General features: G+C 38.5%; 1 protein-coding gene and 1 long non-coding RNA gene across 6 annotated transcripts; one reads left to right on the forward strand and one right to left on the reverse strand.

The window, feature by feature from the left end:
* Nucleotides 1-30,191: 30,191 nt before the first annotated feature.
* SNAP25 (synaptosome associated protein 25) lies at nt 30,192-60,367 on the forward strand (the record flags this gene model as incomplete). 4 transcript variants are annotated; one of them, XM_081293321.1, is made up of 7 exons in its annotated part: nt 30,192-30,263; nt 32,198-32,239; nt 39,247-39,295; nt 46,566-46,683; nt 50,510-50,635; nt 53,158-53,302; nt 60,293-60,367. In XM_081293321.1, 7 exons carry the CDS (start codon nt 30,192-30,194, stop codon nt 60,359-60,361), a joined length of 621 nt encoding a protein of 206 aa, XP_081149447.1. In that variant the 3' UTR covers nt 60,362-60,367. The 4 variants fall into 4 exon arrangements, with proteins under 4 accessions (XP_081149447.1, XP_081149446.1, XP_081149448.1 ...); XM_081293320.1 differs by lacking the exon at nt 46,566-46,683 and adding an exon at nt 46,852-46,969; XM_081293322.1 differs by lacking the exon at nt 50,510-50,635.
* LOC308648565 lies at nt 34,955-95,028 on the reverse strand. Of its 2 annotated transcripts, XR_014021855.1 has the most exons (5): nt 94,873-95,028; nt 91,799-91,892; nt 88,772-88,900; nt 37,232-37,409; nt 34,955-35,031 (listed from the first exon to the last, which is right to left on the reverse strand). It is a non-coding gene; the product is annotated as an uncharacterized lncRNA (long non-coding RNA). The 2 variants fall into 2 exon arrangements; XR_014021856.1 differs by lacking the exons at nt 34,955-35,031; nt 37,232-37,409 and adding an exon at nt 59,924-60,239.
* Nucleotides 95,029-144,179: the final 49,151 nt, after the last annotated feature.

Raw genomic sequence — 144,179 nt, forward strand, 5'->3', positions numbered from 1 at the left:
ACAGAATCTCTTTACCTCCCTTATTTCAACCTAACCCACAGTGACATCTGGTCATCTGGTGCCACCCAAACTCAAGGGAAAGAAATTATACTGAAACTTTTCCCCAGGGGGAGGGAGCCATCCTAGGATTCCACCTTCCACACTGGGGAAAGTGAGATTCTGCCTCCTTCAGCCATCCTCAGGCATCCCCTCCTAGGTTGTGCAGGCTCCTACCCCTGGAGAGAGCCATGGTGCACATCTCACAGTCAGAGGCCTCCCAAATGAACATTTCTCAGTTATGCAGGGCTTTGTTCTGAACTGTGTAATTTTGATGTTTGCAGACCTGCCTGCCTGCCTGCCTCACTTGGGGCCTGTGTGCATTTTTCTGACCTTGATTGCCTCAGTCCACAATCATCGTTCTAGAGGAGGCAAGGCCTGCAGAGCCCTAGAAGAGCAGGCAGGGGCTCCGGAGTATTCATCTTTCAGTGTTTTCCATTAGTGACCTGGGGAGTATACAGATTGCTTCAATGGCTCCGTGGAGCCAGCAATCACAGCAGGCATTGGGGGTCCCTGAAAATGAGCTAGAGAATGTCCTCTGTGAAGCAGCTGCTAGGGGGATGGGAATGCCCTGGAGCTTTGCTGAGTCTCCACGGGGCCAAACTAGAGGTCTGTGGCTGGCTGCCCTGTTCCAGAGGTGCCCAGTGGGAACTGCAGGGCCAATGTGGGCTTTCTGGCAAAGGTCTCTGGTGCTCCTTTAAGGAGTGAGGCTGCCCAGCTTTGGACTCTGACTGGGACAGACCTCAAGGAGCAGGTTGGTAGAGCATGTACACTTGGGCAGTGTAGGGTGACATCTTTGTTCTGCCATCGATGAGCAGCCTAGCAGTGTCTCCTGAGCCTCAGAGGGCATTAGGTGGGTTCAATACTGTGGATCCTCATACTCACAGTGAAAATTGGAGCCCACAGCATTCACTGAGTCTTCCTCTCTCCTCTGTCACTCATCTTGTATTTTCCCAGCATCTGTTATATGCCAAATGCTGCTCTAAGTAATGGGAAAACACGAGGAATATGTCACACATTTTTTTTTATACCAGGGATTGAACCCAGGGGTGCTTAACCATTGAATCACATCACATCCCCAGCCTTTTTTTATTTTTTATTTTGAGATAGGGTCTCACTAAGTTGCTTAGGCCTCACTAAATTGCTGAGGCTGGCTTTGAACTTGTGATTCAGGTATGTGCCACCCTGCCCAGCTCAGTCTCTTGCAAAGGTAACGTTTTAATAGGAAGAGACAGACATCAAACAGATGCATGAAAAATATGTGGGGGAGGGAGGGCTAAGTAGGAAATATGGGTGAGGGGACAATAAGAGATGGTGCCAGGGTAGTATAATCTGTGGAGATGTTGAAGCTGAGGCCTAACAACAGGAAGGGACTAGTCACCAGATGATTTCAGACAATTGGTGCAAAGACACAGGCAGGGGCAAGGTTGGTGTGTTTAGGAACATCAACAGGCTATTGGAGGGAAGTGGGCAGGAAAAAAAAAGGAGAGTTAGGAAAGAACCAATCAGTCAGCACCTGTGAGACTGATGAGGAGCATTGTAAAGCTGCTGGATTTGTGGGAAGGGGACTGACATGATCTGATGTATCTTTTTACAAGATCACCCTGCATTGTAGTGGGGTAAGACTGGAAACAGAAAACCCACTGGAAGGCAACTGCAATTCCAGAGTGTCCAAGGATAAAGACATTTGGACCCAGGGAGGTGACGTGACTTACTAGAAGCTTTTCCAGCTAGACAGAAATGGCCAGAGGGTCATCATCAGGCAGGGTCACTAGAGAGCCCTAACTACTGTCCCTCTATCGCCAATCTGAAGCAGAATAGAAGCTAATTCTAAATCTATCCCATAGTGCAGCAGAATTTGCACTTAGGGGATAGATTTAGAATTCAGCAAGAGGATTTTCAGGTTAAACTTAAAAGGAAATAAGTAAAACAGGAGCAGAAACAGAGGAGACAGACAAGCAGGGATGGGATCTGAGATGGAGCCTTGTATCAGTCTGATCCCAGGGAGCTCTGGAATGTGAATTACATCATAGTTGGCCCTCTCTTGAGGTGAGGGGGTTCCAGCTTTGTTAGCCCTATATTACTTAGTCATTGACCAGCATAGTGTGGAGGGGCATGCAAACACCCAGGCATCTTCAGGGGAAAGGGCTCCAGGGAGCTAAGGACAAGACAGAGCAGAAAATACAGCTGTAAATTGTGAGCCACAACAAGCACAGCATCTTGGGAACAGGTGCACCTGCCAGTAAAGAATTAACAGAGACATGGACATGGCACCTGGAGCATCTCTTATAATAGCTGTGGCTTTACAGAGAGAAGAGAGAGAGGATGCTCAGACCAAGAAAGTGCAAGGACACAGGGAGCCCAAATTTATACACTGAATAGTTAACACAGGAGGCCTGTTTTAGGAGGAACCTCTCATTGCCCACAAATTCTCTTTAAAAACCTTTAGTTAAGTATGTAAAAATGTGGATGTGTAACCCATGTGATTCTGCAATCTGCATTTGGGGTAAAATTGGGAGTGCATAACCCACTTCAATCTAATGTATGAAATATGATATGTCAAGAGCTTTGTAATGTTGTGAACAACCAATAAAAAAAGAGAAAACTGAAAAATAAATATTAAAAAATAATAATAAAAAAAAATAAATAAAAACCTTTAGTTAGCTTCCACTAGGCACTTAAATTAGAAATTGCTAATTCCATTCATTCAACTTCTCAGCAATAAATCCATTGCATACTCAAAGGCTATCTCTGAATATCCATTTAAGCATCATAAAAAGAGATTAGAATTAGGTGCACTTACTCAGGACATTAAAGACTTCCACCAAAGCAATCTAACCCTCTGTTTCTGAGAATAAATATGGCCTATGAGTAAGGAGTGTTGTTCTTAAAGGAACCACAGCAACTGCAGAGAAGGAACCAGAGTCAAGGCATAGGACCACCAAACACAGTGGCCCTGGGACTGTCACAACTTTACTTGATGACATCAGCTTTACCACATAACTGTGTAGCTCTTTTAAATGTAGATCAGTTGTTTCCAAAACTTGTCTGCATATCAGAATACCCAGAGATCTTATTAAAAGTCCAAAGCTCAGGCCATGTCCTGAACTAATCAAATCATGATTTCTTTTTATTTCCAAATGATTTTAAACTTACAAAAAAGTTCCAAAGATTCTTCCCAATTTTGTTAACACCTTACACGACAACTGTATACTTTTTACCACCAAGAAATTGGCATTGGTACATTACAATTAATCAAGTAAGGCCCGAATTTCTAAAGATGGATGAGTTAACATAGGAAGCCTATTCCAGGAGGAACCTCTTTATTTATTTATTTGGGTTTCACCAGGTTGTCCATTAATGTCCCCTTCCTATGCCAGGACCAATCCAGGGTGCCACATTGCATGTAGTTGGCCTATCTCCCCTGTCTCGTTTCGCCAGTGAGCTTCTCATTCCTTGTTCTTTGTGACCTTGACAGTCTTGAGGAACACAGGCCAGGCGTCCTACAAAATGCTCTCCAATCTGCATTTGTCTACTGTTGTTCTCTCAACAGAACAAAACTATCATTGTTTGAGTGGGGTGATGGGTCTTTGGAATAAATACAGCAGAGGTGAACTGCCCACTTATCACATCACCCCAGGGGGCACAGCTAATTCACATGACATCACCCGTGTTGTTATATTTTATCACTTGGTGAAGGGAGTGTTTGCTATACACTATAGTTATTTTATTTCCCTTTCCCTACTCTAATACTTAGATGAGTATAGTCCACATTCAATGTGTGGTATGTATAGAGGGGAATGGTCAGCAGTAAGAAATCATAAAGGGATATTTTCATGGTGACTTCTTTGCCTATGTTGCCAATTATTATTGTACAAACATTTTCAAACAATCCAGGATTGGGTAGACTCTGGATCCCCTGGGATTGAACCAGTACTTCCTGTCTATTTTTTTAGTCCCTTCTGAGCCTCAGTTTACCCATCTAAGTCTCAGTAGAGTATCTATCTATTCCTAAGGGTTATTGCAAAGATCAAGTTAGATAAAGACTATGAAGTGTTGACCACAATGCAACTTTTAACATGTTTTGCTACCAATAGTAATAGAAGTAATAATAATGCCTACCTGAATTTGACCTTGTGTAGTAGCTATTTAGTGCTACAAAAATGCCTCTCAGTGACATAAAACAATAAGTTGAAACTTACATTTGAAGAAAGAACTATATTAAAAAAACTAATTCCAAAATTTTCATATATTAAAGAAACACTTACTTATCCTTTATTATGTCAGGCACTATTCTAATTGCTTTTATACATATTAACTCAGTGTTCATAAAAAGACTATGAGGTTGAAACTGTTATTATCCCTATTTTTCTGTTAAGGAAACTGAGGCACAATGAGATTAAGCTGCTTTCTTAAAGGCACACAGCTAGTGAATGGGAGAGCTGAGATTTGAACTGAGGCAGCCTGATTGCAGAGTCTGTGCTTGTAGTCACTATACTATACTAAATGGTATAAAAGAAATAGGAAGTACAAATTTTTCTAGGACTGTGTAAATCGGGGAGGGGAGGCTGACCTGGCCAGGTTAAGGGAAAACAATCAATGAAAACACCTTGTATATCCTAGGTAAGAATATACCCAGACAGGTGAGAGGGGCTGGAGTAGAAGGAGGGAGCAGGGTGTTTGGAAAGATTATTAAATGACCTCCTGGTCAAGTACAGCACCTTCCTAACACTAGCTGATAGCATCTTTCCAGGGAAGCCCCTTCTCTGTCACTTTCTCTTGCTCTCTCCATTTCTGAGTGTGCACTTGAGAATTCAGCAGATCTCTGATTTCAGGGAAATTGGAGGGGATGAAACATCTATTTCAATAACTGGAATGGATGGCCAACATAAAAGAATCTGGGCCATTCAAAACACATCCTCACGCTTTGTCTTCCAACACTTAAGAAAAATCAATCCACCCTCCTGAGTTTTTAGGTCAGGAATGTTGGTAATTCAAAGGAAGTTTCTGATTGTGAAAATTTAGATCAGCCATCAAATCATGTTTGGGGAGAATGAATGCCATTTGTATCTAGGGACCTAAAGGGGTACTGCTTCTAGAACAGAGTGGGTTTCAAAGTGTTGCATATAGGGCCTCACTATGGGTATGTCCCCAGATGTAGATTTTTGCACTTGAATGCAGACTTCTTGGTGACAAATAAAGCTATCATATTTATCTTTCACACATACACTGACAATTCATTTTCAGCGAGTAGCTGCTCGAAATGTGTTTTAAATGAAATTATAATTAGACTCATGATGAGAATCTGTGACTTGCTTATTTACCATAGTATGTATATTTGAAATCCTAAAAGTACATGTAAATCATCACCTTTGTCCTTTCCTTTGTCCCATCTTGTCTGCACGTAAAATCATCTTTCTGATTCTAATATTGGCAAGGAGTAAAAGTATGTTAATTCACCTCATGATTGAAATTTTAAATGTAGTTTTACCAAAATTGGAGGCTTCAAAGCTGTGTACCCTTCAGGTAAGGTAACTAAGGAGTGTCCTTGGGCGCTGGCATTATTTAGAGAGGCTCATTGGGATTCATTTTATACCTGAATAAGATGACTCCACTTCTGTCTGAAGCCCATTAGGAAAACTTGGAATTCCATCGGCTTCACTGAGGACATACTGATTTTGAGCTAATTCTGAGCTATTTCTGAGCTGTCACATTTCAAAAGCAGAGTCTCTCATTGAATTTCCCTTGTTTCTAGCAAGAGAGGATAGAGGGAGTCTATAACCTGTGCACATCTGTATGTGTATGTTGAGGGGAGAGAGTAGAAGATGAGAAGCAAGAGATAAAAGGGCTTGAGAGAATATTTCATTTTTGAGGTTCTCCTTGTCAGTAAAGACAGGATATTATCTGAGCCCTGGAAATTTTGCTGTTTGGCTAGAACATCTTATAGAAAAGAAAGAAGAGAGAGTTCTCACTAATTGATGACCATCTTCAGAGTGCTAAAGAACTGCCACCAACACTCCCTTGTGCCAATTGGTAATGACATCTGGGTCCAGCCCGACAGCAGTACTTTTAGGTTGCTCAAGTGAAATGAGATGACAAAATTCTATTGTACCAACTACATTCTTCCTGTCCTAGCCCACAACTTCAGAATTCTCTTTCAGACCAAGATAGGCATTAACTGGAAATAAATTTCAGCTTCAATAGAGGAAAAGCTAAGAATAGAATCAGTGGTTGTCCCTGAGATGCCATATGAAAAATTTAGATTAAGTGAGGCTTCCTTTTTTCCTCTTGGCCTATTTTCTTTTATTAAAGGATGTAAAGACAGCACCTTCCATTTCTGACGTGCCTTCCAAGCATGCTTTACTTCTGCTCTACTTGCTGCCTACTGCTTACTCATACTGATAGTCCAACTGTCTGTAAAACTCCTAACATAAAAGAATGAAAAGAAATTTGCTGGGTATGGAGGGCAGAACAAGGAGAGAGAACTGTATGATAGCAAATATTATAGGTATACTCAGTGTATCAGTTAGCTTTTGCTGTGTAACAAATGACTACCAAACTTAGTGGCTTCAAAAAAGATCCATTTATTTATTTTGTGATTCTACAAGTCACCAATTTGAGCTGATTTCAGCTGGACTCACTCTTTAGTTAGTTGTTGGATCAGTTGGAGGTTAGCAAAGGTTTATTTTTTCTTTGTTCCACAGAGTCTATCTCATGAAACACTAGGCTAAGTAAGGTTGTTCACCTAGTGGCTGCATGGATACAAAAACGGATGGAGAACACTTCTTTCCAACCAATCATCTTGAGCCCATACCCAGAGGGTAATGAGGCCTAAGAACTTGTTCCTCCTTGAGTTGCATGAGAATCAACCAAATTCAAGTATGCACAGGAACCAAGAAATGTACACTTGTCAATAAGAGTAAGAACAGTAGACACAGTAAGACCCATGAGAATCCTTAAAGTAGTCCATAGCCCGTCCAAATACTTCATCTAATTCAGCTGATATCTTCCCTCCTTCCACTCAAATAATTTGTACAGTGTCTCTCTTCTGGTTATAAAAGAAATTCGTATTAATTGCAGAAAAATTTGTAAAGACAAGTACAAAAAGAAGAAATCATCAACCATGATCTCATGTCCTGAGGCAATAATTATAAGTAATTATTTTATTATATATGGCAGAACATGACTTTGTTCCTATCTCCATTTGTTGAGCTTTATATGTCAGAACTTCTGCTAACTTCTTTTATTACAGACTCATTTAATCCCCACAACAACATTCATTTTAGAGATTAGGAATATGAAGCACAGAGAAACTAAACATCTTGTCTAAATCACACAGCACATTAGTGAAGCCAGCATTTGTCATAGTACAGCCTCACTTCTCAAACCATTCGTGCCCTTTCAACCTTGTTGTTTCTCACATCCGTACTCCAACCAAAGGACATCAGGGGACTGAAATCTCCTGGAGGGATTGTTAAAGCAGTTTGCTGAGGTTTACTTTCAGATATTATTTGGTTGGCCTGGGGTGAGGCCTAAGAATTAGCATTTCTAACGGGCTCCAGATGCTACTGATTTTAGATCCATGAACCAAACTGTGAGTAGCTCTCTTCACAGCAGCATTTAGGAAAGTACTGTTAATTCTGCTTCAAAGATGAGAAAAACCCAAGTTCAAGGAGGTTTAATAAATAGGCCACAGACACACAGCTGGTCAAGTCTCTTTTATATCTGTTTTCCAGTTTAATCTCATGGAAAGCAATAAAAGCCAGATGATTTTCACTTCATGTGATAGCTCCTGCCTTTCTTCTGGTGAGGTTTACAATGCTCAGGGAGGTAGTTGAGAATCTAGACACAGCCTCTCTGTGAACTAAGAAAGGTGTGCAGACTTCAGTCATTCATTCACTCATTCACTCATTCATTCACTCATTCAGTCAATCATTCACTCATTCACTCATTCATTCACTCATTCCCTTCGGGGGAAAGCTCTTGCCATGAAGCTCCATGATGCACAGTGATTTGAGTCCTGTTGTCAGCTGGGCTCCCCCACCCCCACTGATATTTAAGTGACTGTTTTTCTGATTGAAGGAGTGACAGTAGCCCCCTTCAAGTGAAGTTAGAACAGAAAAACAAAACAAAACAAAAAATGCACAAACATACTACCTTTTGAAGCTTCAGAAAAGAACAAAGGCCTCTGTGCTATTTTTAAACAGCAGAGAGCCAGGTATTATTTTGCCAGGTTTCTCATAAGAAAAAAAGAAAGAAGAAGAAGAAAAGAAAAATCTCCTATGGTCACAAAACCTTCCTGTTGTTCTGACCAAAAGGGGTGTGTAGCTTTTGTAGTCAGGCAGGATTAGCTTGAAATTTTCTGGGTGTCTGCTCCTGCTATGTAAAGTGTGGTCCCTGGGACTTGATAGAAATGCTAATTCATGGGCCTCACCCCAAAAGATCTGGACTAGAATCTTTAGGGTCAGAGTCCAGGAATCTGTTTTAATAAGCTCTCTAGATGATTTTTGCTTGCAGCTACATTTTTAGAAGCCCTGGTCTCCTGAGAACCCTACAAAACTTGTTTGCCATTCTTCTGTGGGTTCTGTATGCACAGATTCAACCAACTGCAGATAGAAAATTTTCTGGGGTAAAAAAATTGCATCTACTGAACATATGCAGGCTTCTTTATTCCCCAAACAATATGGTAAGTATAACAACGATTTATGTAACATTTACATTGTACTTAGTATAAATAATCTAGAGATGGGTTAAATATACAGGAGAATGTGTACAGGTAATATGCAGTACTATGCCATCTTATATAACAAACCTGAGCATCCTCAGATTTTTGGTGTCTTTGGGGTTCCTGGAACTAATGTTCTGTAGATCCCTAGGGACTACTACTGTATTTTGCTTCCAGAGGAGAATAGCTGTTCTTCTAAAAAGTTTTAGGTCTGTACATCTCAAACTTTAGTGACCTTCAGGATCACCTAGAGAACATGCATTCCTGGACACACCCTCATAGTTTCATCCAGAGTATATCTTGGGTTGGGTTCATGAATTGGCATTTCCACAAGTCCCCTCCAGACCCTGCTGCTGCCTATCCTAGGCCACACTCTGGCAGAGCTGACTTCAACTTTCAGAACTTTTCAAAATCTCTGATTCTTTAAGTCCATTTAGAAATTACATCTTCTTTATTAGGAAACCTTCTGTCTCTTGAAAACCATTTTCCTTTAAAATGTATCTTTCAAACAAATCCACAAACTGTTTAGAAATAGAGCTGGTTCTCCTTGTCCAGGCCACTTCTGAAGGAGGTCCTGGAGTCTAAATAAATGTAAGCATGTAGGACATTGGTTGTTTCATGGTTTCATGTTCAGGAAGTCAGATCACCTTCCATTTACCCAGAGCCCAAGCCCCCTCACATTGCATGGGGATAAATTTGCTGGATTGAGCCCTACAAAAGTGATGCCAAAATGACCAAGATTGGCCACCAGATCCTCTGAAGATGAAACTTTAAAATAATGTCCCAACACTAAATGCAATTCTTAAATCTTTAGTACCTTCATCTTCTGGGTTACTGAGGATTGATGGATAAATGTATATGTGTATATAATTTCTGAAGTTACTTATTGGGCTCTCCAGTAAATATTAATATGTTCAAATTAATTGTGAACATATTGCCTTTGATAGTCAAAGGAAGTACAATACCAAAAATTGCTTGAAAAAATTAAGAAACATATATATTCAAATATAAGAGTCCAGCATCATGTAAAAAAAAAAAAACTTAAGTCATAAGGAAATGTCAAAAGACAAAATTGCAACAAATTTAAAGATTTTAACTGTCTTTTACTCAAGATTTTAGAATTGGGCAACATCTTATTCTATAAAATGGAATGCTCCATTGAGCTGAGGAGTTTGACTTTATAGACATAAAAGGACTGAAGGAAGCAGAAGCAGAGAATCAAGAGTGGATTGATTGGTTGTTTCAAGCTTACTTTCCTTATAGGGTTAAAACCAAGAGACTTCCTTATCATGCCAGCTAAAATTAGCTTAGTTGGGGATTTTGCTATTCTCTCTCATGCTCCCAACCTTATGGAAGGTCATATAAATAACTATGTTTTGGCTTGGTGACCTGGAACTTTAGCAGGAGTGATTCCATCTTTGTTTGACCTATTGGGCCTAGTACTGGGAGCTCATCCCAAACCATGGCTTACTATATTTTATTGAAGAGAAGGATGAAGTATGATCCTTGTTCTCACAACTATTTACTCCATGCTTTCCATGTGCCAGGCACCTGGACTCACACAATTCCCCTTGAGGATCTATCATAGTGTATCAGGGATGCAGATAACATAGAGGCCGGTATAGCAAGAAGTACAAACATCGAATGCCTGAAAGCCATAGAGGAGTCCAGAGGAGACCTTGGTCCCTGTGAGCAGCCTCCCACAGAAGATGCCATTTGCATTGAATTTTGAAGGCTGGATGGAAGTTGTCCAGACAAAGCAGGATTGAGGGGTGGGATTGTGGCAAATGGAATCACATAAATTTGGAGGATTACAGTAAATGGAAGTAGATAAGCATTTTCACCAGGTTGGCTCCTGAGGGAGTAATGGTTAATAAGCACGAGATCTGATCCCTTGGAAAATATTAAACAAATCTGCTACTGCCTCCAAAAAGGAACATATAAATCTGTTTGAAGGAAAACACATCTGCGCTTGTGATTAAAGCAAGTTAACCTTTCCTGGGTGGCTTTTGTCTTTCCATTGTGTTATTCATGAAATCTTCCATTTCCGTAGTATCCCCTTGGGGTTCTAGCTAAATGAACTGCAGGCCTAGAAAAAAAAAAAAAAGCATGCTTGCCTAAAATATGTTCCTCCTAGAAAGTGAATTTGTGAAAATTTTAGATATTTGTGCAGCTACAGGAAAGGAATCTGAGGGGATGGAAAGAACAGGAACGTAGAGAGACTTGAGGCATAAATTCTACCAGTACATGCATGTTTTAGTCAGCTTTTTTGCTGCTGTGACTAAAAGATCTGACCAGATAAGAAAGATCTTACTTTTCCTCCTTTTAAAACAGGAAAAGTTTATTTTCGGACTCATGGTCCAAAGAAAGCTGGCTCCATTCATCGGGGGTCAGAAGGGAGGCTAAACATCATGGCGGGAGAGTGTGGCAGAGGGAAGCAGTTCACAGGAGGATCAGGAAACAGAGAGAGACTCTACTTGCCAGATACCAATATATACCCCATAGTGCACCATATATACCCCAATCACCACTTCCTCCAGCCACACCCTACCAGCCCTCACCACTCAGTTAATCCCTATCAAGGGATTAATTCACTGACTGGGTTAAGGCAACTCAATCATTTCTCCTCTAAACCTACTTGTATTGTCTCACACATGAGCTTTTGGGGGACACCTCACATACAAACTATAACAATGCCTAAGTATGAGTGAGATTCATGAGCTTACTCTTTATAGGCCCGCCATACCCTTCTAGAACCATCTAGAACTCCCCCATTCTCAGGTGTACAGGACAATATGAGTCCTGATTTGCTCTCTGGAAGGTCCTAAGAACATTGTATACATCTGTACATACTGAGACACATACACAAACTTGGTAATAGCAAAGTATAATTTCCAGAGTTAGAACATCACTCTCATGAATATACAGTGAGTTTGTACCAAAGATTTATTTACTTCATTAGTGAGAGAACCAGTAGGCTGGTACAGTTCATTCCCAGAATATTTGAGGAACAAAGATTTATATAGTTAGCCAGGAAAGGAAGATAAAAATAAATTTTAAGATGGGTTCAAAACTGATTAATGCCTCACCAGGCAATAAAAGTATTACCCTTGAGATTATCTTTTGTACCAGAAAGAAATCATTTGCATCTATATTGGATGAAAGTCATTTGTTCAATCTTCTATAAAGTAATATCTAACTTGACAATCTGGTCTCCAATGAAGAGTAAATAAGAAAAAAACTTTGGTGGTGATAAATATGTTCATTATTTTCATTCTGGAAATGGTTTTGTGGCAAAATATATGTCAAGTTTTATCAGATTGTGCATTAACTATGTTCATTTATTGTATGTCAATTATACTTCGATAAAACTGTTAAAATAAAAAAAAAACATAGTCCAACAAAGGCACATTCCCCTAAAAAAGTAGACCATTCTTTGGTAAACCTAAAGTTATCCTAAAGATATTAAATGCTCCTGTATGATGAAAAAGAATGCTATCATCCTTTTGCTTTACTTCCAGGTTTTGAATAATTTTTCTTAGCATTAATTAAAATAATTGTTCTAGAATTAAGGATTTGGGTTTGGCCCATTTTCTAATTGTGTAACTGAAGGCAAAACATTTAAGCCTCCCTAAGGCTAAGATACCATGTGGGGAAAAAAATGGAGATAATAATAGGCTCCTTGTTCATAGGTATATATAAATAGTGGACGAGGATGAAAATGAGTTCATTTAAAGTTAGATTCACTCACCAAGTCTTGAACGAAGTCCTGATGGAATATGACTTTTTTTTAATATATCTACAGTCTATTTATAAGCATTTAGGAATGTATGTGCTCAGTATTCTAGTTCTGTGGTCAGTGGTAAGAATGTTTGATTCAGGCTCTCTGGATTCAAATCCCAGCTCTGCTATTTACTAGCTATTGTGCCTTGCTTTCTTAGCTATAAATGGGGGATAATAAAGACACCCCACCTCACGTGGTGTTCTTAGGACTATTCCAATGAGTTGTCACATCCAAGAGTCTAAATAGCACTTGCCAGACCCTCAGTGCTCAGTTATCATGGCCTTGAACAAGTGGCTGAAATGGTCCTGGACATTTCTGCAAGACAGAGGAGTATGGATGGACTTCTCATAGTGGCAGGAACTAAAAATGTAATTTTCATATGAAGAACACTTTTCCTTTGGGGGTGTCAGTCATAACTCCAAAGTTATATCTGGGGTACTAATATAGTTCAATGACATAAGAATGTTGTGGGATATACATATCATGTATACTCTGGGACTGGAGAAAAGATCTTGGCACCCACAAAAGGGTTAGCTAGGCAATTTTTAGGGTGACCTGGCCAGGCCTTCCACCCTGCTGACTGGCAGGGTTCCCTGAGCAGGATGTACCCTCCTGTTCCCACAGAGCCCACAGATGGCTCACCACCTGCTTTCAAGAAGATGGCTCCTCCCTAGTTCTGGGGCACTGCTCAGTCTGAGCTGTAAGATTTGTCCCCAGAGGGTTCCTATTGCAGACACTGTGGGGACCCCATGAGTTCCCCCTTGGAGTCCTTACCTGCCTATTGCAGCTTCTACATATTTTGCTACTAGAGACAACCTGTGACGTTACCCCACAGAGGGTTGCTTCATCCATACACATGCCTGGAAGTTTTTATAACCCCCAAAATGGCTCCAGCCAGTGACTGCTTAATGTGGGAGTACAAAGCTCAGCTCCTAGGTCTGGTGGCAGGACATACTTTGAGGTACACTGAAGACTCCAGAGCTCCCTGGAGGGTGAGACTGATGCTAGGAATTCGCTTTGCTTGGCTTCTTCTCTTTTCTAGACCTACTTTCATCCCTGCCCCTCCTGGTCTGCCCTGGGAGCCCTCCCTCAGTAAATCCCTTGCATGTAGATTCTTGGCTCAGGCTAAGTTCCTAAACAGATAGGGTTTTGATTAAGAAATGTGCCTCTTCCTGAGTACCTTGGTTTATAGACTTTGAGGGACAGGAGGAAAAACATAATAGGAAAAATTGGGCCTTTTAGTAGAGAAAGCTGCAATTCAGAATTCTTTAAGGGGGTGGGGACTGATTTTCTCCAAGACAAAGTGCTGGAGAATCAGACCTGCCTCAGGTCTGGAGAGTATTTTTTTTTTTTTAATGCACTAGGCAGGCCCAGACCCTTGGGAACTTCTTCCAAAACAGAAATAGCTGCTCTGAGCCTCACTGACTTCAGGGCAAGTTTCCCCAGCTTCTATCTTCAGCTTAGCCACCATAGAAAAGGATGTCTGAGGTTTCAGCTGTTTCTTCATTTGAAATAAAAATATTGGGCTGGGGATGTGGCTCAAGCGGTAGCGCGCTCGCCTGGCATGCGTGCGGCCCGGGTTCGATCCTCAGCACCACATACAAACAAAGATGTTGTGCCCGCCGAGAACTAAAAAATAAATATTAAAAAAAATTCTCTCTCTCTCTCTCTCTCTCTCTCTCTCTCTCTCTCTCTCTCTCTCTCTCCCCTCTCTCACTCTCTCTTTAAAAAAAAAATATTGAGCCCAGGCCCTTGCTAGCTAAGGGCATTTGAAATAACACAGAAGATCCTTTCTCCCCAAGGCATCAGGACATCCCATAAGCTAAAACCCGAAACTTTGCCTTTTGGAGTTTGCCAGATTACAAGGTCTAAGCTGCCTATGGGTGAGTATAATCATTGTGGCCTCCCACCTGCCAGATTTCCAAAAATCTGGATGGTCTCATATAGACTCACTGGTGCAGGAAGGCAGTTCAGAGTTTGATTTCTTCAAGAACCATTGAGTGGTGCCTGCTGCTCTGGCCACACCCTTAATTCTGTCCATCATCTTGCATGTATCATCCAAAAGAGCAAAAAACTCAATCAAGACAAAGAGTTGGTGGGAGAGAGTGAATGGGACAGGTTAAGTTCTTCCCAGTTTCTGGAACCACCATGACATGTGAACATATTCACACATTGTCTTGTGTATCCCACCTGCTCACAGTCGTGGGGTAGGAATTCATGGGGCCAGTTGTTTCTCTTGGTAAGTGGTCTCTACAGTACCTGGCAATAGGAGAAGCAAAATGAAAGTTTCTTAGACTCAACAAAGCTAATAAAGAGCAATAATGGTGAGAAAGTACAATTCATTTTTAAAAATTGGTAGGCAAATCTACTTTTTCTGTTTTAATACAGGAATCATATTGGATAGAAGGGAGAGGACTTGTGTGTTGAATTCATTGAAAATATTTCTCTATATTCTTAAAAATGCTAGCCTTCTTTTCCTTTGGGTGACCTTCATTTACTGACTTTTGAAATATGGCTGTTAAGTCTAGAACAATGAGACTATAATGATTTCTAAAATAATATTAAATAAATAAGGGCTGGGGTTGTGCCTCAGTGGTAGAGTGCTGGCCTAGCATGTGTGAGGCACTGGGTTCTATCCTTAGCACCACATAAAAAATAAATAAAATAAAGTTATAAAAAAAAGTTTAAAAATAATATTAATATAGAATAAGTATCTAAAAACAAATCCAACTAAATTCAGAATTGTTAATAAATCAGTGACATTATGTAGAAAAATCTGTCATTGTAGATAATGCATGGTTATAAACAATATTACAGAGGAAGAAAATTTAAAGTAGAGCAGATGGATTTGGGCAGGACTGTTATTGGCAACACTACAAGCTGCTTACAGGCAGATTAAAGGCATCTTAGAGAAGATGAGCTCTGGGTTGTTTTTCAACACCTAACTGTTCTATAAATGAGTGAGAGTTAAAGCCAGAATGAGGTATCACTAAGAAACAAAAATGGTTAAAATTTAGACAAGAATACACTCAAACTAATTTGTTAGTAGTTTAAACCTTCTAGTATGCCTCTCTGTGTCTATTCACTAGCACAAAGTAGAGTAATTTAGCCTCCATGTTTTATTTTAAACTTCTTAAGAGTTATAAACTAATGAAGAAAGAAGATGTAATTCAACAAATGATGTAGAAAAGAAAGAAACTATTTGGGAAATACCAAATTAGACTACTCTCCATGTATAAGCCAAGATCAAGTTAGCAGGTATAAAAAGTGAGATTAAAAATGACTATTGAGAAAAAAACATAAAAAAATAATTTTAACTCTTCTTGTAATATGCAAAGATATCAAAACTTTTAAATTTAGGAAATCACAAATTAAAAACTAAGCATCGATAAGGCTTTGTAAGAGGCAGTTTGGGTAATATATCTCAGATGTCCTTAAAGCTTTCATTTTTCTTGGCCTATAAATCTACTTTCAGGAACCCATTATAAGGAAATAATCCAAGATGTAGATAAAGTTCTTGTATAAATATGCTTGTGGCAATCAAACTGAAAATGGCAAAAAAAGAAAGAAAAAAGAAACAGAGAAATTTGATAATCAACACTGCAAATATGGATAAAAAAAAGACAGATGGACAAAAGAATATTAAATATCCAATAATAGAGGATTAAATAAACAAAATATAAGTTCATGTGATGGAATACAGTGCAATCTTTAAAACAGAAATCCAGTAATGACTAGTGGAAATTTTCATATGATTAATAATTAAAGAAAACCAGAACAACTTATATTAGTCTGATCAATTTTTAAATAAATTTATGTATACACATTTGTATACATAGGATTCTCAGTAGCACGGTTGTCAATCCTGGCTGCATATTAAAATCACCTGAAGAGTTTGAAAATATATTGCTTCCTGATATCCATTCTCAGAGATTCTGATTGGATTGGTCTAGGGTGTCATCTGCGCATTGGGAAGCTTTAAAAGTTTTTAAAGTTTTAAAGCTTCTAGGAAGCTTTAAAAGTTCATTGGCTGTCTCATATTGGAGAACAATAGCATTTAAAAAAAAACTTTTCTTCAAGTGCATTAGGAGAAAGCATGAATATCCAGGCCCTTTGCCCACCAGATTTAATCCAAAGTGCTTTAAGCCCACTCCATGTTAATGATAGTGAATGACAGAGTGAGTTACTGGAGAAGTCAAGTTTCTACACCAGAGTTGTTCCAGTCACAGCGGTGACTTATTTTACTTGAATGGAGGCTTGGGTAAAGCTAATTGCATAAATCAGTCTTCTTTTCCCATTGACTTCCACGATCTCCTCAGAGACACTTCATCATCATTTGGAGCTCTTGTGCCATCAGCTGGGACTCCTGACACTTTTCCGGGACATTTTTTTGTGTTCCCACTCTCTGTGATAAGTACTTAATGATCTGAAAAATGCTGGAGTGTAAGCTGGGAGTTTTGCTTTTTAAAGCAACTCTGCAGTGAATTGATTACTAGAGCAAATAGTTTTCCAGTGAGTCTGTTAGCTCAACTGTTTGTGCAGGTTGGTGAAGAGTGGGTTTATGTGGAGTGACATTATGCGTGTAGGTCAAGGTTTCTTCAAGGAGAGACACACAGAAATGTTATCTAAAAACAAAACCATCTCCATTAAAGATGAAAATTATGAAGTCCAGGGTGAATGCCCACATTGTTTGATTTAAAATTTTCAGATTGATCTGAAAACAATTAGATGGGTGTTTTTTTATTTCCTCACCTCCATGAAAGCAGACTTTGCAAGTGAAACAGAATTTGCTACCTCCTTCCAGGAAGCTTGCTGACTTGGGAAATGTCTTCCTTGTTTTCAACCACAGGGAATCATTTAATGCTGAGGAGCAGGTGGTATTTCTTCTACAAAGCAAACCTTTCCCCAAGTGAAAGAAAGGGTAGAAAGAATTAGGTCCAACAAAGTTCTAATCTCTAAAGAAAAACAAGATAATAGTCACGTGGAAGAAGTGAATACTGACGACTTATATCACAGGATTCGCCCCAGTTAAATCCTAATTTCCACTGCTACAGAGAACCCACCTTTTTGAGGGGACCTGGGCTTGTGACATTGTGACATCAGATCATGCTTACATATTGGTTTCCTTCATGAAGTCAGAGATCCTGGTTTGGAAGGGAACTTACATATCCCTGGATCCGATGTTTTATTCCATAAATGAAATGTATCCACCAAACTCCACCAGCTTTTCAGCCTTTCCTTGATTACTGCCAAGAATGGGGGACTCACTTCTTCTAAATCCTCCAGTGCAGACTTTGGGAATATCCCTTAGAAAATTCTTTCTCTGGGTCCAACTTTGTCTTTCTATGACTTCCTCCCAATGTCCATGTTTTGTTTCCTTGAAGTCTATTGCTACTTATCTTCCCAATTTGGGAATTCTCTGGAATTATTTTAGTAGATATAATTAAAGTAGGTGAAGTTTGTAGGTCTCCTCTTTTGTGACCTTGAAACTAGGTATTGTATTATAAGGAACACAAGCATCTGGATGGACTTCCCCCTTTATTTCAATGTTTGGTAGAAAGAAAACATAATACTCATTGAAAATGTGTTCTACAAACTCAGTGAAATCCTAGTGTATTAGTCAGTTTTCTGTTGCTATAAAAAATGCCTGAGATAATTAACTTTCGAAAAGAGGTTTATTTTGGCTCACAGTTTAAAGTTTCTGGTCCATAATCTAGTCACCTCATTGCTTTTGTGCCTGTGATGAAACAGTGCATCATGATAAGATCACATGACCAAGAAGGAAGGAAAAGAGTGAGAAGGGGACCAGGTTCCCAAAATCCCCTTCAAAACAGGTGCCTTCCTTCCAAGTTTTCTAGAGTTTGCTCTTTCAAGGATATTTTTAAAGAGAAGCCCTACATTGAGCAATAAGAGGTTCAGGTTCCAGATATCTCTACAGTTTCAAACAAATTATTTCACCTCTTTGAACTTTCCTCCCTCCTATGAGGAATGATGCTCTGATAACCCTCAAGTTCTAGCCATCCTCGGGTATTTAGGATGTGGAGTCTTCAAGTGTAAGTAAGTCTGGCCAGGATTTACCATATTCTTTGTCATGGCTACAAAATACAAGAATTTTTTTTTCTTTTCTCCACCTTTCTTCTCAGCGCAATGATTTGTTGATTTATTTGAGCATCTGACACCTCATCATCCGTAGGTAATAAAATATAGCTTACAAATAAATGGAAGTTGTCTTAGGTTGGCATCCTCAGATTTGGGCACTTAAACAAAAGATGTATGTACAAGTGATTTATTAAAGAAGTGTTCTTAGTAGAATCCAGAATAAGAGTGAGAGAAGAAGGGGCAGAAGCCAAACAAAGGAGCCATTGCAGACAAGGGACCTAGCCTTGGTGACATACTGAGACAGTCTTTGGAATGAATGTGTATTATACCTTGCAGTGAGTCTCACCTTAAAGCAAAAGATCTGGGCTTTTGTACTCCCATATCAGCCTGTTCATAGCTGTGGGCCTGCCTTGGATGGAACATAAACTATCAGGCACTGTGGCTCTTGGTGGTCAGGTGAAGCAGGTTTAGGGTAATATTTACAAAAGGGGTCACAGAAATGGTAGGATGGTGACAAAGTACCAGTTAGGGGGCCGATCACAGCAGCAACAACATCTACTACAGAAGGTAAAACCATGAGTTTGAGTACATCGTGCTTCCTTTTACTGTTAATTTGATAATATGCCCACAGAAAAACTTTAAAGTTTTCATAAAAATGGGAGATTTTTCTGTTGGATTTGTATTCTGTCCTTTCATGCATCCATGAGTGGAATCATTTTATGTACATAAAAAGACTTGTTTTATCGAAGCCAATGATAGTCCTACAGTATATCACCTTGGTTCAAGGAACCAAGCCATGTACCTCAAAATACATACATTTCCTCTGGATCTTTTCTAGGTGGGGTGGAGAGACTTAATTAAAAAAAAGGTTTTTTGCTAGAGCTCCTATAACCATCCTTCCAAGACAGTCATCATTTCCCTCCAGTCACTGACGTATGTGGCTGCACTAAGAGTAGCATTCAATAAATACTGTTCAAATGGATGAACCAATTGTTGTGGTTTGCTTTGACTATGAAAATCAGGATAAATGAGACAGAGTTCAGTTCTGTCCCTCACTCCCTCCTGGTCAGTTAGTCCACTGTGCTTTGGCACCCAAATAAATAATCAGGAACTGTTGCATAATACAAACCACAACGCTAAATCCCCATTTAGCCACATTTGCAAAACAGACAAAAGAAACACTGGCATTTTTGAAAAGGAGAGATTTAGGCATAATCAGTGCTGGTGGTGGCTGGCTGCCCTGTTGTAATCCAAAAAATGCCAGTGTTGGATGCATTTAAATGCTAGGCCACCCAAGACCCAGCACCTTAAAGAACAAAACCCAAGTCAAAGCCACCTGTCAGCTCTGCTTTTCTTAATCCTAGAATATCCCAGGGAAAGGGCTCATCAGAGAAGCCAGACTTCCCTTCTCAGAAAAACCAGTTCAGGACACAATCTATTTATATCCATGTATTGAGTGAAGATTCCCATGTAGGAATGGTGAGGTGTGGGATGATCTGGAAAATAAATAAGCCAACCAAGAAAAGAATTGGGCTTCTAATGATGCTCAGTGACTGTTCTCAGAGACTGTAAGGGAGAAGGTGATATTTTCATAAGCTGGTTGAAGTACCTGTCATTTGAAATGGTTTTCAACCAAATTCTCCTATAAAAAAAATGTATTCATGGGCTGGGGTTCTAGCTCAGTAGTAGAATGCTTGCCTCGCACAGTGAGGCACAAGGTTCAATCCTCAGCACCATATAAAAGTAAATAAATTTAAGTTATTGTGTTCATCTACAACTAAAAATATTTAAAAAGAAAAAGAAAGAAGGAAATTTATTCATGGTGTTTAACCTAACTATGTCATCATCTTGAAAAGAACATACTGGGGAGAAAAAGAGCCACCAGCACACACCCAGGGGGTCTTCTAAATGCCAGGGAACCACAAACTTGTGTTTCTAGATGGTTTTATCAGAGTTACCAGAATATCTCATTGTATAGTTTTCAAAGATTGTAAGTCCTAAGTTATGCTACTCATGGATCTCCAATTCTTAGGAACATATGAAGAACCAGTTGTTGAAAATGTAAATTCTAGCTCTAGCTTCACAGATCTCTCTCCATAGGTGGTATAACTGTCCATAGGTGGTATAACTGTCCATAGGTGGTATAACTAGAAATCTGCATTTTTAACACACCACAGAAGAAAGGCTTTGAGGCAAGGAGACCTCAGAATGTACTACTAAAAGTCCTGCTGTGAACAGTTGTGATTTATCCATTACTAAATCAATAGCATAAAATGGATGCTAGACATTACATCATTTCATTCATGAGCCAATGTGTTTCTCATATGTGAAATATAATCTTTTGATTTAACTAAGAGATTGATTATGACCTGTATTGCTCATTATGAAAGAGAAGTAGTTTGAATTTCATGCACAAGAATGTTCAGAATATAATATCAGAGAGCCAAGTCCAGCCCACACTCTTAAAAATTTATAATCATGGCCATTTGGGGCACCAGGAGATAGGGATTAAGTTGTGTGATAAGAGTGGTTGCTTAGCATATGTGAATCCCCATATTCGATCCTCAGTACCAAAAAAAAAAAAAAAAGAAAGAAAAGAAAGAAGAGCCATTCTTTTTAAATTAGCCTTCTTTTTTAAAAAATATTTTTTAGTTGTAGTTGACACATACCTTTATTTATTTATTGATATGTGGTGCTGAGGATCAAACCCAGGGCCTCACACATGCCAGGCGAGTGCGCTACCACTGAGCCACAACCCCAGCCCCAGAAAGAGCCATTTTTAATGATAGATGTGTAAACAGAAACTTGCTATTTTTGTCAAAAGTACTCTTTTGATTCTTATTTTAGCATTAAGACATGAACTTCATCACATTCTGAGGAATAATGAATTATCAGAACCACATATAGTCTCCAACATTCAAAGTCCAGTGTTTTCTTCCTCTATTGTAAAGAAAATTTTTATCTTCGATAGACTGTTATTTGGAGAAAATAGGAAGTATCAGGTAGGGGTGTGTGTGTGTGTGTGTGTGTGTGTGTGTGTGTGTGTGTGTGTGTTTCTGATACATATCTTTGCTTAGCTTTCTGAGTGAAAGAATTTAGCTCATGGATATTAGCCTGTTTGTCTACCCTGAGAGGGAAGGTACTATTAGGAGACCCATGGCTCCATAAGTTTTCAGTCCACTTGAGAAGTAAATAATGCTGGAGATCTGCTGTGGGAAGCCATTCTGACACGTGATTGGGTGACTCCCGTTAAGGGCCTGAGGCGCTTTGGCTCCCTCGAAGCTTTCCCGACCCTTTCCTGATGAGAGAGCCCATCCGTGTGGGGGTGTGCCTGACCACTGACCCCGGGGACCCAATCACTGACCCTGACCTTGGAGTGCAGCCCCCCCTCAACCTTCATTGGATGGAATTCTCCCCTGAATCTCTTGTTCCCCAATAAAGGGCTACTCCCAGGCGTGTTCGCTCTCTCTCTCTCATCCTAGCCCTGAGTAATCCTCGCTGCCCTGCTGGGCGGCTAGAGGTGGGAACAAGAGAGGTGAGCCATCTCGGACCTAGCAATATAAATAAGGTAACTGGTCTGTGTGTTTTATTTCGATCTCTTCTAACTAACTTTATGCCTAGAACCTCATTAATGAAACCACTGCGCAGGCTGCGTGGTAGAATTGGCGCGTTGGGTTAGAGTTAGGGTTACCTTATTTATATTGCTAGGTCCGAGACGGCTCACCTCTCTGGTTCCCACCTCTAGCCGCCCAGCAGGGCAGCGAGGATTACTCAGGGCTAGGATGAGAGAGAGAGAGAGCGAACACGCCTGGGAGTAGCCCTTTATTGGGGAACAAGAGATTCAGGGGAGAATTCCATCCAATGAAGGTTGAGGGGGGGCTGCACTCCAAGGTCAGGGTCAGTGATTGGGTCCCTGGGGTGAGTGGTCAGGCACACCCCCACACGGATGGGCTCTCTCATCAGGAAAGGGTCGGGAAAGCTTCGACACAGCCAAAGCGCCTCAGGCCCTTAACGGGAGTCACCCAATCACGTGTCAGAATGGCTTCCCACAATCTGCAGAACTTATAAACTAAAGAAATTACAATAAAGATGCCCTGATTTGGTTGTTACACATTGCATACATGTTTATCAGCTATACCCCATAAATATGTACAATTATTATGCACCAATTAAAAACCAAATAAGTGAAATTAAATAAAAATTATGCACAGCGCTAGGGTGGAAACACAGGTGGAGAGGTGGGAGGAAATAACAACTGAAATTTAAAACTCTGCTAGAGTAAATAACATACTATATGCTCAAACTGGAGAATACAGCCACAGTAACACCTAGAGGACAATTCACAGCAATAAGTATACTATACCCAAACAAGAAAATGTAAAATAAATGATCTGTTTTAGTCAGCGTTTTCACTTCTGGGACTAAAGGATCTGACCAGCACAACTGTAGGGGAGGAAAAGTTTATTTGAGGGCTCACGGTCTCAGGGGTCTTAGTCCAAAGAAGGCCAACTCCATTCCTCTGGGCTCAAGGTGAGGCAGAACATCACCGCGGAGTGTGTGGCAAAGGGAAGCTGCTCACATCATGGTGATCAAGAAGCAGGGAGAGAGACTCCAGCTCCAGAGACAAAATATATACCCCATAGCCATGCCCGCAATTAACCACTTCCTCTAGCCACACCCCACCTGCCTCTAGTTACCACTCAGTTAATCCCATCAGTGATTAATTCCCTGATTGGGTTAAGACTCTCACAATCATTTCTCTTCTGAAACTTCTTGCATTGTCTCACATGTGAGCTTTTGGGGAATACCTCATATCCAAACCGTAACATGATCCATTTGTCAATTTGAAAAAAATATTAAAAGAAAAACACAATAATACATCTTGGGAAGAAAGGAGAAATAACATAAAAATAAAGACAAGGAAAGAAAAAATTTGAGATTAAGAACATAGGTAGATGACAATTAATATTAAAAGCTAAGTATATGGACTCATATATACCTGCCAAATCACTCTGTGTTATTTTCCAACATGTAAATGAAACTAAAAATAAAATAGTCTGCAGTTTTTAACTGACAGATAAAATATCCACACAACTTACTTTGAGAATAAATATCCTTTGAAAAAAAAAAAACTTGTTAGTGATCCAAACTCCTGATCTTAAATTTAGCTTAAGTGTCAATAGTTTCCTGTAAGCCTCATTTCCTCATCTACAAAGTGCTGGTGACAATAATACACACATCCTGTGTCATTCTAAATTTAGTATAAGATTATATATAATATATGAAAAGCACTTAAAACAGTATCTAGAAAAGAGTAAGCCTCTATAAGTGTTAGTTAATGTGATTTTTATTAATATGTAAGTACAGTTGTCTGATTTGGTTGATAAAGTCCCTTCATTTTTCTTTGACCTTTGTTTTCATGAACTTTTGAAATTGAAGGTTTACTTTCCCAGAAGACACCTCTGGGTCTAAGAAAAGGAGCTTCATTCAAATGATTACCTGTGTGACCAGATATCAAAATGTAGGTTTCAGTTCTTATTCAGGCAGTAAGTGCTGACTTACATAGATTTGTTGATTCATGTTATTAATTAAAAGAGGAAACATGAAAAGAAACTGATTATTAGCTTGGGATACACTCTCCTTATTCCTTCCTTAAGATGTTCTTGCTCTATGATAGACTCATGGAATGTTCCAAGTAAGGTGAGCTCTATCTACCTCATAAAACAAAACACTCACCATTATCCAAACTCGTCTTGCCTTCCTGAGCCCAATCTCATATTTCAGTTCAGGCTCTGTAGTGAGAAAGCAATTTTACCCAGAGCAAATTCATTTCCATATTTTTACTCTGTGCATCATTTCTTGTTTCAAAGTGTTTTCTGAGAAACACCACAGGAAGTTCCATGACAAGGAGATTTTACAGAAAAATACAAACAAACAAACAAAAAACCCATATATTTTTCACTATATCTATCGATAGGAAATGTGTAATGCTCCAGGGATATTTAAGACTGATAAGGAATGTTTAAGGACTTCTGTTTCACTTTTGCTGTTTCTTTCTTTTCTTAAGCCAGAGATCCACAAATGTTCTTTTGCATAGAGCCAGGCAGTAAATATTTTCAGCTTTGTGGGCCATATGATTGCTACCATGGTAGCATGAAAGGAGTGGGGAAGCAAAAGAATGAGCATATGCTCCTGCTCCAATAAAACTTTATTTACAGACCCTGAAATTTGGATTACATATGTTTTTCACATGTCCCAAAGTTTTTAAATCTCTCATTATTCTTTAACTGTTTAAAAAGAGAGAAACCACCGTCAGTTCAAGCCCAATATAAAAACAGGCAGCAAGCTGGACTTGACCCATAGGTCCTAATTGCCCCAAAGCCAACTGTTTTCCTGCTTTTGTGTGTGTGTGTGTGTGTGTGTGTGTGTGTGTGTGTGCACGCGCGCGCACTAGGGATTGAACCCAGGGACTTGTGTATTGGAGGCAAGCACTCTACCAACCAAGCTATATGGAATCACCTTCTAACCCCAATTAGCGACACTTATTAACATTCCAGTGGAGAGTGTTTAGGCTTTGTGTCAGCTTTGTGTTGCTGTGACCAAAATACCTGACCGGAACAATTTGGAAGGAAAAAAGTTTACTTTGGCACAGAGTTTCAGAGGTTTGGTCCATGATAGACAAACTCTATCACTCTGGGACCGATAAAGCCAAGCACAAGGCAGAAGGGCATGGCAAGGGAGAGCTGCTTAGCTCATGGTGGCCAGAAAGTGGAGAGAGAAATGGGAAGGGACCTCAGGGAAGATGCACCCTTCCAGGGTACTCCCCCAGTGACCCACCTCCTCTAATCACACTCACCTGCCTACAGTTAGCACCCAGTTAGTCCACTCAAACTAGGATGGACCAAATAGATCACAGCTCTCACAATCCAGTCATTTCACCTCTAAAATATTCCTGCATTAACACAGGAGCTTTTGGGGGTCACCTCCTGTCTAAACCATAACAGTGTGCTCTCGGCCAGAGCTGCTCTAAATATGGCCTGTGAACCAACAGCATCAACATCACCTGGGTGCTTGTCAGAAACAGAGAAACTGGGACCCCAACCTTACAACCAAATCACAATCCTGAGGGTGGGACCCCAGAGTCTGCTTCAACAATTTTTCTTACAATTCTAATGCCTTTGGAGTTATTAAAAGCACAGTCCTAAACTGTAACTTGGAAAGTGCTGATTTGGGAACATTTAAGAAACTATTGTCAGAATATAGCGGTTCATTCAGTCACTCATTTAACAAGTCAATTAACAGGAACAGTTACTAGGAGCCAGACTCTTGGCTATGCACTGGTGATTTGAGATAATCAATGAGATTGGGCTTTCAATGGGCTGGGACATTATCTTACATCAGAGCTCCGGGGAATTGTTTCCAGTGGCTCTGGCTTCCTGGCTTACCAAGCAGGTTTTGCTGGTTGGGACCACACCACCAGCTCAGGCCACACATGGGATGGTGGTTTAATGCGGTAATAAGAGCAGAGTGCCCCCTGCCACCCTGATATTAAATGTCCTTTCATTATTATCATTATTTCAGCTGCTGAAGTGATGTTAATCGGAACCATTATGCCTGCGTCTCAGAAAGCTAACACTCATGGGTTTGGGGTTTATGGGGACAGCTTTTCAAGCACCAGCCATAAATAGCCCAACAGATGAGCTGGAGGTGTGCTCAGTGCCTACTCTCAGACCCGTCATATTAGGAGGGCAGACATTGCTTTTCTAGCTTTGAAATACCATATGTTGAGATCTTTCGGATTCATCAAATCACAGATAGAATCCTGTATTTTAGAGGGAGACAAAGGTGTGGGAGTTCCTGGGGGCGGGGGGTTAGGGGAAAGACACGGAAATGAGGCAAACAAGTGTGTGTAAGTTATACACCACCTGGCTTCTCTGCCAGCATGCCACCTGCCTATCAGCCAGACCCAGACAGGTTGCCATTACCGTGGATCCAGGGGGCCCAACAGCAGTTCTTCTTATGCCAAGAATAGCAACTTTAGGAGGAGAGTGCCAAGGAAACAGGAGACTTGAGAGAGAGAGAGAGAGAGAGAGAGAGAGAGAGTAAGAGAACGAGGCAGAGAGAACAGAATGCACAAATATCCATAGCAAATAAACCCAGAAGAGTGGGCGATGGCGGTAGTACTACAGGTATAAAAGCATATGAACCCTTTCTAATAAATTGGCCTATTAAAAGAAAAGGTCAGGTGCTTGTCTAGGCTGAGGGAGGATGTTCCTCCAAGACACCGAGCAGCAAATCATAAGGATGAAGAACAGGACCAGAAGGCTCTCTTGTTTGTCTCCCTGTGGTGATCCTCTGAGAGGTACTGCTTAGAGACTAGAGACGCAGCACTCTGGTGGTTTCCCTGGTTTCAGGCTTCCAGGGTGCTCAGCACCACAGCAACATGCCTCCTGCCCAGCCATTAGGACGGGAAAGCTAATTAACAGAGACTGGATTTGTTCCACTCTTAGCAAAGGGCATAGCATTATTCTGAATGAGCAAGGCTTTCTGAATATTAAACCCCCACATACTTACAAAGTTGATCAGAACTTTGTATAATTTATTCCCTTCAACAAGCCTATGAGATTGGGATTATTTGTCCTGTTGAGGAAACTAAAGACTCAGAGAGGGTGATGAATTTGCCTAGAGTCACCCATCTTCTGAGTGCCAGAACTAAAGGTCCAACTCTGTCCTTCAGATAACAAAGCTTTTATTTACTCCACCAAGCTCTGGTTCATCATCTACCCACCATTTGATTCTGGAGGCTAGATCTTCCATCACTCGGAAACACTGAAGTTTTACTTCTGCTCATCTTAAGGTTCAGGAATGACTTGGTATAAATTCTTTCCCATTTCTGTTTCTTAGATTCCTAATTTTAGAGCCCTGCATTTAAGGAAAACTTTACAGCTTGACATCATATCATGAGCATGCATTCCAGTGACCAGGAGAGGTATTTAAAAATTAGCAGGCTTATGGTATGATGCCCCATCAATTTTTTAACGGACTCTCCATAAAACTAACATGATCTTGCTAACTTGTTTTTAATGCCAGTAACAGAATGCATCCCTGAAACTTCTTTTCTCCTTTTGGTATGATTTTTGCATTTGACATTTTATCCAAGAATCACAGGATAGAAACGAACTGTGAAATCTATTATCTCCGAAGTTTCACTTTGGGATTCCTCCAGTCTAACAACACTAAGTAGTAAGACCTGCTTCACAAGAGTGAAAGTGTGAAAAGATTACAATACAATGTACTAAATGAAAATCCCAGAGGAATTCAGTCTTAGAAGTCAAGAAAACAGTAGAATAGGAAAGATGGAGAAAGGATTGCTAAGCCCCCTCTTCCAGATTCATCTCAAAGACCAGCCCCTATGATTTTTGGTTTCCTTGCCTCTCAATGGGTGTGTTTCTGATATTCTGACAAAGAGTTTTTATTTTATTTTTGCAAAAAAGTTATTCTCACACAAATAATAATAGAATGGTGATGCCCCAAAGCCCTAAATCTAAAATTTTCTCCCAGCTTCGGTTTTAAGTGGGACATCAGAGAGGGTGATGAACTTGCCTAGAGTCACTCATCTTCTGAGTGCCAGAACTAAAGGTCCAACTCTGTCCTTCAGATGACAGAACTTTTATTCACTCCACTAAGCTCTGGTTCATAATCTACCATAAATACTAATATAAAATACACAAATCTAATTTTCAGTTAGGTAGTCATGCTCATATGCAATACTCCTATTCCATGGTAAGCTTCTTCAAGCCTTCATTAGTATAACACCAGCTGCTATAACAAAACAAAATAATGTGCTCACATGTCCAGTGGTGCAGCACAAGAGGAGTGTCTCATTCACCTATATAAGAGCTCAGGTATTCTGGTCAGCAGTCAACTTCACCCCCCTAAAGGAATTTGGAAGACCCAAGTTCCCACAGCCTCGTGCTCAGCTGTTCTCTGGGGCCCTATTTTTTCTGTCAGAAGAGATAGGGAGTGGAATACTGGCATCTGAACTGCTCCAGTCTGACAGGGACACGCTTTATTTCCACTACAATCCATGCACCATCTCTAACCACATGGCACTACCTCTTCGCAATGAGGACTGGAAGTGTAATTCCTGTAGACAACCATTTCCCCAAGGCTATGCTCTGCCATGCAAGAGGAAGGACAAATTCCAATGCAGAGTTGACTGTCTCAGATGAGAAGAGAAGAGCCCATGCCTTCTACAACTGTGCTGCTCAGAGAAGTTTTTATCACACCAGACTTCCTTGGGTGCTTTTATCCCGATTCCTCTGATGGCAATATATGGGCACATGACTTCTTTAGCAGGCCTGTTGTGCCTCCAAGGGCCACCCAAGGAAGCAGGTGTGTCCCCTAGTACCATTATTATCACACTGAATTATCTGATTTCCTTTTTTCACTTCTATTTTTCCCAGTTAGACTCTAGTTCCATGAAGATAGTGAATCTGCCTGTCTTGTTCATCACCATATTCCTAGTTCCTAATATCCTGCCATATTATGGGGACTCAACAAATACTTGAGAAGGAAGAGAGGATAGGAGAAGGAAAAAATGGAAGGAGAGAAGTTTGCTCTTAGAGGGAGGGATCTCAATCTTGCTGCCTGTAATTTGCAAGCATATGGAATTTCAAAAGAGTAGCCAAGAAATGAGCTGGTCACATTTTAGGGTCTAAGATCCATTCCCCTTTGGAATGATAATGTCTCACGCACACACACAAACCCTCCTGACAACTTCTGATAACAATTGAAAGAGACAAAATTAAAAAATCTTTTTCTTCTAAATGCCTGTAAATGCAAAGGAATACTATTTGACATTAAAAATCAATAATTATTAATACATGCTATAATGGGGATGAATCTCAAAATAATTATAATAGCATATACTATAATTATATAACATGTCCTGTGACTTATTCTATATGAAATTCTAGGAAGTACAAACTATTGTGACAGGAAGTAGAATGGCAGATTTGTGGGCACAGGGGTGAGATGGGGTAGGGAGCAGTGGATGGATAGTATTACAATGAGTATAAGGAAAACTGGGAGTGATAGATATGTTCATTTTCTTGATGTGGTCATAATTGCCTGGGTTTATATAGATGCCCAAACTTCTCAAATTGTGCATTTCAGAGTATTTGAGATTTGCTGTGTGCCAATTATACATCAATAAATCTGTTCAGATAAAAAATTTTAAAGACACATATAACACCATGGTAGCCATATAGCACCATGGTAGAGTAGACAAACATGCATTTATGGCACCTTTTGGAGAAACGGCATAATTGTGTTGACCCAAAGAGTGTGATGTGCTTTCCGTCTTGGAAGGTGACTGAGCTATGGGGCCAGTCATCTAAGAACGTGGGCCACTTAGATCTTTGCCCACATCTGCACATACTTCTACAAGCTCACATGTTTTCAAATCTGCTTTTTCCCAGGTTCAAAAGCCAAACCCATCACTGACCCCCCAACCCAGGCACCCAGCCACCCCTCACCGCTACCATGGCTGAAGACGCGGACATGCGCAATGAGCTGGAGGAGATGCAGCGGAGGGCTGACCAGTTGGCTGATGAGGTGAGAAACAGAGACCTGGGAGGATGAGCAAAGGAAGGAGAATTCCGGTTCTGGGAAAAACCTTCCTCTAATTTCTAATTTTTAAAAAAATAATGACATCAATTTTCTAGGCTTCTGCAGACTAGATTGGGTTTATTATAAAACTTGTGTACTCACTGATGTCTGGATCCTAATTCTCAGTTTCTAGAAGTCTTAAGAAGTCAAAGTCCTCTAAGAAAAGTGATGTCTATGGGTGTCTTGCAAGCACTGGTGTGCTGGACCTAGCTCAATTCTGAGAGCTGGTTGTTAGGAACTTTTCCTGCTGATTGCTCAACACAAAGGTATTATATTGAATCATATAATCTAATAATTAGAAAGACAGTGTTAAAATTAAAGGTAATAAAGACTCAAAACTCATCACTTCCTAATTATTTTACCACATTTTACTGTTATCCATGTTCTTGAGTTATTGACATCTATTGTATCTTGGGATGGGATACCATGTGTTACTGCAGATCCCCCCACCTCTGTGTTCAGTAACATCACATTGTAGTTAGAAATAAGACAGGGCAAGAATAATTACACCACAAAATCTGCGAACATTAAAAGTCACAGCTTGATTTGTTGTTTTGTTAATTACCTAGAGTTAAGACAGTAGAGAAAATGTTAACAATTCAGATGAAACTTAAAAGTATGTTTATTAAAAAATGAGGAAAATCATCCAGTATTTGAAAACTATGATTCTCTTCAGCAAAGACATCACTTTCTTTATTGACCAATGAGCCAAGTTCCAATATATGTTCTTGTTGTTTCATTTTCCCTCTTATATCCAACCATCATTCATATCAGGACCACACTAGTTCATGGCATCTTTAGCTATGGTTATAAGAGTTCCAAAACCAACAAAGTTTTCAGAGGGGATCAATTTGTCTATATGAAATTTATAAAGTGACTAAATTATATTGTTATATTGTGTGCACATATGAATATATAACATTGAATCACACCATTATGTAAAACTACAATGCACCAACAAAACTATGCAAAAGTAGAAATTTACAATAGTGTTGCATATTTCATTGTTTGCAAATTCTGTGCTACTCATCCTTTATGTTAGCAAAATAATAAATTTGAATACATGCATACATATTTATATATTTTGTCCAGAGAGGTACTACTTCAAAGAGCAACCTACTTAAGTCTTTTCTAAGAAAGTTAACATCCTTCAAGTTCCTGCAGAATCTTGTCCAAAATAAGTTTGTCATGTAAAAGCACAGCTTTGAGAAATCACACTGGTTCTTGGATTTTAGTATTGTTAGGGGAACTAAGAAAAAAGTGACAATACTGTGCCTGAGGGACAAGCACTGAGCTCAGACTTTCCATTGAATTTTTTCTTATCTAAGAATGAAGATAATTATTATAGCTGTCTCTTATAGGCTACTTATTTCAAACATGTTTGATTTTTTTTCCACCCTAAGGCGACAGTTTAATTTGTATTGATAACAACTTCCAATTGTGTTTCTAGGAGCTTTCTAAGAAACTTGATGCTATATTCATCTCAATTCATGAAAAATTATGTTTGTGTTTAAAATTCAATATTCTTAGCCCAGGGAGGCCAAATTAGTCCTCTGAGTATTTGAGATAATTTTTCATGCATCCTGAGCATGCAAAATTATCTCTTCCAGATTACTTTGTCTTTGATATCAAGATCGGCTTCATATGGCTTTGATTTTATGAAGATTAAGCTTTCATGTAATTGCTTTAGGGAATCAGATCATGTAGAAAGCCCGATAGGAAAGAGATTGAAAATGGAAAGACATTTTTTGTATTTCGGTTGCAAATATAAAATAATATGTGACAGGGACCCTTTTGTATTTCTCAAGTGAAGAAAGTATTTCTGGCTTTTCAAGATCTCTGGTTCCTGCACTTATAGTATTTTTTTTTTTTTATCTTAGTCACTGGAAAGCACCCGTCGTATGCTGCAACTGGTCGAAGAGGTAAGGAGTGACTGTATTTTAAAATAAAGAAACTAATCCCTTAGGTAGACATGTTCTTTTCCTAGCCCCTACTGCATTCCCTTGGCCACGATCTTATTAATTTCAGGGTTAATAGAGCCTACCAGAAAGTCACAAAATGAAAGAGATGCCATATTCAACTTGCCAAACAGCTGTCTAGGTGAATTCACCCTGCCTCCCACCCCAGCCCACCTTTATAATTTGGGATGCAGAAAAGTATAGTATTTCTAAGCCAGTGATCCCAAGAAATCAGAAAAGATTGAAGTCGCATTAAGCAGAGCAATTTTTACTATATAAAGGAATGATCTACATAAAAATCTTCATTTGTAACAATTTTGATGCCTGTATATCACAACTAATCTTGAAATTCTGTTCTGACTTTAGCAATATTTATGACTTTTAAACTAGGTAACTATATAAGTATATAATTTTCAGAAACTGCTATATTTAGAGTCAGGCACTAACAATCTATGAAAAATAGGAAAAATCTTAAACAAAGAGAAAATCAAGGCCAATAATATAAATATAAAAGCTCTTTTATATTCCTGACTCTGGATTGCACATCCATTTGCAAAGCATGGTTAATGAATCCCAAACTATTTTTAAATGGGTAAAATAGGGCAGATAGCAATAATGGAATCAAAAGGGCATTTGCAATAAGCCTCACTCATTCCAATTTGGTAGAGCAGCAGTCAACCAGGAAGAATAAATGGATTAATTGAACTTGCCCATTGGGAGAGATGAAGCGGGAAAAGAATGAGTCGGACTATATTTATCTTAACCTAATAAAACAAGCCTAATAGTTTTTATTCAGCGAGATGCTGTTTCAGCTGTGCTTTGAATGCAGCTGCTTATCAATGTATAAATTCATGTGTGATTATCGTTTTTAAAGATCTTGGGCTTTCTGTAGCAGAATGATTAAATGAGCCCACCCACCTCGTGCTACTGTCAATTGCATATGCAATGACATGAAAGGAAAAACGATAAATTTTACAAAGGCTAAAAGGAAAGGCATCTCATGCTACAGTGTTGACGTCCTTCCTTATTTCTGCAGCTTTAGCTTCTCACCTAGGGAAGAAACATGGCTAGATGTAAATTGCCACAGAAGGAATGGGGAGAAGGTGGCAATAATGAGCTCCCTAAAATTAAAAAAAAAAAATCTGGTATTTCAGAAATGAGTCTTTGAGCCTGCAATGTAGCACAAATTTCCCCCTCCCAGAAAGGCAGCCCAGCAAGGGAAAGCAGCCTTCCATCTCTAAATGAGAAATGTTTATTTACTGTGTTCTGGGAACACTGTTTTTGCAGAAATACTTGAGGAGCAAGAAGGAGACAGATATTCTAAATCTAAGAGTGCTGGCAAGTCTCTCAGTGTGGTTTTATTCTCCCCCAGCTTCTCATGAGCAAAGAATGAAAGGAGCATGCATTAATTAAATTTCTATATGGGCTCTGACATGAACCTGAAGAGTGCCCTGAAGTCCACTGATGTAATTATTTTATTGTATACTATTATACTATCATTATAATATACTTTATGACCTGGGACCACAGCCTCCAGTTTTATTTTTCATTTTTGTTTATGCATATGCGCAGGTAATATACGTTTCTAAATACCAGGACTGTCACCAATTTGCCTGCCTGTCCAGTGTTGGAATGCTGCCCAGACTGTGGAGAGTGGTGGACCAGGTGCCACCAACTTGACTAACTCCTCACCCTTCAGAATCTTGAGGACATGAACACTTTCTTTCTCATATCTTCTTAAATTGCAGTGTCAGCTAGTCTCGAAAAATCAGTGTCTGCTCTAAATTATTCTAAGAAACAAAAAATTTCCCAAAGCTCTATTGATGGAAGTAGGCTTCTCAAATTATGTGTTTTTGTTTCTCCCAAAGTGTTTCTCGATCAAGCATGAAGTTGCATCTTAGAACAAGAAGCAAAACAGATGGAAGCAATCTCCTACCTCTAATAAATAAGAGGAGGCTATTAGACTTTCCATCCTTAGGAAATTGTGAGCAAGACATTATTAGAATTGATTTTTTCTTACTTCCTCCTGGGTTATTTTATATTTATGGTCAAAACCCCCTCATATCTAGGGCATTGGCTATTCAGATGATATTCTGCTTTTCAATCAAAAAGGAAATTCTCTTTAAAGCGAATCAGCATTAAATATTCATCAAGGGCAGAAATCATTTGGAAAATCTGAGCTTTGAAATACCAGGATCTTGCCCATGATCCCAAAGTTCATCAGTGCTATATAATTTGAATTGAACTGAATCCTTATTGAAATTCAGTCTCAAAGACAGGAAAGGTTACTAAAATTGTGAAGCCTCCCTAAGGCAAACAATTCCACTTTCAGTGGAATATACAACTTTGCACCATCCCTAATAGACTCCAGGGTATAACATCGTGGCTGGGTGGGGAGGCACTTTTTAATAGAAGCCATCAGCATTTCAAGGACAATATAAAGTTACCCAGAGATCCCTGGAGAAGTTCAGAAAAACTGAATACTGTAGACAGGCAAAAAAGGTTAAAATCCTGTAGCACTTGCTTTCCAGCCTGCACTTGGCAACTTGCATTTGGTGGACACATTTCAATGAATATTTACTGGACGCCTCACTCTGCTGATAGGAGAGAAGATATATATTGATGTCTTTCAGGGAAACAGAGAGGCAAATAATTCTCCAAATGCAAGGTCGTACCTACCTAGAAAGCACAGAAGAGGGAATATTTGATTCTAGTAGGAGAATCATGAAGGTATTCTCAAGGAGAGACATTTGATTCTGGGCCAAAAAAAAAAAAAAAGTTAATTCTGCTAATGCTAAGTGCAGGAAATGAAGGCTACACATTAATGCCTTGTATTATGAAAACTAGGCCCAGGAAAAGCCACCCTGCTTTAGGGCAAGCAGATTGGAAAGCTATACAGCTTTCATGGAGTAATTATTGAACCACTAGCCTGTCATGAATGTTTTAGCATCTTTTCTTTTTATTCCAACTGATCTTTCAGAACACTCTGGCCATGGAAAGGGAATAAACATTCTAAAAGCTGTGCTTGTGTTATGACAGACCCTGTGCTAGAAAACATTCAGGTTGGGCAGTTGTTTTCAGATATATAGATGTGGGATCTTTTGGGACTCCAGAGACTTCCTTTAGTGTCTTAGCTTTAGGTCAAATGTATTGGGCTTTGGGGATAGCATTTCAAAATGACAAAAGGAAAAATTGAAAATGTTCTATAAACATTGTCTTAGTTCATGTGTAAAAATAAGTAAATAATATAAATAGCACAATAAAAATATAGAAATAATCTTTTTAAAAAAGAAAGAAATGTAAAAAAGAAAATCCCTCCTATCTCCGACTTCCCCCATTTTGATATAGGCTATTTTCCAAGCTATCTTGGAAACCAAGACTTGAGCTAAGGTAAAAATAGAACCACCTCTTCTCACTCCTAGCTATTAAAACAAAGTATTCTTTCAGGAATAGGAGAAAGTAATATTCTGTCTTCCTGAAGTATTGCCCTCATCCATGCCTCAACCTCTAAGTTTTTGGTTTTCCTAAAGAACACCCAGTTATTTTGATTGAAGTTATCAGCAAAACAATGGAACCAAATGTAAATTCTAACATTTACTAAGAACCTACCACATGTCAGGTCCTGCCTGGTCTTAAAGCCATCATCACTATCATATATGATCTAATTCCATCTTTGTAGCCACATTTTACTACTACTTCATCTCCATTTTACCATGAAGGAATGTGAGGGCCAGAGGGTTAAATAATTTGCTCAAGATGCACAGTTATAAATGGCAGAGATGAAATTAAAACCCAGGACTACATGATTCCAGAGCAGTTAATTTACCTTCCACCAGCACCTCCTACTATATTTATTTATTTTATTTGAGAGTTTAACGCTGGGGGGAAAAAGTATCTAAAAAAACAAAGCAACTTGTTCTTAATAGATTGAGATTCCATTCAAATTAAATCCTACATCTTAATGTATTTCTTCCTGAAGTTAGCACAGCCTCCCATTGAGTTGAACTAACTTTTAGCCTTCTGTAGTTCATTTTATCTTCATAAAGACTGTGGGAAGTAAGGGAGCTTTTACTGTCCCCATTTAACTGCTGGGGAAGCTGGGACACAGAACAGTTAGGTTGACAGCCACAGGACTGCAAAGACAGGTCTAGAATTTAGAATTTATGACTCCCAGATTGATTCCATTTCTTCTCAGGGACCAGCTGAGAAGCACAGTTGAGAAGCCATGTATTTGTCTTCCCCTTGTCTTTAGTGCCTGGGTAGAGTAGAGGTCAAATAAACAATTATGGAACAGAGGAACAAATGAGTAAATAAACAAAATAATGAATGCATTAAACACTAAATGAACGGAGGAGGCTAAGTGCAATGGTGCACACCTCTAATCCAAGCTACTTGGGAGGCTGAGGCAGAGGATTGCTAGTTCAAGGTCAGCCTGAGCAACTGAGCAAGACCTTGTCACCCTGTCTTGCTAAATAAATAAAAAAGGAAAAGGACTGGGGGTGTAGCTCATTGGTCGAAAACCCCTGGGTTCAAACCCCAGTACCACAAACAAGTAAATAAGCAAATGGAGGAATGAGTAAGCAAGGAAGCGAATGAACCAGCCAACCATCCACACCGTCTGACTGCATCTCACCCTGATCTTCAGTAGGGAAAAATACCTGACAGGTCGCATGACTCTTCTAGTCTCACAGCTGCTTCTGGCTGAGCTAAGAGCATACCCTAGCTTTCCTTACCTCATATCAGTGCTCTCTGCTCCTGTACTGCCAGATCAGAGCAACTTCCAACACTCTCACACTTTTTAGTTTTATGAGTCATTCTAGTGCAGAAACACTTAGCACCAAATTGAACATATGTGAAATTATACTTGCAGGGATTCATATAAAATAAATGGGTCTAGCAGACTATCAAAATGTATAAATAGGTGAGAGTTGATCTGACCACATGAAAATCACTAACCTTTTTCCCACCAATGGTCACCAGTAGAATGGAGCAGAGTCCTCAGGCAAGCCTTGATTGTGTCCTCAAGGAGAAACTGGTCTCTGAGTTGCCTCTGTCCTCAACAGAACCTCCACTGCCACATCCGTATGCCTGAGGAAGCCATCTGCTTTTTGTAATTTAGTCTCATAAGCAGTGGCTAAAATATGCAGAAAAAGGGCAAAGAAGTCATTACAATTCAGGCTGTTATAGACAGAACTTCATTTGTAACACATTTAAGGAAAAGACGGAAATGTCTTTCATGTTCTGGAATCTTGCTGCTCGGTATGTGTCCATGCACCATCAGCATGCATCAGAGAGCTTGTTAGAAATGCAGAATGTCAGGCTCTATCCCAGTGCTACTGAATCTGAATCTGAATTTTAACAAGACAATTCATGTACAGGTAATCCATGTGCACATTCAAGTTTGAGAGTAGTGATCTGGAAACTTCTGATGGTGGAAGGTAATGATGATATATTTAGTTGGCCTAGATATTCTTCTATAGATGCATTTTTTAAATGCATTTATCTTAAAAAGACTTCATGTCATGCTAACTATACACCAAGCTCCATTCTAGCACATTCCACTTATTCATTTATTGAATTCACATAAGAACTCAAAGAGGTATAAACTCATTATTGCTGTGTCACAAATGAGAGAACTGAGGCACCTTGTAGTTAGGACACTCGTCCAAAGTCCTGCAGCTAGGAAATGAAATCACCAGGATTCCGGCCCTGAATCTGCTCTAGAATCTGTGCTCTCAGTGACTCTCCTGATGTCACCCTGGGCCATCATTCTCCCTACCACACTCTGACTTGGCCACGAAAGCCTGTCAAAACGTGCTCAAAAACAACATAGGTTTTTGTGACCTGGGGCGTTAACTGCATGATTACTCTAAAATGATGAGTTTATAATGGCTCACAGTGATTATTTCCAGTGTTTTGTTTGAATTTTGAGAAGCACGACTGGAATTTAGTTGTCAGCCCCCACTAACATCTCCCTTTCTTTCTTAGTTCTTAAGTAAGTCAATTTATTCTGTGGGTTTCCATGAGCGTTCCTTGAAAAACTAATTAATCTAAACTGTAGGCAATGCCATTTTATATTCATTAAAAGTCACCCTGTGAAATGGAGAGTCTTTATTTAACTGGTTAGAATTCCTAGAACCTGTGATCCCTAAGTATGAGCAATACATGTATCTTTGTTCCTTCTCCCTTGCTCACTAACTCCCACTCCCCCTGTCCCAGTAATGCAGGTGGTGTGGTTTATTTGGATAATAAGGAATGAGAGGAGAAGTGACTTTTAAAGACTTCTTAACAAAGGAACTGCAGTAAGCTTGGGCAGGAGTTTTTTTTTTTTTTTTCTTCCCCACACAATATCATTGTACAGACTTTTAGATTTTAGAATAAAAAGCCCTTGCTTCTGATCTTGTTCACTCTTCTAAATCTTACAGAACTTCTCTCCAGAGAAAGAAAATAGGCAAATTAGTTTCTCTCTGGCTGTGTTTCTCAACTTTTGTGAGGCCATGCTCTCCTCTAATAAACCTATACATCTCACCCTCAAGATTCTTATGTACCTTCCCCATGGCCAGAAGAGAAAATTCAGTCTAGAGGATTTTGAAAGATTTGCTTTCTGTGGTTGGTGTTATGAAAATCCTAGGTGTTTTTATTTTTAAGGCATAAAATTACATTATAATTTTAAGTGTGTGTATGCCAATACACACTTCATGTTTTGGAAGCCCCCTCCCAGGCTCTACTTGTGGTGATTTTACCACACCCCTTCCTTCGGCCCCTAAGATCACCGATAGAGTGAGCCAACAGGGTACTCATTCCTATGAGTCCCTCCCCAACCCCTAATGTTCTCACCATATTTCCTCCCTTTTTTCTTTGGTCCTTCTTCATTTTCCATTTCTAGGGCTAATTGTCCCCTTACTGATGTCTCTTTCTCTCTTTTCTCCCTCTAACTCCTTTTCAACTTTGCTACCATTATTGGAATGTAGAGTAAAGATGCTGGTATCAGGACTTTGGTTATGTTGGATGAACAAGGAGGTAAGTTCAGATTTCTTCAGTAAGAAATTTAAATAAAGTGATTTTTTAAAAATTCTTTGTGCATCCACAGGAGGCCATTTGAGCATGTGTTACACACATATGTGAGTTTGAGGGTTCTAGAATTTTCATCTTGCTAATTTTTCTTCTCTGTTGAAAAGATCGATAAACATGTAGAAATGCTGACATCTTTCTCATGACTGAATGAATGATACTATTTGTTATATCTCTTGGAGTAACAGAATCCTGATGGGAAAGCCATGTGTTTGTATTTTTTAAAGAATAGGATTTTAAGCAGTGTATGATTTTTTTATTCTCCTTACCCCCAAACTTTTCCACAAATTTGGGTTCCTTCACACCTTGATAGGATGAGAATGTTATAAGTCACATTGTCCACTTCTTTTAACCATCCTAATTTAATATCTGGCAGTTTTGATTTTCAGGTCACTATGGAGATTCCTTAAATAACTAGAAGGTATTTTTAACAGGATATAAGCAAAGGGAAATGATCTGGAAAATAGAAAATTAAACCAATTGAAATATTTGGCCTGTTTTCTTTTCATTATTTAAGTACACTCTATTTTATTTTATCTTAAAATAGTTTAAACTTTATGCTATAGACTTATTTCAAAAAATGGAAAATCTTATCTTGCATATATATGTGTGTGTGTATATATATCACTCTTTTATTTTTTTTTTCTCCAAAGACCATTAAATACTAAAAAAAATAATGACTGTAAGGAACCAAATCTCACTTTAAGAAAACTAGAGTTGCACATTTGAAAACATTACTTCTACACAATGATTTGTCATCATCACGTCAAGTTCACACTCGCACCTCAGCAATAGCAGATCTATTAACGGCCAAAAGCATTGGTTCCTAGTCATACAATGGCTGACATTTCATGTCTGTGGTAAGAGGAGCAAAATGGTCCATCACCTTTTACTGTTTAAAACAAAACAACAACACAAATATTTCCTAGTTATTTAGTGATTTTTTTAAAGATCACTACACTTTAGAATTTGCTAAAAGGATAAAAAGTAGTGTTGTAAATAAAAATGGAAAGAATACAACAACAATGAACTGAACTGTAATTATTTTAAACAAACAATACACAATCTGATGAAATTTGGTTAGGGTGAAATCATTTTTACATGTACATGGAAGTCATATTGTACACATATTGGAGAACAGGGATTAGGGGCTCTTCTTTTTGAACTTTTGGCCTGTTTTTAAACTCATGATGGAAATGCTAGAAGCAGTGAAACTCGGGAAGCCGGCATTTTAGTATGGCATCTCCATATTCTATGGTGGCACCTAAAATGGTAATGCCATAATATTTGTGGTTTTGTTTGGTGGCAAATATCAATATTAAAACTTATTCACAGCAGAGGTCCCAATAAACTCCAAGCATAAATTTCAAATTTGGACAATTGCCATATAGGTATCAGGCCTAAAAATGTTTTCCCAAAATATAGAAAGCCCTTACACAACTTTAAAGAAAAGAGCAATCAAAAGAAAAAAACATAGACATAAGATAGGAATCATCAGTTTACAAATAGACATACGAAACTGGGTCTCAACCATCAATGGTAGTGAGATACTGTTCTTTATCTAGTCGACTGACTTAAATTTTGAAAATTGATGTTAACCAATGTGATGAATATGCTGGGAAAACAAAAACCCTTATTCTACAGATGGATGCTGTAGAAGGGTATAAATTTCTTGAAGAGTAATTTATAATACCTTAAAATTTAAAGTGTCTTGATTTTGATCAAGACATTCTACTTCTAGAATTTGACAGTGGAGACACACATTTACAATTACTCAAAGAAAAATGTACATGGCTTACTTGTAGTCATGTAAGACTAGAAACAACCTATCTGAAAGCAGGGAGATGAACTAAACTAATTATGGTAATACCATGAAATAAATGTTCTGCAATCAATACCATAAATAAAGTAAATCTTTACTGACTTCTGGGAAGTGGGGTGGAGACAGGAAGATAAGTTATTTAGAGTCCTCTAAGAAGCAAATCCTAAGGAGCAATACAAAGTATAAAAGATTTTGGGGGGACATGTCTGTGATGGGTCAAAGGGAAAGGGAGCAGGGATAGGTAAGTGGAACTTTTAGACTTTTAAGGATTTTATGGATCCAATACCTATATCAGCAGAAGGAAGGAGGATTAGGTAGGAAGGGCCTCAAACTGTAATACTTCTTGGAAAAAGTCTCAGCCAGGCTGATGGGAAGTCCAGGAACCGAAATCACCCATTGGAACAGCCCTATTTTGGTCATGTATGTTTCAGATCTGTTAGCACCATTGTACTCAGTCATTGGCTTGAAGCATCCCAGGGAGCACATGATCTCAACATAAATGCTGTGGCAGTTCCCAGGTGCAGAGCTGACTCTACTTCTCACAGAAGAGTCTTCTGTAAGGAGCCTTGAGGGCACATCCCCATGGCTGTCATAAAATCACTTTTGTTGTTACATTACTTGCATTAAACCTTTTCAAAAATATACATCAAACAATTAAAAGAGAAATACTTCTGTAAAACCAATTGAACATCAACCCCAATGCTTTCCTTCCAATTTTAAAAATATAAATTGTCCAAATGTATATGCCAATAACAGGGTCTAGTGGAGTTCTATTTTGAAGGCACTACAATAACAGTGCCAGTCTACGGAGCTCCCCAGATAGATTTGCTATAATTATAAGACTTGTTGGCTTGATCTGTGCAATGATGTCCCAGCTTTGAAACTCAGAAGGCAGTAAATCAGTGATTTTTTAATAAAGGAAAATTTAAACAGCAGGTTCCCATATAGAAGAGTGGTACCTTATTTCCAAAGCAAAATTGAAACAAATACACTTCAATAATTAGCAATTCCACCTTGTTGGCTCTTTCAATTAGTAATTCAGAATGTGAAAGGATGGAAAAAGGAGACTTACAGCAGAGGGAAAGTTGGCAAAAGATTCAGGATAATGACTTTTCCCCTTAACTATATACACTAACATAAAGATGTGGAAAATACTATAAATGAACTTGGAGTATTAAGCACAGATGATTCCCAGATACATTTGCATACTTTATCTGAGAAGCAAAGCAGAATAGAATATTTGTTTGACAGGTTTCTTCATGAGATAGTGAGTGTTCTCAGCTAAAACATTTCATTTGTGGCCATTCCTGAGTAAATGCGGAATTCTTCTCTTCACTGTATTTCCTAGGCTAAGCCTGAGTTTTGCCAGATGTGTAGTGAATAAACCGATTCTGATGAGAAACCTGCAACTGTAAGACCACCAAAAATGGATGATCTGTGCCTAGTGTTAAGTGGGACCCATTCCATTTATACTATCATAGGAACTTAGGGCCTTTTAATATGACAACTAAGCACAACTGTGTTCACTACGGTCATAAATGCATTTTAATTCTGCATGTGCCATTTTTAGTTGTTTTAAATCAGTAACTGCTTTGTAATTTCTCTTCAGTTATGCTCTACTAATTCTGTCTATGCCTGAACACCAAAAATGTTGACTATTTCTACCTTGCAGCTGCTCAGGAGCCTCAAGAAACAGACTTCCTTCTAAAGAAACATTATACACCCACTGTCAGGTCAGGCCAGACCATTGCAGGTTATCTAGCTGAACAGTTAAATTACTTATAGGGTTTTTGTTTTTTACCCAGGTATCAGGACACACCAAGGAGCACTGAACATGACAGACATCCCAGGAAATATACCAAGCCCTGGAGCTTTTCTTTCCCTACAAAACTTGTGTCCAAGGGAAACCCCCTAAAACAACCATGGCATTAACATAAGATGATCTAACCTTTCACCTCTGTTTCTATTGTTGGTTTTTGCTGGATTATATGTTTGTTCTGATAGCTATTATAGTTCTTTGAGAACAACCCTGGGATGAACTCCAAACTAATAATGAAATTTCTGATCACCACCTCCTGGCAGAGGGAAGAAAAAGTAGAACCCCATCCAGAGACCCAGCCAACAATCTTAAAAGGTTCATGGCACTACAAAGCAGAATTTGAGAAAAAAAATATCCTTCTTGCTGATGTTTACTCACCAAGTATCAGTTAGGAATGACTAAGCCTTTCGTTGCATGTGGCTCTTTAACTTTATTTACATGAATTTTTCTGTTTTAATCAATGTTAACAAAAATGAAAAGCACATAGGCAGCATCTTGAAATAGGACATATTCATGAAGGCGTGCACACTAGCAAAGCATCAATGTCTTGCTATTTTATTGTGTCTTGTTTTGTGTTAAAAACCAGAATGAGAATCCTAAGAGCCCTGTGTTGTTTTACTAAGATGAGCTCAGTAGAAAAGATGTGTAAACTTAGAACCCAGAATATCCTACCATTGGTGGATCTATCACAAATCACCATTCAAATATCAAAGCAAAAGAAAGTTCAAGCTTTTATGCCAACATAGAATGTTGTGACTTGAAAGCCCTCTTCTGACCTAAAAGGTTGTTCTCCCAGTCTCTAAGAATCAACATAAAATTGACAGAAAGCAAGCTTAGAGAGCTAAGATGAAATCAACCCTGGATGGTTCATTATATCTATTATCAGAGAGGCTGCTGTCACCCCAGAATGACATAATGACATTGGTTGTTTTCATCTCCACTCCCTGAGAAATGTCTTCACAGAAATCATCCAAGTGCTATGAAGCCCCAATATATCAATTGTACCCAGAAACACAACTCATTGGACTCTAAAAATTAATATTATTATTAGAATACCTGTGACAAACGGTTTATGCTATTTTTTAAATTAAAGGTTTGACTTATAATTTGTATGTAAAGATGCATTTAACTAATATGGGCAGGTATAAAATATTTTTCTGAATCAACCCTTTTCTGAACAGTTTTCTCAATTAAATTCTGAAAAATTTTGTCAGAATTTCCTCTTTTGTAGTCAAACCTTTGCAAACCTTTCTTTTTGTAGTCAAACCTGGCAATTTATAGCAGAACCCAACTCTCAGAAATATGGATTTTGATTTGCTTGTACATTTGTACAAGTTCAGTTCAACATTTATGGACCAATTCACATATCTAGATGCTATTTCCTAATTTCTGCAGGCACAGCAGATAGCATTTTGGAAATCTTGTGGGAGAGTTAATATTTGGCCAAATAAACAAGTTGGCTTTCTCACTCAAGAGAAACTCCTCAAAAGGACAAACACCTAAATATACATCCCTCTGCCATAACCTACTCTGATTTCAGCTGTCACTGGTTGAGTCTAACATGCTTTCCCTCAGTCTGCCATTGATCACACCCCAGAACACCTGGAAGCCATTAGCAATTATTAGATTGTAATTCAGCATCCCTATTTCTATCTATAGGTATGATGATCCTCATCTGATGACATTGAGCTCTTTGACATTGAACCTTCCCCCACCACCACCAGTCCCCTCAATCAAATATTTAACTTGACCCAATCTAATCTATTGGGATGTTTTTGTTGTTGTTTTTGTTGATGTTTTTGTTTTTTGGAGGGATGGGGGATTGAACCCAGGGGTGTTTAATCATTGAACCACATCTCCAACCCTTTTCACTTGTTTTTATTTTGAGTCAGGGTCTTGCTAAGTTGTGTAGGGTCTCAATATGTTGCTGAGGCCTGTCTCCAACTTGTGATCCTCCTATTTCAGCCTCCCGAGTTGCTGGGATTACAGGCATGTGCCAATGTGCCCAGCTCTATTGCATTCTTAGAAGGAAACTGGAGTGAAATCTTCAGAAAAGAGAAAAATCTCCTAGAATATCAAGAGTATACAGTATATGAAGATATCGCTGTACCTGTACTTATTCAGCAAAAACTTTTCCAGCTCTTCAGCACTATAGTCTTATTTCCTCCAGATATCCAGTGCTAGCTAAATGCTAAGATTTTGTTTTCGCCAGTCTTTTTGAAAAGCAAAGCAAAGTTAGTAGTCCTAATAAACAGAATTTTGTTCTTCAGCCCCACAAAACAGAACACAGTAAGCTTTTTACAAATTCATAGTTTGGGTCACTAGTGAATCCAAGTTAGGCTTTGGAATGACAATTGCCACTGTAAAATTTAATGTGAAATTGTTTTTACATGATTAATCATGCCCTTAGGCTGGAAATGTACTTATCAGTTTTATTCTAAGCATGCCTGTATTCCTGGAGGCATCCAAATGCATGCATGCATGAAAATATAGATGAAAAGAAGAATGGGAATGTAATTAGGTTTTGTAATTAGACAACCAAGACATCTCATTTGGTGCTCTCTTTTAATGGCTTTAAAAGCTATTTTAAAAATCCCTTCATTGAACTTGTAGTTACCTCAATTTGGTGACACAACTTTTGAAAAATTAATCAACTTGATGTATGTAACCCTGGCAACCTAGACATATGTCTATCAATCTATGTCTTAGATACACTAAGGTCAGCTTTGCTAGCAGCAATGGTACAGTAATCATCTATGTTCCAATCTGTCTCACTTCTTCAAGGAGATGTTTATTCTCCCTGCTGTCTACATGGGTTTGATTTTTTTTTGGGGGGGGGGGGGTGGCCATTATAGACACTGGAAAGTCAGGAGCCAGAGAAATGAAATGCCTTTCAAAGCTTTCTTAGCAAGTGACTCATAGGATGAAAGACAAATTGAAACACCCCAATATTGATAATATTGCTGTGTTGATGTTACTTTCTTTTACAGCTTCTATGAATTAAATATGGGGAAACCAAGAACAGACCATAGGCTACTTTTGGCTACGCAGTCACTGCTTAGAGGAAGAAAAAAGATCCATATCCATTGCTAATTATTGCTATTGCTGCTGCTGTTTTTCCTGAAAGGGGGGAACATGGATTCTATTTTCTACCTTTATCTGGTTAAGGATATTTAAAAACAAAACAATACAGATATTTTAAGTTGAAGCAGATACTTCCTCTTGTAGCACTAAATAAGAATGGCTTAAATATAAACTAACCCTGTTTTTCTTTCTTTGGAGTTTCACTGGTGTGTGAGTAAGTGAATATACTGTGCTTTCCCCCTGGACACTCAGAATCCACAGGCCTTCTGACCCATTCCATCATGTCTGAACCACAAACTAGTTTGAGCATCATTTTTGTTCATTTCCTCCTATCTGCCCGCTTAGGGCAGCGGCAGCCCTCTGCAATGCACCCTCTTGGACAATGCATTGTAATCTCTCTCTTTCAAATTCCTTTTTCACGTAGTCATTTCTCATATTCTGCTGGAAACCCAAGAAAAATTCATTCCACACTGTCATCCCTTTGTCCTAACCAGAACAACTCGATCGGGTCGAAGAAGGCATGAACCATATCAACCAAGACATGAAGGAGGCCGAGAAAAATTTAAAAGATTTAGGGAAATGCTGTGGCCTTTTCATATGTCCTTGTAACAAGTAGGTACTGGGTACCAGCTCTAATCTGTGGCGTCCAGTTTTCTTTCTTTCTTTTTCTTTTTTTTTCTTTTTTAATGTCAAAGTGAATGTCTGAAGTTTTGTCTTTTTTTTCTTTGTCCTTTTCCATCTGCTTCATTCTGTGGGGATAAAATACTTGTGTTTAATCAGAACAACTGGAACGCATTGAGGAAGGGATGGACCAAATCAATAAGGACATGAAAGAAGCAGAAAAGAATTTGACGGACCTAGGAAAATTCTGCGGGCTTTGTGTGTGTCCCTGTAACAAGTAGGTGCTGCCTGCCTGCCTGAAGCTTTGGTTTTCCAAGGCCCCATCTCCAAGCCTTGACAAGCTCATTCCTGCAGGCGCATAGGCAGGATGAGCATGTGGCATGCAGAACAGATCAATACCGTCTCCAATGCATTCATCTCATAGCATAGATGATATTAGTGGGAGTTACTGTTGATGCATTAAAAATCAGGCATACTACAGTGAAAGCTTCACTGTCAGCAACTTTTATTGATGAACGTTTCAACATTTTCCAGAAAGTGTACTTTGAGACGCAGGCACCCCGTGATCTTTGTTTTCTCCAACCCCAAGAACCAAAATTTCGGATTTAGAATAGAGAATGGGTAAGTTTGGAAGATAAGAAACACATGTGTCAAAGTTTGATTTTTCAAAAGTAATAGAGGCAGGTAATTTGGCCCAAGGAAGCACTCTGCAAGTTAGATTATGTCAGAGATTTTTCCCTTTCCATTGCCCACCTGTTACCAAATTTGGTCCTGAGACCCACCTTGTGTAGAGGTATCGAGCTGTCCAGTGTGAAGTGCCCAATCCTTGCCCAAATTGGGACCATCCCTCTCGAATTCTTCCCCTTGGAAGAGCAACCCGTACACTGGCTGAAATGTTGAAATGTGTAGATTTTGCATGCACGATATCACAAAATTTTCAACTGTTCTTAAGGTTCTGCAACGCTTTTTTTGGAATGTAGCAGAAATGTGACATGTGGTTATAAGGTTTGCAACAGAAAGAACCTGAAACCAGGGTTCTGGAAGATAGTCTCATTTGACTAGCAGTGAAAGCAAAAAAATGCATGAGTGGATTGTCCAACATGCATTTGGAAAATTAAACTCATTACCTGATCTCCCTCACCCCTCCCTCTTTTCCTTTTAAAAGAAGCTTTTTCTCCTAAAAGCTCTCCTAGCCCTAGCTTTTAGAATAGAAATTGATGTCGTTTCTAGCAGATTATATGACTATTCACTTTTTTAAACTTTGAGGCTGATTTAAAATATCCCACTTCCTGTTTAGGAGGGGGAGGGGCTCAATTTACCAATAAATAAAAAGCATGTTTTTGAAAGAATCATCTACAGTGAAGTCTGATTAACTGGAATCTAACTAACTGGAATTCTCAACTATATACTTCCTTCTCCCTTTTATTTTTAGCAAAATAATAATAATAATAATAATATCCCAAATTAAAAATACCCTGAGACAATCTATGTAATTTGCATTGTCTCAAGTCTCCATTCTCTTACAGTCTTCATATTTTTTTAAAAAAAGGAAGAATATAAAATGAAAGGCCATCAAACACAACAGTAACACTGGAAAAATTTGATTATGAGCACTACTCAAAGATGCCCAGGCAGAAAATTGGCTCAGGGGTCTAACAAAATTGCCCTTGAAACAAAATTTCTTCTTCAATCCATTGTTCATTAAGAAAGTCGTAAAATTTACCAAAATGACTCACTAGCAAGCATTCCAGTTAGTCAAGATTTGATTGTATATCCTTTCCAGTGGCAACTGGCCCCCACGTGAGATTTCCTTCCGTTTCGTGGTGAATTCCAACAGATTCATTTTTGCCCTTCATCAACTATGTGTGAAGAAAGGGTGGAGGCAGGGCTCCCTGGGATGGATTCTAAGGTTCCAATGAAACACCACCCCTACGATTCCACATAAAAGTGGTCGCTAATTCCTTAATGCACAAGAGACCCTAACTGAGCTTCAAAGCTTGACCGAAGTGTTCCCTATTGCGTGTACATAATGCTTTAAAAACCATGTGTCACAATGCAGTGGCTGGTGGTGCCCTGGACTATTTGAGGGCTTTGCCCTGTCTCAGCATGTTTCGAAGGACTATGGTAGATGTACGGCAGTGATGTGAGTCTATGTGCAGAGTTGTGGGTGCAGTGGTTTGCCTTCTTCTGGAAACGCATACTTCCCCCTCCTTTGACTTTGCCAAAGATGGTATACCAGATATTTTACATAGCAGAAAACATCAGAAAGTCCATAAAACTTCCTTTATTCCAAGGAAGGAGGAGATGGGGAGATGTGGGGATAAAGTCAGACTCTAAACTCTACAAAAATTACTTTGGGGATCTTGTCCCCTTGAGCAAGCCCATGGCCCCTTGGTGCGCTAATGTCTGACTGACTACTCAAAGGGCCACAATATTATACACTAAATTGCGGGGAGTTGCTGAAATTCCACTGGTGCATTTTCCCAATTGTCACCAGGGTTGCTTGGTCTGCAATCTGCAAGGATTAGAGCTAGTTTTAATAACTGGCTCTGGTCCTCTAGTAAAAGGGGAAGAAAAAAAAGTTAAATTCTGCTGTTTTGTAACTTTAAAAAATTAGGAAAATGGTACCAAAGGATGTCTTTTGTTTCTGGACTAAAAACATATGGTTTCTACTATGCAAAGAACCTTAAAACATCTTTGATCGCCTTAAATTACAACACACCCACCAAAATGTGCTGCACATGTTTCTATTGGGCACAATAGGTATGCCTGGATTTTAAGTTTTTCTCCAAGGCAGCTCAGTGAAATACAGCCATGGAGACCACACTGATTCCAAACCACTCTCCCTCTGTCACAACCCCAGGATAGTTGGAAGTAGGAGTTTGTAAGCATTCTCCGCCCTGCCCTTCAGCCCATCAAAGAAGCTACTGAACTGCGTTTCAAATCCTCACGAAGGCTATTACTGTCCTGCTAGTGCCTTTTTCGGGAATGGTCAACTTCGGGAGTAGTTTGGCTTAAATGAGAATGCTTCACTTTCCACTCATGCCTGTAGCTGGTGCATGAAGAAGAGATAAGATGGGTTTCCCTTTTTGGTGCTAGGTGGCTTGTTCTCTCTTCTATTTTCCTGCATTCATTTCACTATGCTTCTTTTACTTTTTGTCTCTGTGGACAAAGGTTTGTACATCAACTCTGGATGTATGGTGACTGTTTGGAAGTACCGATATATTATCTATTCAAATCACTCTAGAAGCTCCTCAAAGACCATCACCCTTGGCCAACCACCAATCCTTTATGTCCTTCATGAAGCACTGGAAATGTTAGTTCCACATATGTGTTAGGGAAAACATATTAACAGGGATCTTTGCATGATGGTGTGTAAAAACTTGGTCAAGTATGTTTTTCTTGATGACACTGTGTTGCTGTGGTGTGATGTACACACCCTACTTGGCAGTCTTGTTTTGTGTCTGTCTGCCAGTATGTTCTTTCTGTGTTTTGTGTCTCAAAATATAACCATGTCACTGAAATAAAACTGAATGTTCTCCAGCTACCTCAATCTTTATCTTAAATCCAATTAAACCACAAAACAAACCAAAGATTGCAGTCTTGACCATTGCAATTGACTCAATTGAAAATGAATGATGAGTAGTGGAGGCATGGTGGTGGCCAACTGTTTGGGTCCGGATTATGATATATCGGTATTCTCTAATGCCTCAACTTAAAATTCATTTGCTTGGTTCGGTTCTTCGCTTGAAGAGGTGATGATTGCCATGAGCTTGCTCCACCCTGTGCCTTGTCACTCACCCTCTTTTTTGCATAGGCTTAAATCAAGTGATGCTTACAAAAAAGCCTGGGGCAATAATCAGGATGGAGTGGTGGCCAGCCAGCCTGCTCGTGTGGTGGATGAACGGGAGCAAATGGCCATCAGTGGTGGCTTCATCCGAAGGTGAGCTTCATGCATTCCACACTTCAGCGGTTACCTATTATTAAATAACCACCCCAACACTGAGTAAATCTTGAAATAACAACCATTGTTTTACTCATGAGTCTATATGTTGGCCAGAAGTCTCTTCCACAAACCTCTCCTGGGCTTACTCATCCTGCTTCCTGCAACTAAGATGCAAGAGGATGATCCAAGAGGGTCTCACTCACTTATGTGGTAGTTGGCTGCAGCTGTCAGTGGTATACTTCTGTCCTCCTCACATGGTCTTCCAGAAGAATAATCAAGGTTTCTTTATGGTGATAGCAGCATAGCAAGGTGGCAAGCTCTAATGAACAAGCACTTAGCAAGTCTTGACTTGTGCCATATTTGCCTAAGCTTCATTAGATAAAGCAAATCACATGACCACATCCATTATATCAATGTGGCAGTTGACAGGCATCTCATTCCATGGGTTTAGGTGAACAAAGCTTATAGAGAGGTTTAGGCAGGATTAATAGCAATAAATGGTGAAGCACTTGTGGACTAGAAATAACAAGAAGCTATTACCACCTAAAGTGACAGGAAAGGGAGCTGGTATCAGAACCCTACAATAGTTATGACTGTGACAAGGGGCTACGGGTAGAGAAATGCAGCCACAGCCAAATCTAGCAGGGAATGCAGAAAGGAAACAAATGTCACAATACTTCACTCCTCTTGCCTTCCTTACTCTCCCAGGCCATTAGCCAAACCCATTGGAAGCCAGAGGGTAAGAGAAGCTGGGTGATATAGTCATGGAGGTCAGTGTCTCAGAACACAGAGCAAGGAAAAGTCAAAGCATAGATTTGGGGTGAACATAGAAAACAATGAGTGAGCTGCTTAATAACCATTTCTTTTGAGGAAAAAATAAATGCCTCTTTTAAAAACCTCCAATTACACAGTTCATCCAGTTCAGAATTCAGATAGCTCTTAGGATACCAGAAAACAGAATAATAACTAAATATTTCCTATGAAAAGAAAAAGCATGTTTTTTTAATAGACTACTATACCAGGGCTCAGTCAGGGGTAGGACAATTGTTTCCACAACTACCTCTTCTCAGGCCATCATAACTGTTGTTGGTCACGTAGTACCCCTGTGATTCAGATGATGGGTCGCTCGCTGTCACTGACATATAAGGTCTTGGTAATGCACCTGTAGGTTCACAGATGAGAATTCTCTTTCTACCTCTATCTGCTCCTAGGGAAACCAGACCAATGGGTTCTCAATGCAATAGCTACATATTAGACTCAACTGGGGAGAGTTTTAAAAAATAAAGCAATGTCTATGTCCAGCCCACACCAGTTGATTCAGAATCTTGACAAACAACACAAGCATCTGTGGTTTTAAAGCTCCTCAGGTGATTCTAATATTCAACAAGAGCTGTCAACCATTGAACTAGAATGTGTAGTAGTTATTGGTGGTCGTTTATTTAATTATGCTGCTTCTCTATAAGAAAAATATCTAGGAATTTCTCCCTTAATATTTGAATTTTCTCTGGCCTGGACTACTTGAAAAATCATAATGGGTCAGACTACATTGGGTGTTACCCAAGGGGGAGGGATTTTAATTTCTCTGAACATTTTTTATCCCTTGGGGAAAATCTAGAGTAGTGCTTACTGTATGCAATAAACACTTGTTATTTGAAATAAAGTATTTTCTTAGCCTTCACATTGGAATGTGGAAAAAATGGTAAGGTGCTTTGTAAGCCAACTCTTTACTCTCCACATCTACCCCCATTCAAACCAAAACCATATTTTATCACAGTTTTCTGCTCTGAAATCACCCATTCACAATACCCATAATAAAAACCCATGGTATTAAAATATGAGCAAATAAAAATCATCTTCAATAAAGAGTTCCCGTTGCAGGATTAAAGGGCAGACTGTAATCATCACTACTCTTCCCACTGATAATTGGTTCCAAGTGGGAAAAGAGGTGAGAGACTCACTAACTTAGCATAATAAGTATTTTCTTTTGTTCTCAATTTGAATCCTGAAGATTTGGGTTCAAAAAGAAAATACAGTTTCTATTTAGTTCCACCTTCCTTCTCTGAACTAGAGACCCTCTATCTAAAATGATTTTATCTTAAAGAATAAAAATGTGTAGAAATCCTATATATGAAAGGAGAAATGATAGGCTGATGTAAGTCGAAAAGTAGATAAATCTATTTTTTATACTTTCTTTAAAAATTCAAGGGTTCAAAATGCAATTTTTGTATGTTTGGGTTTTTTGTTTGGTTTGGTTTTTTTTAGCAATGCTGGGGATTTAAGCCAGAACCTCATTCATGCTAGCAAAAGACTCTACCACTGAGCTATATCCCCAGCTCAAAACACAATTTTAAAAATTATTTTCGAATGTACAAAAGCTAACCGTGTTCTTGTATTGGGTAGAGGTTTAAGATAGAGAACATGGATGCTTTTGAGGTCCACAGACTTTCCCTAAGCGTTGAATCTAATATTCAAGGTTTTTCCCACATTCTGTCTTCTAAAACTTGCTCTGTGGCTCCTAGGGTAACAAATGATGCCCGAGAAAATGAAATGGATGAAAACCTGGAGCAGGTGAGCGGCATCATTGGAAACCTCCGTCACATGGCCCTGGACATGGGCAATGAGATCGATACGCAGAATCGCCAGATCGACAGGATCATGGAGAAGGTGAGCATGCTGCAGTCTACAAGTTGTTTCTGCTTGTCATTTCTGAAACAACCAACAGGAAGCGTGACAGGGATAATGCCTTACTCCCTAACATTGGATTCAAGCATATTAATTGCTGGAAATTGTGCTTTTAATTTTCTAAGACAAACAAACAAACAAAAATCCACAGGATTCAGCAACAGAACTTGAGTGAAGATTAGAATATAGATTTGAGGGTGGAGTGCTGAGGATCAGACCCAGGGCCTTGTGCATTCTAGGCAAGCACTCTAGGCAAGGATTGGGAAGTATTTCAGAAAAAGTTCTATTTGCATTGAATCTTGAAGGATGGTTAGGAGTAGGCAAGTGGAGATGGTGAAGAACTAGAATCAGGAAATGGGGCAAAGAATAGTTTAGCCCAAAGGTAAGTATGAGCTTTTGTCTTGATAAATACCAAAGGTTTAATAATAATTTAAGAGGACCTAGGTTTCATTTCCAACCTAACACTTCATAGCCCAAAATTTCAAAATAGGAGGAACTTATATGATGAAATTGAGTTCACTCCAGAATACCAGACTTGTCTGTAGGACTGACAGGAGCCCTAGAATGGGAAGGGTTGGGCTTGGGCACAAAAAATCAGAAAAGAATACTGGGAAGTTTCTATAAAGACATTTAGGGCACCAAAAATCTTATATTCTATACCATACAATTCTGACATCATTTCTATTTCCTTGTAGTCAACCCCTTCCCCAATCAGTAAGGTGTTGAATATTGATATTATCTCTTAAAGGTCCAAATACCAAATGGAGGAAGAAACATGTTATAATAATAATAGTAATTGTATATCTATAATTTGTTTCACTAATCTTATGCATATATATATATATATTCTGTAAGATATTGAAGTAGTCTGAGATCCTGAATTTTTTAATAACAATTAATTCCTCTTTTGTGAGCAGAGGAGGATACTTTTGAGATCATTTGAGTCACAAGACTTACCTAGTAGTTCTTGATACCCAAACAGACTCCAGCAACTTTAAAAAGAAACAAATAGACATACAGAGAATATGTTGCCCTATTGTCTTGTATGTGCCCCATATTGAGAATCTCTAGTTGCATAATATTTTGCCTAATCGATATAGAGCTACACAGAAGTCACAGTTGGTTGGCAAAATGCTGTGCTTTACTTACTTTTGCAAGTTATGGCATGCACATTATCATTGTTAAGAAGCTTTTGATGTGATAAAGCTTTTAAAGCTGTGCAAGTCAATAGATTTTAGAAAAACATTGAGAGTTTCTACACGACCTGATCCAAGCCATTATGGCCCAGAAAAATGAACTTAGAAATAATTGCTGAACTGCTTTCCAACAAGAAAATGATTGAGAAAACAGGAAGCATTCATTTTCTAGTAATGGACCCAATTTACTCAGATGCAAGAAGATAATGCATCAAAGTCAATTAGGTTCCTAAAGGAGAGGTTTTGCCAGTGGTGGGGTCAAACTCTCATTGATAGAGTTGGTTTTGGAGCAAGAGAAAGCATTTCTTCCTGGAAAGGCAAGTGGCATCTTGATTCTGCCACTCTGCATTTCTACTTCTCATCTTTAGGGAGAACCTTTTATTCTAGGTCCAGTGTACTCCACAGAGACATATGTAGCCATAAAGTTTAGTCAAAAACCAAGTGGATGGGAAATAGCTGGTCCAGTGGGAATCATTCCTTGAGTGCTGAATCATTTAAAAAATGGGGGAGGAGTCTAGCTGCTTTTGATTAGTTAGTTTATTCCAGTTAATACTGTAAATAGCACCAACCCCCTGTTTGTTTTTTTTTTTCCAAACTCAAAATCTGGGCATGATTGAGACAGAGCCCATTTCAACCCAGCATTGCCCCAAATGATCATGTTACTGAGCTGCACAATTACTAACAGACCGGTCTTCTCATAGAAATTCTCTCTCTCTCTCCCACCCTCTCCCCCCCTCCGCCCCCCATCTTCTTTTTGACATAATTGTACATATATGGAATTTCATGTCAATCCCCATTCAGCCTCTCCTTCCTTCTCTCTTCCATCCTCTTTTTCTCTCCTCTACTGTTCTTCCTTTCACTCCTTTATTGATTTTGGATTGGTACTTTCTACATGTACACAAAGGAGATACTCCCTTTGGTACCTCTATTCATGTATATAACATGATTTTGTGAGGCTTATTCCATATTTTTTTTCCTTTTCCCTTCCTTCCTCCCTCCCTCCCTCTCATTCATCTACTTCTGCTCCGCTGATCTTCCCTATGTATTTATAACATTTGATCCCCTCTGCAATCACCTTCTTTTCCTTATTTTGCTTTAGCTTCCACACATGAAAGGAAACATTAGATTTTGACTCTTAATAACAGAAAACAGTGTGCAAACAGGTCTCCTGCATCTCTGATATTTTATTAATATCACAAAGTGGGGGTCAGGAAAATCTTGTGATGTTGCACACATCTTCTCTCTTAACTCTAGTGACCATGTTTACCCACCTGTATTCATCATGGTCTATGATCTTCTGTCATCATTTGAATTGATAGTGATGTTTTGGGAGACCAAAACAATGCGATTTTCAAAACATGTAAAATCCTTGTTTTCTGCTTAAGAGTGTATATATATATATATATATATATATATATATATATATATATGTATATATATATATATATATATATATATATATATTCTTGTAAGGTCAAAAACAAAGTTCTGAGTGATATTCAAGTTGCAATTTAAAGTTGTCAGTGGGGGCTGGGGATGTGGCTCAAGCGGTAGCGCGCTCGCCTGGCATGCGTGCGGCCCAGGTTCGATCCTCAGCACCACATACCAACAAAGATGTTGTGTCCGCCGAGAACTAAAAAATAAATATTAAAAAATTCTCTCTCTCTCTCTCTCTCCTCTCTCACTCTCTCTTTAAAAAAAAAAATAAAGTTGTCAGTGATAGAAGTCACATTGAGAAGCATCGAAGCTGATTTTTTTGTCAGTCCTCAAATTCTTCCATTAGTGAGGAAAAGCAGCATTTAAAAACTAAGATTTTAGATCCCAACAGCATTCACCAGCTCTGTGACCTGGTTGCCTCATCTAAAAGATAACAGTTCAGTCCAGGCATGGTGGGGCATACTCGCAATCCCAACGGCTCTGGAGGCTGAGGCAGGAGTATTTTGCAAGTTCAAAACCAGCCTCAGCAATTTAGCGAGGGCCTCAGCAATTTAGCGAGACCCTGTGTCTAAATAAAAATACAAAAGAAAGCAGGGGATGTGGCTCAGTGGTTAAGTGCTCCTGGGTTCAATCTCTGGTGGTGGTGGTGGTGGTGGTAGTAGTAGAAGTAGTAGTAGTAGTAGTAGTAGTAGTAGTAATAATAATAAACAGTTCATACTTATACACAGAATGAGTAGCTATATGGAATGAGTAGCATCCAGTTTGAGAAGTTTGGGCCTAAAATCTACCTGACATAGTCTGAAGTTGAGGAGATTCCCAGTGTTCAGATGTGGGCTGAGCAGCTCCTTAAACTACTTACTGGCTCTCTGGTGATCATTTCTGTTTTCTCATAAGGGCAAATCATGTAGCATATGTTGGGGATGTCAGCAAGTTTAGGATTCTCTAAATAGAAATGTGAAAACTCTGGAATGGGTTAGCCTCCATAAATAAAGTCCTCAATCATATAAATAGAATGAACAGAGGCATTCCTCAAATACCAGGAAGACATCTAAAAGGAGATTCAGGACATTTTTCTTCCTAAAAGGCACTACTTTTTTTATATTTTATGTAATAAAACCATGGTACCTTTTATGTTGGGTATTAGATGGGTAGGAATTTAATATGCTTCAGAAAGGATTTAGGTGGAAATCACAAATGCCCACTGAACAAAGGTCAATTCCAGCTCCTTGCCCATCTTTAAGGATCTCCAAGGAGTAGCCTTATGCTCCCTGCAAACATCCCCTGTGCCACTTTGTGAAGGCTTATCACTGCATTCTTATGCAAGAGGTTCTAGAATGTTTGACTTCAGAAATGTCATCTGTTTTTAAGTGGATTATTTTTCTTGTTTGAGTTTGTCTCAGAGTTCAGCCTGGAAACAGTCAGCATAATTTAATCTTCAGGAACATTTCACATTGGTCTGAGCTAGTAATTTTCCTTTGCACTGAAGTATCATTATTGCTGATATTATATATAACTGGAGAGGGAGGATTTAAGAATGAAATAAAATTGGAGGAATTTTCAATTTTCCAAATGAATTATCTAGAAATAAGTTCAACTTTGCAAATTTCTATTTGAACTTTTTTTTCCAATTGTGGGGCTTGAACCCAGAGATGCTCTACCATTAAGCTACATTCTCAACCCTTTTATTTTTAAATTTTGAGACAGAGTCTTACTAAGTTACTAAGGCTGGTCTCTGTCTTGTGATCCTCCTGTCTCAGTCCACCCCCCCCCCCCGTCCCCACAGTCACTGGGATTATAGGTGCATACCACTGCACATAGTCTAACAAATTTCTATTTGAATATGGATGACCCTAATGTCCTAGAAATTCAAAATTCCAACGGAACAAAGAAGACCCAACTCTGTAGAGGCTGAAATGTACCAAACTTGGTAGTAGGTGTAAACTCAGTAATCACTGAATGATAATAATTAAGAACACAGTTCTGTTTCCCTGCCCTGCCTGGATGCTTCATGGTCCTCTTTCCAGACTGGAATTACAGACAACACTACCTATCAGGACAGGATATGACAACTAAACAGAATTGTTGTCTCTGCCTCTAATCCATCTTTCTCAGTGGTGATGAGAATGATCAATTTTCTGAGGTTTAAGGTGTATTCTGGTAGCATTCCTAGGTTTTATGCTCTCTTTTTGCAGCAAAATGTAACCTAAGCAGTGAAGATATCAACCCAAAGATTAAAGGGAGCAAAACAAATTATAGTAAATATGCCCCCAATAAAGAAAAGCCTATCATGAAAATAAAAAGAACAGTAGAGCAGAGGCAGGGGATCTAGGGGAAGGGAGGAGGGATGGGTAAGGGGGGCAACAGTGGAATGAAATTGACCAACTTATGCTATCTGTATAACATCTGTATAACTATAATGCACCAATAAAAGCAATAAAGAAATAGAATAGGAATGAAAATTCTCTTCTCTCCTCTTCCTCTCTCTCTCTCTCTCTCTCTCTCTCTCTCTCTCTCTCTCTCTGTCTCTCTCTCTCTCTTTCTCTCTTTCTCTCTCTCTTCCTTTTGACATAATTCTACATACAAGGAATTTGGTGTCAATCCCCCATTCTGCCTCCCCTTCTTTCCCTCCTCCCTCCCCTTTTTCTCAAACTGTTCTTCCTTTCATTCCTTTATTTACTTATTTTGGTGGTACTTTCTATATGTACACAAAGGAGATACTCCCTTTGGTACATCTATTCATGTATATAACATGATTTTGTGAGGTTCATCCATATTTTTTTCCTTTGTGTATATGTAGAAAGTACCAAAGCATCTGATATACACTTGCCTCCATTTTTTCCTTTAAGGTCAAAAACATATTTTGACCTTTGAAGAATATTTACATGTTTTGAAAACCTCATTGTTTTGGACTCCCAAAACTTCACTATCAATTCAATTGATGACAGAATATCATAGATCATGATGAATAGAGGTGGGTAAACATGGTCACTGGAGTTAAGAGAGAAGATGTGTGCAACATCACAAGACTTTCCTGACCCCCACTTTGTGATATTAATAAAATATCAGAAATTGAAGGAAGACCAATAGAGTAGAGGAAGGGGATGTGGGGGAGACCAGTCAATCAACACACTCACATTTGTGAGTCTTCAGAATAGAGTTTGAAAATGATCAAGCATCCCCAAAAGCCGTAGCTTATAGTAACTGCAAGAGAAGATGCATTGAGCATTTATGTTTGCAAAACATTCTTTTTTCCATATTTTATTGGTGCGTTAGAATGTACGTAATGGTGGGGTTCATTGTCACATAATTGTACGAATTACAATACAATAATATAATTTGTTTTATTCACCATTATTTCCTCGACCCCACTTCCCTGCCCTGGTCTCTTTCCTCTACTGATCTCCTGTTGATTATCATGAGATCCTCCCCCATACACACACACCCCTTTCTTTTCCTTTTTCCTCTCTAGCTTCCATATATAAGAAAAAACATATGACCCTCGACTTTCTCAATTTGTCTTATTTTGCTTAACGTAATGGTTTTCAGTTCCGTTCATTTTCCTGCAAATGACATAATTTAATTCTTCTTTATGGCTGAGTAAATCTCCATTGTGTATATATACCACATTTTCTTTATCCGTTTATGCCCTGATGGACACCTAGGCTAGTCCCACAGGCAAAATGTTATTCTAAGAACATTACTTACATAGTAATAAATATAGACTTGATTCATCCGCACTGCAAGCCTAAGTAGTAGAGTAGACTTTAGGCTACTTGCATTCTGGTTGTGGTGTCCCCCCAAGTACTAAGACTTTAGACAAATTGCCTAAATCCTGTCTGCCTGATTTTCTCACTTGGAAAAAGGAGCTAATAATCACACACACCTGATGGTTGATGTTATCAATATTGAATGAATGGAACAAAGTAGATGCTCATGCTCTCTGGCCGTATTCTTTATTGTCCCCAGAGAGTAGACAAGAAAGCTGAGATTCCGAGATACAATTTGTTCAAACTGACATAGCTAATAAGTGAACCATGACTGTACAGTGGTGGTGATTCAACTCAGTCCAACAGATGAATGTACCATAGAAGTCATCAACTATCCTTCCAGGATAGAAAGATAAATGACAAAGAATGCTCTCTGGTGGGGAAAACCGTGAAAAAGCCAAATCAAGTTTAAGTGGTCATCCAAGTAGAGCCGTAGCAATGGTCCTGGAAACAACAGAAGTGAGAGTGGCCAATTCTGACTGGGTATCTTCTTCACCCAAGAAGCATTTGACCTGGACCCTGAAAGATGAACAAGATGTTAAGGGTTCTGTTTTCTTTCTCTTTTTTTCTAGGCTGATTCCAACAAAACCAGAATCGATGAGGCCAACCAACGTGCAACAAAGATGCTGGGAAGTGGTTAAACTTTCTCAACTGTGCTCTCTTCTGAATGCTGTTGGGCAAGATAGCTCCTTCATGCTTTTCTCATGGTATTACCGAGTAGGTCTTGCACATAACACGTGCACACACACACACACACACACACACACACACACACACACACATCAGTCCACCCCCATCGTAAATGTTGTCCTGTGTCATTTGTCAGCTTTCTGACAATGCCATATGTCTTTTGTTCTCTGAGTCTCTTTCTTTCCAAAGGTTGTACATAGTGGTCATTTAGTGGCTCTAACGCTGTATGTAAGATGTCTTGGGTTTCATTTTCCCTTTTTTTCCTCTCCTCAGTGGCGTTTGCTGAATGACAACAATTTAGGAATGCTCAATGTGCTGTTGATTCTTTCAATACACAGTATTGTTCTCGTAAAACTGTGACATTCCACAGAGCTACTGCCACGGTCCTTTCTTTGGGTGTCAGGCTCTGAATCTCTCAAAATGTGCTGTCTTTAGTTCCTCATGGCTCTTATCTGTCTTTATGATTTCATGATTAGACAATGTGGAATTACATAACAGGCATTGCACTAAAAGTGATGTGATTTATGCATTTATGCATGAGAACTAAATAGATTTTTAGATTCCTACTTAAACAAAAACTTTCCATGACAATAGCATACTGATGAGAAAACAACGCACACACACAACACAACAACAACCAACCAACAAAGCATGCTCAGTATTGAGACACTGTCAAGATTAAGTTATACCAGCAAAACTGCAGTAGTGTCACTTTCTTTCTGTTGACATATAGACTTATTAATCATAATCATCCTTTTTTAAAAAAATGAATTTTAAAAAAAGATGGATTTGACACATTCACCATTCAATCATTTCCAGCAAAATATATGTTTGGCTGAAACTATGTCAAATGGATGTAATATAGGGTTTGTTTGCTGCTTTTGAAGGCTATGATTTGGAGAAAATAATCTTGCTGTGAAACAGTGTGGAGATGTAAATTTTATAAGGCTGACTCTTGTTGATCACCATTTCCCCTGTGATTCGTTATCAGTACAATTCTTTGTTGCTTAATCTAGAGCTATGCACACCAAATTGCTGAGATGTTTAGTAGCTGATAAAGAAACCTTTAAAAAAAATAATATAAATGAATGAAATATAAACTGTGAGATAAATATCATTACAGCATGTAATATTAAATTCCTCCTGTCTCCTCTGTCGGTTTGTGAAGTGATTGACATTTTGTAGCTAGTTTAAAATTATTAAAAATTATAGACCCCAGATATCCGCTTTAGTTTCTTCATGGACCCGTCTGATTTGGCATTCACACAAGAAGACAAAGCCTCATTACTCTGTTCCATTGCTCCTAAGAAGCCAGTTATATGTGAAGACAACACTGGGTGGAAGAACCGAAGATGTCCTCTTTAAACATAATTCCAAGGCAGCTGACAATTTGGCTTTATTTTTATAATTTGTTCTACAAATACTTGCCTGTGAATTCAGTATTAGCTGTGTGTGTGGGGGCGGGGGGGGGGTGGAGAATGTAGTTTTCCAGCAGACACTGAAAAAAAATCTGTGGTATTCAGACTTGGTCCTATGTAAATTCAGGTACATCTGGTGTCAGTCAACTTTTATCTTCCTTCTTGTCCTCCAAACGCCCACCAACCAAAGTTCAGCCCTTAGCTAATCACAACCACCACCATCAGTACTGGCCCCAATTTGTTTTTATAACTCTATGGACTTATCATAAAATGCACCCATTTAGCTGGGAATGTAACTCCATAGCAGAATGCAGATCTAGCATTTTAATATAAAATTCAAAGGTTGTTTAGTATATTAATAACAAAGTTGTCTAGTATAATTTTAGAACATCATTATCACCCCCAAAACAAGCCACATGCCTATTGGCAATTATTCACATCTCACTTTCCCAACCCTAGGCAACAACTAGCTTATTAATTGTCTCTATAATGATTTTCCTGTTCTGAATATTTCACATAAGGAATCATACAGTGGTCTTTTTATCACTGACTTCTTTCACCTGGGCTTCTTTCACTTGCATGTTTGCAAGGCTTATCCATGTTGCAGGGTGTATCAGTACTTCATTCATTTTTCCAACCAAATAATATTCCATTGTATGGATATGCCACATTTTTTTCATCCATTCATCAATTTATGGACATTTGGGTACTTCCACTCTGGACTATTATAACTAATGCTGCCATGAACATTCATGTGGAAGTTTTTTGTTTTGTTTTGTTTTTGTAGACGGATGTTTTCAATTCTCTTGCCATCACAGTTTTACCACCATAATGGTCTCTACCACTACATCCACAAACAATTACACCACCAATACCTCTACAAGATCACCTCCACCACCACCCCAACCTACACCATCTTCATTTTTTACATTTTCTATACCCTTTCTCCACTATCTTAACCAGCACTTCCACCATCACTGTTTATCACCAGCTTTATTACAATCACCATAATCACCTCCATGATGACTGTCACCACCACCACCACCTGTACCTCCACATTGCCCACACCACCATCTCCTCCATCACTTCCATCTCTTCCACCTGCACAACTCTCTGCAAAACCCCATAATAACAATGCAGATAAATGTATCCTGATTCCCTAGGTTGACTGTCAGATAATTTTACCCACGAAATTTGGTGAGACCAGTTATGATGAAAGAACAGAGATGACAACATTGTCCTTGTAAATAACCTACAAAACAGTGTTCTTTGGCCTCTAACCAAGCCTCATAACATATTATTATGTAGGTCCCCCAATGCTCAGGGAAGCTATTCTAAGGAACTAGAGTAAGAACACATTTTTTTAATTATTTTATTGTTGGTTGTTCAAAACATTACATAGTTCTTAATATACCATATTTCACAGATTGATTCAAGTGGGTTATGAACTCCCATTTTTACCCCGTATACAGATTGCTGTGTCACATCAGTTACATTTCCATTGATTTACAAATTGCCTTTCTAGTGACTGATGTATTCTGCTGTCTATCCCATTCTCCACTGTCCCCTCACCCCTCCCCTCCTCTCCCCTCCCCTACTCTCTCTCCATCCCCTCTACTATAAATCGTTTCTTCCACTTATATAATTTTTCTCCTACTCCTCCTTTCCTCTTATATGTAGTTGTGTATAACCCTGAGGCTCACCTTCCAATTATTCCTTAAAATCATGGCAGTAAAAAGGGATGCTAGAAGACAGAGAAAGTGAATATGTTCTATATGTCAAAATTGCCAAAGGGTCAGTATGTGGGCCATGTTCTGTTCCAAACTCCATCTGTTCTCCACCAGTCAGTAAATGTATTCTCATATTGTTTGAGAATTTAAAATCATACACTAAGTACATGAGAGTTAGAATACAGGCATTTTGCTTTTAAGACCAGTCACATAATTCATTGTGAAGCACATTGCCTTTAATGATTTCATTTGTCCTGCCTCAGTTCTTATGAAGTCAGCAACTTCTAGCTAAAGGATAGATCCTCAGGGATAATTCATCTCTGGGCAATGTGCCAACCCAGGAAATGTATTAGAAATGTAATGGTTAGTGAAGACAGAACGCTGTAAAGGCTAAATCTTCTATGTCCTCCCAACACCCATACATGGCACTAGGAAAGGACCCTTCTACAAAAGACCAGAGCTGAAGAATGGTCCCAGATCCTAGTGAGACAGTCCTTTCCTCTTGTCCTTCTCTCCATTTCTAGTTTCTGTTATCCCTCCTTTAAATACTCCCTAGCATCTACTTTGACCAACTTTCCCTGATTTCTATGTCACTAAATCATTTGCAAATTGATGATTGCATTGGCTATTAAGAGAAAGGACAATTTCATATTTTATGATCATTAAGTACATGCCAGACACTGTTAAGTGCCTCTTTTATGTTGACTCATTAAACCCTCTTAAAAACTCTGCAAAATTGGCATGTATTAGTCCCCTTCTGCAGATGAAAACATCGACAGTTTATTTGAACAAGATCTCTTAGCTAATAAGTGGCAAAGGCATGATTCAAACCAGATATGTGTGACTCTAAAGTTCAAGAGAGGCCTAGAAGGTACAGTCCAGGAGACATTTAGCCCTCAATTCAGCCAACAAGGAAACTCCAGGAGACATTTGGCTCCAAGAGGAACAGCAAACATGGCAGGAATGGATTTCTTAGAAGGTCTTAGGAAGCCAGTTTTCATTCACTCACTCCTTCAATAAATATTTACTGAATTTCTATTATATAGCAGGCCCTGTTCTAAGTATTATGGGTATAGCAGTAGGGAACCAAAACAACTAACAGAGAAAATTCCCTGTATTCATTGAAATTTAATGTTCAGAAACAGTCTTCAACCAAGGATGGATGGGGAGGGGACACTCTAGCTGCCTCGGTCCTGGGTTGGGACACCACAGAGGTATACATCCTTCATTGTCTCCCTGAGTTTCCCCCATGGACTCAATCTCCAGTTTCTCTCTTGAGAATTTACCTGATGATTATCACTGTCTGTATTGTCCATCTTCTCTTCTCTCTCTTTCTCGCCTTGCTACTTATTTTTCCTAGAACCCTTTCTCAAATAAACAACTGGTCGTGAAATTCTTGTTTGAGGGTCTACTTCTAGGGGAGTCCTCCCAAAGACAACCCTTTCATGAAGTTCATATCAACTCCTGAACATCTCCCCAAAGCACTGCCATAGAGCAGTGTGCTGCCTTCCACCTACTTCTAGCATTCTTCTTCTGTGAAACATCCCTTAATACTGTCAGCATCTAAAAACTGGCATTCCTTGGGGATGGGGTTGTGGCTCTGTGGTAGAGCACTTGCTTAGCACTTGCTTAGACACTGGGTTCAATCCTCAGCACCACATAAAAATAAATAAATAAATAAATAAAGTTTTTAAAAAACTGGCATTCATCAGTGAAGAGCAAGGAACACTTGCAAATCAATAAGAGCTATCATCTGACCCCACTGCCCTTCATTCATGAAGTCCAGCCTTTGCCCCTCATACACAGCAATAGCCCTCTGCAAACAAGGGTTGGTGACATGAAATTTTATAGTAAAAGATAATAAATGATACCTCCCACAAAACTATAAAGAGTTTATAAAGAAAAAAAAAGAGTTTATAAAGAGTAGTATGCAACTGCTATGAAAAGAACATTTAATCAAGAGTCTTGAAACTTCCCTGAGCTTTAATCTGTGTGTGTCTAAGCTAAATGCTGTGACTATGCTTGCCTTACTTACTTGACAGGACACTTGGGAAAAATCAACTGAGATGACGTTCATTAAAATGCCTTTTAAATCTTCCATGCCACCAGGATGACAACTAAAGTGAAAGGAAACACAGTCGGCACCATCAGGAATAGAAACAGTCACCCCTTGCCACTTTTAATTAGAGTGTACATTCATCACATGTGTGTGCATACATTATACTCAGTGGACTTTGCTTAGGTTGAAATAAATTAAGTTTGGAAATGTTTCATGCGTTTATCAGATCTACCCAAAAAACAGCCCCGGTATCTTCATTTTTCTCAATGTAGCAGTTAGTGTGCTAATTTTTTTACAATTAAATCTCAATCAGTCTCTCTGACTTTTAACTAAAAGTCAACAACATTAGTACTTCTTTCTCCATCATTTGTGTCCCCAAAATATAAATGATTCCCTAGATGTACCATTGATGTGAACCAAATGGTGCTATATTCTGCAGTATCCATATATTGCTATCATTCGCATTTTTGTCAATACTATTAATAACAAAGGAAACCAGACTATAGACCCAAGGAATATAGTGGAGGCTATGAACCTTGTTAATGAGTCCTCCTTGACAAACTAACCTCAAGACATAGTGTCTTCCATGATAAATATTTATTGAGCTGACAATTCTGCAGTTTGGCATTTTGGACTAAGCTTGATGCAGTGCTGATCTTGGGTGAGCTCCTCATGTGACTCCAGTCAACTGGGCATTTTAGCCTATGGGAATTGGCTAGCTATTGCTGAGGCTCCTCCCCCTCCTCCCTGTGGTCTCTTGTTCTCCTGCCAGCCAACTAGGGTTTGCTCTCGTGACAAAATCAGGAGTCCAAGAAAGAGTGGACGCTGCCTCCTCTTGAGGCCAAGGCTCCTCACTTCTGCCCCATTCTATCAGCCAAGGCAAGTCACAAAGCAGTGCATATGCCAGAGATAGGGAAAAAGACTTCTCTTGTGGAGAAAAGCTTCTAAGTGATATTGCAACGGGTATGCATAGAGAGAAAGTTGAAGAATATGGCTATCTGTGCAGTCAATCTAACACCACCAGAGGCATATGGAATTCTTCCCTCCTCTGTGTCCTATGGAAACAACTGGTTAGGGTGAATCCTTTCTGGGTTTTGGAGTAGGCATATGTGAATATTCTTCCCTTTTAGTGACATTAAAAAGAAAAAAAATGTCTGACTCAGAGTATCAGCAGCCCACAGGAGAATTTGAGATTCACAAGCAGAGTGCCAGTGGGGTACAGAGTGGCTGATGAGTGGATGTGGCAGCCTGTCCATAAGACTGACCTTAATCCTAAAATAACAAAACTAATCCCTCCTATTCAAAGCGATAGGGTTTTAGCCACCATCCTTAACCCCTAAGCACCCAAATCTTCAAAGAGAACATTTTAAAATGTGCCAAATAGAACTGGATGCTCAACTAGCACTTGATAAATACGCTTATTCTGGGACTTTCTGTGGTTTCCCTCCCTCCCATCTTTTATTTGTCGCTCTTTTGTGGAAATTTACACTGGATTTGATGTGGGGTGGAAGAATGCTTTTATTTTCCTCTCTTCCCAAATCTTTCTGTACAAAAATATACTGTTCTGTTTGCTAAAGGGACTAAAAAGACTGATTACTCAGGGATGAAAAAGAAATTATGTGTGTCAGAGACAGCTTAAGTATACACAAGATATATCCTGGGTGTCTGGGGGCGTGGGGTGTGGGAGGTGACTCTTGTCTTCCATGGCACTGTCTTTAAAGGAACCGTGACAATCGCCAGTTTAGGAAAAATGAGGCAAGTGCTAATGGAGTATGTTTTTAAACCATCAGAGGCTATGGAGATAGGAAGCCCTAGAGACCTGAATCCATGCATCGTTTGTTATTAAAGGCAAAACTGCAAAGTAGGCCAAAGAGATTCTCCAAAATGTTAGCACTTCTTATTCCCCTCCTCTAAAAATGCACTTTGTTTTTCATACCTATTGATTTGACTGTGACCATGGCCGATTTGATTTTCTACCCTCTGAGAATAGTTAGAAATTCTTCAGTTAAGATATCTCTACCACGGGGCTCAGTGGCACACACCTGTAATCCCAGTGACTTGGGAGGCTGAGGCAGGCTGTGAGTTTGAAGCCAGTCTTGACAACTTAACATGACCCTCAGTAACTTAGTGAAACCCTATTGGAAACTAAAAAAGTAAAAAGGACTGGAGATATAGCTTAGTAGCAAAGTACCCCTGGGTTCAAGACATTCCTACCAACTTTCTTAGGATAATTTTATTCCAATGCAATCACTTCAAACCAAGAAGAAACTTCAAAGTGGCTTGGAACTGCTTTTCCTAAGTTAAAGAATGTTATAGGTCAGTTCCTCTGAAAACAAAGAAAGCAAAGTCTGATATAAAAGCCTAAGTGTAAGTAGTTTTTCTGGGAGTATGACAACAAGGAGCAGGAATGAAGGATGGGACAGCCAAGTGGTCTAAAAGACTTATTGGAAAGCCAGCGGAAATCCTTATGGAGGTATCAATATTTTCATGCACCTGGATGTTTGATCTCATGAGACAGCTGAAAAGTCTATGAAACGCCTATCAGGACCATATTCCCGGAAGGAGGGGCAGGTGGACAGCATTTATTCTTCAGCAGCTCCCATCTCCTTTTAGTCAAGAACTGCCACAGGGCAGAGCATTAACTCCCCTGTTTTTCTGAGTTGCACACATGAAAGCGGAAGCATTTGTTGCAAAGATGTCCTACACCAGAGGACCAGAAAAACTCCAGGACAGAAGAGGTGGAGCTGAAGTGGGCAGTGCCAGGTCATCCTTCTCCAAGACTGGTTGAAGTCAGTGTGAAAGTGGTTGCCAATGCTGTGGCTGGAATATAAGTCAGGGATGGGAGAGTTTTAAGATGTGTATATAAAATATTATCATAAAATATACAAAAAAAATATATATAATATTTATATTAAAATCCCATTAAAACATTTATGCCCAACAGGGAGCATAAATTGGTACAACCACTTTAGCAGGATCTACCAAAGCTAAACATATGCATACCCTATGACTCAGAACTTCCATTCCTATGTATCAACCCAACAGGAAAAATACAAACTTTTATTTACCAAAAGGTATGTACTAGAATATTTGTAACAGAAGAACTCATAATATCCAAACTGAAATTTACCCAAATGCCCATAAACAATAGAATGGAGAAATAAATTATGGTTATTTAAACATAGAATACTGACAGTAATGAGAATGAGCAAACAGTAACTACAAACTGAAGCAATGTACATACATTTTGTTAGTTTGATGTAGATGGAAAAAGCCAAATACAAAAGAGAACACATTATTTGATTCCATGCATACAAATCAAGATGAATGAATCCACAGTGTTAAAAGTTAAAACAGTGATTTCCCTTGGAGATAAGATAGTGATTAAAATAAGAAAGTTTCTTGGATTCTGCTAATACCCTGCTTCTTGGTAAGGGTGCATTCATTCTTGGTAAGGAATGAATGCAGTTAGTAAAATCTCACTATACCATATTATCTGTGCACTTTTCTGTATGTTATACTTCAACAAGAAGTTTTGAAATGGTTATAAAAATGACAACAAGGTGTACAATCTCCAACATCCTCTGGGCTCTCCCTTCAGTTCTATAAAGGCTTTCCAAATACAAAGAAACCCCTCTTTCCTTTTTTCCTTTCCTTTCCTTTTCATTCCTTGACTTTACCTTGCATTCAAAGGGGAAAACTGAAATTACCAGCAGGGGCACAAGTGACACAATTTCATCGCAAAGTGAAAAAATGCCTCCTTAAGTAGAGCAGTATCACAGCCTACAATTATTGGGCACAAAGTACTTCCATTTCCTGTCACTCTTATTACAAAATTTCTAACATTTACCTATGAAGAACTTCCTTCTTATATCAAGTAGACTCCTAGTAGGACAGGGTAATTAATATAAGGAGAATTTAGTAACAGGGACTACTTATGAAGGTGTAAGCAGGTTTAGGGAAACCAAGGAGAGAGTATATTGCTCTGGGACTAGCCACAGTGGAGGGCCCTTCTCATCCCTAGTCCCAAAGAGGCAAGGTAGGGAGCGGTTTCCTTGAACCAGCACCTGAGAAAAAAATTAGATGATTATCTTTTCCAGATAATTTTTTTTTACATGGAGAGGAACACCTGGTTGGCAAAGACCTGAAGCTTTCTTATAGCAATGTAGTGGAGAAGAATCTGAGAATAGATGCCACAGTCGCCCACACCTCCCCCATCTGATCTCTTGCCTCCCATGTGCTGAACCCCACTGGTACTCCATATACATGATTCCCATGTGCTACCCCACCAGAAGATAAGGGAAAAGAGTCAGTGATGAAATCTACAGAGACTGTCACTATCAAGACCCAAAACAAAGTAGAAAGAGTAGAGCACTAGTATGGAGGGGTGAAAGATGGCATCCAGCACACTCTCTCCTATAGGCATCTCCCCCAGGTCACACTGACTGCTGAGGTTATTATATTAAATATAACATAATATAATGTTAATTATTTTATATATAATATAATAATAACATGATATTAAATGGTATATTAAACAGTCCGACTGAAAGTACTTCAAGCAAAAGAGGGCTTGTGACATGAGTCCCATGGAACTAGAATCAGAGTCATGGACACTTCTCTTCCTCTTGCTTATGGGGCATGGTAATTCCACTTTTGTCCTTATATTCTCACTGCTTTTGCTGCCTCATGCTTACTACAGTGAATCAACCATGTTTTCTCCACTCTCCCTTTTCATGTCAATTTTCAGGTTCTGCTCTATCGCTTTCTCCCTCATTCTCTAAATATTTCCTAGTCAAATTCTCCAAAAGAGAATCCCACTAGTTCCTCTTTTACAGTCACAGCAGACAACTTCAGATTGCTGAGCAGTCTATGTTTGGATTGGCTGAGCCATGTCATGTGACACACAACATAGCCACCCTTGGTCCAATGAGCTATTGCTGCAGAGCTGAGTCATGTGACACATAACATGGCCTCCTAAGCATCAGGACCTGCCTGGCAGAATGAGAACAATGAGTGAGTATGTACTGATATCTGTAGAATCAACTTAAATCTCTAGTGTCCGACACATATTATTTTTAAATGTGGATGTTCCCAAAACAGAGACTAAGATTTGGCCTTAGATTTGGGTAGTTTATTTGGGAGGTGATCCCAGGAAGCAGAATCAAGGGATTAGATATGGAAGGAAAGCCAGGATAAGCATGGTTGCCAAGGTCACCACTCTTTGCAATGGTGTTCGATTTTGTGGGACTGCTGAGAAGTCCTAAGAATTTTCTACCTGAGAGACAAGAGACAAGAGCATGTATTCATCAGCTCTCATTTCCTTGAGTAAAAGGTTTTCCCCAAAAGTGTTAATTCTACCACATTGCCAAGCTTAATGCCCAGGACTGAGTTCAATCTCACTAGTGCCCACCGGTTTGGCAAAGCTCTGAGACAGAAAAAGAAAGCCCAAGGTACACACCAAAAAGCAAAACAACTGAAGTCAGTTGAGCCTGCATATAACTGTCTACCCATCCGTGGCTGAAGTCAGAGCTAAGACCAAGCGACCATAGATAGTTCTATTACCAAATAGTTGATAATGAAATTCTTCGACACTCCCTTCAAAAGGTGAAACCTAATTCTCTTCCTATTAAGTGTGGTCTTAGTAACACACTTCTAATTGTCTTCTCTTCCTGACCCCCCCCTTTTTAATATTCTTTGCAATGTATTTCTTGTCCTCTTAGCCTTTAATGAAATTCTTTCCCAAGTTACTATGTAATTCATATGATTTCTGAGTAAAAAAAACGAACAAAAATGTTTCAATCCTTAGCTCTCTGGCCTCTCTGAGATATTAGATATTATTAACCTCTAACTTCAAAACTACTTCCTGTTTTATATGAAAACACTCTCCCCTGTACCTGCTCTTCCTTTTTGACTGTTCTTTCTCAATCTTCTTTGGTTTCTATTCCTTTGCTCATCTTTTAGGTGATGGTGTTTCCCTAAGGTACTAAATTTGGTTTGCTTCTCAAAGTACAGTGTGTTTAAACCCAACCTTGCCTAGAATAGCTTCAGCTGCTACCTTTATGCAGAACATACCAAAAACTAGATATCTCTGGCAGGCTTCTCTTCTGAGGCTCAAAACCACACTTCTGCCTACCTACTAAACACCTCCTTCCAGATCACCCACAGGCACTTCAAACTCATCAAGCCCTACAATGAAATGTTCACCACCACCCCCTCCTAAACTTCTCTGCCTTGGGACTGAAGCCAGGTACCACCCCCTCCTTAACGCGGTCTTCAAGTCTTGTCTACACCACCTCCGAATACCTCTCCTGCCTTTTCCATTTCCATGGCCAAATCTAGAAGTCACAGACTCAGGACAAACTTCCCCAATTCCTGCCTACGTCCAGCGCCAGCCTCCACACCACACCACTCTCAGGGGAAACTTATCAACCATTTTTTCTTCTCACATAATGCTTCTCCAATCCTTCAAATGTTGTCTTTAGCAGGACATATGAAGCTATTTGGGATCCAGTGGTGTCAACAATTAGGACCCATCCATTACTATTGTTCTCTATGTTATTAAACTTGCAGTTACTTGAAAGGAGGTACTGATTCCACTCCAGTCCGGTAAATATCAGCTCGATTTCATGACTTCATTCAGGTATCAACAGAAGTCTTGGACTTGCCTGACCACCCCAAAGCAGATTTAAGCACACCTCCTTTACTCTCCTCAGAGCACCCTATATAAACTTCAAGTGTGATAATTAGCATATTTTTTAAAATAAAATACTTATTTATTTTTATGTGGTGCTGAGGATCCAACCCAGCGCCTTGCACATGCTAGGCAAGATTCTACCGCTGAGCCCCAACCCCAGCCCAAGATGTTCTTTCTTTTTTTTTTTTTAAAGAGAGAGTGAGAAAGGGAGAGAGAGAATTTTTTTAATATTTATTTTTTAGTTATCGGCAGACACAACATCTTTGTTTGTATGTGGTGCTGAGGATCGAACCCGGGCCACACGCATGCCAGGCGAGCGCGCTACCGCTTGAGCCACATCCCCAGCCCGATAATTAGCATATTGATTGCAGAATTTGTCTTTATGTTTTGTCTTTTTCATGACATTATAAGCTTGTATCAGTTACTATAGCTGCAAAACCAGTAATCACATAATCTCAGTGATTTATAATAATGAATATTAATTTTTCAAACTTTTACAGGTTCAGTAGATCTGTACTGGGTTCAGCTAAGTGGTTCTGCTCCTCTCTGTTGGGCTCACTCATACATCTATAGGTCAACTGGGATTCTATACAAGCTCAGTGCAGCTTTATCTGGGTTAGCGCTGTTTCACTTTTCCCTCATCCTTAAAGGAAGGTATTTTGTCTGTCATCGTAGCTCTTGGCATGAGATTGCTGAATCAAAATCAAAGGCACAATGACATAAATAATTCATAGTGTATATATTAACCAGAAAATATCAAATTAAAGCCAAACCTTCCCTCTATATTTTCCAAACTCTTCCCATATCCATACCTAATGGAAAATATACTCATTCACTCTTCCTCATAGGTATTATTGTTTTACTATCCCAATGAGTTTAATATAAGACTTCCTTGTTTCTTGCAACCTGTAAACAGAACATTCAAATTCTAGGTGGTATTTTTTTTTCTGCAAGGTAAACAATGACTTGTTTGCATTCCCTGAAGCTATTTGAAGAAAAGACACTATGGTAGTTCAAAATAAGTCCACAAATTATTGGATGCTCCCTTTAAAAGGTGAAACCTTAGTGACTTATTTCTAAGCATGGTAATAAAGAAGAGGTGACAATGTATACAACTCCTGAAACTAGGTTATCAAGTGTTGAGAACCACAGCCTAAGCGGCCCCAGCAAACTTCCAGCTGATTGGCTCACAGTGCCCCAGCAAACTTCCAGCTGCCAGCTGATTGGCTCCTCTGCAGTGATGCTCATTGGGCTGTTTCCCCACCCTTTCAGACCACGGAGCTGCTCATTGGGGGACGGTTTTGGCTCCGCCCACATGACCCAGCCAATCGGCCTCAAGAGCTGGAGGAGTGGGAGTTGAGAGGCTCGCTGGAAGCCAGTGGTGGCAGTTGGGCTCTGAGGGAATTCCTGAAGAGCTTGTGTGGTGCGGTGTGTGTGTGTGTGTGTGTGTGTGTGTGTGTGTGTTCTAAAAATAAAGTTCGTTTCTGCTTGACAAGTGGCTTGTGAATTGTGCCCAGCCAGACTGAGGCATTCAGGGGCCTTGTGGATTCCTCCTCTGGATCACTTGCTCTAGGAGAAGCCAACTGCCATGTCATGCAAGCACTCATGTATAATGACAAGAAACAGCCATGTGAATAAGCCTTCTTAGGAACAGATCCTCTAGCCCCTTCTGAAGACTGTAGTTCTAACCAACATAATGACTACAGCCTCATGAGACACCCAAAACTGGAATCGCTCATCTATGCTGCTCCTGCATCTGAAGTCTTAGAAACTGTGAGATAATTCATGTATGCTGCTTTCAGCTGCTAAGTTGGAGGAAAATTTTATTCTGTAGGGATAAGTGTGTTTGTAAGCTTTCCATTATAAGAATACCTGAGACAATCAACTTACAAAAGTTTTAGAGGCTTCAACCTATGATTAGTTGGTATTCCATTGGGCCAATGGCACAGCAACATATCATGCTCTTATCTCATGGCAGGGAAGTGAGACAAAAGAGAGGAGTGGGTTGGGGTCCCACCATCCCCCTCAAAGACATGCACTGATGACCTAAAATTAGGCCATCATTAGGCCTCACCTCTTAAAATTTCCACCACCTCCCACTAGTTCTATCCTAGACACTAAGCCTTTGACACAGGCTTTTGGGGGACATTTAACATCCAAACTGTAGCAACAACTAATTCAGTTTCCTTGTAAATAAATTATTCAACTCTCCTCCAAAGCTCAGTTTTCATAATTATAATATTATGCCTGCTTCTAAGCAGCACAAGGAATATAAAATATATCACTTCCACTCCAGCCTAAGAATCCTTCTACCTAGTGTCAAAAAACAATAACAACAACAACAAAATCCAAAACTAATTAGCTACCTTCATTTAAGGCTAATAGGAAACAAACAGGTTTTAGGAGGGAGTATCAACTTTTTTTTTTTTTTATTGGTTGTTCACAACATTACAAAGCTCTTGACATATCATATTTCATACATTAGATTGAAGTGGGTTATGAACCCCCAATTTTACCCCAAATGCAGATTGCAGAATCACGTCGGTTACACATCCACAATTTTACATAATGCCCTATTAGTATTGATCACAATTCTCGGCCAGGATTACTGACTTGAGAAGCTTATTTGCAAAGAATTGGGAAAAAATATTCAAAGGTCATTCCTTTAACGGAAGCCCAATCTCTCATTTTCAAACTCCTGTTTCTGCTGCTACGACCTGAGTGACTAGATTACTAGAACATAACATGACCCCCAGTTTATTGAAATGTTACTAGGTTTGCGCTCCTCAGCTTGGCCCTGAGAAAATAAAAACCTGTGGGCCAACTCTGGCCTAGCCCAGAGGCAATAATGAGAGAAATCATGTGGCTCCTAAAAATAATGAAAAAAAGGGAGCAGCACTTGAGGTTATGAGTCACTGTTGTTTGGAAGGCTGGAGAAGGAGGGCAGAGAGAGGAGGAGAATATAAAAAGATTGGGACAGAAAATAAACAAGGGCTCTCTGCAGACAGAAAGCCAAAGGAGTACCCCAGCCTCAGGCCTCGGAAAGCTCCAGAGCAGGCTGAGCTGCAGGACGGTTAGGGAAAAGACTGCTCGAGTCTGGCGCAGCAGAACATCTGCCACCACCCATCTGCAGTAATAATCGGCCTTGTGAGCCCCTGAGTCCCAACTTCAGCCACTGGACAGAAGCATCTACCTCCCCTTCGTGGCAGGAAACAAATACCAAGAAGTGACTTTTATGTGGCATTGTGCCCAGCCCAGAGGGTACACAAATGAATAAGGCCTTTAGGGATTGAATGAGGAACCTGATTTATAAACAGTCATATACAAAAGAATATATGACAGTATAACAATGGTAGAGCATTTTGTTCAAAGAATTACGAGAGACAGAGGAAAGCTTCCTGCTTTAACCAGAGCCTAGAGGTGGTGGGAGGAGAGATCTAAAAGAGGTTGTATATGACCTGCTGACATTAGAATCATCTTGATGGAATATTTGTGGTGGGAACAGGTAATTCCAGGTGGAGATAAAAGCACAGCTGTATTAGTTTTTCTATGGTTGCTGTAACAAGTTACCACTAACTGGAGGTGGGTTAGTGGGGGGCTTTAAAACAACAGAAATTTATTCACTTATTATTCTAGATGCTGCAAGTCCTAAATCAAAGTGTTGACAGACTCATGCTCTCTCAAGAGGTTCTAGGGGAGAACCTTTCTTACCTCTTCCAATATCTGGTGCCTGCCTCAATTCCTTGACTTGTGACCCCATCACTCCAAGGTCTGCCTACCTCTTCAATGACACCTATGTGTCAAATTTCCTTCTGCCCCTGTCTTATAATGACATTTGTAATCGAATTTAGGGCCCACCCATATTATCCAAAATAATCTCTCCATCTCAAACTATCAGCAATCACATCTTTAAAGACATTTTTTCCTTATAAGGTAACAATAAGTGTCCAAAAATCAGGACCTAATATCCTCGGGCAGCCAATACTCTGCCTACAAGAACAATCTAAGACCTGGACACACAAGTGCTCTTGTGAGTGGACATTGAGCATTCTTCCAGCTTAAGTAGAAGTGAAAGATGAAGGAGGAAAATATCAGAGCACGGAAAATGTTATAGACCTGGACAGGGAATGTAGACTTGCTTTGGAAGGCAATGGCATGTACTTAAAGATTTTAAGTGAAAGAGACAGAGTTTCTGTACTGGAGATTCCTCTAAATGAAGCATGAAGTAATGTAGAAGACTAAACTAAGGCTGGCTACTAAATCCTACCCCAGGAGTTGACTTTAGAAGACCACAAGTAAAACGAAGATAGGTAGTACCAAAAGGAGAGAGCTAGGACTCTCCCTATAGCCACTTGGTCAGACTTTGTCATCAAATAAAAATGCCATAGGATTTAGACAGAGGGGTTAAAGCCCTGAGAGAGGACTACACAAGTATATAAATAGTATACTATTACTATATATATATATATATATATATATATATATATATATATATATATATATATGACATGCTTGCTAAACAAAAGAGAAATAAATTGGGCATGGTAACACATCTTTAATACCAGCCATTTGAGAGGCCAAGGAAGGAGGATTCCAAGTTCAAGACCACCCTGAGCAACTTAGGGAAACCCTATTTCAAAATATAAGATACAAAGGGCTGAGGATATAGCTCAGTGATAGAACACTTGCCTAGCATGCACAAGATGTACACGGCCCTGAATTCAACCCCCAATACAGCAAAGAGAAAACTAGTTCTTACAGAGATTGAGAATTGGGGTAAAAATGGGGGGAGGGGGCAGAAAGCTAGTGACACAGTGGAGAGGTCACTTGGCTTATAAGTTCCTCTTGGAAAAGCCAGTGCTTGTCAGAGCTGACTCACCCAGGAGATGCTGCTGCCCACTCCCCTACCCAGGGCAATCTATCATCAATGACTAACTGATATTGGGGACCAAATGGGACAGCTCTTGTTGCCATTCATGCTCCAGAGCTCCCAGTGATCAGGCCAAGGTGACAGCTGAGACCACTTCCTTGTTCTGCTCCTGTTTCTTCCCTGTTCTATTTCCCTCACCCCGTTTCAGACTTCTTCTGGGAGCATTCCCTAAATAAATCACACAAGAATCCTTCTCTCTGGCTCTGTGTAGGGAAACTGACCCTCGACCCCCCCATTTCTGATGATGCAGCCCTTGAGACAATCTTAACTAAGAGATGGGTCATCAAGCTGAGATTCAAATAAGTCATCAATGAATTCTGGGAGAATGTTAATTCTGCACACACTAAAGTGAGAGAAGAACGTTTTATGAACAAAATTAATATTCAATAAACAGATGCCCCAAATCCACTGGTCTGTGCTAAGTACAGTTTTACTTCCCCAGAACAGGTTTCTAATTAGAGACGATTGCTTTGGCACTTATATCATCCTTTCTTGCACTGAAAACTTATATTTTTGTAATACACGCTTTGCTTTTCACTAAATTTTCAAGTCCTCATGGATGGGACTTCACATGATGTCACTGTTTTCTTTCCATAATACCTGTCATTATAGCTAGTATTCAGAAGGAGCTCAATCTAGGCTTAAACTCACATGCTCTTTAGTTTGTATGGATGCTAGCATTTATAAAGAATGTCATAATCTCAAAGTGTGGTCCGTGAACTAGTGGCATCTCACTTGAGAACTTACTAGAAATGCTGAATTCCTGCTTCCACCCAAGATTTGCTGAATGAGTCTCTGGGGTAGCTCCAGGAATCTGTGTGTTTGCAAGCTCTCTGGGTAACTTTGTGGATGTCAGTGCTTGAAAGCCAATGACACGTATCATCTCATTCAGTTTGTTGAGAGACGGAACAATTGGAAAGAGGATGGACAACAGAAAATTATAGATAAAAAAGTGAAACAGCAAAAAAAAAAGTGAAGCACCAACAGGAACTAACCCAGCCACCACCAGCAAAAAAAAAGCATCAACCAGGGTAATGCCATGGAGTGCTGCTTAAGGTCCAAGCTATCCCAGTCCACCACTGGAACTGAGAGCCCAAGTTGAACATTGGCTGAATGAGCAAACTATTTATCATCTTCATCCTCTTTCTCTTCATCAATAAAACTAGAACTAGACAACGCCTAGTTCTAGCACACACTGTCTCAGTAAGTTATAATAGATCCATTCAAAGGAATACTGTGCAATCTTATAGATAAATTAGGCTTATATCTGCAGACCTTCCATTAAAAGCCCCTGTTTGTTTAAACATCCTATTTCCTTACTATTTATTTTCCTAGAAATTGGGAGATGCTTATCCCTTTTTGGAGTGGGGGGAGGAACCCAGGATTGAACTCAGGGGCACTTGACCAGTGAGTGCCCACTGAGTGCCCAACCCTCTTTTGTATTTTATTTAGAGATAGTGTCTCACTGAGTTGCTTAGTGCCATGTTCTTGCTGAGACTGGCTTTGAACTTGTGATCCTCCTGCCTCGGCCTCCCAAGCCACTGGGATTACAGGTGTATTCCACTGCACCCAGCTCTTATCCCTTCTTCATGACATCAATACTTATCCCAAATAAGGTTAAAAGTCATGCTGAAATCAAGAGCTCACCTATGAAGGTAAAGAGAAGTAGGCAAACTTGAGAATTGCAAAGGAGATAAAAACCAGAGTTTGGCCATGGATTGAAAGACAGTATTGGTCTCAGAGTCAAATGGCTGGTAGTTCATTTAGACTGCCGTTCCTAGAACAAATGGAACAAGTTGGCCTTCCTCCATGTGTCTCATTCTCTGGCCTAAAAGCCTGGGCACTTGCTATTGAGGACAACAGGGGTACAAACTGCAGTGGAAATGAGCAAACTGTTTCCCAAGCTTCTGCTTGAATCATATCTGCTAATGTCCCACTGGCCAAACCAAGTCACTTGAAGAGATCAGAACTAAGGCGGAAAAATTGGCTCCACCTTTATGGATAGCTGCAAAGCCACGTGGCAAAGGGCGTGGACACAGAAAGAGCTAAAGAGTGGAAAGAAAGAGCTAAAGATATAACTTGGTAGAGCACTTGACTAGCACGTACAAGGTGCTGAGTTCAATTCTCAATACCACAAAAACAAAACACAGAACAGGTAGACAGTGCTTTCTGAAGAACGGAAAGCTCCTTGACAGTGACAGCCAAGGACAGCAGACCACAGATGTTTACACAGTTGTGGAATGTTGCAAATAAACGCTATAACTCTCAATAAAATCAGCCAGCTTAGGAAGTCAAGAATTAATGTGAACTTAGGGCTCTATGGTATGCCAAAATTAGGAACTCTCTACTCTCTGAACAGTTTTATCACAATGAATCAGAAATTTCAGTCCTGCATGAAATGGATGATAGATGATTTAATTCTCTGTTTAGTTCCACTTAAATCCAATTATAAATGCTTCCCAATAATAAGTTACTTGGTGTCTTCTCTAGGTGTGCTGCTCCAATAAGCCCACAGAAACTTCCAGAGGAACAAGTTCTGCTACTTTCCCCATGCAACTCATTCTGACAGTCAGGTGAAGGTGATGGTGCTGGAGGTGGGGTGGGGTGGTATGTTTTCACTCTATTTTGGGGGGGGGGGATTTTTTTTAAACTCATGACACAAACTGTGGGCCCTTGATGTCATCAATATGATTTTTACTTCATTTGGGACAAGAAGAGATAAGCATCTCCCCAATTTCTAGAAAGATAAATAGCAAGGAAACAGAATATTTAAACAACAAAGGCTTTTAACAGAAGGTCTGCAGATGTTGCCTGGCTCTCTCTATGGTTGTGGATCTGTGTCCTGTCTCTGGGAAGAGGCAGGAAGCCTTGGGGGCCTGACTCAAGAATAGTAGATAGAAGTCATGGTCTGGCAATCCTATCTGCTTCCTTCAAGAAAGAAACATTATAAAATAGTAGTGCCAGGGCCCGAGGCAGTGCAGTGCCCCAAGGGTCTCTGACTTACCCAATGTGCCCTCTTCCTTATGAACTTGGAATTGTGGTGGAGGTGGGGCCGACCACTGGGACACACTGACTATGTTGGCACATGTTGCAAATGGAAAGGTACCATCTGTGCTGCTGCTGAAAAATGATGATGCAGAGCTGTGACTTCTCAAATGTTCCATCTGGGTATAATTGAATTGCTTTCTTAAAATAAAAAATATCCATATTTGACATACATCTTTTACTGTAATGATTTCCACATTCCTTCCTTAAATTTCATAGCATTCACTTAATGAGAAGCATGATATGAACTATTAAAAGCCAGGAACAAAAGTCTTCAAGGGGATGGCTGTGGTGTTTTTGTTTCTCTGGCTGACTTGCTCTTGACTTTCTTGTGATTTCAAAAACAATTTCCATATGCAAAATTCTGTCTCACCCATCTGGAAAAAAAAATCCCAAAGGGATCCCAAGGAAAACAAGTAGAAAGAGAAATTCTGTTATCTTCACACAGGAGGAAAACAAGACATGAATTTGCCAGAGTATCCAGTTGCCTGCATTTCCAAACCAAGAAGAGCTACAATTAATTTTCTTTCCTACAAAAACCACATTGCTTCTGAAGAACATTCTGAGAATAATAATAAGGGTAATTAGGAGCACAACTTAAATTCAGAGTGACTTGTTTCTGAAGCATTTAAAGCATAAGAGGGAACAAAAATTCTCAGAGGGGACTCTAACATGACTCTCTCCAAGTAAAATTATAGATTTGAAATCTGTTGTTAGCTTACTATGGCAACCTTTGTATTTCATTTTCAAATGCTGAACTTCTGTCATCTTCTTCCTTTGGGGGAGCCCTTCAATTCTTGCTTTCCCTGGATTCAAATCATGCCACTGCCTTCAGTACTTATCACCCTCCTCATACATGCGTGCACATTCCCAAACCAAGAATAACAGCCACACTAGGAAGGATTTGGCCATGCTCTCATCAAAAGCACTTAAATGTGTTCTTCTGATTTCTAGAAAGAAACAATTAAACATAACTCCAAAGGGTTAGCACCAAGCAAAAAAGCAATTATTTGGCCTTCTGTGCTATTCTATTTTAATAAATGCTTATTAAGTGTCTAATCTGTGTTGGGAGCAACAGAGAATGCAAAGAAAAAAACAAAACACGTTTTCTGATCTTGAGACATTTACCATGTAGAGTGAGAACAAGATTGAAATATTTATAAGCAGTTCTAAATATATGATCATCAGATCAGCAGCAGCAGCATCACCTGGGACCCTGTGGAAAATGTAAATTCTCAGGCTCCACCCCAGACTTTCTGAAGCAGTATGAGGCTAGCAACTTTGTGTTTTTTCATAAGTCTCCCAGATGACTCTGATGTTCCCTAAAATTTGAGATTCCTGCTGTAAAAAAAAAAAAATATGCTGAACAAATGGGTCAAGAGAGAAAAAAGTAAAGGAAAAATAACATCCATTTTGGAAGGAGGTCCTGGGGTGACAGAATTCCCATGAAGCTGGGAAGGTTATTTAAGATACTGAAATGTAGGGAGTGGACAGAGTATAAGGACATAATGGGTGAGTGAAACATGAGTCAAGCAACAGAATTCAGAAAACAGGCAAGTAGAAGAGTCTAGTTTGAATGACATGAAAAGATACAGAGATCAGAGTCTGAAGACAGGCTGGCATCTCAAGCACAAAGTGAGGATTTATGTTATGTGTGTTCACACAACTCTCAGGTCTGTTTTGACGATTAGAGCAACACTATGGAAAGATGCCTCAAGGTTTCTATAGAATAACTTGGAAGAAGAAGATACACAGGAAATGGAGAAATAACTGAGTTACAACTGGATTTAGGTAGGTGACAATGAAACTGAGGAGTCTGTAAAGGAAATCTACAGATGATGGAAAATGTTTTAATAGAAAAATTCATTGAAGAATCATAGCAGGACTTGATCAAAAGGATTTAGCAACTGACTCAATATCAAGAGGGAAACATGGGGAGAATCAACACCTCAAATAATAGGAGATTAGTCATGTTATAAACCAAAGAGCAGGGGGATAGGGAGTTGGTTTGAGGACTTTGCTTTGGACATAATTGATGCACTCACTATGCTACAGTTAGGAATACAGGCATAGGGTTTATAATAATAACTATAATATTCTGACCACATAGGCTATGCCTGGCGCTGAACTAGATACCTGACCCATAGTAAAAATGGCTTCAGCATAAAAGTTTACTCTAGTATATAGAAGAAATCAGGCAGAGGCAGTGCAGAACAGATGTGGTGGCTTCATGAATTCATCAGGGAGCCGAGTTCCTTGGAAGGTCCTGCTTCGGGGGCTTTTACTGGAGAATTCCATCCTCAAGTGTACTTCATGACTTAAGATTGCTGTTGAAGCTTCAGCCATCAGAGAATGGTGACTGAAAATATTGGAATTGTTGAGAGAAATAGTATAAAGAATGGGAGGTTGGAAAAAAAGAATGTTGGAGAATGACCACAAAGAAAAACCAGGAAGATACACAAGAAAGAAACAGAAGAAACTTCCAGCACCATTTCTACAAAAAAAGCAAGAAAACACAAAGCTTCAAAATGCAGGGAGAGCAGGGTAAGGGATATCTAATGGTATCATCCATTGGCACTGAAAAACACTATGGGATTGGAGAATGTGGGGTTCTTAGGTGACCTTCAGAAGAATAAGCATAATTCAAGTGTTTTATGACAGGAGATCTTAAAGTTAAGGAAATATTAGGTGGTGAAATTGTGTAATAATATTTCTCTTTCAGGAAGTTTAGTGATACAGGGAAAGAGAAAAATGGTGGTGACTGAATTTAGCCATGTTGAAATAATGTTTTCATAGATTAGAAAACTAAATAAAATTCCTATTTATGACGTCAGGTCTCTCCAGAGACTAGATTTAAATCACTTGGGTGTGTGGGATGGGACAGCAAAGCACTTCTTCCTTGGTCAGCAACTCCAATCCGATTCCTCCCACGGAAAGTGGAGCAAGTGTCAGCTGATATCATACCATAATAAGTGGTTGATATTACACTTTTTACAGGTTGTCTGGTAAGCTTAATTAATTTTTTTGTCTTTTCCCCTCAAATCTGGGTGGGATCTCAACCAGTTCTGGCTTGTGTTCTTGAAGAAAAATTGTATTTCTTAAGTGAGGATGTTTCATTAGCTTTCTGCACTCTCCCAGGGGCAGCAAAGGCTCTCTGGGTGCTTTGCAAGACTGCAGAATCTGAAATGGCAGGGCCACAGCTCCATTTCAGCAAAAATAAATATCAGATTACAACACATTGTTTTTGCAGCTGACTGAGGCTTTGGTCTAGTGCATATTTCATTCTGCAGTTGCAAAAAAAAAAAGAGAGAGAGAGGAGTTTCTGGCAGGGCGAAATTCAGTGTTTGCATCATTTCTTTATGAAGCCATTTTCTACTCTCAAGGGCTGCATTCCCAGAGGATTTTCCCCCAACAAATGCCTGGTACTTTTGCAGTACTCAGCTTCAAAGGATGTTAAAAATAAAGAAAGATAGTTGGGCCAGTTCTCTTTGCATCCTAACTTTTTACCCCAACCCACCCTCCCAACCTAAAAATCTTTGTACTACACAATTATGAGAAAAATGGCTGACACTGAAACCACAGCATGCCTTTGCATTTCTAATTTTCTAACCTGAAAATTAGAATCTAAAAGCTGCCTGAGGCGTATCCAAATCTTTTGACTTTAAAATAGCAACACATATTTTACCATTTTAGCTATTTTGAGGAAGATTTTTGATGTGCATGCATGCTTATAGAAATTAGATTATTTCATTTTCATCTTTTTTCCCCCTTCTGGAAAGATATCAGACTTGAGGAATGTTTGCATTATAACTCTTAAAGAATGAATTTGAATACCCAAATTTGTTGACTGCTTTTTTCTATAGATAGGTAGGTAGGTAGGTAGATAGACAGATAGAGTAGGACTGGTCCTAATTTGGAAAGTGGGTATATTTAGGAAATAGAGTTATCCTACTTGAGCCTGCCTTTAGGTATAAAAGTTGAGTATCTCTTATCCAAAATGCTTGGACCAAAAGTGTTTTGGATTTCATATTTTTTAATACTTGCATATAATAATGAGAAGTCTTGGTGATGGGACTCAAGTTTAAACACAAAACTCATTTGTTTCACATAAGCCTTATACACACAGTAATTTTATAGTACAATATTTTTAGTATACCCAGTTTTGACATGACTTATCCCATGAGATCGATCATGTAAGGAGTTGTCCACTTATGGGGTCATGTCAGTGCTTAAGAAGTTTTGTATTTTGAGCACTGAAAATTTTCTATTAGGGATGCTTTACCTGTACCGGTGCTGTAACAAGTCTTAGTTTAGATTCCCCCAGAAATAAGCCCTAAGCCAATAGTTAATTTGGGAAGTGATTTCAGGAAACATTGATAAGGGGAGTGGGGATAATGATCAGGGGAGAGAATACAGCTAATAAAGTGTGTCTTAATGAGAAGTGATGCTTGTGGGCATCTAGTGCTTTATATTACTGAGGATTTCTGGGAGATGTTATAAAACATGAAAAAAGCCCTCCACCTGAATGCTAGAGAGGCTTCTGCATTTATTAACCAATTCTCACTAATGATTGATTGACAACTCCAGCCAGAGATATCAGTTCTTCTCAATCTCATCTATAGAATCAATGCTATTCCAGTAAAAACCCCAGCAACTATTTTGTAGATAACAATAAATTGTTTCTAAAGGATACATAGAAAAGCAAAAGACCTAGAATAATTGACACAAGAACAGAAAACAGAGTTGAAGAACTTAAACTATCCAATTTCAAGACTTACTCTAAAGCTACAATAATCAAGACACCATGGTACCCATGAAAGAAATGAACACAGAACAGTGGAACAGAATAGAGACTCTAGAAATAGACACACATATCATCAACTTATCTTTGACAAAGGCTTAAAGACAATTCAAATTTTAAAAAAAAACTCAATGGGAAAGGATACTCCTTTTAACAAAAGGTTCTATGGACTTTATACCTTTCATACACAAAAAAAAAATTGATTGAAAATGGATCATAGACCTAAATGTAAAATGCAAAACTACAAAACTTCTACAAGAAATTGGAGAAATTTTATATAACCTTAGTTTAGGAGATGAATTTTTATATCAAGGCCAAAAGCACAATCTATAAAAGCAAAACCTGATATATTGAACTTTATTAAAGTTTTAAACTTCTACTCTGCAAAAGTCACTGTTAAGAGACAGGAAGATAGGGTGGCAGAAAATAATTATAAAACACCTATCTAATAAAGGTTTTGTATCCAAACTACAACAAATAATATTAAATTTTAACTATAAGGAAAATAACTAATTTAAAAATACAAAGATTTTTCAGACTGGATAAAAACAGGAGGTAGAATGTGATCCTGATTTATTAAATAATAATCAGAATAAACAAACAGGAAACATTTTTCAAAGGCCAAGCCCTTTCTTTTTTTTTTTTTTTCAAAACTGTAAATATTTCCCTTCCTAGATCCTGTTTTTGTTTTTAAAACATGAGCAAAGGGGATTATACTATGAGAAGAAATTGTAGGAAAGAAAGAGAAATGATAGGCAGATAAAGCAGAGAGACCCACAGTGGAAGACCCACAGCCTCCTTAGGTGGTGACAGGACCTCAGAGGTAAGCTCAAAATAAGCACCCAATAAAATTCTCTATATTTTTCTGGACCTTGAAGAGTCAAGTTCCTGCCCTCCTGAACCACTGGACATTTACATTGTGATGAAGGTTGCCATACTGGGTTGAAGTTCAAAGACTTTTTCCTACTTTTCTAGCAGTGCAAAGTCTCTTATTTTTCTTTTCCACTCTAGGGAAAGCCAAGAGCCTAATTCTTACAAGAATATAATCTCCTGACAACCTGGTGATATGGGGATCACAGACAGATTTAGTTTCATCTGAAGCATGTAAAAAAGAATGGCATTTCTCATACAATTGAATTGAAAAAAAGAATGACACTTCTCATACTATGAATGGGCTGAATGTTCATGTTCCCTCAAATTCATAGGTGAAATTCCAACCCCCAGTGCATTGGTATTAGGAAGTGGATTCTTTGGAAGGTAATTAAGTTGTGAGGATGCATCCCCCATGAATGGGATTAGTTCAGAAAAAGAGACTCCCAGAGATCTCCCATCATTTTCACCACTTGAAGACACAGAGTGAAAAAGGCCATGTTTGAGCTGGGAGGTAGGCCCCACAAAACAGAATCTGCTTGTGCCTTGGTCTTGGACTCACTGACCTCCAAAACTGTGGGAAATGATGTTAGTTGTTTAAGCCACCCAGCCCATGGTACTTTTGTTATAACAGACAGAATGGACTAAGATATACCCACTTGATACATATGAACAGGTTTAAAAAAACTAAAAGAGCATGCAAAAATGATTATAGGTGGTTAACTCTGAGTAATGGGATTGTATGTAATTTTTATTTTCATTTTCTGTATTTGTGCCCTTTAATATTTATATATTAAATATGTTTTACCTATGTAAAAGTGGGAACAGAGGGGCTGGGTGGTACAGGGCACTGGTTTTAGAGCTGGACACACCTGGGTCTAAATGATCAGTTCCTTTATCACCTATGAGAATTTGAGAAAGTTATTCACATTTCTGAGTCTCGTACTTAGCAATAAATGCCAATAATGTCAACCTTGAAGAGTTATCACAGAGATTGTACTTAACCTACATGCAGAGCACAGATTAGTTCTCCATATAATTGCACCCACACTTATGATCTTTACATACTTTTTTCCTTCTGTGCTAGGCATGGAACCCAGGGCCTTGTGCATGCAAGGCAATTCTACCACTGAGTCACACTCCCTTGCCCCTAATTATTTTACACTTTAAATTTGTGAACTTTATCATCTATAAATTATCTTTCCAAAAACTTGTTTTATAAAAACACAGAAATACTTATGATGCTTTTATATTAATATTTAAATCAACAAAGAGCACCTGGAATCTTAAAAGAACATTTATCATGTTAGCATATGTCCATAATTTATATCTTTAAAGAAAATAATAAAAGCACTGCTTTCTTCAAGCTCATTCTATAATTCCAACTTTGAAACCACAAGAAGGTCTGTACCAGAAAAATTCTTACTGCTAAGAATGATTTAAAGGGAACCATAGTATCAGTTAGAGGTGCTGGCTACATATGTTGGCAGATGGTTCAAAAGTAACTTACTCTTTGAGTACTTTCATTCTTCTATTAAAATGAAAAGGGCATTCCTGGTTATGCATTGAATTGAGTACCCTTAAAATTCACACATTGAATTTCTAACTATGGTGAAAATGAGTTTGATAGTGTGGACCCTGCTCCAATATGACTGATGTCCTTATAAGTAGAGCAGATCAGGACACAGACATAAGGAGAAAATAGCCATCTACAAATCGCATAGAAGACTCAGAAACAACCCTTGCCAACTATGTGAGATCAGACTTCCAGCCTTCAGAATTGTGAGAAAATAAATTCCTATTGTTTGAGCAACTCAGTCAAGGGTACTTTGTTATGGTAGTCCCAGCAAACTAATACAATCCTTTCTTCTGGTTGAATTTTGGGAGTGCTGGGAGGAACCTGATTGACATTGAGAAAAAAGCATAGGAAATCCTTTTTTAAAAAAAGGTCTAGGGCTGGGGATGTGGCTCAAGCGGTAGTGCGCTTGTCTGGCATGCGTGCGGCGCTGGGTTCGATCCTCAGCACCACATACAAATAGAGATGTTGTGTCCGCCAAAAACTAAAAAATAAATATTAAAAAAAAATTAAAAAGGTCTAACAAAATTATTCACATTCATGGTATACCTACTTAAAATGATACACTGTGTAGCTGTTTCTATTCCAAGGTATATAACAAAGGTATTTCATCACTGGGTTTAAAATAAAACGTGGCATGAAGGAAAATATCAAATTACAAAATTCTGTGATAGCCCTCTCTGTGCCCTCCTGTGGAAAGTGAAAATAGTATTTGCTTGGTTTGCTTGCCAGGGCACTGATGTGCTAAAACTCCTAGTGGAAGAAGAGAAGACTTAAAGAAGTCAAGGAGATAAAATTAATCTTCATGAGAAGAAAAAAGATAAAAGGGAAAGTAAGGGGAAGAAATAGCCTGAATGGGGACTTTTGGAGAATAAATGAGCAAGAAAAAATTCTGAGATCACTATTCTGGGTGTTGTCCCTATTCTGTTATCCCTATTCAGTGGGCAGAGGTAGCAAAAGATCGGTATTAGGAAGGCATGACAGGTAGAATACAGCATGATGAGTCTTCATTCTTCCAGGAAAACCTGTCACATGACTTTCACATCATACTCCAAGGCTTTTGATTCAGGGTGCTTTCCCTGACATTTCAAAATGGTGAAAAGGTTGTAAACATGAAAATAGGGAGGTTAAGAAGGCACAATTTCATAGTTTTCTCTTAAAATTTTCCACAATGTAGAATGCAAAATAATAAGCTGTAAGGGCAATGATTAAGCAAAGGGTATTTTAAAGCTTACTTTTCCTTCCATTTGATTTCTCCAGCTTTCAAGTGCCTGCTACTCAGTCCATCTGTTGTTCTATTTTGATTGTTTTTGGCAAACAGATGCAGGAGGAGAACACTATTGCCTTTGGAATTTTATGTAACCCTAGAGATACAAACATAATTTTAGTAAGGTTCTTCTGTAGGAGAAAATTGCAAAGGACTAAAATGCATTAAACCAAAAACCTACAGGATGTTTCCAATGGCAAACTGAGCATTGCCTAACATACCTTTCCAGGTGATGGGATCTTATGCCATCTCTAAACATTTCACTTTATTTGGGTTCTTTGCAATTCTGTAAATTGTTAAGTAACTTAAAAATATGCAAGAGATTCAAATCATGCAATTACCACTATTTAATTCCACAACATTTTCATCAATCCCAAAGAAACCTCATATTCATTAATTGTCACAATCTTGTCACCTTCCTCTCAGCTCTTTCTAACCACTGATTTACTTTTTGTTTATATGGAATGGCCTATTCTCAACAATTCATTAAAAAATGGAATCATACAATATATAGCCTTTTGCATCTGGTTCTTTTGATGTAGCACAGTATTTCCAAAGTTTATCCATATTATAGCAAAAGCAAGTACTCATTCCTTTTTAAGTCTGAGTGTGTTCCATTGTGTGGATATAGCATATTTTGTTTGTCCATTTATCAATTAATAAACATCTGGGCTGCTTTTACATTTCAACAATTACAAACAATGCTGCTATTTGTTAATTAATCAATTTATGTATTGATTTTTGGTGTTGAAACCAGGGGTACTTTATCATTGAAGTACATCCTCAGCCCTTTTAATTTTTTTATTTTGAGACAGGTCTCCTTAAGTCACCCAGGCTGGCCTCTAACTTGCAAAGCTCCTACTTCTTCCCCCCAATCACTGGAATTACAGGTGCACACCACACACCTGGAATATACTGCTATTTAAAGAAAAGAAATACAGATGATTCTCATCCACAAATATGCTTTATCTTTGTACTTCCCTCCAGTTCTATGGAAGAAATTATTTTGGTATCAATTAAGCAAATTCAAATTCATTTCAACATTTCTGATAGCCTACCTGTATATTTTCTGTTTTAATTCTCCTTAAAACTGTTTATATCATTTCCTAGTTCCATCATTAGTATATGAATTAAATAAAATCTTTGATGTCTATTAAATATTTATATGAGTCATGAGTTATCTTTTCTAGAAAAAAAAATTGAACCTTTAATATGTTCCTAACTTTACTGTCTTCAAGGTTGGAGAAGCCCAGCTGAATATTAGTTTTACTTGAGTTTCAACTGGACACAATAAAATGAATTACTCTTTTGTAGTGAGGAATATCGGGGGATGGTTGGGGAACAGCAGAGCTGAACTGACCTCCCTGTACCTCAGTCAAAAGTCTCAACTGAGTGTAACTCCAGCAAACCCACAGGAACCTAGTTATGATCTGCATGACATTTTTATCTCTGACATCCAGTTTGACTTTCAAGTATTACACAGTAGAAAAAACCATGAATAATATTTTTCAGCTTGACACTACACCATCTAGTCCAAAGTGAAAGAAAATCCATTTCAGTTTGCCTCTGCCTGCTGATTGGCATGAACTCAACTGTCCTTCAAAGGTTTTGCCTCTCCCCAAAGCAGTATGGTCATTGTCATGAACCAAAAGGGGAGAAAACAAGTTGGAATTCTCAATTCCTCTGAAGGATTTTGGTGGGGGAGGTTATGGGAGGAATATTTAAAGGATGGATTTAATTTACACTGAAAAGTTACTTTAAATCTGTTTCATTTTCGCATATGAAAGGTAACATCAGAGAAGTGTGCTGACAACTTCTAGTGAACAAAACACCTGCCATCTTGAGATAAGTGCTACCAGAAGACAGAAAATGAGGCAAGAGGTTTACTTTATAAGAATTGGAAACCCATGCTGTATACTTTCTACTACCGCCAAACATGAAGCCACATGTTAAATGCTAAGGGGACTCATGGCTTTCTTTGTATTGTTGGGGGTGGGAGTGTGAAATACAAGGATTGACCCCAGGGCACTCTACCACTGAGATATATCTCCAGCCCTTTTTATTTTAGTTTTGGAGACAGAGTCTTGCTAAATTGCCCAGGCTGGCCTTGAACTTGCAATCCTCCTGCCCCAGACTGTGCAGTAGTTGGAATTAGACTTGCATCACTGCTTCTAGGTACCCCTGGCTTCTTTATCACATTTGTGTATTTGTACTTGTCCTCATTTCTTAGCTAGATCATTTAAATGCCTCGAGTTGATTTTAGAAGTCAAAGGCAACAGCTAGGTGCCATGGTACATGCCTGTAACCCCAGCCATCCAGGAGGTTGAGATTGAAAGATTGCAAATTCAAGATCAGCCTGGGCAACTTAGCAGGAGATATGTCTCAAAATAAAAACTAAAAAGGGCTGTGGCTCATTGGTAGAGCACCCATAGATTCAATTCCCAGTGCCACAAAATAGAATAAAAAGAAGTCAAAGGAAACAGAAACTAAATGGCCTACACAGTCCAAAATATTTGCTATCTGGCCCTATGTAGAAAAAAAGAAGGAAAATACTTTCCAAAATTTGGTCTAGGATAGAGTATCATCTGACAATGGAAATACAGGATCCACAAATTTCTTTTTCTTTCTTTCTTTCTTTTTTTTTTTTTTTGGCCTTTCATACAAGTTTTTGGTAATTTTTTTTCTTAATAATATTAGGTAAAAAGCAGGAGAGTAAAATGATAAAAAGGTACACAAGAAATAATTTAAATAGCATGCAAATATGACTGAAATTTTTGTGCATTGAAGACACATGATACAATGAAATCAGCTTGACAGAATTATAGATTCGTAGAATCTCCTTCAGAATTTATTATACATATTGAAAGCAGAGAAATATCAAGTTATTTGTTAGAAGAAAGACCATGACCTATTTATATCCTCAGCATTACAGATTATTTCCCTTTAACTAAAAATGGGGGGAAGAAATCAACCCAGATTTTGGTATTCAGTTTACCCGTATCTTGATATTTTTCTGTTTGATATATATGGCAAGCATTAGTTGATCACACTTCCAAGAAACAGTATCTTGTGATTTTTACCTTCAAAACCTGATATACAATAACAGAGTAAATTAATTTATACAACTGATTTATGTTTGAAAACGGTATTGGAGCCAGAATTTTTAAATATCAGTCTAGACCACTCTAGTCCTTGTTCTTTTCTTCAGAATTTTCATCTTCTATAGCCACTAAATATATCTAGTGTGAATTACAGACATCTGGGAGATTTTATAGACTCCCTAGTGCCAAATGCAAAGCAAGCGTAGGCAAAATGCCATATTTTGTTTTGTTTTGTTCTTTGTGCTGGGAATTGAACCCAGGACCTTATACGAGATAAGCATGCATTCTACCGCTGATCTACAGCCTGGGCCCAAAGTGCCATCTTAAGCCCAATTCAAAGAAAATTTGGGCCAAGTTTTATCTAGATTATACTCCGAGCTGAGTTTCAATCAGTACTCAAACTTTGTTAAAACCTCAGGATATTTCAACAGGAAACTAGAATTAGCTCTGAGCTATTTAGATAATCCACAAGGCTATCCTGCTCATCTCATTCTCTCCCTTGAAAACCCCCAGGAACAGCAGCCATCAAAGGGTTAACTGGCATAGAGTAGAGACCCAATACCCCCTCAAGTGTCCCTGGCCATTGGCTTATGCCCACACCACATTTGTTTGCTAAACATTTCACATTTACTCTTGATTTCACATTTTTCACTTTGCTAAATTGCTCCTAGTTCCTTTGCATTGAAGTTATTCCCTCAACCACATCACAAAATCAATGCAAATCTCTTTTAAAACAGCAGGACCAGAAGGCTAGAAATATAGCTCAATGCTGGAGCATTTGCTTAGCAAAAACAGCAGGACCCCTGCTTTTCCCTTCCTTTTCTTTTCCCCAGTGGTCGCCTTCTCAGTTGCTTTTTAATTTTACAGTCTACGGGTCTTATTTGCCTCCTTACTTTCACTGAAGATGGAATATGTGGTATATTTTCATTTTTCTTGAAGATTTTGTAACATTTTCCAGAAGAAAATAAAAGAGGCTTACACACAGAGATTTATTCATACTGGAAATCCCTGGGTCTGTGTTTTTTAGTTGTTATTTTGTTTTCTGATCATGTCATTCTTTCCCATGCCCACATTTAGGATTAAGCCTTGCAGAAACACAAAAAAGACCGACTCCAATCACAGCAATTGTAGGAAAACACAATGAAGGATCCATTTGGGAGGGGTGATATTTTCAGTATCTCTCGAGGTACAAAAGTGCTGTAGTTTGAATGTGTGTCCCCTCCAGAGCTCATGCTGAAATTCAGTTACCGTTGTAACCGTGTTAAGGGGTGAGACCTTTAAGAGATGATTGACTCTGCCTTCACAGGTGAGATTGATGCTGGCACAAAAGGCAGGATTTGGTCCTCTCGTTCACTTTGCCTTTCTACTACATGATGCCTTCCACCATGTCATGACACACCAAGAAGACCCTCGCCAAAAGCCAGCACCTTAATGTGACACTTCCCAGCTTCCAGAACTGTGAGCCAATAAATTTCTATTCATTGTAAGTTACCTAGGCTTTGCTACTATGTTCAAGCAGCACAAAATGGATTTTAAAAATAACTGAATAGTTCTCTACTCTAGCAATCCAATTATCTGGGCCAACTTCCAACCATTTCTCACCTGATAATAACCATTTTCCTTTCAGCTCAGCTTTGCAAGTCTAATTTTACAGAATTTTAGATCATTACGAATAAAAGTGATGCTGAAATTTATATGCTCAAAGAAGTGTCAGCTACTGATATTTTTTAAGAGAAATATCCTGTGCTTATTCTAAATTACTCAGGGTATTTTAAAAATTTGGACATAATCATAACTATAAAGCTAAAAATGACAGTCACTGAACATTTCCATTCAGAGTACTTCAAGAAAGTTAAATAAGATGGAAAAGTATTGTTTGTGTATAAAATTAGGGCACTAAGGAGAGGAAAGCCTACTGGCTAGATTACTTTTACTCATTATTTAATTTCTGACCCTTCCTGAAATATTTTTCCCAACTTCTATGAAACTGTAAAAGCTGTCTGTTGGCTGTTGATTAGTAAGAAAATTCAGGTCTCTGATCTTTAGCATATTCATAGCAGTAAACTTTGCCAAATGCCTTATAAGACTTCAAAACTGCCCTATGATGAAGTAGAATAAAAATAAGCTTTTGTAGCTAATAGCCCATTATTTAAATTCTAGTTCCACCACTTTCTGGGTCTCAGGTGCCCATTCATAGAATAAAGAAAACTATACCCAAATCATACAATTGGTGTGAACATTGAATAACTCCATGTGCATAAACAAGGAGAGAAATGAATTACAGTAGATGGGGTAGAGAGAGAAGATGGGAGGGGAGGGGAGGGGGGATAGTAGGGGATAGGAAAGGTAGCAGAATACAACAATTACTAATAGGGCATTATGTAAAATTGTGGATGTGTAACCGACGTGATTCTGCAATCTGCATTTGGGGTAAAATTGGGGGTTCATAACCCACTTGAATCTAATGTATGAAATATGATATGTCAAGAGCTTTGTAATGTTGTGAACAACCAATAAAAAAAAAGAACTAATAATTAAGGAACTAATAAATGTCAGTGATCCTCCTTTGGGCTTCCTGCTCTTCTTCCTCTCCCCCATTTTATCTTTGTATTGCCTGGACTTCCCTGGGCAACAGTACTTTTAGATTTTCAAAAAGTAGAAAATTTTTGTTAGGGGCAGATAATTCTTTGTTCGGTAGAATATATGCCAGCTTCTAGTGATTAGGAATGGAATGTCTGAGTTTTGCTCCTAAATATTATTTGACTCACTGATAACATGCCCCAATTATGGCATTTATCACATTATTCATGGTTGTTTTCGCATATATCATTCCTGTCTTGATTTTCAAAATATTCAAAGGCAAAGACCCTGTATTTTCTTCAAATCTATGTTACCAATTGTATTTGTTATCTACTATTACATAACAAATCAGTCCAAAATTTATCAGTTCAAAACAACGAATAGTTACCTTCTAAGAGCTTCTCCAGGGGCAGCTTAGCTGCATGGTTCTGGCTCAGATCCTCTAGTGAGATAGTAGTTGAGCTGTTTGCTGGTGCTACAGCCATCACTTTTCACATCTTTGGCTGTGTCATTCGGTATTCAACAGACTATCTCCCCATCTCCCTTCTCTCTGTTTCTGCATTTAGATTCTATATGAGATAGAAATTCCAGAATCAATTTTCTTTTGAAAAAAAATCCCTCCAATCATTCCTAAAAGACAATCTGTATCCCTTTCAAGAAATTTACTATAGTTAAATAAGACTTATAAGACTTCAAAACTGCCATATGATGCAGTAGTTAAATTAAAATCTGGTTAAAGCTAGTGACAGTAGCTGACATGGAATCAGAGGACATAGTGTATAAAAAATTGTGTAACTTTAAACACAAGAATTATATTCAATTAAGCTACACACACACACACACACACACACACACACACACACACTATCACACACTATGCAGGGACAGGGAGCTAAGGGATCTAAGATCTCCACCTCACATTGACCTCAGAGCTTACCCCTAATTACTGGAATGGCAGGTGCTAATTTTTTTTTAGCTCCCGCCTTTATTTCTTTCTTTATTTTAGTTTCCCACATCATCTTTCTTTTCCTTTTTTCCTCTCTAGCTCCCACATATGCAAGAAAATACACAACCCTTGACCTCCTGGCAGGTGCCACTTTTAAAGGTTGCTACTCTGTTTTTTGATTTTCTTTGCCAAGTCAAATTTGTGTAAGTCCACTACATTTATAATTTAATACTGACATGTTGAAATATAAAAAAGTTTTCTGACTTATCTGTAATCACCAAATTTTTAGCTCTGTAGGATTTGATTTCTCATCATATGATTTGTCTGCCCAGTATTTCATTTGTTCTGCTTGTTGATTGATGGTAACCCGGAGGGCCTCAGAATTTTAGTGTTAGAGAGATCACTTAGCAGCCAAAGAGATTTTGCAGAATATAATGAAATATAGGCATGTTATAGTCTAATTACCCAAATAATATGTGAGCACAAAATTATGTTTTGCTATTTTAAGTTGATACTCATTCAGACCACTTAATTAAATTGACATAGCACAAAAGACAATAGATTATCATAATCACAGGTATACAAACTTAACTGGGGGCAGTACTGTGCAGTAGTAGTCCCAGATAGTCAGGAAACTTGTGTCTCAAAAACATAAGTCTACAAATCCAAGTGTGCACACCCATGAGTGAGCGCACACACACACACACAGAGGCTTTTGAATCAAATCTTTCCTTTAATATTAGTTTGTTGTATGTTCATTTGTCTCGTTGTCAGCTAGTCCCCTTTGCCAATTAATCAATAGCACCTGTCAAAAGTGCAAAAAACATATTTTAAAGTATTGTATAAAAACAAGTTTTGGAAAAAGATACTTGATTTATTTTTCTTCCTGGCTGGAATACTGTTCCATTTTACCAGCACCCCTTGCTCAGAGGAAATCAATGTTGCCTTGCAGCCAAGTGGACAATTCCTATCTATCCCAAGTGCTCAACAGAACGCTGAAGGTCATAAAATCCAAAATGTCTTTGTTTTATTTTCCTCATTAAGAAATAATACTCCCATTTGGAAATCTAGAATATTTATCTTCTATGGAGAGTGTTTCCCCAGTGATTCCATAATCTTTGTGGTCTGAGTGACATCATTACTACCAGCTGTGTTTAACCTTTGGTTCTGACGTAAGTACAGATGCAAACACCTTAGTTAAAGTTTAAAGAAACTTAAAATAAACTGGTTTCTCTGACCAACATATTGCTAGAAAATAAACACCATGAGTGTGGGGTTCTCTGTATGTTTTCCTAGAGTAGTGAGGTACATAGTAGATACTCAATAAATATTTGTTGCATGGTTTTATGGTTGAAACCATTATTTATATGCCATAAGCTTCTGTCACATATTTTATTTTTATTCCTCTATGCATTTTCTAGGATTTCATAACAAGTTACGACAAACTTTGTTCCTTAAAACAATATACATATATTCTCTCACACTTCTGTAGGTCAGAGGCCTAAAATCAAGGTGTCAGCCAGGTACCACTCCCTCCAAAAGCTGTAGGGGAGAATTGCTACTTGTCTCTTTCAGTTTTTAGTGGCTCCCTGTGTTCCACAGCTTGTGGAAACTTAACTTCCAATCTTTGCCTGCATCTTCTCATATCTTTCCCTCTTATCTTTCTCTTTCTTCTCTTCTTCTTCTTAGAAGGACATCTGTCATCAGATTTAGGGTCCACATGGTTAATCCAGGATGTTTGAATCTTGAGATCCTTCACTTAATTTTATTTTAAAAAAGACTCTTTTTGCAAGTAAAATCATCTTCACTAGTACCCAGAGTTGGAACTTGAACATATATTTTTGGTGGCAACAATTTAACCTCTTAAACCTCTACTCTCCAATTTTGAGATTCTGTTCATTCAACACACATTTGTGTGTCTATTACTACCAAGCACCAAGTGGTAAGGGTGCAAACATCAGTAAAATATAGCCATAGGCCTTCCTTATCCAGATGATAATTTATCAAAGGTCTTTATCCCACATCCCTCAGTCATAAATTAAAATACATTCTAAACTCATATAAAAAAATCTCTTCATGTTAATTTTCCATAAATTCTAATGAACATTCTTCATTGATGTTAATTTTTCAATTGCTTTACCATTTGTCATTCAAATGTTATTAGTTCAAATTCATTCCTTTCAAAAAAATGTTATGATGTGAAACATTTTTAATTAGTTTCAACATATTTTTCTTTCACTAGAAATCAGAGTTGTGTGGGAGCATTAAATTCAGTGAAAGACAATGGAACATGATTCAGCATTAAAAGAGAATAAAAGCATAGCATTTGCAGGTAAATGGATGGAGTTGGAGAATATAATGCTAAATGAATATAAAGCCAATCCCCAAAAAATAAAAGTCGAATGTTTTCTTTGATATGAGGATGCTGACTCATAATGGTGATGCGGCAGCTGGGGGCAAGGGCCTGGGAGGAATGGAGGAACTTTAGATAGGGCAAAGGGGAGGGAGGGGAAAGGATGGGGCAAGGGGATAGGAATGATGGTGGAATGAGTTAGACATCATTACCCGAAGTACATGTATAAGACACCAATGGTGTGAAAATACTTTGTGTACAACCAGTGTCTTGAAAAATTGTGCTCTATATGTGTAATATGAAATGAATTGCCTTCTGCCATCATGTATAACAAATGAGAATAAACTTTAAAAATTCAGTAAGAGAGCATTTATCCACATGCCATTTAATTACTAAAGTAATATTAATATCCCTGTGGCTGAGTTAACACTATTTTGCCTTAGGCTGGTTTCCCCAAAAAGCAGAGTCTGAAAAAATATAGGTAGTTTATTTTGAAAATAATCTCGGGGAGTCTGAGTATGGGATCAGAGGAGGGCATCAGCCCAAGAAGGAAAAACAAACCAGGAACATGCTCTCAGTGAGCTCCCACTCACAATAACTCACATTTGAACACATAATACTTTCTGAAGGGTCATGGAAAGCATATTCCTGGGACAAAAAAAGGAAAGCGTTTACTCACCGATTGGCTTTCATCTTCTATTAGTTGAAAGTTCACTCTTCCACACTCATGTGTAGATGCTGAGTGGTTCCTGAGGGTAATTTTCACAAAAGGGATGTGGCTGGTCTGAGTGAGCTATATCTCCTCAAAACTGGCCAAAGAATGTCCTGAACTAGTCACTGTAGCAGCAGATAGAATAAGAGTTGGTGATGTAAGGCAGATGAGGCCAGATACCCAAGGAATTAGCAGGAAGCAGGTTTATTGGCTGCAACCAGTTCAGAACATAGTTCATGCCTAAACTTTCCTCCTCTGAACAATGAATCTAGAAATTCTTTGAACTTTAAACCCAGTGGGAGGAAGGGTGAAGGTGTACATTTTTGCAGGAGTCTACATAAAAGTATTTTTTTTTTGTTTTTTTTTTTTAAAGAGAGAGTGAGAGAGGAGAGAGAGAGAGAGAGAGAGAGAGAGAATTTTTAATATTTATTTTTTAGTTCTCGGCAGACACAACATCTTAGTTTGTATGTGGTGCTGAGGATCGAACCCGGGCCGCACGCATGCTAGGCGAGCGCGCTACCGCTTGAGCCACCTCCCCAGCCCGGTTTTTTTTTTTTTTTTTTGAGTTCACAGAGTGTTTTTATCTCATTTTTTAAGATTAGTCAGAAGTTTTGCACGTTTTATCACAAAAGCAGAAGTAGCATCATGAAATTCATGGCCAAATTTAGTTTTTGCAAGAGAGAGCAAAGGGAAATAGGAAGTCTATTTGAGTTCTTTTGCAGAATTATGCTGATATTCTGTTAATAAGAACAATTATGGTGAGGGTTTCTGGAGAAGCTTAATTAAGATTCTTTGATGGAAGAGGGGGCACCACTACAGTGGGGTCAAAAAGGATTTGCAGATGAGCACAATAGGTATCCAATATGCTTTTACCTATCCATTAGGTCTCTGTTCTTTCCCACTAACAAATGGTTATCCTTAGCGTATGAGATTTTTCAGACTTGGGAGTAGGATAACATCTTGAATCAGATCATTGGACTTGAACCTCAAGAATCCAGACTTCTGGCCTTGAGGAAGTCACCCTCTGGGTGTTGCAACTTTCTAATCCGTATAAAAGAATGATGGTAACCCCCACTTACCTCGTGAGTTTACTATAAAAATGAAATGAGAAAATATACCCCAAGGTTCTTAGTTCTGGGCATGGATGTTCCAACACCATTTCTCTGACACCAGTTGGATGTACAAAAAATTGAATTCATTTCTGACATAACTACTTGAATTTAGCACAGTCACCACAGTTTAAGGGCTCAGTGCCCTCCCCAACACACACATACACACAAACTCTCCCCCCAGATGCCAGCTGCATGTCCCGAAAGTTCCCAAGCCACTGGCATTTCTGCTTAGAAGGCTGTAACTTGAGGGTTTCTCATATCCCCTCAATATTTGGCTAGAATGACTCATGGAACTCAGGAAAACATTATTTCTGTTTTAGTTAGCTTTTTGTCACTGTGACCAAAATATTTGATAAAACAATTTAGAAGAGGTAAAGTTTATATGAGATTCACAGTTTCAGAGGCTCAATCCATGATTGACTGAATCAATTGCTCTGGGCCCAAGATAAGGCAGAACATCATGGCAGAAGGGCATGTTGTCCAGGAAACAGAAAGCAAGAGAGGGAAAGGGACTAAAGGGAAAATGAGTCCTTCAAGAGGATGCCTCCCAGTGACCCACCTCCTCCAGCCCTGCCCAACTTGCCTGAAGTCACTACTCAATCAGTTCATTTAGACTAGGAAAAACTGATTAAGTTATAGCTCCCACAATCTAATCATTTCCCCTCTGAATATTCCCCTATGAACAGGAACTTTTGAGGGACACTTTGTATCCAAACCAAACAACTGACAATTACCATTTTCTCATAAGGAATACCAATAAACAGGAAGGCAAGGAAACACAGAAAAACTTCTATCCCCCTAGAGTTATATTCTGCTACTCCACCAAGTACATTAATATGTTCACCAACTAGGAAGTTCCTGACCTTCGACACTGAGAATTTTTATCAAAGTTTCATTATATACACATGATTGACTAAAGCATTAGCCACACAATTGAACTCAATCTCTTTCCACCTCACAACTCTCAGAAAGAAGGTCTGAAAGTTCCAGATCTCTATTCCCATAGTTGGTTCCTCAGGTCACCTTCATCCTGAAGTTATATAGGGTCTCTGCCTTAAGCACCTCATTAGCATAAAGTTAGGTATGGTGAAAAATGTCTCTTTATGAATAACAATAGACAACTTCTATCATGAAGGGAATTCCATGCATTTCTGAAACTCTGTTCTAGAAACTAGGGACAAAGACCAAATATGTATTTTTTATTATACTATAACATGATACAAATGCTGGCCATTTTCCTTTTTTTTTTTCTTTTTTTCATCTTTTGAGACAGTCTCACTGTGTCACACAGGCTAGTCTAGAACTCCTGGACTCAACCTCTGGTGTATACAATTATTATTCTCATCTTGTGGAAGATCTGCCATGTATTGCCATCAAGATTAACATCCCCATAACAACAATGCCTCTGTTAACTTTTTACTTTTAAAAAAAAATCATAACTTTTGACATTCCGAATGAAAGTGTTGGAAATAATTAAAGTTAATAGTTATGTTGTTGAGCATAATTTCCTTCGACAAAATGTATGATGCATTTATATTCTACGAATATTTAAAATGAAAAATACAAGCAATCATTCCTTGAGTGTGTCCTCAATTGAAACATTGTACTAAGTAGGGTGGAATTACTTGGAAGTTCAGTTAACAGTTCTGGTTCCCAAGGAACTGAAATTCTAGGCGTACACATCAATGTTTATAGCAGCACAGATCCCAATGGCCAAGCTATGGAACCAGTGTAAGTGCCCTTTAACGGATGAATGGATAAAGAAAGTGTGGTATATGGGTTGGGGTTGTGGTCAGTGGTAGAGGGCTTGAGTGCTCGCCTAGCACATGTGAGGCCCTGGGTTCAATCCTCAACACCATATAAAAATAAATAAATAAAATAAAGTCATTGTGTCCATCTACAACTAAAGAAAAATATTTTTTTAAAAAAGAAAGTATGGTATATATACACAATGGAGTATTACTCAGCCATAAGAAGAATGTAATTATATCATTTGCTGGTAAATGGATGAAACTGGAGACTATAATGCTAAGTGAAATAAGCCAGATAGAGAAAATCAAAGGTCAAATGTTCTCTCTGATATGTGAAAGCTAGTCTAAAATAAGGGAGAGAGAAAGAGAGAAGTGGGGATGGGGTGAGAATTCCATTAAAAGAAAATGAAGATCAGGGGATTGAGGGGGAAGAAAAAGGGTCAGAATAAAGGGAAAACAAAGGTATGAATCTGACCTAACTTTCTTAAGTATGAATATAAATAAATCTCACTATTATATTTATTCACAAGACACTAATTTAAAATAAAACAAATATAAGTAAATATCATAAAGGTCAGGTTAGTAGAGGAAAGGGAATGGGGAGGGAAGTCATGGAGGTGAGTACTAAGCAAGAGTAAGGGACTGAATTGGAGTAAATTGTATTTCATGCATTTATAACTATGTCAAAATGAATACTAATGTTGTATATAATTAATGTGAATCAACTGAAAAATCTGTTAGAATTTAAATGATTTCTGCTTTTTTCTGAGAGAAAAAGCTTTAGTATGAATGTGAATCTGCTTTTATTAGCTTTATATCCACTATGGTAAACTTAAGAGAACTTTATATGATTTTCCAATTACTTATTAGAAAATAGTTGACTTAAATAAAGATGAAGAAGATAAAAGATGAAGATGTTTATAACTTGATTTAGATAAAAGATACATATCAGAGTTCCTTAAGATGAAGATTTTTAAACTTTGGTGTGGACTCTTCTTCAAAGTTTACAGTTTTAATTATGCAGAAGCAAAGAGGTCAGTGAGGATTATTTAAAAAAAAATCTAGGCAGAGACAAGTAACATTAAGAGGACACCGACCAGAATGAAAGGTAAGTGGTCAAGAGAGCAAAGAAAGCAATACTTACTGCAAGGCATTTCTTGAGCAAACTTGTAAATGGAGTCTACAAGCAATAAACGCAGGGAATGATGATTCCAGGATTGGGAGGTCAAGAAGATTTTTACAGGGAAATTTCAATGTCACGGTTGGTAGAACTCACACCTTTGTTGGGAAGACCAAAGAACCTTTAAAGCAATGAAAGTGCAGGAGCAAGATCCTGAAAAGAAGAAAGCCAAGATGTAGTCCTAGAACAATTAGTTCTCCCTAATGTATATTTCAGGATTGAACTGAGCAACACAAATCTAACAATAGCACTTCTAAGTTTATAAAGGGTCTCATGTTTTCTCACAGTCTTTACAGTATATGTAGGCCACATAGATCTCTTGGGAAATTTATTGAATCCAAAGAGAGAAAGATATTGAGGCCGCCATACTAATGGAGTGTGTGAAGTCAATAAATTCAGGTGAATGCATTTATATCCTCAACACTGGAAGAAACAGATAAAATGAAGAGAAGAAACATACAAATTGTCTACATTCTTAAAACCACAGAAATAAATCAATCCAATAACACAGTAAAAATGTAACACAATGGGGCAGGGAGTCCCACGGAACTTGAACACACACCTGCTTGAGGTTCTTTGGTGGTGCCTGCTTTCCCCCAAGTGCTAATGGAAAAAAAAAAGTAGAAGTATAGTAAACCTCATTAGAGGGGAAGCTAGCAGTAAGTGGTCTCTAGCCCCACCATGGGACTTAGGTTGTCCATAATGAGAAAACACTCTTATTTAGAAAAGGGTTAAATCTAACTTATTCAAAAGTTTCCAGTCCCAACTGCTATTTCTCTCCCTGATCTTGGTCAAGTCAGTCTGTTATGGTTTGAATCTGAAATGTCCCCTGAAAATCTCATACTTTGAAAAAAAAATCCCCAGTAAAGCAAGCTTTAGAGGTGGGGCTTTTATGCAATAATTAAATTGTAGGCTCTGTAACCTCGTCATTTGATGGATTAGTAACTTGAGTGGACTACTAAGTGGTAACTGTAGGAATGTGGGCATGGCTGAAGAAAGCAGTTCTCTAGAGGCATGCCTTTGGGGACTATATCTTGACCCTACTCACCACTGGACACTTCCTGGCTACCATGAGCTTATCAGCTTTTCTTCATGACCCTGTTCTACCATACTGCTCTGCTTCATCCCAGGACTGGAGCAATGAACTCAGCCAACTATGGACTTAACACCTCTGAAACAGTGAGCCCCAAATAACTTTTTCCTCCTCCAAGTTGTTCTTGTCAGGTATTTTGGTCACAATGACCAAAAACTGACTATCATGCACATGTCTATAACAAATTGAGGGGTAGTATATCTACATGGCTTGTCTAGTCTTCCATTGGCATTGCTATCTGAATGAACCTTGACCTAGGAAATGGCAGGATTAGTCTCCTCTCCTGATAATGCTGGCTCAGGGTCATAGTACCCAGTCAATATTAATGGCTATCATTTTCTTTAATCATCAGAACCCCAAGAGATTAGAAGAATAAACTTTATTATTCTTACTGACAGATAAAAAAAAATGGAGCTTCAGAAAGATTACACAAGTTTAACACTGCTAACTCTTATAAAAATTAAAGCACATAGGTGCTCTGAATACAAGAAGCAATGCTACAGGCTTTTTATAAATTATAATTTCTCTTTCCATAAATAGTTCCCTTGATATACTTGCTGAGTCCATTTTCTGTATGTAGTATGTTTAGAACTTAAACAAAGTGACCCAAATCATCTCTCAAAAAGCCTACCATATTTTTTCAGTCCCTCAAGTAATATTTCACTTTGTTTTGCTTGATCAATAGTTCATTTCTTATTTCTAATGGAATAAAGCAACTCTTCCCAAACAAGGGGAAGTCTTCAATCAACAATAATATTTTTTATGGGTAAAGATTCCATAGAGGGATATAGAGTATGAAATAGCTGTGGGAAGGATCAAATTTTATAACATTTTGGGAATCAGTGAGGGAAAAAAAATAAAGCCATTACACAAGGTTTATTGCCATAAATCGTAAACACATTCTTCTGTAGTTGTGCTCCATTCTAATGGAGGCAGCTCTGGCACAGAAGAGTTAGTAACAAAAGGAAGACTCGTACTTGAGTCTGGTCTCTGCTGCTTCTTAGTCATGTATTGATGGATGGGATGGTGGACTTGATTTCATCCTCAGTAAAAGGAGGATAGTAATAACTCTTTGGCATATATAGAAAATACAACATTACAATCTCCATCAAGTTACCATCTATTATGGTTTAGATATGAGGTATACCCCAAAAGCTCATGTGTGAGATAATACAAGAACATTCAGAGGTGAAATGATTAGATTATTAGATTTGTGACCTAATCAGTGGATTAATCCATTGAGGGTTAACTGGGAAGTAACTACAGGTAGGTTGGGTATGGCTCAGGAGACAGGTTACTGAGGGCATGTCTTTGGGGTTTACAGAGCTCTTTCTCTGCTTCCTGATTGTCATGTCCTGGGATACTTCCCTCTTCCATGCTCTTCCACCATGATGTTCTGCCTCACCTGGGGCCCAGAGAAATAGATTTGACTATCTTTGGACTGAGACCTATGAAATCATGAGCCAAAATAAACTTTTTCCTCCTCTGCTTTGTCATTGTCAGCTTTTTTGGCCACAACAATGAAAATCTGACTAAAACACTATCCCCTGACAATCATCATCATCATGACCAACAACATCTCATAATGAGAAGCAGAGTGCTTAGTAAGAAAAAAGATTTTTTAAAAAGATTAAATCTTAACAATAATACACTAATATCCTAAATATTTGAGCCTCTTTAATAATTTCCTTCAAACTTCCATATTATTTTTTTGAATGTTTCTCATAAAGTAGAAATGAATTATCTAATGCTTGTTGGACTTTACATCAGTGATATTCATTTTACAAGGGTTTATAGAAAATATACATAATTCATATAAATATTCACAAAAAAATAAATGATAACATAAACTTTATGTAGTTATATAATCTTTTATGCTTCCACGTGATGAAGAAATGGATTCCCCTGGTTGACATGAAATAGAACCATAGAACCAACAAACTATAAATAGGAGGTTGGAAAACAGATTTGTAGAAATTACTTTTGGTGATAATACATTTCTGATAATTCTAACCCCAGAGTATGTATCATCCCTAGCAAGTTACATCATCACTGTGGACATTTCGTTTAGAATAATATAAATGCCTAAAAAGCATTAGGAACTTGGAATCCAATCATTTGGCATTTGCTGTAATTTAGATGGCATGTGTGACTCGTGATTTGAAGAATTAAAAAGAACAAAACCTAGCCAATAAGTCTGTAGTGAAAGAGAAAGAATTTGTCTCAACTCTATTCTAAAAAGTCTGTTCTTGAACAGGAATGTAAACAAGAATGAAGAAATTCATGGAAGATATTCATTTGTATCTGTGGCACTCAGCTGTCTAATTTGTTTCAGACCTTTGGTCAAAACAACAAACAAACAACAACAAACAAAAATAACCAAGCAATCTTTGGTTGGAAATGGTAGAATACCATTTCTGGAGCCCAAAAGAAGTAACAATTGACCTCTTTGACCTTACATTGGAGCCACATGATTGGATCTGACCTATGGAAGTTGGACTATCTCTTTTTGCCTTCTGTGACAATCACAGAAGCTACATACTGGAGAACACAGTGTGAAAGAAGCATAGACACCTGTAATCACTGCTAGAAGCAGATACTCCCATGGGCCAAATAATCTGAAAACTCTGTACTGGATTTTGCTTGAATGAGAAATAAGTTTTTAGTTTGTTAAATTGTCAGTAGTTGAAAATAACTTACTACTGCAGTTAGTGTAATTTAATGTAACTCAGTGTTGGAAAACTGGTTTGAATGTAACCTGATTTTATAAATAAAGTTTTACTATAATACCACCATGACTGTTTATGTGTTCTTTTGTACTTTAATAGCAGAGTGGAGTAATTGCAACAGATATTTTATGGCCCTCAAAGCTTATATTTATTTATAATAAAGCCTTTTAGGGAATGGTTTGCTGATCCTTGCTCAACCTAATATATATATATATATATATATATATATATATATATATATATATATATATAATATTTATATATAAATATAAAAGATTTAATATTTTTATTTAAAAATAAAAATAATAATTGTTGTAAAAATAAGTTGTTTAAACTTTATGAAGCATCGAAATATTCAATTCAATCAAATTTATTTGCCAGATACATTTGTTATCATTAGACCATGAGCTCATCTAACTTTTTATAAAGTGAATATACAAACTGAGTTATTTGCATTTAGATTAACTCAGGTTACAAATAATTTAGAAAAAGAATAAATAATAGTCTTGAGATCTTATGCATTGATTCATAATAAAGAGATTATTTTGTAAACAAAGACAATTTTGTGATCACCTAATTGCATATTAATACTACAGAAATAATTCAGAGGGCTTAGGCTCAAAATCTAGCCACTCTAGTTGCACTGCAGAAAGGTTCACTTTGGAGAGGACTCGGAAGATGGTGGCGAAGGGAGTGCATCACCCCGTGCGCCGCGTCACTGTGCGGGAGAAAGACGAGGTGAAACAGCTGCAGGCTGTCTTGTTGGGAAATTCCAGCGAAATTGAGGTGCTCCAGAATCTAGTAGACGGATTTCCATCTCGCGAGGTTCGGCTGAGGGGGCTCGGACCCGGGCGATTTCTCCGCATGGAGGGTCGCATTGCCTGAACGGCGGATCGCCCCGCGGCTGGAGTCTACGGCGCGCGCTGGGAAGCGGCGAGGTGCCCGAGCGGGGGTGCAGAGATGCGGATTCTGGGGGCTCCTGCCAGCGGTGCAATGGCCGTGCTTAGTGCTGAGTTCTGGCTTTGAGACGGAGGAGAGAAGCGGTCCAGTTCGGTCAGACCACGGAGGAGGACAGAGGCCGCCATCTTGGAGAGCTGATGGAATCATCTTTGTTTTCCACTGATCTCAGCTCATTCAGCTACAGAACAGGTGATTTCAGGCTGGCATTTGCCTGCGTCTCGCAGACAGATCGCTCAGGCTCAGGGCTAGAGAACCTGTGGAGAATACTCCTTGGGGCTCGCTCCTAGCAAAGCGTGCACCAAGCTCTGAGCGGCCGGGTTCTGGTTCCCGCAGCTGCTTGGGCCCAGGGCTGGGGAACACGTGGGGACTGCGTCTTTGAGCCTGCTCCCAGCAGAGCGTGCACCGAGCTCGGAGAGCTTGGAGCGGCCGGGCTCTGGCTCCCGGAGCTGCTTTGGCCTAGGGCTGGGGAACCCGCGGAGATCGTTCCTTGGAGCCTGCTCCTAGGGGAGCGTGAGCCGGGATCGGAAGGCCGGGTTCTGGCTCCCGGAGTGGCTTTGGCCCAGGGACGGAGACCCCGCGGTAACTGCTTCTCGGTCCGGGTCCTGCTGGGTGCAGTGGGGGCCAGAGGGGCAGAGTGGAGCTGCCGCCTACACCCAGAACAGGCCAAGTGACCCACCGGCGTGGTATCACGACACCCCAACTGCAGCTGGGGCCCAAGAGAGTAGCCGCCTATGCCTGGAACAGGACCAGCGACCCGACTGCGCGGTAGCCAAGTCACCCCATTTGGAGTAGAGGCTGCGTAGAACCACCATCTGAGCCTGCAAGATAGGCAGACCTGCGACCCACTGGCAGGACAGGCCCGGTAGCCTGCCAGCGTGGTGGACACGTAGCACCGAGGCAGTCACGTCACACTGGTTGGAGTGGGGATTGAGCAGAGCCGCCGCCCGTGTCCGGAAAAGGCCCAGCGACCCGTTGGAGAGGCAGTCAGGTAGCCCCATTTGGAGTGGGGGCTGAGCAGAACTGCCGCCCGAGCCCGCAAGGTAGGCAGACCTGCGACCCACCGGCGGAACAGGCCTAGAGGCCTGCCAGCGTGGTAGACACGTCACACCAATTGGAGTAGGGGCCGAGCAGAGCCACCGCCCACATCCGGATCAGGACCAACGACCCGAGGGCGTGGTAGTTACATCACCACAATTGGAGTAGGAGCAGAGCGGAGCCGCCACCCACGCCGGCAGGGTGGGCAGACCTGCGACGGACCAGCGTGGTAGACAGATCACCCTAATTAGAGGAGGAGCACAGCCACTACCCGCCCTGCAAGGGAGATTTTCCAACTATACAAGAGCAATATAAATAAATAGGGGGAAAATTTCCAAAACACAACAGTTTCACCAAGCAGAAAGAAACGCGAGCAGTATGAAAAGACAAGGAAAGAAAGGACCACAAGCAATGCAGCTCAACTCAACTTTAGAAGAGGTAATAGCTGCAACAGATGGAATGTCAGGTAAAGAGTTCAGGATATACATGCTTCAGATGATCTGGAGTCTCAAAGAAGACATGAGACAGCAAAATAAGACAATGAAAGATCACTTTGACAAGGAACTACATAAAAAAATCCAGGAAGCCAAAGATCAATTACACAGGGAGATAGAGGTAATAAAAAACAAACAAATAGAAATGCAGGAAGCAATAAACCAATTTAAAAACTCAATTGAGAATACTATCAGCAGAATAGATCACTTAGAAGATAGAACATCAGACAATGAAGACAAAGTATTTCAACTTGAAAAGAACATAGACAGCTCAGCAAGACTGCTAAGAAACCATGAGCAGAACATCCAAGAAATATGGGATAACATTAAAAGACCAAACTTAAGAGTCATTGGGATACAGGAAGGCACAGAGCTCCAAACCCAAAGGAATAAACAATCTATTCAATGAAATAATATGAGAAAACTTCCCAGACTTGAAGAATGAGACAGAATCCCAAATCCTAGAAGCCTACAGGACACCGAATGTGCAAAATCATAAGAGATCCACACCTAGACACATTATAATGAAGATGCCCAACATACAGAATAAGGAGAGAATTTTAAAAGCTACAAGAGAAAGGAAGCAGATTACATTTAGGGGTAAACCAATCAGGATAACAGCTGATCTCTCAACACAGACTCTGAAAGCTAGAAGATCCTGGAATAACATATTTCAAACACTGAAAGAAAATGGGTTCCAACCAAGAATCGTGTATCCGGCGAAATTAAGCTTCAGGATGGAAGATGAAATTAAAACCTTCCACGATAAACAAAAGTTAAAAGAATTTGCAGCTAGAAAACCATTTCTTCAAAAAATCCTTGGCAAAACATTACAGGAAGAGGAAATGGAAAATAACAATGAAAACCAACAATGGGAGGTAGGACAGTAAAGAGGGGAAAGTAATCAAAGAGGAAAACAAATCAGGTTTAGTAACATTAATAAACAAATACGGCTGGAAGAACAAACCATATCACAATAATAACCCTAAATGTTAATGGCTTAAACTCACCAATTAAGAGACACAGGCTAGTTGAATGGATCACAAAACAAGACCCAACAATATGCTACCTACAGGAGACGCATTTGATAGGAAAAGATATACATAGACTGAAGGTGAAAGGTTGGGAAAAATCATATCACTCATATGGACTGCGGAAACAAGCAGGAGTGTCCATACTCATATCTAATAAAATAGATTTCAAGCCAAAGTTAATCAAAAGGGATAAAGAGGGACACTACATACTGCTCAAGGGAACCATATACCAACAAGACATAACAATCATAAATATATATGCCCCAAAAAATGGTGCAGCTATGTTCATCAAGCAAACTCTTCTCAAGTTCAAGAGTCTAATAGACCACCATACAATAATCATGGGAGACTTCAACACACCTCTCTCACCACTGGACAGATCTTCCAAACAAAAGTTAAATAAGGAAACTATAGAACTCAATAACACAATTAATAACCTAGACTTAATTGACATATATAGAATATACCACCCAACATCAAGCAGTTACACTTTTTTCTCAGCAGCAATGGATCCTTCTCAAAAATAGATCATATATTATGTCACAGGGCAACTCTTAGACAATATAAAGGAGTAGAAATAATACCATGCATCTTATCAGATCATAATGGAATGAAACTGAAAATCAATGATAAAAGAAGGAAGGAAAAATCATGCATCACTTGGAGAATGAACAATAGGTTACTGAATGATCAATGGGTTTTAGAAGACATCAAGGAGGAAATTAAAAACTTCTTAGAGTTAAATGAAAACACAGACACAACATATCGGAATCTATGGGACACATTGAAAGCAGTTCTAAGAGGAAAATTCATTGCTTGGAGTTCATTCCTTAAAAAAAGAAAAAACCAACAAATAAATGATCTCATACTTCATCTCAAAATCCTAGAAAAAGAAGAGCAAAACAACAGCAAAAGAAGTAGAAGGCAAGAAATAATTAAAATCAGAGCTGAAATTAATGAAATCGAAACAAAAGAAACAATTGAAAAAATTGACAAAACTAAAAGTTGGTTCTTTGAAAAAATAAATAAAATCGACAGACCCTTAGCCATGCTAACGAAGAGAAGAAGAGAGAGAACTCAAATTACTAGCATACGGGATGAAAAAGGCAATATCACAACAGACACTTCAGAAATACAGAAGATAATCAGAAATTATTTTGAATCCTTATACTCCAATAAAATAGAAGATAGTGAAGGCATTGATAAATTTCTTAAGTCATATAATCTGCCCAGATTGAGTCAGGAGGATATAGACAACCTAAACAGACCAATATCAATTGAGGAAATAGAAGAAACCATCAAAAGACTACCAACTAAGAAAAGCCCAGGACCGGATGGGTATACAGCAGAGTTTTACAAAACCTTTAAAGAGGAACTAACACCAATACTTTTCAAGCTATTCCAGGAAATAGAAAAAGAGGGAGAACTTCCAAATACATTCTACGAGGCCAACATCACCCTGATACCTAAACCAGACAAAGACACTTCAAAGAAAGAAAACTACAGACCAATATCTCTAATGAACCTAGATGCAAAAATCCTCAATAAAATTCTGGCGAATCGAATACAAAAACACATCAAAAAAATTGTGCACCATGATCAAGTAGGATTCATCCCTGGGATGCAAGGCTGGTTCAATATATGGAAATCAATAAATGTTATTCACCACATCAATAGACTTAAAAATAAGAACCATATGATCATCTCGATAGATGCAGAAAAAGCATTCAACAAAGTACAGCATCCCTTTATGTTCAAAACTCTAGAAAAATTAGGGATAACAGGATCATACCTCAACATTGTAAAAGCAATCTATGATAAGCCACAGGCCAGCATCATTCTGAATGGAGAAAAATTGAAGACATTCCCTCTAAAATCTGGAACAAGACAGGGATGCCCTCTCTCACCACTTCTGTTCAACACAGTCCTCGAAACACTGGCCAGAGCAATTAGACAGACGAAAGAAATTAAAGGCATAAAAATAGGAAAAGAAGAACTTAAATTATTACTACTTGCAGATGACATGATTTTATACCTAGCAGACCCAAAAGGGTCTACAAAGAAACTATTAGAGCTAATAAATGAATTCAGCAAAATGGTAGGATATAAAATCAACACGCATAAATCAAATGCATTCCTGTATATCAGCGACAAATCCTCTGAAACGGAAATGAGGACAAGTACTCCATTCACAATATCCCCCCCAAAAAATAAAATACTTGGGAATCAACCTAACAAAAGAGGTGAAAGACTTATACAATGAAAACTATAGAACCCTAAAGAGAGATATAGAAGAAGACCTTAGAAGATGGAAAAATATACCCTGTTCATGGATAGGCAGAACTAACATTATCAAAATGGCGATATTACCAAAAGTTCTCTATAAGTTCAATGCAATGCCAATCAAAATCCCAACAGCATTTCTTGTAGAAATAGATAAAACAATCATGAAATTTATATGGAATAATAAAAGACCCAGAATAGCAAATCAATGCTAAGCAGGAAGTGTGAATCAGGCGGTATAGCGATACCAGACTTCAAACTATACTACAGAGCAATAGTAACAAAAACAGCATGGTACTGGTACCAAAACAGGTGGGTGGACCAATGGTACAGAATAGAGGACACAGTAACCAATCCACAAAACTACAACTATCTTATATTTGATAAAGGGGCTAAAAGCATGCAATGGAGGAAAGATAGCATCTTCAACAAATGGTGCTGGGAAAATTGGAAATCCATTTGCATCAAAATGAAACTGAATCCCTTTCTCTCGCCATGCACAGAAGTTAACTCAAAATGGATCAAGGAGCTTGATATTAAATCAGAGACACGGCATCTGATAGAAGAAAAAGTTGACTATGATCTACATACTGTGGGGTCGGGCTCCAAATTCCTCAATAGGACACCCATAGCGCAAGAGTTAACAACTAGAATCAACAATTGGGACTTACTCAAACTAAAAAGTTTTTTCTCAGCAAAAGAAACAATAAGAGAGGTAAACAGGGAGCCTACATCCTGGGAACAAATCTTTACTCCTCACACTTCAGATAGAGCCCTAATATCCAGAGTATACAAAGAACTCAAAAAATTAGACAATAAGATAACAAATAACCCAATCAACAAATGGGCCAAGGACCTGAACAGACACTTCTCAGAGGAGGACATACAATCAATAAATAAGTACATGAAAAAATGCTCACCATCGCTAGCAGTCAGAGAAATGCAAATCAAAACCACCCTAAGATACCATCTCACTCCAGTAAGATTGGCAGCCATTATGAAGTCCAACAACAACAAGTGCTGGAGAGGATTCGGGGAAAAGGGTACACTTGTTCATTGTTGGTGGGACTGCAAATTGGTGCAGCCAATTTGGAAAGCAGTATGGAGATTTCTTGGAAAGCTGGGAATGGAACCACCATTTGACCCAGCTATTCCCCTTCTGGGTCTATTCCCTAAAGACCTAATAAGAGCATGCTACAGGGACACTGCTACATCGATGTTCATAGCAGCACAATTCACGATAGCAAGATTGTGGAACCAACCTAGATGCCCTTCAATAGATGAATGGATAAAAAAATGTGGCATTTATACACAATGGAGTATTACTCTGCATTAAAAAATGACAAAATCATAGAATTTGGAGGGAAATGGATGGCATTAGAGCAGATTATGCTAAGTGAAGCTAGCCAATCCTTAAAAAACAAATGCCAAATGACTTCTTTGATATAAGGGGAGTAACCAAGGACAGGGTAGGGACGAAGAGCTTGAAAAGAAGATCAACATTAAACAGGGATGAGAGGTGGGAGGGAAAAGGAGAGAGAAGGGAAATTGCATGGAAATGGAAGGTGATCCTCAGGGTTATACAAAATTACATATAAGAGAAAATGAGGGGTAAGAGAAGAATAATACAAGTGGAAGAAATGATTTACAGTAGAGGGGGTAGAGAGAGAAGAGGGGAGGGGAGGGGAGGGGAGGGGAGGGGGGATAGTAGAGAATAGGATAGACAGCAGAATACATCAGACACTAGAATGGCAATATGTAAATCAATGGAAGTGTAACTGATGTGATACAGCAATCTGTATACGGGGTAAAAATGGGAGTTCATAACCCACTTGAATCAAACTGTGAAATATGATATATTAAGAACTATGTAATGTTTCGAACGACCAACAATAAAAAAAAGAACCCAAAAAAAAAGAAAGGTTCACTTTGCTTGATATTGTTTCTTGTTACCTTTGAAATCTATTGCAACCATTTAATTATCTTCAGTAATTTCGGTTCTGCCTAATTATTCTCCAACAGCAAACTAGAAAATACAGATATGAAAACAAAGCTCATGATTTTAGTGAAGACAGGTTGGTGGTGGGCAGTGAGATGACTGAGAAGTAAAGAGGTAATTTATGTTCATAGTCTATATGCAGAACATGTTCTATGATTATAAACATTCACACATTGGCACCTTTGGTTATAAGAATTATAATAGCTTTATAGCATACAGAAACAGTAATTAAAGTTCTTGGTATTTCAGTTTCTGCAGATGTCTTAGTCCTGACTTTAAAAGAATCTAAAAATAGTTTCTAATTTGAAATCATCGAATATACTCTATACTTAATATGAAAAGACCACTGAATAGCACAGTCAGTTGCCAGGATTTCAAAACTCAGGCCCAATACCACTTGGTTAATAAGGGCTTCTCTATTTACTTATTGATTCTCTATTCCTTAATTAAATGCAAATGAGGCTCATATGGGTTTTTCTAAATGTCCAGATTATTTGTATAATGGCAAAAGAGAAACACAGAATAAATGAAAACCTGCTTCCCCTACTACTTCTAGAATTCTCTTTTTGTAGGAAGCATGTCCTTTAGTATAGAGTAGTGGCTGTTTTTTTCACCTTATGACAATTGAAATTGAATATATACATATTTCTTCCATAACATATTTTTTATTCAGAGGTTAAACATATATCTAGAAAAGCAAAATGATATTGTTCAGTAAAATGCAAATGTTGAAAGAGAATATATAGTATACATCTTAGTGCAAAACCTTTCAAGGTTTGTCAGATCTGTTCTGCAACCTCATTACACATTTAGACATTTAAGGGTTTCTGCTTTAAGCATTCTCACATTTTTCAAACGTTTTCAGCACCTTAGCAGGAGACTCGGGGAACGCTGAGCCTGCTAAGGAAGAATTCAGGATAGGCTAATGTTGGAGCTAGATGACGTCCTGGGCTCCAGAGAGCCTTGGAAAACATGGTAGCTTAGTCAGCTTACCAAACCTGAGAGAACGTGACAATAAATTGGAGAGAAGACATTCTTGCAGGCTTCAAAAGAAAGTCATTTCTTCAAAATAATAAGTAAGGCAAAGTTCATAACCCCTTATCTTGAGTCAGTAAAGACTAAGACCATGAGTTCTGCCAAAGGCAAACATAAGTGAGGAAATCAATTTTATTCAGTCTATTGCAATAAGAAAACACCCCACAGTGTCTTTGAAAGCATTATTTGCCTTAGACTTTCTTTTTTTTTTGGGGGGGGGTGGGGAGGGCAGGCACTAGGGATTGAACTCAAGGGCACTTGACCACTGAGCTACATCCCCAGTCCTATTTTGCATTTTATTTAGAGACAGGGTCTCACTGAGTTACTTAGCGCCTCACTTTTGCTGCAGATGGCTTTGGACTTGCCATCCTCCTGCCTCAGCCTCCCGAGCCCCTGAGATTGCAGGCATGTGCCACTGCACCCATCTTACCTTAGACTTTTGTAAGAAGGAGTGGATGAGATCTATATGGGGTAATTTACAGTCAGATTTTTTTTTCCCTCAGTACTAAGGATGGAACCCAGGGCTTTGTGAATGTGAGGCAAGTCCTCTATCACAGAGCTACATTTACTTTGAGATAGAGTCTCACTAAATTTCCCAGAGTGACATTGAACTGGCCATCTCCTACCTCAGACTCCCCAGCCTCACCAGTAGCTGGGATTATAGTTGTGTGCCACTGCAGCCAGGTCAATGAGATGATTTTGTGATTTCACAATCAGAAGAAGTCTCTATCAGTCAGCTGAACAGGAAATCTATCTAGCTAGATTCAAGAGAATCGTTCCAATCTCAGATAATCATTCATGAGAACAAGAGGCCAAGGATCTGTCTTTGACCTTTCAGCAGTTTCAAGCAAGAGGATTCAGGTCTGGTCTTCTCACTGGTAAATGCACTTGTCTTCCATAAGGAAGGAGCCACTCAAAGAATGGTCAGTCCATCTTATTGAAATCTTGTGAGGTAAGAGGGGATTCTTATCTGTAAATTGTTTCCTGAAATAAAACATTTAGTGTATTTTGTTTTATTTAGTCTGTACTGAGGATTGAACTTAGAGGTGTTTTACCACTGAGTCACACCCCTAGCCCTTTTTATTTTTTATTTTGAGACAAAATCTTGCTAAATCGCTGAGTCTGGTCTTGAACATATGATCCTCCTGCCTCAGTCTCCCAAGTCTCTGTGATCACAGGTGAGCACCCCCCATACCCAGCTGAAGGATTTTTTAATTGAGGTGTTTTCTAGGAGCACAGAGTTCAGATAAAATGAAATAGTGTGAACTCTTCCACTCATCTGCTCATCCACCCACACCCAATTGCTCACCTTCCCTGAGAACCAATCCAATTCCCATTCATCACATTCTGCCTCATCTAACTAAATGCCAATAAACTATCAGAGTTACCAAAACTCAATACTGAAGAAACCAGACACCCAATGCTCATCAATAATTTTCAGGCCAAGGTAGGCTCCTAAAAATCTACACATAAATCAAATGCTTATAAAATAGGTTGGCAGTCATACAGAATGTTGGTTATAAGCCTGTGCTCTACTGCCAGACTTTAAATCTCCCTTCTCTAGAAGTTTCTATGCATCCGTTTCCCTAACTCTAAAATGGGATATTGCTCTTCTCTTCCTTATCTGGTCATAATGAGGATTAATTCTGATAATATGTCTAAAACAGAATTTGTCAGACTTTAATGTATATCAGAACCCCCTGGCATTTGCTTAAATGAAGTTTCTGAGTCAGCAGGTCTAGAGTGCAGCCTGACACTCTGCATTTCTAACAACTTCCCAGGGATGCCCCTGCTGCTGGCTCCCTGACCATACTTTGAGAAGCAAGAGTCTAAAGTGAAGCCCCAATTTTGATTTCCAAAACTAAAAAAAAAAAAAAAAGTATACAACGTACATGGCAATGCCTGACTTATTATCAGTCTTTAATAAGTACATATCTATTAATATATAACTGTATAAAATGAGGCCATGTGACATGAAGTCTTCTGAATGTCCATACATGTGATTACAACGTAATGAGATATACAAACTACAAGTGAAGGGAGAACAAACTGAGCTGAAGCCTTTGTTGCCTGCCGACTTCATGATGAGTCCAATAGTCTGATGAGATGGTGGATTGATGTATGCCACCAGACCACTATGCTCCTCTTTTCCTGTGTTTCAGGTGAAGAGGTTACATCATTCATTGGTCTGGTGTGTTTGATAAGCTCATAGATCTGGTTTCTCTGATATGCCCATGCATTCATGTGTTTCTGACTTAATTTGATAAATTAACAGGTGGTCATTTCTTGTTAGCACAATTAATTTATTTATCAGTTGTGCAGCTGGGGATTGTTCTTTTCAATAAGTTCTGTAACACATCCAATATCTGGTGATTATCTACTTGCCCAGACAAGTTACCAAGTCATTCTGCCTAAGTGATTGCACTCAAAATGGAGTAGCTAAGCACAGCCCCAAAACTGCCATTCTATACAACAGGGTATCGCCTGCTCTTTACATAAACAAAAGTAATCTTTGGTCTTACAAGTTCAGATGGATGCCATCTTTGGGGTTGTTGCAGGAAACAGTCTGGTCAAGAAGCAGGAAGCAGAACTGGAAGGGGGGAACTCCAAACTTTATTTTATGCCCTCGGGCCCAGAGGAAAACAAAATTCCAAATTCTGAACACTGATCCACAGTTTCTCACAACTTTTATAGGTTATTTGGCATCATCTCAGACCTATACTATCATTGGGGCTTTTTTCTCTATTTTTTTTTAAATCTTAATCAAGAATATGAAGGCCTTGTGCAGGGTCTCTGACATAAAGCAGGCTTTCAAAGTTCCTCCATTCAGGTTGAGCAGAAGGGAGTGAAGGAGGGGAGGAGTTTAAAGTGAAGGTGGGAAAAAACAGGTGGAATGAGATGGACATTATGTATGATTGTACGAATGGTGTGACTCTGCATAGTGTACAGCCAGAGAAATGAAAAGTTGTGCTCCATTGGTGTACATCGAGTAAAAATCCATTCTGCTGTCATGTATAACTAATTAGAATGAATACAAAAAATAAGCATGCTTACAGAAACAGATAAGAAGAAACTGCTCTTTCTTGTTACATTTCAAGAGGGAGTAGTCAGACTCCTAGGGCAGTTATTTACAATCCAAGAGGTAGGGACCCATGGTTAATTAGGCTTCCTGGAGAAAGGGGAACTGACCCTTTCCTCAGGTATTGGTTTCTTACCACAACGTTTTTTTATAATTTCATTACACGGTCCGGTTTTGCTATCACCGGGTGATCATCGAAAAGGCTTCTGCACTGCTGATTATGTTCTCTTTCTTGGTCTGGGCACTAGTTACAGAGTACATAAACCTTGTGATAGTGTAACAAAGACTTAGAGGCTGCTGGTGCTAAAAACACTGACTCCTTACTTGGACTGGCAAATATCCAATGTGTATCTAAAAGCAGGATTTAAGAAAAACTTGGCATCTCTGCCTCCATTGCCTTGATATCATCATCTAGACTTCAACAGGTTTGATCAACAAATTCTTGTGATGAGTTGAAAGTATCCCCCAACCAACAGCAACTTATCACCACTGATAAGGACCTGCCTGACCCACCCCAGATAATGACCAATCACACCAAAGTTTGACCAATACTGCCTGACTCTGCATACTCCTGGTCCCCATGACTATATCATCATTGGGAAGCTCATATCATTATCCCCAAAGACAGGGCTGGAAATGACGGTCCCCTTTGTCTTCCCAGCATAGCTATACAGATTAAGTTCCTTTCCTGCTTTTCAACATTACTAAATCTGTTTGGTTTGGGAGGCAAGTGGTCAGAGCTGATTTATTAGAAACCTCAGAGTTCTCTGGTCTAGGACTTTGGTAACAATAGGTCATTAAAAAAAAAAAAGGAAAAAAGAACTGGTTTTCTAAGTTCACACAACACATCTACTATGAAATGTGTTGGTTTTCCAAACCCAGTAGTTCTTTGAAGATACCACCTGAGCGTCCTACAATGCAATTTCAACACTAGCTACCCAGAGTCAATCCAGACCCACAGGACTGCCCCTCACTTAAATTCCCAGGTCACCTGTACTTCTGACCAAGTAGCTATATAAATCAGGAGTTCCCTCAATCCCTTCCTCAGATTCAATAATTTGTTACCCAGAGAAACATTACTTACATTAACCAGTTTATTAGAAAGGACATCACAAAATGTACAGATGAACAGAACAATGGAGAGGTACATAGGGCAAGGTGTGGGAAGAGGTCTAGAACTTTCATGCCCTCTTCTCGAAAGCCCACCTCTTAGTATATGTGTTTTCCAACCCAGAAACTCCCTGAACCCATCATTTAGGGTCTTTTTGAATTATCCATTATGTTGGTTTGATTGATTAAACCATCAGCCTTTGGAGCTTGAACTCTGTCTCCCTCCATTGAGGTCAAGCTATGGGGTTGAAAGTGCCAGATTTCTTGAAATCACTTCATTAGTTCCACCAGCAACAGCCCCTACCCTGAAACTATCTAAGGGCATTCAGCTAAGAGTCATCTCATTAGCATACAAAAAAGACACTCTCCTTAAGTCAGAGATTTCAAGGGGTTTAGAGATCTTTGTGCCAGGAACCTGGGAATATGAACAAATATTATGACAAAGGATGCTCCTCACACCCCTATCAGTCAGGAAATTACAAGGGCTTTAGATGATCTGTGCCAGGAATCTGGGGCAGAGACCAAATATGTATCTCTTATTATGTCACAATCATTTACTTGTCATGATACATGTGTTTTTCTATATGTACAGCATACATGCGTGAAGTTTAACAATACAATAAAACCCTGCACCTATCTTAAAAATGACTTCAACTTCCGAAGTGCTTTGTGTTTCTATTCAGTTAAGTGTCTATGAGGAAGAAACAATTTGCTTTTGAATATTTAACTCATCCCAGCTTAGATCACTCTTTAAAGGATGGTACCTAAAAGAAAATCCCCAGAAACATGATGAGGAAAAAAAAACTGCATTATTTTTCCTAAAAATGGATTATGATTTGTCAATTTCCATCTCCTTTGTTCTAACCTGTTATAATTAATGAGCAAAGGCCAATTAAATAATCAGAGACCCAAGATCCCTCCCTGTTCCTGAGAAGAAAAACAGAGAACAGAAAGGATCCTGGGACTTTGGATGCAAAATTGAAAGATATGAGGAGGGGCCATAAGATTTCTAAAAACAAGAATAAAGGGTCTACCAAGGGTGAACCAAGATATCCTGAACCACCCACCACTAACACATTCATGCAAATAAATGAAAAAGAATAGGGCAAATTAAAGGGAGCCAGCTGTAAAATGCTTGGGGGAATGAATCAGCCTTAGAAATAATTAGCCCACATACAAGATGCCATTTCTAGATGCTTCCAAAGCTCTTTATTATTTCCCTGGTTGCCCCTCTCCCTAACCCTCATCTCCCAATACAAATGAGTTTTTTTTTTTTTTTAAATTGCGATTTCTCCTGGTTGGGGCTCTGAGCCTGGGCCACAGGGAACCAGGCAATTTTCATCCAAATCCAGCTTGCCTATGGGAAGAAACCTGTTAAATGAGGTTTTCAGTGTAGACCCACTGCTGTTGTTCATCCATTTCCTTTCAGCTTTTCCCAGTTGATGTTCATTCTATTTGTTTATGGCAACTTGCATCTCCTTGTTGGAATCCACACTCTCTTATCCTAACTGCCCAAGTAGAAAAAGCCCTGAAAAGAAAATGTTTCTTTTAAATTGCATGGCAAAACCAGAACTCACACAAGGCTGTTTATAATGTGTATTTATCTCACTTAGTGAGAACTTTTTGTGCTTCACTGCAGAGATTTAAATGGGCTTATTACAGGATGCTGCTTTACGTCCCCCTGAGATGCAATGTGATATGCAATATATGCTCTGAATTACATTTCTACAATCCAAAAATTTCAAATTCCAAAGCACACCTGGGACTGTGGAGTTGTAATCAAGAATTCGCCAAGAGTTAAGATGAACTTGTTCAGCTGCTAGAAGGATTTGGGTTACATTTAAGCAACAATTTTATGGCCCTAGTGCTTAAACATGGATATTTAAGCCAAAAGACTGTGTTTTATTGAGAGATCAGAACCAATTGTCCTTCTCTCTCACTTCCCTTTTGCCCTCTGCCCCTCTCTTATCATTTTGAAAACAAGACCCACCTCAATGCTATGACATTAACGTCTAAATTTTTCTTTAAGATCACAGAACCTAGAACATCTGATAGTCTTTATCTTTAGTTAACTAGTATTTAGTTAATCAGCCACACAAGGTCAAAGTCCATTGCAATGTAAAGGTAAGAGGCAAAAACAGAAGAAGATAGACCCCTGGATGATGGAGATCTGGCCTTTCAGACTCCTCCATTCTCTTCCTGTCAAAGCCCTTTTTGCCTCTCTCCCAAAGATAAGGTTTTGAGGTAAAACCCCTCTATCTTCTCACAATTGCTGGCCCTTGAATACATTACTTATGTTAACCAGTTGGTAGATTTCTTTCTACCAACCTCTTCTCATGAACATTGGTCTTCCAGGGCCAGGTACCCAGGAATTTGATCCCAGCAACAAGAGTTTAAACTTAAAAGTCAATTTCTAGCTTCCTGCTCTGACCCTCACATACCAGATCTTTTTCTTACTGATAAAGTAATGGATGGGAAACTCAATACATTTCAGGGGATAGAAGGTTATCACGGGATCTGGAAGAAAATAAAATGAGTATTAATGCAAACTTTTGATATGTCAACTTTGATGTGTCTGGAACAGGTGATAGGAACTCAGTTCCTGAAGTGCATTTGGGATGGATTTCACAAATTATTTGGGTTTTGAGAGAAATGGTCTTGAAAGACCAATTTCCTCCTACTTAAAAGAGTCCCCTCTGTGATAGTGAAGAGATTCTAAGATTTTCCAAAGTATTGGTTTCATTTGCTTAAAACTTGAGGACCATGAGCTTCAAGCTTTGCTCATAGATTACGTTGCATAGAGAGGATATGGTTAAATCAAACTTTAGATCAATGGTTCTTCACCTTGGTTGCATATTGTAATCATTTCCTGGTCAATTTTTAGAAAAATATTGATAACCATGTCTTATCCTCAGAGAACTTGGATTTAATAATCTGGATAACCCCTTCAATATCAGAATTCTTAAAGATACCATAAGACTTTAATGTGCAGCAAGAGCTAAGAATTCAACTCTAGAAGAAGACTTTTAACAAATTAGAACACCTTTATGTAATTGCCTCTCAGCACAATTTTTGAGTATGCCTTTACAATGATTTTCATGAAGCTATCTGTGGGGACAGTATAGCAGTTAGCTGGTGCTGTGTAACAAACAACCCCAAACTTAATTGCTTCAAGTAACACTGCTTACAGTTTCTCTCTGTGGATCAGTAGGTTGGCTCCATAGATCTGGTACAGTTCAAATGATTTTTGTCTCTTGTGAATTAGCAAATCAGCTGAGTACTAGAAATGTCAAGGTGTGGAAAAATAGACTACTTTCTCTGGGAATGACTGTAGTGTTACCTTACAAAGATCTGGGACCCTGGGTAAGGTGATGTATTCTTACCCCAACCTAATTTTGTACTGCTTATCTTGCTTATCTTTGAAGACAGGTTGCTTGAAGGCCAAAAGTCCCTCTTCAAGTGGACTGGCTAAAACTGGTTGGATCCCTATTGACCTCCAGATAACCTCTAACTTTATTATAATCCCATCTGTATGCTAAATGACACCCCCAGCACCACATCAGTTAACAAAAGTTAACTACTGCCATAACTATAACAAAAAAGAATTTAAAAAAAGGATGCATTGCCTGAATTTCCAGAAAATCTTGGTGTATTCCCAGCAAAGACATGAATATTCCTCCCCCTCATTGGTCTATCACTACCCCTGATTTTTTTTTTTTTTTACCCTATGTAACACGGGTTCACTTGATTCTAACTATATCCCTTGTGGCTTTGAAACTTACATTTTTTTTCTTTTTCCCAATCTTCTTCTCCCTAACCTTCTCCTCCCTGTTCTTCTTTTCCCTAACCTTCTTTTCCCTGATCTCCTTCCTTATCTCTCCTCCCTAATTTTCTCTGAATCACCTCTTTAAGCACTACCCCCAACCCCCACTACCTGCTGATGGGCAGAATCACAGCCTTTGGGATAGGAGTCTCCTGTGTTTCTTCTTTGCTAGCAAAGCAATAAATCATCTTTTTCCTTTTTCTCAAAACCATGTCCTCCTTATTGGATTGGCATCAGGGACAAACAAGGACTGAGCTTTCAGCAACACCCAGATCTATAATATCCCAAACCCTAACCGGTGGAGAAGTTGATTTGTAAGGTTTTCTCCCACTTCATTTCTTGGCCAAGATTAAACCTTTCCTCACTGCTCAATTAGCACTTGGTCTTGTAATTGGTTCCACAATTTTGAGAGGGAGAAATGACCCAGTTTCAGATAAGTAAAATTGGTAACACACAAGCACTATTTTTTCTCTAGTCTGCCAAGATGTAGTGAGTCCACATGATATCACAAGGTCCCTTTCAGACCTCTATAATTTGCAACCAACACCCTTATATCCAATGAATTGTGGCTTTTATTCCTGGTTTATTGCAGAGAATTTGCTCGACAAACATTCCCTTGACCTCTCTTACTTCCAAATGTTGCTGAAAGCTCTGTACTTGTCTCTGATGCCAATCCAGTAACAAGGGACACAGTTTTGAGGAAAAAGGAAAAAAGAAGATTTATTTCTTTGCTAACAAAGGAGAAACACAGGGCGAAGGGAAAGCGAAGAACGAGAGATGGGTAAGCAAGAAATAAAAGGCAGAGACCATGCAGAGATACATACAAGAGTTTATTTGTCAGAGATGACAAATAAAGGCCATCTCTCTATAGAAGAGAGAGGCAAAACAGGCTTGGGTTCCAGGACTTTTATGGGGCAGGCTCAGGAGTCAAAGCCAGGCAGGTCCTAACGCTGAGGGAGTGGTGAGCCTTTCTCAGAAATGCCCTTTCACAGGAAAGCAAAACTTTTTCCTTAATATAGTGGCTGTCACTGAAAATAGCTGTACAGATGCTAAGCAAGGACCTTATAAAGGAGACTCGTGCCCCAAAGCCTGTGATTCTGCCTCTCAGCAGGAACACGAAGGTTTTAAAGAGGTAACTCAAAGGCTACCTTTCCACGAATTATCTTTCTGGCATTTTAATTCACTTGTTAACTTGGGATATAGTCATTTCTGAGATATTCCAATGCCATCCCCAGAGTCTGGGTAACTTTGTTCCTATTGTGAGTGTGGATGAAGAAGAAGGTTAATCCTGTTTCCCCCGAGATTAGAGAGGGGGAGAGATTAGGGAGAAAAAGAGAGAGAGGAAGAGAAAGAAACATGCTCGTTTAAAAAATAAGTTGCAGTAGCAGAGCAGCAAGTGTTATATTCAAAGCATAAAGTGAGCCATTGTTATACAACTTGAAAATATGTATATTACATAGGCAATAGTTGTTCACTTCAGAAAAATCAGAAACTATAAGCATAAAAAAGAAAGGTAAATCATATTTATTTTCACCTAAAGATAAACATAGTTCACATTTTATATGTCCTTCTGATTTCTATTTATTTATTTTTTCATGAAAATACAATTATACACTAAAATTACATGTTCTGCTACAAATCCTGACTCTACCAGTTACCAGTCCTCTGAACTTATTCTCTTTACATATCCACTGAGTCTCAGCTTGCTTATTTGTATATGGGTATGAGAAAGCCTAACTCATAGAGTATTATTGAAGTAAGTGAGTTATATTCATGGAAAAATCTAGTACACTGCTTAATAAATGTTAATGCATATTATTATTTAGTTCAAAATAGAGAGTGAATTTTTCCATGCAAGATGTTTCTACATCATTCTTTTTTAAAAAACTGGTGTTTTTTTTTTTTTTTTTTTTTTTTTTTTTTTTTTTTTTTGTGGTGCTGGGGATTGAACCCAGGGCCTCACACATGCTAAGCAAGCACTCTACCATTGAGCCACATCCCCCTCTATATCATTCTTCAATGTAAACATGCCAAAATTATTTACCTGATTCCTTTTTTGGACTTAAAAACTATTTCCAATTCTTTGATATTATGAACATTTTAAGAAAACTTCCATGTCACTCTACTTGAGGGCACATATCCAGTTACCCTTTTAGGATACCTTCTTAGCAATGAAATCACAGGATCAAACTCTGTTTCCAAGTGTTTTGATATTAATTGGCAAATTGTTCCCAATTAGATTGAAATATTTTAACCTCTGCTGGAAAATTATTAATTTACTGTTTTCTTCTTTTTAAAAAATAAAAATCAGAAAAACCAGCTCCACGAGTCACATGAGGTAAAGAAAGCTAGTCATCCAAATAATTGGTGGGGGTTCAGGGGACATGCTCCCTCACTACCTCACCCAGCAGGGACCTTTTTGAAGTCATAACATGTCCTTTGATTAATATCTACTCATCCAGACAAAATATAATTTTGTAACTGTCAAAAAATGTGATCGCCCCGCTTGGTAGTGCACGCCTGTAATTCCAACTACTCAGGAGGATAGCAAATTCAAGGTCAGATTGGGCAGGTTAGTGAGACCTTGTCTCAAAATTTAAAAAATAAAAGGGCTGGGGATGTAGCTCTGGGTTCAATCCTTATTGAAAAGAAAAAAAAAAAAGGTGATAGGACAAGATAACCCATGAAATGAGCTACACAAATTGTGAGAACCATAGCTATATAAACTGTTCTGAGAGAGAGAAGACTTCACAATGACCCCCAAGAGAAGGAGAATGATGAAGGAAAACCGTCAGCACATATCTATTGGAAAGAGCTAGATGATCAGCGCTGCACCAGGTGGTCCTCCCTCCTCATCCAACACACACTATCCTCAGCCTGCAGAGTCTGAAGGAGAAGGGATGACACTGAGCTCTAATTTTCCTGTCTCATAAAAACCTGCACTTGAACTTTGTCAACGAATAAAACAAAAACAAAAATAATAACAAAAACCAAGACAGATAGAGAGGTAAGTTTCTGGGCTTGGAAACGTAACTACAAAAAAATGCAAGTAGCATTTATGGGGAAACCATAGCAATGAGGGTTAGACAAGAAGTGGGAAGTTTTTTGTTTTTGTTTTGTTTTGTTTTGTGTGTGTGTGTGTGTGTGTGTGTGTGTGTGTTAGTTATACTAATTAAGGATCAGAAGGGAGCACTGTGGGCAGAAAAGAAGAATGGAAGAAAATTTATGTCTGCTTATGATTGGTTGAAATAATTCCCAAAGGTCATTGATCTTGAAAGAATCTTGAATCAGGTCCAGTTGTCACACCCAGGCACAGTCATTCGAAGTTCCTGGTTCTTCATTAGGATAGACTGGTTAGAGACAGATGTGGTGCAACACAGCATTCACTTTTGGAATCTTCATGAAATAGCTCTCACACTTCTATGTGCATAAAAATCACCCAGATATTTTGTTGAAGTACAGATCTTGACTCATGTGGTCTAGAATGGACCTTCGTTCCTGTATGTCTAACCAACTTCCAGGTGTTTCTTTTGCAAGACTTTTCAAACTTTGATGTACATGCTAATCTCCTGAGAGCCTTGTTGAAACACAGCTCCATCATGGGAGAATGTGATTCTGTAGGGCTAGAGTGGGCCTGTGGGCCTGTCTGTTCTTTGCAGGAGATAATGTTGACATAGGACCACACTCGGACTGTTTACAAAAATGATTAATTAATTAAAAAGGCATGCCATTCTTTCAGGTTTATTGTTAACATCTGAACATTCAGTTTTGAATAGAGCAAGTATCTAGGTCCTTTATAGATGGGCTGGGGTGAAAAATCACCTTGTGAACTTTATATGTTAAAATTCTATTGGTATATTGAAGTACAATACATATTTATTACTGCAGAAGTTTAAAATGCTACTATGATTAATGATTGTGAAAACTGTGAATTTTATATCCAAAAATCAATGATTTAAAAACTTTCAAATAGTCAGTGTCCTGGGATTTGAGTGATAGTTGGTGCTCTGGAGGTGAGAAGAACTCAACAAGACAAAGAGAAGTAGTTAAGAGAGCTGCCAGGGTGTAGTGGGGAGATCACATAGTCATCAGCCTGCAGATTCAGCTGGAGGCGGGGGTCTGGGCTTAGATGTGCTTCTCAGTTCTTTGTTCACTTTCGTTCAGTCTTTTGCTAGGAGTAGTTTATGTGCCTTGCCTATAATGCTTATTGCACATACACCAAATGCTTGTTCCCAGGTTTTACTTTAGATGTAAGAGATGCAAGAAAAATGTAAGAGGTCTTGAGTAGGGGGTTCTTCCTTCTAGGTTATTATAAACTTGGGGGGTTTCAGAACATGCTCCTGGGGAAGGCTGGACAATCATTTAAAAAAGCAGGATCTTCTTGTCTATACTTGGGGGAATTTAGCTCCTTCCATAACAGCAACGGAGCAGGATGAAAGGGAGGTCCTTAGGATCACATCAGGTCTGCTGATTGAGGTATGGTGGGTATTGGTCAAGGGTCCCTAATCTATACTTCCTCAGGCAGGAGTTGGGTTTTAGCACAATGGTAGAGCACTTGCCCAGCATGTGAAAGCCCCTGGGTTTAATCCCCAGCACTACAATAACAACAAACTCAAAAGAAGCAAACAAAAACTAAACTTTCAAATCCTTACATGAATAAGGAAACAGATCATCATCCAATAGGAGTATATTAGAAAGGAATGACTCTGCTAGATAATTTTATGTAGAGCATATTATTCTTTTTGAGCCATCAAATGTATATTCAATATTAGATAAGAATGGAAGGCAGAATTAAAGAAATTATATCTGCAATGTATTTTTAATCTTTACAGAATTATATTATTATTGTTCATGACATTAAATAAAATAAACTTTTAAAATAGTGTTTATTTTTACTTTGCTATTTAATTCTATTTAGATTATGAGTTTTAAAACAAAACAGAACAAAAATGTACCCTAGAAAATCATTCTAAATTAGTGATATTTGACTTCATCTCAATATTTATTTTAATAGGAGACTAGTTGGCACCCAGCCAAAATGAGCATTTGGTACACTTCCAACATGGTTCTTAAAAGTTGGATCAGGGGAGGCTCCCAAGGTCCTGGGTCATACAACATTCAGAGGGCTCTCATCCCTGATTAACTGGAGCAGTTCATACCTTCCTCACACCCCCCAGGACCCTAATCTGGCCCTCTTATCTCACAAAATCTTGTGGAAAATCGAAAGTCTATTGACCTCCTTTCTTCCAAGAATTAGGTAAGTTAAAGTTGCCAGATTATAGTGTTCCCAGCTACATTTGAATTTCAGATAAGCAAATAAATTATTTTTTACTGTAATCCCATACAATGTGTGGGGTCATTTTTGTGTTGTTATTTGCTGTATCTGGCAACATTAGGTGAGAGGATCCTAGCTGCAGAAAACTTTTCATAAGATGGTATCTCTGAAACTTAAGATTCTTTCCCTTTTAATATCTACTGAGAGGCACATAGAGGAGAATGATAGTTCCTTTAAATCTATAAGGTATAATATAAAAGCAGTTTGGGAAGGGCTCCAATTTTTTAGTGAAAATATTATCTAGTTATTAAAACCTTAGTTGAGAACTGAGGCAACTTTAGTTCCAATCCCAATTCTACATGGAGAATAGGTTTGGGATTTCAACCCAATAATTTATCTTGTTTCATAGCTTTAGACACTGATGTATATAAAATACAGCTTTAAAAATGCCTCCAGGAAAGAAAATATTTAATGTTGGCAATTAAACTCTAACACAATACCAAGACATCATTGATAAGACACATTTTTATTTCAGAGACATTAAAATGAGGGGAAATGAGAATCTTAGTGTTGATAATACAGGGTATTTTGACTGTCACATTTATGTAATGATAATAATTGTGATTTTCCTACTGAATACACAAAAAGATCAGACCAAGAAATTAATAATCAGTTCTTATTTCCCAATATAGTTTTGAACTGCACAGCAGGGAACATTAGCTTCTGAAGTAGGAAATTTTTCAATGACTGCTCCCATTAAAGTAGTATAAAGGGGGGGTTAAAATTTCTAATAGTCTTTTAAAAAAGTTCTTTCATCTGTGAAATAAAATTATATCAGTCTGTTAATCCACTGGATGAAGAATAATTTTTGTACTTATTATATATGACAATCCATTTATGCATCAAGAGTCCAATGTTATTTAAACAGAAAGCTGCTAGATCTATGAATTTGTATTAACTACATAGCCATTCATCTTTTGATTCATTGATCCATCCATTTATCCATCTATCCATTCATACATACATACATACATCCCTTGATCCATCCATTCTCCTATTTAGCCATCCATTTATTTACTCATCCAATAATCCACCCAACATTTATTGAAGTTCTACTCTATGCTAGGTTCTGGGATAAACTTTTAAAGTTTGAGAATACAGGTATGAAAAAGTCCTTGCATTTAAGAAGATAAGAAGAAGGAGGAGGAGGAGGAAGGAGAGGAGGAAGAGGAGGGTGAGGAGAAAGAAAGAAAAAAAAAATACTTCACTGACCTACTTACTAAGAGAATTTTTTTAATCTACAAAGCTCTAGAAAACAGCTTATATCTTCTACATGTGGAATGTAGAATACATTTCTCCTATCAGAATTCAGGACACAATACCCCAAAGTACGGCACTGTGGAATGCTGGTTGAGCTGAAGGAAACAGGAAGACCTCAGAAGCAAGGTTTCTCTAACCCTGCCTTCTTTTCTCTCCTAAAGCAAGTCAAAACTCAGAAACATCATTCTCTGCCCTCAGGTGACAGTCATCCTGCTCTATACCCAGTAATGTTACACGGAGAGACCAAGAAGGATCTGAACAAAGCAACCTTTTCTTCCTTCTTTCCTTCCTTCCTTCTGTTTCTCTCTCCCTCCCCCATCTCCCTCCCCGCTCCCTCCTTCTCTCTCTCTCTCTCTCTTTTTCTCTCTCTCTTTCTCTCTCTCTCTCTCCCCTCCCCTCCTCAGGGTTTGTACTCTTCCCAGCCCTGAACATCAGCACCTTGCTGGTCCCTCACCCTTCAGCTCATTACCATTAGATCATATGACTTTATCCAATAGGTTTTCTCTACAACTGTTCTCTTATTATGTTAGACTTAACATAAAAATACACAGTTTTACCTACATCTTCGGGTCTTCCTTTCTAAGGGTAAAACTTTGATTAAATTTGTTGTTTTTCTCTTGCTAAACTATCTTTTGTTATAAGAAGGTGAGCCATGGGCCTTTCAATGAGTAAGGAAAATTATTAACTTTTTTTATCCCTACACTCCTCACTAACTATACAAATCTCACCAATTTCTTCAAAAGTGAACTCAGCTCCCCCTGCTCTTCAAAGAATTTGCTGAATCTCCATTTTCCCCAAACTTTCAACTTGCCTAGAATATTTAACTTGGCTTCTAACTGAGCATTGACTAAGTAAACTATATAGTAGTTTAGATAGTTACTCAATCTAAAGAGCGAGATCAATCTAAAAAGAGGAATATGAATATTCAGAGAGGAGAAGCATTGAAATTTTAAATAAGATAGCCAATGAAAGATTTATTGAAAAGCAGAATTTGCAGTGTCTTGGGAGGATAAGGCAGGAGGATCTCAAGTTCGAAGCCACTCTCAGCAACTTAGGGAAGCCCAAAAATGACTTAGTGAGACCTTGTCTCAAAATAAAAATATAATTTTAGAAAAGGGTACTGTACCACTGAGCTACACCTCCAGAACTGTTTTTACTTTTTTATTTTGAGACCTGGTCTCACTAAGTTCCCAGGTTGGTCTCACACTTGTGATCCTCCTGCCTTGGCCTCCTGAATAGCTGGGATTATAGGTGGGTACCACCTATAAAGTTCTTAACTTTTTTTTTTAAGAATTTTTTGAAAAATTTTTTTTAGTTGTAGATGGGTCTTTATTTTATTTATTTACATGTTGTGCTGAGAATAGAACCCAGTGCCTCACACATGCTAGGCAAGCACTCTGCCCCTGAGCCACAATTCCAACCCTTCTTAACTTCACTCTGACAGAAAATCTTTAGCCTCTGTCTTAGGAACAGATTATGGGGATAGGGGTAATGGTGGTTACAAGAGGACCACAAAAGAGGGCACTGTAATAATTTAGCCAATAAACAATGATGGACTGGACCCAGTGGTGGCAGTAGAGTTAGAGAGAACTAGTTGAATTTGGAATATATTCAGAAATAGAGAGGTTCGATCTTGCTGATGGATCAGATTTGGGATAGGAAAGAAAGAGTGTCAAGATCAATAGCCAGAAAACTGAAAGTGCCATTAACGGAGAATGGGAAAACTGTGGGGAGGCAGGATTCAGAGAAACTATATTAGCTTAGGTTTGCACATGTTAAGTTTCAGGTAAATATTAAGCAGTAAGGAGAGGACATTGACTGGGCCATTGAATGAAAGACACTGGGGTTCAGAGGAGACATCCAGGTGGAAGCAAATGGCTGGCATTGAAAGTCATGATAAGGATGAATTCAACTAAAGAGAGAATGTAGGTAGAAAAGAGATCAAGGACCTAGTCCCAGATATGTTGCTATAATTACCTCCATTGGAGTAGAACACTCTGACTTGTCAGAAAGGCAGGCTGCTCAAGCCTTCATGATCCTTAACACTAAAGACAGGATAGGAAATCTTCTGGAGTGGAAATTACATTAGAGCATCTTTGGCATTAGGGAGAAAATGAAAATAAGCCAGCTTTGAAGATAAAATTAGAATGCTCTCTGAGCTTTTTCATGATACCTGTAAGCTGCTTCAGCAAACTCCTATCATAGGAAATTTCAGTTTTTTGAAGCTCTGTGTTAGAAACTGGGGACAAAGATTCATATATTCTTTGTTACGCTGTAGTATGGAATAGCGTTTTCCCAAATGGCCATAATTTCATCTCCCATTCCATGTGATTTTTTTGTTTGTTTGTGGCACTAAATTTTAAACCCAGGGTTCTCTACTGCAGAGCAGCATCCTCAGTGCTTTTTATTTTTCTAATGTTGAGATAGGGTTTTACTAAGTTGCAGAAACTGGCCTCAAACTTGCAAGCTTCCCACCTTGTCCTCCCGAGTAGCCATATGTTCTTCTTAAATCTTTTCCATTGAGACAGAAGATCTATGCTCCCCCTCCTTAAATCTGGGTGTGCTATGACTACAGTGACAGGGATAATAAGTGACTTTTGAAGCTAGGTTATAAAAGGTTATGTGTTTCTGACTCATTTCTCTCAACACACTTGCTCTTAAAACTCAGAAACCATGTTGCAATGAAGCCCAGGCCAGGTGGTGTCTAGTTCATAGATCCTACTTAGGTCACAGAAGACAGCAGCATCAATCAGAAGACATATGAGTAAGAAAAATTCCAAGAGGAGTCTGGCCCTAGCTGCCATCTGACTGCAACTCTGACCTCTGAGAACTGTGTAGCTGACCAAGTGAGCCTCCATTATGAGAGATAAGAAGAACAATAAAAGTCATGGTTACTTTTATTTTTAAGGGGCTGATGATCAAACCCAGAGCCTCTTGCATAATAGGCGAGTACTCCACTACTGAGCTACACTCCAGCCCTGATTATTGCTGTTGTACACTATCAACAATATAGTGGTTATTCTTTTGTCAGTGGGTAGTTGATACAGAGAACTTTCCTATAACTGAGACTTTGCTACCTGAGGCCAGAAATTTGATATTTTCTAACTTGGCAATAAAGGCTGGATGAATTCATCCAACAAAATAAATGTAGATGAAGAACTGCAGGCCTGGACTCCATTCCTAGCTGTCTCTTCCTAGTTCCCAACAGGTTCTTGAACACACTGTGCCTGCCATCTTGTTGAAGTTTGGTTTCTCGTCTGTTACAAATGGGGCTGATCTATATGACAGCAAGGCCCTATCCAGTGAGTTGCTTTTTTTCTTTCTTCTTTATGAAACTCCTGTGGTTTATCCTCCTCATCCACAAAGAGAACAATGACAGACTGGTTCACTTGACATTTTGTACTATAATCACAGGAGGAAAAAGAAGATAGTGGCAGTGATCAATCTTCATGATTCCTTTAGAGGAAGGAAGAGTAAAATTGTCCATGACCAGACCACAGTAAGCTAAGATTTGAGCAGAGGGGTTTGAAATCTTCTAACCTGACTTGGAAGCATCTTTCACTCAGAAAACACTGTCAACCCTCCCCAGAATGTTCTGCTTTGGACCATTATTTATCGCTCATGGTTTTTCTCCTACCTTTTTGAGCCTGAAGATGATTTAAACTAAGCCCTGTGGTTTCTAAGCTGAGGCTTTCAGAATTAAGAAGCTAAATAAATCCCTATACTTAGTCTTGTCAAGCTTCTCCAGTGCTCCTGGGCTCATCCTTTCACTCAGGCTGATGGAGCTGATGGTATTCTCATGCCCGCTAGTCCTGTGGGTGGATTTTAAAGCAAGGGACTGAGAAATAATGAAGACAGGCAGAGGCAGGAGAATCTTGGTTTTATTGTAGATAAAGTGATTTATGTCGGTTGTTAAGAATATGGACTTTTCCCCTTTTCTTTTTCTCATAAATGATAAGTATTTTATGGTTTTGCTTCAATTTGCCTGTTGCTTGAAATTTTTAACTCAAGCTTATTTACACAGGATTTTTGTATCTACAGTAGGATGGTTACAATAATAATTTTCCCATCCAATGCAGAAAAAAGAGGAGTTTACACTGGGAGATGGATTAAAATTCTTTTTCCTTGTATTTTTATTCTTTAGCTGTTTTGTATTGGGGATTGAACCCTGGCATGTTTTACCACTGAGCTACATCCTCAGTGCTGCTGCTGCTGCTTCTTCTTCTTCTTCTTCTTCTTCTTCTTCTTCTTCTTCTTCTTCTTCTTCTTCTTTTCAATTTTATATTTTGAGACAGGGTCTCTCTAAGGTGCTGAGGCTGGCCTGGAACTTAAGATCCTCCTGCCTTAGTCAAGTCACTGCCAAGTCACTGGGATTACAGGCATGTGCCACACGCCAGACTTGAAAATTCTTGAATGTATCTATCATCTGTTCATGAGTACTGATCTGGGGTATAAGAAACAAGGGGATGTGGTTGGGAAGCATGCACTTAAAAAACATTTTGAAGTGGGTAAGTATAAACACCTTCCTTTCTGTTCCTCTTTCATCAAATACATTCCAAATGATTCTAGTTACACATATATATGGTTACCCTGTCTATGACAAATGTAGCTTTGCAAGGCAGTGGGGAGAGAATGGCCTTTTCAACAAGTGATACTTGACCAAGTAACTACCACTTGGCCCCTACACGCCTTGCACAAATATCAATTCCAAATGAACTGCAGATCTTGGTATGAAAGGTAAAATAATAAAGTTGAAAAAGCAGGGACAATATCTTCATGACCTTGGGTAGTCAAAAGGTGTTAAAAACAGAATTAAAAAAACACTCACCACAATGGCAAGATAAGGATAAAAAGAATCCCTACATTTTAGTCTTGTCAAATTGAACTATATTAAAATTACAAATTTTGTTCATCAAAAGGCACCACAAAGCAAAGTATAACATAAAAGAATATATATATATATATATATATATATATATATATATATATATATATCCAACAAAAGACTTTTATCCAGAATACTAAAGAACTTTTACAAATCAAAAAAAGGACAAAGCAGTCTCATAGAAATAGACAAAAAATTAGGACAACAGCTCATAAGAGATAAATTCAAAGAGAATATCTAAGTGGCTAATGAACATTTGCAAAGGTGTTCAACCTTATTAGTCATAAGTAAAATGCAAATTAAAAACACCATACACAAATTAATATCCACCAGAGTGGCTAAAGTTAAAAAAGACAAAAAAAAAAATCAGTGTTGAGTCAGATGTGAAGCAACTGGAATGATTACACACTGATAGTTGTGAGTAACTCTGATTACATTGCCTTATACTGGCTGTAAGCACATAGTCATGTTGCATCATTTTAACTCCTAGTTATATTCCCAACAGAAATACATGAATTAACACACACACACACACACACACACACACACACACACACACAGATACATATTTTCACCAAATGCTATGTACAAGGAAGTGTTGCAAACACTATTTATAAATTTATAAAAGCCCCAAACTGGAAACAGCTCATATGTCCAGTAAGACAAAAATAGATGAATTAACTGCGGTCCATTTAGACAACACAGTATGAAACAGCAATGAGAATAAAACATCCACAACTACACAAAACAACACAGGTGAATCTTACAAACATAATGATGAAAGGAGTTAGACACAAATAGTACTTACTGACATATGATTCTGTCATCTAAGGCTCAACAAATAAGCAAAGCTAATTTATGTGTTAGAAGTTAGGTACTTACACAAACTAAGACAGCTTGCATGTCACCAGGTGATACTGTCTCATGAAACCAATATTGAATACTCAGTACATTGTTGATAGAAGCATTGTTATGCATGACTGTGAAACCTTTCAACTGTACATTTATTTTCAGCTTTCCCCCATTATGAGTAATATTGGTATATTTACCCCTTCACATTTTCATTTTTTAAATCCATCTCATAGGGACATTTTTTGGAAATAGAATTTCTGAATTAAAAACATTTTTAATTAAAATGTTTTAATTAAAAGCAAAAAAAGGAAGTTAGGTTCACAATTTCTTCTCTTGGGAGGGAGTGGTAATTGGAAGGGGTAAAAAAGAGGATGGTCTGCTTTTTTATCTGGATGTGTGTACATATCCATGTTCAGCTTAGAAATGTTCATCAAGCTGCATATTTATGTGTACTTTTGTATGTTATAGATCAATAAAGCAAAAAAACAAAACACAACAGAAATACAGTTAGTCAGCTTTCCACTACTGTGACAAAATACCAGAGATAATCAACTTCAAGAGGAAAAGCTTATTTTGGCTCACAGTGTCAGAGGTTTCAGTTCATGGCTTTTTCTTCCTGTTGTTTTGGGGCCTGTGCTGACACAGTACCTCATGGTGGAAAGGTATGGTATGGGAAGTTAGTGACCAGGAAACAGAAAGAGAGAGAAAGGGCTCAGGGCCCAATCCCCTGCAAAGGCATGCCCCCAGTAACCTAACTTTCTTTGGCTAGGCCCCACTTCCTAAAGGTTTCACTATCACCCATTAATGCCATGGGCTGGGGACCAAGCCTTCAACATATTGGGCTTTGAGGGACATTTAAGAGTCAAACAAATACCACTGAATCTTTTAGAATATTCCAGCTCAGAATATAACTACAGTCACACATCATATAAGGACATTTTGGTTAATGATAGACCGCATATAGGAAGTGGTCCCTTAAGATTTTATAACCTAGGGACATCATAGCCACTCTTTGTCTATGCAAGTACACTCTGTGATGTCTGCGCAATGATAAAATAGCCTAATGACGCACTTCCTCGAACTTGTCCCTGTCATTAAGTGACACGTGACTGTATAGATGTTCTAATAGATGTGTTCCTAAAATGATGGTGTTAATCAAACTTGGGTTACTTATTTTAAGTGCTCAAGTGAAAGCAGCTCTTTAAAGGAAGCCTGAGGCAAATCCTTTGATGAAATGAATAATTACGGTTGATGACATTTCAGAGTCCAGATGCTACCAAAGTGAGCCTCTTCTAAAATCTTCTTTCACATTTTTGACTTTCTGCTCAATAGGTACAAAATTAAATCAAATTAAAAATTCTGCTCACTTGGAAGCCTAATAATTTTAAGACCCTTTGAAGATTTCTCAATTGTGACTCCACTTTCCAGTGTTTTTTAAAATTTCTACCTACATTGCCACAAAATGTTCTTTTTGAATGTCATAAATTATAAAAGCATTTAGGGACCAAAATGTAAATGCATGTTCTATCAATATTTTCATATAAGAAATATTATGAGAAATGGGAACATATCATATTTTATGCTCATCAATAATTTATAACAAAGGATTTCCAATATTGAATCATAGGACTTATATAAATTGTTACTGCTTTTCTAACACTTTTCTTAGATATACAGAAATAGAGAAGGTGGTGTACTGAACTTTCATGTACACAGTACAGCATCACCATTTAGTTCTGATCTTCTTCCATATATACCCCACATTCTTCCTTTGTCTCCTCATTAAATGCTTTTAAAGCAAATTCCAAGCATACTCGTTTGTATACACACACACACACACACATTAGATAAGAATTAAAGACCATGATACCATTATCATTATTAGAATAGATTGACAAAAATTCCTTAATATCATCAGATAGTGAGCCTCTGTTACAATGTGACTTTTTTCCAGTTAGGATTTTTGCTTTTTTGTTTTTGTTTTGTTTTGGTGCAGCATTCATCCAAAGTCTACGAGTTGCATTTGATTACTGTGTCTCTTAACTAACTCTCCCCTTTTTGTGTGTCTCTGAACCCAGAGCCCCACATGTGTTAGACAAGCAATACAGCTGAGCTATGCCCCAGCCCTTCGAGGTTCTTTGGATCCACAGACATCCCACTCCCTCTTTTTTTTTTTTTTTTTTTTTTGGTACCAGGGATTGAACTAGGGGACACTTGACACTGAGCCATATCTTCAGCCCTATTTTGTATTTTATTTAGAGGCAGGGTCTCATTGAGTTGCTTAGCTCCTTGCTGTTGCTGAGGCTGGCTTTGAACTTGCAACCCTCGTGGCTCAGCCTCCTGAGTCGCTGGGATTACAGGTGTGTACTACCACACCTGGCCTCCCTCAATCTTTTACCCAACATTATTTGTTCAAAGACAGGCTATAAAATAAAAATAAAAATTGAACAGATTGACTTTTGTACTATAATTCTAAAATTCTATTAGGATCCTCATTTACTATTATTTGAATGTAGCTTATTATATAAGTGAAAAAAAATAAATATTTCTATTAATTTCTATGTCCTACCAGAAATTTACTCTGAAATTAAATTATATCCCTGCCCCATTCATAAGTAGGGCTCTCAGCAAATGTTTATTGAATACTTAGTGTGTTCAGCACTATGGTCAGGATGTTACATGCAGCATTTCATTCAATCCTCACGGCTCCCTCATAAGGTGGTTGCTGTTATTCCCACTTTAACAGGTGAGGAAACTGATGCATGGAGAAGTTAAGCAATTCGTCCAATGTTATTTACTAGGAAGTAAGAGCATTGAAACTGAAATAAAATGTATTGAACATCAAATCCATGCCCTTAATGATAACATAATTCTATAAGCTTAAGCTTTTAGAAAATACCCATTAGAAAAGGAGATGCTATCGTCCTGAACTGACTCTCCATGTTTGTTTCATAACATTTTCCTTTTTCCTCCCCCTCCCCTCACCCCTCACCCTTCTCCCTCTCCTCCCTCTCCTTCTCCTTCTCCCCATCCTTCCCCTCCCCATCCTCCCCCTCTCACTCTTTCTCTTCCTCCTCCTCCTTTCTTCTTCTTCTTCTTCTTCTTCTTCTTCTTCTTCTTCTTCTTCTTCTTCTTCTTCTCCTTCTCCTTCTCCTTCTCCTTCTCCTTCTCCTTCTCCTTCTCCTTCTCCTTCTCCTTCTCCATTTATTTATTTATTTATTTATTTATTTATTTATTTATTTATTTTTAAATACTGGGGAAAGATTCTGAAATTGGCTAAGACCTGGACACAACTGGACACATCTTTACATAAATCTCCTTGATAGCAAAGTGCTTGCTCCTTCATCACGTGCCTCCAGAACCCACTCAAAGATGGTTTGAAATCAGCTTTTCAAGAATGGCGTGTGCAGAAGCAGCCCAGCTCATCTTGTCCATGATCCCATAACATCACAAGCTCAAAGTCCCCAGGTAGAACATAGTAACTCCCTCCAAAAGGAAACGTGTGGAACAAGGAAGTATAGCTGAACAAAATGAAAGATGCTTGCTCTGTAGTTTAGAAAAGGATGGAGAATAGGCTCAATCATTTCATAACTGAAACATTAATGTACATTTTGACTGAAAGCATCAATAGGTGGCTATTTAAACAAAATGTTTTCATCTTTCCTAATTTTTTTCTTTTTTTATTAGTTGCTCAAGACAATACAATGATCTTGACATATCATACATTTGTCCTTACCTACAGAATGGCTATGCCAAAGTCATTATAGTTTTATTCATTTTGACATTATATTCCGTAAAAATTATGCAATTTGGTAGGCACATCTGACAGTCCTAGGCAATGAATGTTCTGAAGGTGAATAACCAAATGTCCTTCATAGATGAGCCAGGTTGACAGTACCTTGAATTTAGAGCTAAACAATGGCTGCTTGATGCACTCCTAGGCAGATTTATTTTCATAGCAATTGGAAATATAAGAGCAAGACAAAGGCAATGGTTTCACTTCACTGAAAATAAAAGCAATATTTATTTTAAGAGCAGTGCTCATTGAACTTTCTTCTATTGACTGGCAAGCTATTTCTAACAGGAAGAAAATGCTATTAGCAGTACATGCTATGAGGTCATCATTAACTGTATACAATTAACATTTATTGCCTTTCTACCCTATGCCTCAATTGAAGTTGGTTATTTATGATATTTCCTAAATTCATTTGATATATTTTAGGATATAAATCTCACACTGGAAAACCCAAAAGATCTTGCTTGTTTAGGGTTGCCAAGTCCACGTTACATCAGTAATTTTTGCAAAGAATTCATTTGAACAGGGAAACTTCCACAGCATTTGCCCTCACCATGTAAACTTCAGTTGCTTAATCCTTCAAATATGTTCTCTCTTGCCACAGGGCCTTTGTATACTCCATTATTCCAGAATTATCACATTCATCCTGTGTCCCAATTAACTATCATCATCCTTAACATTTTATCTCAGGCATCTTTTTTATTAATTTTTTGTTTTAATTAGTTATACATGACAGTCATCTTTTCCATACATAAGATGTCCCTTATTACCATTATATGCTCTCATAAAAACCATGCTGTCTGTCCTTCAGAGCACAGTTGTAAATTAATCTTTCTGTGGGTGATTTTTTAGAATTTAATTCAATGAGAACAGGGATCAAGTCTTTTTATACTAGTAAGGATCGTATCCCTAGCTGCAGTGCTAGGTATTGAAAAAATGGATGGAAGAATGAAGTTAGACAAGAAAAATATGTGTATAACAACAAGCCATGGTCAACAAACCATAGATCTTCATTAAATAAATGAGGAGAAAGAACATGTTTCCAAGAAAATAAGAATCATAGTCCAAATGCCAACTGCAAATGCTCTGTATTTACTTATTTTTTTAAAGATTTTTTTTGGGGGGTAGTGGGGATTGAACCCAGGGGCACTCTACCACTGGGCTACATCTCCAGCCCCTTTTATATTTCTTATTTTGCTTAGGGCTTTGCTAAGTTGTTGAGACTGGCCTCAAACTTGTGATCCTCCTGTCTCAGCCTCCCAAGCTGCTAGGATTACAGGCATGTGTACCTACCCAGCCCAAATGCTCTATTTTTCATTTCACATTTTAAGATTGTTTTTATAACTGAGTCTCAATTTTTATATTAATGCTTTCATTACAATGAAAGTAAAACCAGAAAAGATTCAAAATATGAGAACAGAATCATCTGTGAAAATAATTAGGAATTAATTTAGGGTAAAAAAATAATGAAGATATTTCTTATAATGTTCAATAAGGAGCAAAAAAGGATATTTAAATAAAATCTTAAATTTATCTGTGTTTTAAAGAACTTGGTTTCATATACTGTAAATAGCAAGATAAAAAATTTTATTATACTTTATTATAAAGTCCAAATAGCATAATTTAATAAAATGTTCATGCATAGTAAATTCATAAGTAAAATAAGTAAGAATGGCCGATAATTTCTCTTGAGAAATTAACTGGAATTTCTGTTTTAGTTTTCAAAAGTCTTTTAATTTTGATAAGTAACTCAAGAATCTCCAAGTTGTTTCTATAATCATAAAATAGGTTTGAATTTATTTCATATATCTTCATTTCTTATTACCAAAAATTATAAATAAAAGCAAAGAGATGAAAAATAATAGTTTTGATAATATTTTAAGCACAATTGAAAACAAAAGTTAATAATTTATTGACAAAAATTCAATCCTTTTTCTTAAATCTAGGGAATATTAAATTCCATTGTAATAAAATCACCTAGTCAATATTCAGAGGTATCTGATGCACTGTTAAGAAGTAATATATAACATATCAATCTTTATGTCTAGTAAACCATGACTGTGGGGAGATTTAATAAATAGGGCCATTGGGTGCAGTCCTCACATACCCTGAGAATTATAAGATTATGCCCAGTTAAACTGCTAAACTTACAAGAAGATGTCAAAATTAAGTAAATGATTAAATATCCTGGTAACTACTCCAACTCAACTTCTTAGTTTGTAGTTTTGCCTAATCTCGGTTAAATTTTTTTAAAGACCTTTTATTTTTTTAATTTTTAAAAATAAAATGGAATTGTCAGCCTGCTGGAATGTATTGGAAGACTTTGAAGTACATTTACTGAGTGCTGCTCATGGCCAAGCTCTGTAGTAAAGAGCTTTTAATTCATTATTTCATTTACCCTTCAAAACAACCACATGAGGTTAAAAACCTCACAAAATTTAGAGTTTACTTAAGTATTTAAACCAAGTTCTGTCTGTCTTCAAAACACCAGTTCTTAAACATCTCTACCACACTTTCTTTCATTCATAAAAATTGCTTGGATGCACTTATTTCCTAAAAATCCTTAAAAGTCTATAAAACACACCAATTTTAATAATAACCTTTTATAGGGAAAACAAAAACAAAATAATGTACACTTTGATTTTAAGATACATTCCAATTTCTGAAAAGTTAAATGTGGGGTATATAAAAGTCTTATGGATCTCCAAAGTATCTCTGTTGCATTATCTCCTTTGTCAGTGAGCCATATTCATGATCTTCATGATTGCATTCTCTTCCTTTCTCACTTCCTTTCTTCTTCCCTTTCTCTGTCTATTTCTTGTAGAATCTTGTTACATTATCCAGGCTGGCCTTGAACTCAAGATCATCCTGCCTCCGCTTCCCAAACAGCTGGGATTATAAGAGTGCACCAGCATGTTTGGCTTAATTTGTGTGTGTGTGTGTGTGTGTGTGTGTGTGTGTGTGTGTGTGTGTGGTAGAGTTTAAACACAGCACCTTGAGCATTCTAGGCCAGAGCTTTATTACTGAGCTACATCCCAACCCTTTTTGTGTTATTTATTTATTTATTTATTTTTTTTTTTGGTATCAAGTATTGAACTCAGGGGCACTAAGCCACTGAGCCACACACCCCAGCCCTATTTTGTATTTTAATTAGAGACAGAGTCTCACTGAGTTGCTAAGTACCTCACCATTGTTGAAGCTGGCTTTAAACTTGTGATCCTCCTGTCTCAGTCTCCAGAGACTACTGGGATTACAGGTATGTGACACCTTATTTTTTAAGACAGGCTCTTACTGAGGTACCTAGGCTGGCCTTGAAGTTGGCAATCCTCCTGGATCAGTCTTCCGAGTCTCTGGGATCAGGGGTGTGTGCCACACAGCTTTCCGTGACATATAGTATTGGACATTGAGTAATGAAAAACAATACTATTCAAAATAGCAATAAAACAATGAAATACTTTTAAACACATATAAAACCTTTAAGACCTAGAATGAAGAACTTTAAAATCTTAAAGAAGATCATAGAACAAGATCTGAATAGGGAGTAGAGATATAGCCAGTGGTAGAGTGTGTGCTTCACATATATGAGGCCCTGGGTTCAATCCCCAGGACAAAAACACAACACAACAAACAAACAAAACCTGAATAAATGGAAAAACTACAACATTCCTGAGTACAAATACTTAATTCCAAATGTCAATTTTTCCATAAATTAATATTTAAATCTAAATTAAATTTCAATTATAACTCATTTTTAAATTGCATAAAGTGATCTACAAGTTCATATGGAAGAGTAAAACTTAAAAACAGCAAAGAGATATATTAAAGAAAAAGACAACTGGGCATGGTGGTGCACACCTGTAATCACAGAGACATGGGAAGCTGAGACAGGAGAATTGCCAGCTCAAGCCCAGCTAGGCAATTTAATGAGACCCTGTCAAACTTATGGGCTCTGGATGTGGCTCAGTGGTAATGGTACATTGCTTGCCTAGCCTGCATGTGGGGCCCTGGATTTGATTCCATCACTGCAAAACAAGAACAAAACCAAAGCGTGTAATAGGGACTTCTTTTTTGCAGAGATAAAAACTTTATGAAGCTCTTATAATAAATTGATGCAATATTGGTTTAAGAACAGGCAGATAAGGGTCCTGCCTCCAGGTATTTGGAGTCAGAGAAGGGTGTGGGTGTGCCCTGTGGCAGGGACTGAGTCTCCCCAAGGTGTTGGGAGATGAAGGGAACCAAGATCCAACTCGTCTTGTTCCTGCTGTGGGACTCAGTATTCTACTGACTCAAGAGGGAGAGAGATGTGGGACCCTTCTGGCAGCAGGCAGTGTGATGTTATGTGGTTATTGTGGGATCCCAAATGCCTGCATGAATTTAGGCCACTTCTTATTCCTTTCAGATTTGTTGGTAGAGGATAAGAGATGAGTAAAAGAGAAGGAAAAGGCCCTGGTGAGAAGCTCATTGTATCTTCTGGTTGTTATGATCACTACTTTGTTGTACCAGTGCCACTGGTCACTGAGCCAGTGCCTCCTTCTGACATTGGGACTCAGTGCTCCCATGGTGCTTTCTGCCATGTTGCATGGCCATACTTGTGCATATACCCTAGACTGCATGCAGACCTGACCTAAGAGTATAGCAGCTGACAGGGACCTCACTTGCTTCTTCCTTAGATATTGGCCTGCTCCACTAGAAGTATCATTTCAGGTGATCTTAAACTTACACATTTGAGGCCGTCATAGAGTTATCAGATATAGCATATAAAAATACAGGATGCTCAGGCCTGCACATGGGAACTCTATAGGGTAGAACCAATGTGCTTTAGTCAACAGCCTGGAATGA

This window comes from Spermophilus citellus (genome assembly GCF_964194105.1).
Source record: "Spermophilus citellus genome assembly, chromosome: 4".
Lineage (NCBI taxonomy): Eukaryota > Metazoa > Chordata > Mammalia > Rodentia > Sciuridae > Spermophilus > Spermophilus citellus.